The sequence below is a fragment of the Chionomys nivalis genome, chromosome 16 (assembly GCF_950005125.1).
Source record: "Chionomys nivalis chromosome 16, mChiNiv1.1, whole genome shotgun sequence".
Taxonomy (NCBI): domain Eukaryota; kingdom Metazoa; phylum Chordata; class Mammalia; order Rodentia; family Cricetidae; genus Chionomys; species Chionomys nivalis.
This window is the reverse complement of record NC_080101.1, coordinates 15,868,713-16,003,630: the sequence shown is the minus strand read 5'-3', so window position 1 is coordinate 16,003,630 and position 134,918 is coordinate 15,868,713. Positions and strand designations below refer to the sequence as shown.

The 134,918-nt window shown below is 48.0% G+C and overlaps 1 protein-coding gene across 9 annotated transcripts; it reads right to left on the bottom strand.

The window, feature by feature from the left end:
* Positions 1–26,140: 26,140 nt before the first annotated feature.
* Positions 26,141–134,600, bottom strand: Ptpn3 (protein tyrosine phosphatase non-receptor type 3). 9 transcript variants are annotated; one of them, XM_057790370.1, is made up of 26 exons: positions 134,183–134,597; positions 99,174–99,328; positions 94,123–94,230; positions 94,001–94,043; positions 91,496–91,574; positions 85,305–85,349; positions 81,560–81,612; positions 76,557–76,677; positions 75,398–75,485; positions 71,353–71,441; positions 67,364–67,427; positions 65,983–66,155; positions 61,931–62,065; positions 58,618–58,794; positions 52,147–52,333; positions 51,919–51,996; positions 50,259–50,315; positions 48,638–48,794; positions 46,977–47,137; positions 39,130–39,220; positions 38,798–38,859; positions 37,830–37,976; positions 31,187–31,315; positions 30,541–30,686; positions 29,824–29,959; positions 26,141–27,552 (listed from the first exon to the last, which is right to left on the bottom strand). In XM_057790370.1, exons 1-26 carry the CDS (start codon positions 134,214–134,216, stop codon positions 27,475–27,477), a joined length of 2,793 nt encoding a protein of 930 aa, XP_057646353.1. In that variant the 5' UTR covers positions 134,217–134,597; the 3' UTR covers positions 26,141–27,474. The 9 variants fall into 9 exon arrangements, with proteins under 9 accessions (XP_057646353.1, XP_057646359.1, XP_057646356.1 ...); XM_057790376.1 differs by lacking the exon at positions 134,183–134,597 and adding an exon at positions 134,011–134,121; XM_057790373.1 differs by lacking the exon at positions 134,183–134,597 and adding an exon at positions 133,679–133,981.
* Positions 134,601–134,918: the final 318 nt, after the last annotated feature.

Genomic DNA, 134,918 nt, shown 5'->3' with positions numbered 1-134,918 from the left:
TTAGCCTCCTGAGTGATGGTACTAGAGTGCACCACCACACCAAGCTTCAAATACAGTGGATTTCATCCATGTTCTGTGCTGGACTGGGTGTAGAAGAAGTTGCCTGCTTCTCTTCGTGGTCCTAAGGCCACATTGAAAGTCCAACTTGAACCAACTCAGGACAAGGGTGCTAATGTAGGGTGCCCTCCCTCTTTCTACCTCCATCGTGGTGATCTCTCTCCAGCCGCTGCCTGCCACCAGGGCAGGTAATGTAGTCTAGCCTTAAGAGTATGAGTGTGGTACCAGTCATCACGGATCCCAGTGGCTCAGTCTGAATTAGACAGGGAGTTAAGGCTCCTGGCTCACCTATTGTGGTCTAGGAAAGGAAGTGGTCATTCCAAGGGGCAGGTTCTTCATCTACAATGCTCTGCTCAGCCGTCAGTAGAACAAGGTGGGCATGGGGGAGGGCAGGAGCAGGGAGACTGGTCCCTCTTGCCCCTGCCCAAGTGTTTATCTGACTTGGTCTCTGGCATATATAAACCAGTCAAATATGGTTGCCAGGAGAAGTCAAATCCTGGAAAGATGAAATTGGGTGAAAGAGGCAAAGTCCTTGGTCTGAGAATGGCTGGTGCCGTCCTAGTCCGCAGACACGGCAGAGTCGACAGAGTCCTGCTTGCTCTCGGGACACCGGATGAGCTAATGGATGCGAAATGAAATGATAAGATCTTACCATCCTGTGACCACCGGACAGCCAGTGAGGGTGGAGCCAGGCTATGAACTAACATCTGTTCATCTGCAAGATCCTTGCCTCCCTCTTAAAGTCAGAAAGGAGGGCGGTGGCTGTCGAAGACAGGAAAGAGAGTGTTGAACTCTGGGATTGGATGACTCTTGACTGTCCTGCCTACAAACCAAGGCCACTCCAAGGAACTGCTCAGTGTTACTGTGGCATCTGGGTGACCTCTGACCATTTCATACCCCCTAGCTCCTGTAGGCTACGCTGTTGCCTATAAACAGAACCTGAATTTGGTGCTTAAGGCTTCTCTGAACACCCTTCGGCTTTTACACCCGCTGTCCTTCAGTTTTTGCCTTGAACTCTGGTGTCCTTGTTCTTTCAGGCCATCCATATGGTCAGCTGCAAAAAAAGACAAGCAGGCTTGGGTCTGCCAGCCAGGGAACTGTTCCTCTAGAAGATGAAACTCACGGAGCACAAGGAACAGGAGTCTTTTCCTCATTAAACTTAAGGGCCGAAATGATAACTTATTTAATGATAATTTATTTATAGACCTCTAAATGGCTTTCTAAATGGTGGCCAGAATGCACTTGAAAGTACGATTTAAAGAAATAAAACACCTAAGTACAGACAGGACATATGGCCATTAAATTTTAGGACTACTGATGCATTAAAGCCTTGGCTGTCTTTCACTTTGAGGCCAGTGGCTCTCCACCCCGCCTACATGTGGGAATCACTTGGTGCTCTAAGCGACGCTGAAGCCTGAATTCCATCTCCCAAGATTTTGACACAATTGCTTTCTAATCATGTGTTTTTTTTTTAAAGTGATTTTATGCACAACTAAGGTTGAGAGCCAAGCGGGAGATGTAGCTCAGTTAGTGGAGTACTTGTTTAGCATACACAAAGTCCTGGATTCAGTCCCCAGCACTGCAGGAACCTGAAGTGGTGGGGCACAGATCTTATAGCGCGGGGAAGAAGGGTGAAAGCAGGAAGATTAGGAGTTCAAGGCCGTCTCTGACTACGTGGTAAGTTTAAGTCCAGTCTGGGATACATGAGACTCTGCCTGAAAAAAATAATGTTAAAAAAGAATGAAAGGAATTCATCTCAGCCAGGCAGCAGGGGTGCACGCCTTTAATCTCAGCACTCAGGAAGCAGAGGCAGGCAGATTTCTGTTGAGTTTGAGGCCAGCCTGGTCTACAAGAGCTAGTTCCAGGACCATCAGGACTCAGAGGGAAAAGGAAGGAAGGGAGGGAAGGAGGGAGGGAGGAAGGGGGGGGAGAAAGGAAGAAGGAAAAAAGGAAAAAAAGAAGGAAGGAAAGAAAGAAATCTTTCTTCTTCAGCTTCGAGTAGTGGGGTTACAGACCTGCGCCACCATGCACAGCTCGGCAATTCAAATCTTAAATGTCCCTCAGAGAACTATATGTTAAAGGCTTCGTCCCCAGTCTGGTGTCCACAGGAAGCGGCAGAAACTTTAAGAAGGTGCCTTAGTAAGAGTAATTGGGAGCATAACCTTAAAGGGACATAGTGGGACTCTAGCCCCTTGAATCAGGAGGTGAACTGCTTTATTTGGTCGTATGTTCTGGCCGTAATGGGTGACCACAGGCCCAAAGTAACAAGACCAATTAGTCATGGTCTGAAACCCCCAAAACTGTGAGTCAAAACAGAGCTTCATCTAATCTATACGGGAAGTAGAAAAAGACAAGATCTCCTGAGTTCACTGGGAGCATGGGGATCATGGGAGAGGATAGAAGAGGAAAGGGGAAGAAGGGAAAGGAGTGAAGAAAACTATATAGCTCAATAAAAACAATCATAAAAAAGAGATTAAGAAAAAAGCATAAAATATATAAAACAAACAGAATTTTATAGTGAGATTATAAAAATTATTTTTGTAGACATTAATTATTATTGAGATGTATTTCTGTTATAATCTGAAAAGTATAACATATGAATTAAAAAAATAGAGCTTCTTAATGTCATCTCAGGTATCTGTTATATTAATGGAAAATTGACCAACACGGGTCCCGGAATCTGTCTACCCACGGCTTCCAAATTTACTATTTTAAAAAAAAATTAGAATTGTTTAAATTAGTACTTTGAGTTTCATACATGTTAGCAGTGTCCCTTGATCGTGTTCATTTCCAGTGTCCTCCTCCCCAGTCCCATTCCCTCGGATCTGCAACACCTCTCCTTCCCTGTCTCATATCTTCTCCCTTTCCTCAGTGATCCACGAAGTCCCATTGGTGCTACCTGTTGGAATGCCAACTGATCTTGGATTGATCTTGTGCAGGTCACCACAATGGCCATGTGTCCCTGGGTGCGATGGCCGCATCATTTCTAGAGCATTCCATAGCACTTCTCCTGATCCTTCTAGCCAATAAGAAGTTAGAGCTAATGGCCAAGCAGTATTTTAATGAATACAGTTTCTGTGTGATAATATTGGGTGTAAGCTAGCTGGGCGGCTGGGACAAACAAAGGGCCCCCCTCTCTCTACAACACTGGTTCTTACATTCATTTTTGACCCCCTCTTCCTCACTGTTCCCTGAGCCTTGTGGGCAGGGTTAACACAGACATCCACATCAGGGGTGAGTATTCAATGGTTGCTTATTCTCCACATTTTGACCAGTTGTGAGACTCTACATTAACTACTGACCATTTTGCTAACTGTGAAAACTCACTTCTGTCCATGGTCACCTAAATAACCTGGCACACAGCCCAGACTCTCCCTGCAACTCTAGCTTTAAGGGGGACACTTTTAGTGTATCTTCCGCACACACATGAGGCACGCTGAGACCAGGAAGGGCTCCTTTCTGGGAAGGCGGATCCAGGGGAGAGGGCAAAATGCTTAGTCCAAGGGTCACAGACAATGCCATCTTCATCCTTGGGAGACATGACGACACGCCAATAGGCCACACCCTCGGTTACTTGCTGAGGGATCCCCCAACTCTTCTGCATTTGCCCAGCCACTGTGTCTTCAAGTGACCATGGGCTATGGCAGGCACTCTCTTACCAGAATCTCCCTTTACAGTCATCTCAAAGCAAGAGAAGGGGAACCAGATCTCAAGCAGGAGCTCGGGCCTCTACCCCCACCTCCTCCTCAGTACCAACCTGGTCACCACTTGCCACCCACTTGTTTGCTGGTGACCCTGTGACTTGGCTAAGGACAATTACCACTACAGTCCCTCCAGCAGCTGCCAAGAACTTGTAGAGCAAGTTCTACAACAAGGTCTGGCCTTCAGCTCTGAGAATTCTCTACAGGCTGGGGACTGTGACTGCCTTGGGCTAGGGTGGGGCTCCTTTCAGGGCCTCCCCACGCGGACTTTCTTCCACAAGCCAGTGCAGCCTTGGCAGCCTCCCCAGCGGTCATCTGCAGATCTAAAGATTCCTGACCACACTCGTGTCTGCCACAATAACAAACTCTGTTCCTGACCCAGGCTGGATCCAGACCTGGGAAGAGAATGTCCACATTGTTTTACCATGAGATCAAGCTTAGCTTTCCCAGTGGTAGAGGGAAACCCTTAAATGCCTTTAATATTTCTGCCGGTCCTGGCAGGCAGGTTCTGCTCATTCTTCACCAGGCCACAGAAAACCATTGTTTCAGAGAACCCAAAAGCGCCCTCTAGTGTAGACAATATATTGGGCATCACTTGAACATCAAATTTTCAAAAGACCCAGGGAGAGAACTAGAGATTTGGATTAAGACTTAGGAATTACGGTCATCATAGCAGTGGTATTTAACAAACACATAAGTATGGACGTGGAATAATAACCACACTGCATTATAATATTCAAGTATGAAACATGATGATACTCAAGCCTTAATGGCATGAGAGAATGCCTGTAACACAACTGTGTTGATGAACTTGCATGCACACAGTAAAAACCTACATAAGGGTGTGCCTGAGGAAACAGTGAGAAAATATGGATAGTTTTAATTTTTAGTCTATATCTGAAAAGCCTATATGGAACACATAGATAAATATAGCTAGGGTACAGCTTTAAAATCAAGAGAACGTCAAAACCAAAGAATGGTGGCACTCACCTTTAATCCCAGCACTGGGGAGGCAGAGGCAGGTGAATCTCTGAGTTCAAGGTCAGTCTGGTCTACAGAGAGAGTTCCAGGACAACTAGGGCTACACAGAGAAACCCTGTCTCAGAAACAAACAAACAAACAGTCATATCACTCAGGGTCTCAATGGGAAATAGCAGCATCATCAAACCAGAAAGGCCTTCAGGTTTGTGACAAATGGGTGAATGAATAACAAGAGAGTGTGTAATGGAGACACCGGGATGATGTGACCTTAGCCACAGCAGCACCAGAACTACTGCCAATCGAAAACTGACGAGAAGAGGCTAGGAAAGCGTTAGCTGAACCTCGGAAGAGCAAGAACTGTATAAATCTAGTCATAGTGTGCTGTGTGATGCTTTACTCTTTTGTCTTTGGGCGGGGGGGGGCGCCACCCACCTCCTGAATAAATCACACACGGAGGTTTACTCTTAGTTATGAATGCCCTGCCTTAGCTTGGCTTGTTTCTTGCCAGCTTTCCTTAAGTAATTATTCCGACTACCTTTAGCCTCTGGTCTTTTATATTTCTCTACTTCTGTGTACCTTTCTCTACGTCTTGCTCCTTGGCTTGCTGTACTGGTAGCTGAAGTCCTCCTCTCTTTGCTGTCTCTTGCTCCTCGGCTCCTCCCAGAGTTCTCCTTCTATGTATTCTCTCTGCCCGACAGCCCCGCCTATCCTTGCTCCTGCCTCGCTATTGGCCCTTCAGCTCTTTATAAGGACCATCAGGTGTTTTAGACAGGCAAAGGATCACAGCTTCACAGAGTTAAACCAAGGCAGCATAAACAAAAGTCACACACCAGAAAATAGTGTTCCCCAACAATAGTGAATGACCATTAGTTGGGGAACGAGCCAGTCAGAGATGGTCTCACGGAGTCACGGGCCTCCCAACAGGCAGGGAGACTGTGACGCACTGCATACAGGTCTGCTCTGTGTGATCCAGAGCAGAGAGAGAATAAAAGGCAAACGAAGGGAGAGGGAGGCACACGGAGGATATCCAGAGTTGAGTGCGTGCGTGAGTGATACGTATGTAAATGTGCAGGTTCTCAGGGCAGTGTCCAAGCCTGAAAAAATCACAAAAGGAACTCAGGTGTCGTGTCTTGCTTTATTCCCTTGAGCAAGGTGTGTCACTAAACCTAGAACCAGACTGGCTGCTAGCAAGCCCCAGAGAGCTTCCTGTCTCTGTCTCCCTCGGCCCGTTGACACAGTGCTGAAGTTGCTGGCATTTCTGCCACTATGTCTGTTTTTATTAAATGTGGGTTCTGAGAATGTAAACTCAGGAGATAGTTGGTCATACAGTTGAGCCTCAACCCAAAACCTATCCCCCAGAGGCTTAAAAGATTTTTTTTTCAAGACAGGGTTTCACTTAGTACCTGAGGTTGGTCTTCAACTAGCAATCCTCCTGACTCAGCCTATCGGATGCTGGGATTTTAGACCCGAACCACCACACCTGGCTTTTCCTAAAACTTCTATGTGTTGGTTCCATAATGACCCAGAGCTCATCCTCCACCTTTGCCAGGATACTCCCCACTCACGGTGGTTTGAAGAGAATGCAAATACTGCCCTGTTGTGGGAGCTGCAGGCTGTGTTCCTGCCGCCCCAGCTCCTGGTCGCCTGGCTAGCTTATGCCCCGAAATAACAACACACAAACTGTATTCATATAAACACTGCTTGGCCCATTAGCTCTAGCCCTTACTGGCTAATTCTCATATCCCGATATACCCATCTCTAATAATCTGTGTAGCACCAGTCTTACCAGGAATGATTCAGCATGTCTGACCTGGCAGCTTGCTTCATCGCGTCTGGCTCTGAAAGGAGCTGCCCTGCATCTGAGCTCACTTCCTCTTCCTCCCAGCATTCTGTTCTGTTTACTCCACCCACCTATGTTCTAACCTATGAGGGCCAAGCAGTTTCTTTATTTTTTTAACCAATGACCTTCCTCCATCACTGTCCCCATATGTTCTCTGCTTCAAGCAATGTGTTTATTCTTCCTTCGGCCACTTTTGTTTGTCCACGTGCTCTCTTTCCCTCCAAACAAGGGTCTGACTTGTTCTGAGATGAACCATACACGGCTAAAACACATTTGACCCAAGCCGGACAACCAGGCTGGTCAGTGCCTTGAAGCACATCAGTGCTCTTCAACCCTGGCAGGAATGCAAAGAGGAAGGGGAAATATTGGCAGGCGTGCGTGTTTTCTCCTATGCACAGGCAGGGGGATGAAGGCGATAGAAGAGGAACCGAAAAGAGGAGAGAGAGGACTGAGGGCAGAATTCACACACCTGGTTGCCATTGCTGTGGAAGTCCCATGCCATCCCTGCCCATCCAGGGGACTGTCCTTCAATCCTTCCTGGAATCTGGGAGTCACGAAAGTCTCCTTGTCTAAAAAAGATTCTCAGTGGGTTTCCGAAACTGTCCAGTGAGAGAATCACCGGGACCACCGTGGGAATGGAGAGCACCTGGGGTTTGAATTTTGAATCATCCGGTTTCTAACGATGTAGCAATGTAGTTACCATGACCCGAGTCTCTCTATTTGTAACATGTGGATGGCAGTAACACCTCCTCTCTTCAGTCCGAGATTGAAAAGCTTGGCTCTATACCCCCTGACAAGCACAAAGCAGACATCACTTTGCAGTTGCTAAGTCTGCGGTTAACTCAGGTCTTCACAAAGGTCACAAAATGTCTTCCCATCCTGACCCTGCACTGACTTTTGGAGCCTCAGTGTGGGATTTTAAGCATTTCCCTGTTCAGCTTCCCTTTGGCCAGTTCCTGAGGAATTGTTTAGAAGGAATGTTGACATTTGTGAAAAGACAGATGCTCCCTGTCCCCAAGGATGCTTTGGACTTGTTCTATTTCCAGCCTTTCATTGACCAGGGCATTGGCGACAGTTGTCATCTAAAGAAGTCTTTCTCTCTGCTGTACGTAAGTTCTTGGGCTGTTTCCCAGAAGTGACTTTCCCGAATAATTGTCACAGAAAGCTACACACAGGCCATCTGTCTGCTGAACGGCCGCATACTGAGGTTAGTTCCCAAGTCCCAGCATTCTCCACGGTAATATGCAAAACCCCTTTAGCTTGGAATTGGAAGATCCTAGGTTCATGTTCCAGCTCTAGAAGTGTCTAGATTCCTTCTTGGGTTTTAGTGCATGTTTGCTGGAGGTATGGAAATAACAAGTGGAATGATTCATTGGCCCATAATTCAATCAACACGTATTTAATGAGCCTACTTCACGTTCCAGGCCCTGTAGCGGCTGGGTGGTGGAGTTCCGAGGCACACACCTGCTCCTGACCTTAAGCAGATCCTAATAAAAGGGATTAGTGACTTACCTATAATTTAATGTGTATAGTAGTTAGTATAATTAATAGTAGGTGATGCAACAAGCAGCCCCTCCCCCCGAGTCTCAAAGGCTTCTCACCCGCACACACACAAAAAGACTTATTTGTGTGTTTTTGTTCATGCCGAGTCCAGTGTAGATTAGGAAGCCTTTTTCCTTTTTCCAGCTACACCCTGTAGAATGAAAGCATCATTGTTCCAATAGGGGAGATGCTTTGGCTCTTAACTGGGTCCAGGAGTAACACACACCACTTTCAGTCCTGTTCCACTGACTAGAGATGACCACATAGCCAGTCTGAACTGACTTTGCCAGAGGCTGGGGAATGGAGGGAAGCTCACAGGCACTCAAGATCCTTGACTGTTTCTGCCCCTGCTGGAAAGCTGTAGCCTCAGTAAGCAAGGCCAGTATGTTCATTACTCTGGATGGAAGTAGCCGATTTGAGTGAAGATATAGAGCAAGAAATCATAGAGTTTTGTTTTTTTTTTTTTTTAAGGGTTTGGGGGTTGTCTTATAGAAGTTCTTTCTTTGGTGAGGGAGGCACAAGCTTGCCACTATATGTGTGTGGAGGTCAGGGGACACCCGATGGAGTCAGTTCTTTCCTCCGCCAAGTGGGACTTTGCCTGCTGAGCCACGTCAATAGCCTGTCTGGGGGTATCTTTGAAAATCAATTCCTAGAAACACAACTGAGCGTAGGGAAGTGAATGGAAAGGCAGAAGAGATTGTCTCTGGACTCTGAAGCACTCTGAGAAGAAAAGGAAGCAACTGGCTTTTCAGAGATATTCTTTATGGGGCTGAGGGACCCCTGAGCAGGAGACTTGCTTTATGCTAAGGAAAGAGGGAGGAAACATAGTAAATGCTTGCCTTGAAGTTTTTCCTTTAAACATGTATTTATGTTTTTGAAGATGTGTATTACCAGCCAGCATGGCTCTAAGTCTGAAGGTAAACATGGGAGTTTGTTAACTGAATAAAAAGACCAAGACCAGAGCTAGAGACACGGGTCAGAGGTTAAGAGCACTTAATGCTATTGCAGAGGACCCAAGTTCAGTTCCCAACTCACACAGCTCCCAACTGTCTGTATTTCCACTTCAAGGATCCGTTGTCTTTTCTGACCTCCTTGGGCTCCTGTACGCACCTGGTACACACACACACACACACACACACACACACAGAGAGAGAGAGAGAGAGAGAGAGAGAGAGGGCCATTCCAGATGCAAAGATGAGCAGTGTGTGTCTTTGCTTTATGGCTGGGGCTGGGGCTCAGTGGTAGAGTGTTTGCCTGTGTGTCTCAAGTTCCTGAGTTTGGTCCCCAGTACTAGGGAAGAAAGTGTTCCTTCTAGAGTTTTCATCCTTACTCTCAGTTTCCAGTTCTGCTCCCCCTTCCGCTTACCCCCAACACAGAAAGTTTTCCTTTTATTTCTCATAGGATTTGAGTTTTCTTCTTTCATTTCCGTCTAAGTTTCTTTTAGCATTCCTTACGGTACAGATTTGCCTGGAGGAAGTCATCTTTGGAAACGTAAGGAAAGTACTTTGTTTGGAACGGGGTCTTCCAAGTGCCCCAGGCTGGGCCCAGGTCCATGCTTCCCCCGCTTGAACATGTTTTCCACTGCGATGACCAGCATAGCTTTGCACGTCAATCTGCCATGACGACATAACGCCTCCAATCATAACGCCTCCGATCATAACTCCCCCGAGTGTTGTCCCTTCCAGGATTTGCTTGTCTTTCCCATCAAGCCCAACACTCATTCATGTGGAGCAATGGGCCGTGCGCAGATTCATCTTGCTTCATGTCTATCCAGCAATTTGAATTTAGAAGCTTTGGAAATTCTCTTCAATTTTTTTTTTCTATTTCGTCGTCTTTTTTTTTTTGGTTTTTCGAGACAGGGTTTCTCTGTCCTGGAACTAGCTCTGTAGACCAGGCTGGTCTCGAACTCACAGAGATCCGCCTGCCTCTGCCTCCCGAACTCCCGAGTGCTGGGATTAAAGGAGTGCTCCACCATCGCCCGGCTCCCGTCCTCTTTCTTTCCTGTATTTCTGGAGCTTCAGGGTCAGAATTATCAAGCCTATATGTTAATACATATATGTTGACATTATACATATATGTATAGCATATATTGATGCCATTTAACAGGCACCTGATTTCCTGGTGGTTATTTGTTTAGCTTTCCTCTCTACATTATATAATTATGATCTATCTTTAAGGCTATTTGCTTTTTCCTTTGTTACTTCCTTCGGACCCTGCTGTGGTCTGGATGAGGGTCCTCCAAAGTTTCTTGTACAGAAATTTCATCCCCATGTGAATTTGAAGTTGGTAGCATATCCCAACTATGCTGCTTAGAGCCGGGAACTTTGGAAAGTGATATTGGCCTAGGTCATTAGGGTGGCCCTCCCATGATTGACTTGTGGTGCTTTCATGAGAAGAGGGAAAGAAGGGATGGAGGGGAGGAGGAGCAAGAGAGGACTCAATATAAAATGGATGATGGGCCTCCATTTAGTACTGGGTATCAAGTACTTACCTCCATTTGGGATTTCGGTATCAAGCCAGGATTTTCCAAGGCATGCTAACATTGAACTCTACCCCCAGTCTTTAGATGCCAGTTCTTCACAAGTGGTTTTTCAGTGTTTTCGGCTACTAACACCGGAGCCAGAACTAGAGAACCATTGAGCGCGCTGTTCTCCCTCTCTCTTCCAATGCTCCGCTTTCTCACTTCCTGGCAAGGTCTGCTTTCATGACCTCTGTTTGTGCTGATACCACCCGGAAACTACTTTTTGATTTCGTCTCTCATGACTTCTTTTTTTGGGGGGTTTTCTGTATGAGCTCTTAGCAAGTCAATCCACTGTCTGCCATCTTGTAAGCCCGTATCCTATACACGGACTGGTCTGCGGGCCAGTCAGCTGTGGACGATAGCAGGAGGGGAAATGTTGTGAGGACCAGGCCCCATATATTTTAAAGGATGGTCTCAAAGTGAGTGAGGCCACTGAAATACTATGTGAAAGGAAAAAGAAAGAATCAGAATGCTATGTCAGGCCTCATGAGGAGTCAGGGCTCTGCCTCTCTGTTCTTAGTTAAGGAAAAATCCAGTTTGATTTGGAATGAAAACTTCACAGAGGCAGAGGTAGAATGGTATGTTCAAAATGAAGCTCTGTGGTAGTCCTGCCCAGTTCCGAGGGAACTTGAACTCCAGATACCTGAGGGTCATGGGGCAAAAGCAACAGAGGGACTCCGGACAGACTTCCGGAGAGAAAGGAGCCTGTCCTCAGCCAGGTGTCCCTGGACTAAACCTGTTGTTCCCTCCAATGCGGCGTGTAGTGCCCCCTAAAGCAGGTGCTCCAGATCGGGGGCCAGGGACTTAGTTACCTCAGCTTCTGTGCCCAGACACTAAGTGTCCCCATCACTTCTCCCTACGCACCCATTACGGCCACAGATCTTCCAGATCCTTCTGGCTGAGTGTTGTCCTAGGGCTGGATCTGCCCAAAAGGCACAAAACAGCCACAATACCCCCACAGTCCTGTGTTTACACTGCTTTAATGGTCTCACAAGAATCTTCTCAGCCGGGCGGTGGTGGCGCACGCCTTTAATCCCAGCACTCAGGAGGCAGAGGCAGGCGGATCTCTGTGAGTTCGAGACCAGCCTGGTCTACAGAGCTAGTTCCAGGACAGGCTCCAAAGCCACAGAGAAACCCTGTCTCGAAAAAAACAAAAAAAAAAAAACAAAAGAAAAGAAAAGAAAAAAAAATCTTCTCACCATATGAGACGGGCAGAGGCACTATTTGCTGCTTGTGACGCTGCCCAACACGGAAGCCACTGGTCTCATGTGGTTGTTTAAATTTAATATTATTTAAATTAAAAAAAATCTTCCTGCCAATCACGCTATTATATTTCAAGAGCTCAGTGAGCAGGCGCAGCCAGAAGCTACCACCTTAGAAAGCAAAGATATGAGATATGTCCATACATCATGATAAAGCTTTATTTAGTCACGAGAGCTATGGTAGTGCAGGGCATGATCACGTGTTCAACGAACATGAGAAGAATGACAGGCACATACATCTCCTTTAGGAGAAGAGGAGAGGGAAATTCTTAGAGTAAGAGGCTTTCATGGATAGGCCAACAAATTCCAGGAATTCCAAACACAGACCAGACCCGGGCACTTCCCCGAGCTGTCATTATGAGCCACCAACCTCTGACAGAAAGAAAGAGTTCTTATTTGTCACCTTCCAACTGACTGGAAAACCACATTAAAATGACTTACGAATTTCCGCCCTCAAGATAAAAGTAATAGAAATTGTTGAAAATAATGAAAGGTGAAAAGGAAAAGGTGTTCCTCAACATGGGAGCTTGTTCACAGGCTTTTTCCTTCCAAGCCTTCAATACAGTGTTTTTCTTTTTTTGAGACGTTGTGAAATTCACTTTTGAAAACTGATTTTCTAGGAAGCGACTATGGCCCGAAGCTTTCTGTTTTCTTTCCCTAGTCTTATCTGAAAACCCAAGGGTCCATTTCTCTCTACAAACTGTCAGGGCAGCCTTGAGCTCGGGGACACTTTCCTCACTCACGCGTGGAGAGTGTCTGAAGGTTGTGTTCTCCACACATTCCCGGGTAGACGCCTCACCTAACACCATCCCGGTGTTAGGAAATGGAGATGATTTGGTCAGGAGGGTGGTCCCGACATCAACAGGATTAGTTCTGAGGAGACTCGAATTCCTCCTTTCCACCAGGTAAAGACTGGGGAAAAATTAGGTTCGGGATGCATGATGTGAAATCCACAAAGAATCAATAGAAAGTTTAAAAAAAAAAAAAATCCACCGATGAACTGGGAAGACAAGGGCCATGAGAACTGAGTGGTCGCAACTGGAAATTTCCTGTTTGTGTAGGAAAAATCCAGCCACAGGCTCTGTGTTTGCCGGGGAAGATGGGAGTTGTCTAGGGGGAAAATGGAAGAACAAGAAAAACAAATCCAAGTATTTATCCCAGACTCTGTATAGATGGGGGTCTGAAGTCATACTTGCTGTGTGGCAGAGGAGTTCTCAGTGAACATTAATGAAAAACTCGATCAGAGCGGATAAAACTGAGAGGACCTGCGGGTCTGTGAAGTCACTAGACAAGGCTGCTTGTTAAAATTTGTTCCCAGGGGGAGATGGAAGCAACATCTACCCCATCTCCTCAGCTCCCAACAACAAATGGAGACCCGATTCTGCCAAAGTTCATTTTGGAGAACTAATGACTTTATTAGACTTCCTTTCATAGCATAGGTGAGGGGTCCTTACAGGGGGATGGGTGCTCCCCCAACAACAAGCCAAACCTGGAAAGCCTTTACCAAGCAGGGCCAAGGGCTTCCCCATAGTCACATAGATGTCCACCTCGGCCCCTTGCCTGTGCACTTGAGCCCCTCCCTGAGGCCATGTACAATAAAAGCAGAGTTGCACAGAAGAGGTTAAACATAGGGAGGGGCTCATTCCTCGGAGGAGGGCTCATGGCCCTCCCTACCCTTCAGTAAGGTGGTTGTAAGCAATCAACAAGCCCTTCTGGGAGGCTCCCTTAGCAGTTGAAATCCCCCGTCCCCCAAGATGGTGTTTGCTTGGCTCAGAGACAGTCACTCACAACAGGATACTTCCACTGTCAGGGTTGATAGGTGCTCACGGAAGTCTGACAAAAAGGACCTTCAAGATGACTTACGCAGTAAGGGTGTTTGCCGCTAAACCTGAGCTTGATCCCAGAACCCACATAGTGGAAGAAAATGACAAGTGAAAGTTGTCCTCTGACCTTCACAAGCTTAAGGCACACACTCTTCCTTCCCAAATAAATAAGTAAATGGAAGAAAACGGAAGGAAGGAAGGAAGGAAGGAAGGAAGGCTGCAAAGATGAGTGTGCACATTTACACAACTGTGTGAAGAAATAAGGCACACACAGTTGGCAGCTGCAGCAGTTAAGTTTTGACCTTGAGAACTAGAAACCAGCACCCTTGAAATCTTTGAAGAGATAAACGACCCCAAGCCTTAAGGCAAGAGCTGAACAATATGAAAACAGACAAACTTGGAAACATCTACACACACATACACAAAAAACCCCGTTCATGTAGAAATTCTAGGAAAGATATAAACAATTATCGAAATAAAAAGAGTCCAGACATCAGAAACGGGACAGAAGAACGAACCCGGACTTTTTCAAGTGGTTTCTGTTCATGACATTTGTTAGCCTTCTGCAAGCCAGGAGCTAAGCAAACTTTGCAAATCTACAAACACTAGATCTGCAACAGCGGCTCTTTGAAGTTCTGTATTCTTTTAAACTTGTATATTTATTTCCTTTTTTTTTTTTTTAAGACAGGGTTTCTTCCTGAGTAGCTCGGGTCAGCCTGGAAGGCACGGGCAGGGCATTTCTGAAGGACCTGAGGAGCAGCCATCTTCAGGACATGTCATGGTATAATAACAGTATAATAAGACTGCTAGCATTGTTATGTAGAAAGCATTTAACGTGGCTCAGCCCACAGGTGCCCTATGGCGGTATCACCATCCTCTCCACTTTGCCGATAAGGATACTGAGCTTACAGCCATCATTTCTCTAATGTCTGCAAGGCTGTCAGGCTGTCAGGGTTTAAATCAAGGCAGCTTTTCAGAACGATAATAAAGAGCCCATAGCTGCCCATTGTGACTTTCATGTCTGGCATTATGGACCACTGAGTATAGCCAGGGACTGATTCAAAACAGTCCCTCGCCTGTTCAGTCTCATGTGGCCTTCAGTTAATGACACCTACAGAAGCAAGCATCCCTAGCTGTAGCTGTAGATGTCCGCCTACACAGATGATATTTTCTCAACATGCTTACAAACTTCCTCTACCCTTTGTGCTGTTTGGGAGTTTCACTTATTACTCTTTTGGAGAAACTTTGACAGCTGCAGCTAACTCTCAAAGGATATTTATGATTATTAAGCAATAATTAGTCTAGAATAATAATGATAAAACCTGAAAAGGTTTCCTCCGGCCTGTTTGTGAGTACAGTGTGCTCTAGCCTGGGTCTGAGTCCTCACTGACTGGACTCTGTGGTCAGGTGAGTCCTTAGCACATTCAAGGTCCTGGATTCAAACTCTCAAAACAGAGATAAAAAATAAAAAATATTTTTAGATCTGGGCTATGAGCATCAGGTTGTTTCCAATCTGTTGGCAGCAGAGATGGAGACAGGCAGGTCATGAGATACCCGTCTTAGATTTCTATTGCTGAGAAGAGACACCATGACCATAGCTGTTCTTATGAGGAAAACGGCTTACAACTCAGAGGTTCGTCCATTGTCATGATGGCAGGGAGCATGGTGTGTGCAGGCAGACATGGTGCTGGAGAGGTAGCTGAGAATTCCACGTCTGGATGAGCAGGCAGCAGGAAGAGCCACTGGGCCAGGCTTAAGCTTCTGAAACTTCAAAGCCCCAGTGACACATTTCCTCCAACAAGGCCACATTCACTTCAACAAAGCCACGTCTCTTAAGAGTGCCATTCCCTACGGGCCTATGGCACCCGAGATTGTCCTTTGCCTCACATACACATGCATATCCCCCTGTATAAACACATACACACTCACAAACACCTGGCGGCTGTGTCAAAAGGCTGCCTCTCCCTCTAGAGTTAGGAGTACGCATAGATGTCTTCACTATTACATATTGCTGTAATCTACTGGGCCGTGTGCACACATGTACAAACCTAGACCCTGCCACTAGCTCCCTGCTCCTGGAAGTCTAGACTGTTATTCTGGAGTTTACATTGTCACCACTTTTCTTTCTACTTAAATATTCTTCCTATGTAATATTTTCAGGGTTTCCATAATCTTCTGCTACTTGACCACATCATGATTTATCAACCTACAACCTTATAAATAAATTTAAAAATCCTCAGTTAATTAATCAATCTCTTATATTGTTTTTCAGTGCTTTTGAAGCCTCTGCCTTGAGTAGCTACGTGCGCATCACTGTGCGAATTTGCTTTATTCCTGAGTCGTTTTTGCTTTGGTATTGAGAATAAGTCACCAGAAAACGTTCTTTCCTGCATTTTATTCTGGCTGTTAGAATCAGTGACTACAAGTTGGTCCAGGGAATGCAAAATATCTTAAAAGTGCTTAGTAATTACTCTTAATTTGCCCTCCTAAACTGGATAGTTGTACATTTCTGTAATTTCAGCACCAAGGAGGCAGAGGCAGAATTGCCTCAATTCTGAGGCCAGCTTGGATTGCATAGTGAGACTCTGTCTTGAAAACAAACAATTAAAAGAATACAATAGGGCTGGAGAGATGACTCAGAGGTTAAGAGCACTGACTGCCCTTCCAGAGGTCCTGAGTTCAATTCCCAGCAACCACATGGTGGCTCACAACCATCTGTAATGAGATCTGGTGCCCTCTTCTGGCCTGCAGGCATACATGGAGGCTAAACACTATCTACATAATAAATAAATAAATCTAAAAAAAAAAAAAAGAATAAAATACAACCAGGCACAGTAGTCACACCTTTAATCCCAGCACTCAGGAGGCAGAGGCAGCCTGGCCTACAAAGCAAGTTCCAGGACAGCCAAGGCTACACAGAGAAATCCTGTCTCGAAAAACCAAAAATAAATAAAGTAAAATAAAATAAAATACAGATTGCCCTCCCAGAAGGTTGTGCCAATTTATGTTCCAACTGCCCTGCCCTTTCGCTTCTTTCCCAATACTAAGTTTTATCAACAAAGGTGATTTGTTTGATTTTTAGAGGAAGTCTGTGTTAGCCAAGATTGTCTCAAACTCTAAGCTCAAGTGATCCTCCTGCCTCAGCTTCCCAAGCAGCCAGGACCACAGGCGTACACCCCCAAGCCTGGCTCTACCAAGCTCTGCTTCTGGCCAATACACATAATGCTTGTTTGTTCTGCAAGTCAACTCTAAAATAACAAACCTTCGAAACAAAATGCAAACCCTCAGGTAGGGCATGACCCAAATCCTAGCACTTGGGGGGGGATGAAGCAAAGGGATTATGAGGCTTGAGCTAACCTGGACCACGTTGAGGCTAGCCTGGGCTATGTAGAGAGACCCAGTCTCACCAGCAAAACAAAACAGAAACCAAATGCCTCTCACCACACAGTTTTGGTCTAATATTGCTGCTGTGCAGCTTTTTAAAATCCAAATATTTTCCATGAAATTGTCATTGACTGTGCTTCAAAAACGCGAGTTTCAGTTCTTGCCAAGTCTAAGTTAAAAAAAAAAAAAACTCATTATAATTTGTCATATTGGCTGCAAATATTTTTTCTCAGTCTCCTGACGACTTTCCCGTGTTTTTGTGGTGCTCTGAATGCTAATGAGGTCAGATCTACAAACCATATTCTTTCACTTATTGTGGCTCTTAAAAAACGTCTTCCAACGGGGACAGGAGCAGGAACGCGGACAACAAAGATCAGGGCACTGGAGACGGCACAGCGCTGGAGCCTGCACAGCACTGGAGCCGACCTCCGTTAGTAGAGTCGCTAGAGCTCAGTGTGCTAGAAAATCTTGGCTTCAATCGCTGATTCTGCCCAAACTAGACGTGGTGGAGCGAGCCAAGAGTGGAGGCAGCAGGGTCAGCAGGGTCAGAAGTTCAAGGTCATCCTCTGCTATGTAGGAACTGACAGGCGTCTGGTAGGCATTTATTCTCGTGTGTGTATGTGTGTGTGTGTGCGCGCACGCATGCGCACGCGCGACTGCACGTGTGTGAGAGACAGAGGTGGGGGAACAGATGATTCTCGTCCTGGGAGAGAGAGAGCTGGTGTAGATACCCAGAGATCTTCACGGAAGCCTTCCTAGAGGAGGAGGCATCTGAGCTGGACCTGGGCGGCCAGGCTGGCATGGGACATGTGAATGTGAGGAAAGAAGGCACAGCAGAGAGCACCCTGATGATATTCACAGCCACATTCTTTACAGGACAGGGACAAGGAGATACTGTGGGGTATCAGCCAGAATACGTATCCTTAAAAGTATTGGCAAATACATGTTTTCTCTACCTTGCAGAGAGAGCTGGGATAAAAGGGGCCATTTGAAGATTTGACCTTCAGTCTCCAAACTGAAGTGTTCATCTAATTCATAACCACATTTGCGATAGGAATGCAAATCAAGGGGGGACAGTGAATGAAGAAAATCTGTCCCTTCTGAACACTTGTCCTTGGGGTAATAGAATTTGCATTCAAATAGTACCGGCGAGGACCAGGGTAACTCTTGTAGCTGGAGGAGAGGCTTCTGGGCACTCTCCAGGGTCTTATGCAATGAAGACAGGATGCCAAGGTGTTGTAGCCCGTGCAGGGCTCACAGAGGAACAGAGCAAAATGTCAGGATCCTTAGAATTCAGTCCTTCTAGGAGAGTCCTCCCTCATTCTGAGCATCAGATTCTCTGTGTCCGTCTTCCAGCCATACTCTGTGGAGGTGGGTCTGGAATCCAGCAGTTACTGGATGTGTGTGGCCCCCGTGGAACCCACACACATGTGTATACACACAAACACATAAAGATAAGCAAGAACTGTCCTCGTGTCATAAGTCAAAGCCTATAATTGTTCTCTTCGGTCGGATCCTCAACCGTGGGATTCTTGATTATAGCTGTGCACTTTGGTGCCCTTGGCAACCACTGTGCTGCTCTCTGTCCCTGTTGATTTCATTTTTCTTAATATTTTTTAAATTAATTTTACACTTTAACGTTACAAAATTTTAGTTAAGTGTGTATGTCTGTTTGTATATATGCTGTGTGTGCATGTGTGCCCTCAGAGGCCAGAAGAGGGCATTAGATTCCCTAGAGATGATAGGTGGTGTGAACCACCTGTAACGGAGGTTGGAACCCAAACTTGGGTCTTCTGGAAGAACAGCAAATGCTCTTTTTTTTTTTTTTTTTTTTTTTTTTTTTGGGTTTTTTGAGACAGGGTTTCTCTGTGGTTTTGGAGCCTATCCTGGAACTAGCTCTTGCAGACCAGGCTGGTCTCGAACTCACAGAGATCCGCCTGCCTCTGCCTCCCCAGTGCTGGGATTAAAGGCGTGCGCCACCACAGCCCGGCACAGCAAATGCTCTTAACCACTGATATGTCTTCAGTCCTTGAATTTGTTTATTCTGGACAGCTTATATAAGTTGAACAATGTGGCTTTTTGTGACTGGCTTCTTTCACTTACTATTTTTTAAATAATTCATAATTTTGAGTTTTGTGTGCATGGTGTTCATGCATGTGTATCCATGGACGGAGGCTGGGAGGAGGATGTCAAGTGTTAGTCTCTGCCATAGTCCCTTGAGACAAGGTCTTTTACTGAACCTGGGGTTGGGCTGGCAGCCAGAAAGTCCAATAGTCCTTTTGTCTCCGTACCCACATAGAGCTGGGGTTATCACACCTAGCTTTTTACGTGGGTGCTGGGGACTAGAACTCAGGTCCACATGTTTGGGTAGCAAGCACTCTTAGGCACTAAGCCATCTTGCCAGCCCTTGATAACGTTTTTAAGGTCAGTCCATGAAACACGTGTCAGCATTCCAGTGCTCTTAACGAGTAGGCAATGACCCTCGGCTGAGAACCAATTAGAGGATGGGTAGGCTGTTTCCATGGGGAGGGGGGCTTTGCAAAGCAGCTTGCTATGAACATCTTTCTTTGTTCTTGATAGTGTGAAGAAAGTAGAGGGGAGAAGCTTTCTCCTAAATGAGAAAGGCTTAAAAGTACACACAGTTGGACAGGCAGGCACGCAGGCATGCATGTGCACACACACACACACACACACACATCCCTCTGGGAGGTCATACCTGAGGATGATGTGCTTGAGTAAGTTAGGAGGAACACAAGAGGTTGGTGTAGGAATGGTACATAGTAAGGAAGGGCCAGCTCCTAGGCCTCTGAGCTCCTACGCTTCTGGATAGGGTTGACCCAAGTCAAAAGCAGAATTCCTACAAGCTATTATAATTAACCACAACATAGACTGGGTGCAAGCAACAGGCTGTGGAAGACCTAGGGATTTAGTACTTACTTCAGAAAGGGTTTCTCTAGGTCTTCCTGTTCATGTGAAGGAGGGTTTTATGGTGGCTGTAAGTAGTGTGTTTTGTTCAGAAACCTGACTTCTGGCCTTGATCTCTATCAACTCCCCCTCATTTCCACACCTCCACAGCTTGCCAGACAGGCCTCTCTCTACAGTCTCAGTGAAATCTAAGGCCAGAGTTCCTTCCCAGAGGGCCAGGGTGCTAGGCCAGAATGATGTCATCCTGGGGACATAGCCCAGCAGCTGCCCTGCTCCAGACATTACCCTTCCACTAGGCTGGTCTCTTTTGTGCTTCCTCCTGACAATGCCACGTGTATTTTATCCCAAGTTTCCTCTCCTCTCCACCATTTTATCTGCTGTGCAATTCAGATGACAAAGAACAAGAAAATGAGTTAGCATGATTGACAAATAGAAGACTAGAGAGGGCATCTCCGCCCCCACGGAGGGAGGAAGTATGGGCACCTACACTGGACACCGAACATTATCAGAGAAAACTGTGAAATCGCATGTGCCAAGTCTGTTGGCCAACAGAGAACATCAGGACCCAGGCTGAGAACCCAACTGCCGCCTCCGGTGAGCCCTGCTCCCAAGCACCTGTGAAGCCTCTAAGAGCTCTGGGACTCAGAGGCGAAGTGAGGAGAAGAAAGTCAGAGAGAATCTGGGCCTCCAAAAAGAACTAGGATAAACAGGAGAAGCTAGCAGACTGACAAATTCCTTTATGAAGCTATCTCCCAGTGAGATGGTGTGATGGTTTTGACTGTAGACTATGCAGAATCACCCGGGGAGTCTCGGGGTGAGGAACTGTCTAGATTAGTTTGACCTGTGGGGGTACACACGAGGGATTTCCTTACCTGGGTTGAGAGGGTCCTATCCTGAATGAGAAGGCGTGAGTACTGAGGGCAGCATACATGCATTTATTGGTCTTCTTTCTTCCCCGATGGGAGACGAAACATCACCAGCGCCTGTTGCCCTGACTTCGCAGAAACAATGGGCTATATCCTGAAGTTGTGAACCAAAGAAACTTGGCCCCTTCTGTTGCCTTTGTCAGGCTATTTTCATCATAGCAACAGGGGAGCAACTAAGACAGACTGGCCCCGGAGATGGAACCTCTGGGAAGGAATGGGTCAGATGAGGTTCTCCCTGACATTTAAGGATGCGGTCTGCCACCAGGGAACAATCAGCCAGCCCATTCACGTTGGATCTCCTAACCTCCAGAAAGATAAGACATTGATGTCTATTGTTCAAGCCACCCAGCTTTGGTATTTTTGTCACAGCAGCCTGCTTAAGCCAAGACAACTATATATCCACTAAAGAGGCTACTTTAACTTTTACAGTATTTTATTTATTTTTGTGCACGTGTATCTAAGTGCAAGTGCCTACAGGAGGCCAGAGTGGTCAGAGCCACTGGATCTGGAGTTATAGAATGGAAGCCATCTGATTTGGGTGCCGGGGATAGAACTTGGGCCTGCTGCAGGAGCAGCATGTGTGAGAAGAGGCGGGGCATCAGAACCTCTGGAGATGAGTTAAAGGAGGTTGGGAGGCACCTGAAGTGGGAGCTGGGAACCAAACTGGGTCCTCTGGAAGGGCAGCTAGAGATTCTAACCACTGCGCCATTGCTCCACCCCTATGAGAGGGGCATTCTAATCACTAAGATTTGGTGACCAACACCATTTGAACGGATTGATATGTAAATAAAAATGGTACAAAAATCACCTAGAGTGAGTTTCATGTATAGCTAGCTGGCCAAGGCTCCCGAGAGGAGCTCCACACGGCCTTAACTTAGACTTAGGTCCAAAGGACAAGGCCTCTCTTCCCAGTGTCTAGTTCTTCTCTGTGGTACCCATATCCATCCAGCTACCATCCGGAAACAGTTGTTAGCTTCTCCCTCTGAGCACCTGCCGGTCATGGGGCAGACTGGCCATCACTCCTTCCTGAGAAACAGATTTAAGCCATGCCAGCTTACTTCCATCCCCTCTGCGACGATCTGTCTCTCTGGGGACCTTTGCTGCCACCTACAATGGCCTGTCTGTGCTTGTCTCTGGTTTGGAAGGCCTGGGTCAGCCAGGGTTTGGCTGTGGCCGGAAGTGACTCTTGTTAGTGTAGAGGATGGAAAGAGACCCTTGTTTCCAGGGGAGGCTCCCAACTGTGCCATCAGCGACAGGAAGGAGCGTGCTGCGCTCTAGAGCTGGCGGTTGGTAGTCTGCACTTGGAGCTGATTAATATCTTCAAACATTGAATAGTGCCAATTCTTTTGTCCTCCCAAATGCAGCTTTCAACAGTAACGGCCTTGAAGTGTGAAGACACCAGACAAGAGCAGCAAGGGTTTCCAGTCAAAATGTGGGAGCCTTGCAGCTCCAAGGCCAGATCTGGGGGCAGCCTGTCAACCTAAGTTTTTAGGAGGCCACCAGCTTCAAACTGAAGAGGCACAGCTAGAGGACCTGGGGTGACATCTAGACCAGATCTTTGGCTGTGAAAAATCTGAAAGCCTTGTCTTCCACAACCCTGAAAGCAGCTGGACGAACCTCCAAGTCTTCCCCCAAAGTGGGCAAGCTAGAAAATCTGGGCTGGAGCCATGGCCACCATTTGGGAGCCTCACGTGACGGTGGAAGGACAGGAGGGCAAGACTGGACTGTCAGGTGCTTTTCTAGGGACTGGTCACTGCCCGAGGGAGCTCTGCTCTTCCTGTGTGGTGATGGGACTGGCTGACAGTATGGGATGGTGACTGTATGCTGCCCGCTCACAATGGTTGCTTCCTGGGTTGATGTCATTGCTTTGTACAAATTGTGTGAGAACTATGTATGGCTGTCAAGTAATCAGGGAGTTAAACAAAACCAAACAAACAAATAAACAAAACCCCACACATATCGAAAGTAGATAGGTAAGCCTGAAAATCACTACTTCAGTAATTTTCTTTTAGTCATATGTCATGACGACATGTGGTTTGTGTTGTTCTCATGGGGAAAAGAGTGACCACATGGGGACAAAGGGTTCACTGTCCCTCAAATTCTTTCTCAGATAGACACATGAATTTTAGTTGGGCATACTGTTTTCTTTTTCTGGTTGACAGGGTCTCGCCCGTCTCAGGCTGGCCTGGGACTCATCATGCAGACCAGGTTGGTATTGGATTCCTGGAGATCTGCTTGCCTCTGCCTCCTGAGTACCGGGATTAAAGGTGTTTGTGATCAAGACCCTTAAAATATTTTTCTGACGTTTATTTACTTTGTACATGTGTGAGTGTGTGTGTGGGGGGGGTGGTCAGGAAAACATGCAGGGCTCTCTGCTTCCACTACACAGAATCTGGGGATGGAACTCAGGTCATCAGGTTCCACTGAAAGTGTGTTTACTCACTGGGCCATCTCACCAGGGTCTCATGTCATGTAGTACAAGGTGGTCTTGAACTTGATATGTAACAAAAGGATCTTGAACTCTTGGTCCTTCTGCTTCTATTTCCTGGATTGAACCCAGGGCTTTGTGCAAGCTACGCACTCACTCTATCAACTGAGCATACCCCTAGCCCCAGAGTATGGTTTCTTGGCATTAAAACTACCCCCTTGAAAGAGCTATGGCCCTGGGATTAAGGACATAGGTCTTGCTTTTCTCTTCCCCTTCCTGTTATGCTGTCTGGCACCTGAATGTGTCTGGACGTCAAGGTAGAAGCTGCATCCCGAGTACAGGAGAGCAGGTTGGGGGAACCTGGGACCCCGTTGATCACAGAACCACTCAGTAACCCTGCAGGAGGAAGGGTAGGGCTTCGTGCAAGCTTTTACAATAGCAGAACACCATTCTGGACTAAAATCGGTCACCCAACATGAATGTTAAGGCCAAATGCTGCCTAAGAAATCACAACCAAAGCGAGGGTGAGATGGATAGACAGCATTTGAGTTGACAGGAGCAGGGGCAGAAATCAGACATACCAATAAAACTGGGGACAGACAGTAACAGTGTTGCATAGTCTGAGTGCTTTTATATTGATCAAACTGTTTTTCAGTAGAGTCCCCGACAATAAGTCAGAATGAAAAACATTCCAAGTTTACAGAAAAACACATTGCTGATTGACTAAGATACTTTACAAAACACGGCTTAGCACAGTCCTTTGGTTGCTCCAGCGCTACGAGAGCTATCAAGACAGTGGCAGGGCTCGCGTCCGTCTCCGAGGTGTGCTTTCCCCAGGCTGAGGTCACCAGGGCTTTGCCATCTTTACTAGGTCTGGTCTAGGATGACAGGCAAGAACCAGGAGGGTGGCGAGCTTTATCATCACAACTCCACAATGACAAGGGCTGAGACAACCTCTTAGGGACAAGTCAAAAAAACAGGGTATGTTTCTCTAGGTCAGCTCTTTGGAATTGGTTAAGTTTAAACCGTTTCCCTGAAATCTAATTGTGAGCTCATCTCGTCCATCTGGTCATCAGTCCCTTTCAACAGAAGCAAACACACAAACACACAATTAACTGAGACTTGAGGGAGAAACATTTGTCAGTCCAGGTCTGGACTAGGTCCTGTCTCTTACAATCTCTCCTGCGGATACTGCCTCTTAGTTACCTTGGGAGGATGAAGAGGGTACTCACTGCCCCCCAAACAAAAAATTATAAGGTTGGGGATGGTTGGTGGGGGAGATCAACTAGGAACCCAGCTGCAAGAGAAGCTACACTAGTCTCAAAGCATATTTCGGTAACAATGACCATGGGAGGCAACTAAAAATACCGCTACAAGTTTGAGATCCAGCCGCCCTGTCTCCCTACCCCTAAACAAGCTTCTCTGAATTTTCCTCACCATGTATGGGCTCTAGAGAGCGATGCCAGCAGGGGACCCATCCGGATGAAGCCAGCACATTGGGGCGTCTGATATGATCTTCTGGAAGGTGCTAGAATATGGGCTATAAATATCGTCTCCATTCACATCCAGCCAAATCTCCCAGGCAAAATATTTAGCCTGATTCTGATGCAGTTCTCGGGATGAAACATGTTTTCTTAAGAGCAGCTGTGGAAGTGTAGGACGCAGGGGAACGGGAGCGCAGAGTTTTGGTTTGTAGCTGGTAATGCTGACCCCGTTTACTTGGGGGTTCTGCTCCTTGAGGTTATTATCTTCTCGTCTTGCCCTTCCCAGGATGTGAGGGACTTTGTTTCTGGAGCTGTCTGCTGTGTCTGAACTGCTGGCCCCACACAATGGCAGAGAGGCCAGCTGCAGCCTCCTCAAGCTTCCCGGATGGTTATGTAAGTGGAGCAGCAGCGTCTTCCTGACCACATTCAACAGCCTGTTTCTAGAAAATCATAGAACAATCTCCAAGGACATTGAGTCTTTGCAAGAGCTTTGCACACAGGGTGTTGATAAACATTTCAATCAGTGGTTTGCTGAGCAGCTTGACTCCCCTGCAATGCACCCAGCATTCTCTGCGCCTTCTCTTTTTGGTGCTTTGCTTAGGGTGTTCTCAGAATCTAAGCTGAAGAAAGGTATCATTCCTCTGTCTTCTGAACGTTTCCCCTCTGAAACACCATCCTATGAAAACTCAGTGGGTTCCATATTTCTGATGCATTTTGGGGTCAACCACAGAGAAGTCAACTTCCCTAAGTCTTCAGTAGCACTCGCTTAAATATTCCAGTGGCCGGAAATTAATTTCCATAGTATGATCTCATTCTGTCTTCAAGTTCCAAGTATTGGATCTCATTATCTTATGCAGAAGGAAATACAGACACAGCTCCCAGGTTCCTAGGCGGAGGGCTAACTTGGCACTGAGTGGAATAGAGACCCATCCCAGTTTCTCATTACACAGGGCACTGGGGATTGTACTCTCCCGCTCACACCACTGAGGAGTAAGATGTGCGTGGATAACAGACAGGCAGGAGGGAAGTAGATGGAGGCGCTGAACCTACAGCTAAAGAATGTTCAGAACATAAAGAACGTTCAGAAACCTGGGCTCCTCTGCACAAGTCCCTACCCACCTTGCTTTAATTGGCTCAGGGCCTGCTAAGTATCAATGTAGCTTCACCCACTTCCACGATAACACCCAAGTGTCCCTTTCCCGTAAGTGACACTAAGAAACCTGCTGACTTTCTTCTGAATACACAAAAACTGCTATTTAAAAATACCACCTTAAAGCATACATGTAATTTATTTTTCCTTAAATAATAATTCGCTACAATCCTGCCAAAAATTAAAAAAAAATTTTTTTTTAACCATGGTATTCACAGAAGCAGAATTCTTGAGGACAATCAACATCCCAGAGTACTTAGAATAAATTAACATCAAAATGTGTTTATATTCAGATAGTCTGATTCTCTCCTTTGAAATGAAATGGAGACCATTGTAACTAAGGATGAATGCACACATTTGTTCTGTACAGAGATTCATTCTTTACATAAACTCAACAGTAATTTGAATCAAGTCAGGAATCCTGAGAAAGGTCACCCATCACACACACACACACACACACACACACACACACACACACACACACACGCCACCCTCAAGAAGCAGTATTTCTTATGGTCACTTACTACAAGTTCTTTTCTCAGAAGGGTTCAAAATTCTGGATGCTATTTGGATATCTGGATGCTCCCGTCCCTCCCGTCCCCAGGAAAATCGTCTTGTTTCAAGTGTGAGAGCTTGAAGTAGCAGCAATCCATATAGAGATTCAGTAGTCGGCGGTTCCAGTCACGGCGTCTGAGTAACAGTAAGGGGTGAGCAGAGGCTCGCCTGCTTCTAAAGCTAAGACTCGGCATTAGGCAGAGGCTATTTCCCAGTCTCAGCTGGGAAGTCACCTGAACATACATTACAAAACCGGTTCAGGCACTGGGGGTGATCCTGAAGAAAGGAATTCGGGGGTAGGGGAATGGGGTGCTTTGGAACACGAGCTCAGAAGGGGTGGAGATGAGGCAGAGGGATGGAAGGCAGAATAGACCCTGCTCATCCTCCCGCCTGGAGTCCCTTGTGCCCTGCCTATGGTACATTCATCTGAGTTTTCCCTGGTGTCAGGGGTAATGGCCACCAATTGCCAAGGAAGTTCGGCCCTTGGAGTCAGTCCCACACAGATAAACACACAAAACATCTGAGCAACCACAAGTAGCCACATTGGTTTCTGGTGGGAGGAGAGTCAACAGTACTGATGGCATCCCCTCTCACTGCTTGAGGATGGCTGACGGGGAGCGGTGATGTTGGAGGGAGAAACACAGTTCCCAGTTGGAAATCCCCTGCGGCTTATCTCTCTGGGCCCAAAGATGTCACAGCGGCATGCATATCTGCATCAGCAGGTCCTATGTACAGGGTATCTTTTCCACAGAAATTTGAATTTAAAGTGCCTGGGTTCCAATAAGCTCATCCCTTCCCACAGTGACCAGCATCTCCGGGGGCCTCCAGGGGAATGGGCGTCCCCTTCTTCAGGAAGTTGCCCCAGGGATGGAGGAATGACCGCTTCACAGCTGTCTTAACTGGGATCCAGCCTCTGGACTAAGCCTTCTTCATACACTCGAAGAATCGCTTCACACACAAACTTGTATTGGCTCTGGAAGAGAAAAGAAAGCTGTCAAGTCCAGAGCCCCAAGAGTGCTGCCTCACCCCATGCTTGAGAGTGTCTCTGGGGTGTTTATTATGTTTTCTCCCTGTGTGCCAATGCTGGTCTTTGCTGGGAAAGAGGAACTTACATCTTAGCAGACTGGGTGTGGAGCTGCCCTCAGGAAGTACGGGAGTTAGGCACTGACCAGCATTCATCTTTCTCTGCCTGATGACTAAACACAGTTGCTATAGTGCCTGTTGTCATGGCTTCCTTAGCATGATAGACTGACCCTCAAATTACGAGCACAGATAAACCCTTCCTCTCAGGCTTGTTAGGCACTTGGCCACAGCCATGAGAAAAGTCACTAAGACAAAGACTGACGTGGAAGCCCTGGTGACAAGAAGGGTCTGTTTGGAGAAGTGTCTGAGAGGACCCCCCACTCCCGTCCTGGCCTGGAATACCTGGGCATGTGCAGAGGCCCGGGATGGAGGTGGGTGATGGAGAATACAGACACAGGTGGGCTGGCATTGGGGATGGGACAAGGAATCTCGATTTCATTTTTCTTAAGGGAGTTAGGGAAGAATTGATTTTAGAACTTCCTGTGGGTACCCAAACCCTCAGTTCTTCCAATCTTTTCTATAAAATGGGACAGTATTTGCTTATAGCCTATGAACACCCTCCACATACCATCCTGTATACTTTCAAAATCACCTTTCTAGCAGGACATGGTGGTACATCCATTGGGAGGCAGAGGCAGGTGGATCCCTGAGTTCTAGGCCAATGGTCTACATAGCAAGTCTAAAATAACCTCCATTGCAAATACCACCAAAACCCCAAAGCAAAACAAAAATTACCTCTTGTTATTCCTAATATCTAACACAGCATGAATAGTACACTGTGTTTTGTGGGGAAGAGAAAAGAGTCTTTATATGGTCATGCAGAAGTATTTCCCCCATCTTTTGATCTGTGGCCATGTGAATCCTTGGGTGTGGAGCCACATATGTAGAAGGCTGACAAGGTCTTGCTAAGTCGTCGGGTAAGCCTTAAGATTGTAATCCTCCTGCCTCAACCTCTAGACTAGCTGGGATGAGAATCTTGTACCACCAGGACTGGCTGAAGGTGTTCGGGGATTTCAAATCAGCATCTATTTAGTCCTCCCACTTTAAAACACGACAGATGATGACCTTAAGGAGATGATTGGTTTTCTTATTCTTAGTTATTCGCATGGCAGTGGGAGGAGCTTGCCTTCCAGGAGATCCCACACAGACTGGGAACAAGCATCCTTACCTACTACGTTATCTCTGTGCTGTAGTTCCCAGCAAACTAAGGACTCACAATCTATTAGGGAAATATTACAGCCTCTGTCCAGCAGCCTGTGATGGCTCTGAGGTGGTTAGAACACAGAGTTCCTGTTCTTGCTTTGCTAAACAAACCCTCTCACCCACCCCAAAGGTTTCATCAGGAGGCTGCTACCCTGTCTTTGACAACTCATTCTTAAATATTCTTCTAGAACATTCTGAGATACCCCTGAGGCTTTGCCCATCATGACTGAGATTACGAACTTAGCCAGTTCTACTCAACCCAAGCTTGGGTGGCTTCTGTTTAGACAACTCTAGTCTAGTGAATGAATGATCAAAGGCAGGACAGCTCCTATCTGCAGGACAAGGAAACTGAGGCCTACAGAGGGGTTCAGGGGTTACCAGAAGGTTGTCAGTGTGTAAGGAGGAGGACAGGTGGGGTATTTCCTCCTAGGGACACTTGTCATATTAAGTCAGCACCCAGGCACGACACAGGAAGAGACAGCCCATGGTGAGGGATCCCAGGTGACTTTGCTTTCTTCTGATGGTGATGATGGGATGCAAGCAGGGCCGTTCCTGGGCTTGAGTGACACCTAGAATACACCAGAGGTACACGGACTGCACGCAGACGGGCCCAGGCTTTGCGGTCACTGCACCTCCGACAAGCTGTGTGACTCTAGGCACTGACTCAGTTCCCTTGAGCTTCATTCTATCCCTGACGTCCCTGGCTATGGCTGCTCCTGTGTGAACTCAGAAAATGTGGATCTCTGCCTTCTGGTTGTTGTTATTGTTCAGACAAGGTCTCAGTATATAGTCCTGACTGGCCTGGATGTTTTATATAGCCCAAGCTGGCCTCAAACTCAGAAATCCACCTGCCTTTGTCTTCTGTGCTGGGAGTAGAAGCGTGCGTCACTATACCCAGCCAACCACAACCATTTGTGTTTTATTATGTCCTTTTCTTAATTACTGAGTTTCTACTTACTGATGTTTGCACCATCATGGCGCGCTGGTCTCTCATTTTCCGGACAATATCCAGCGGGTAAATAGGCAGGTTTCTCTCAATTAAGCACATGGCTGTTTCCATAGTGACCAGCACACCTGTTCGACCTATTCCAGCACTAGGGAGGAGAGAGAAACGGAGACTCAGGATCTGTCTAGGAATCATTTCTGCAAGGCTGAGCTGAACCCCTCATCAAGGCCGCCAACGTTCTAGGAATCATTTCTGCAAGGCTGAGTTGAACCCCTCATCAAGGCCGCCAACTTTGACCCAGGCGAGCCCTGATGTTGGTTTCAAGAATAGAAAGGACACATTCAGGTGTGATCTTAAGCTTGTCAAAAGAAAAAGCTCGTTCCCACAGGTCCTGAGGCTCAGATTTAATGAGAAACCCATCCATGGAACAGAAAGTCCACTCCTTCTCTGAGTTGTAAGTGCTGTCAAGCTCAGAAACTTCAGGACAAGGAGGTGTGGCAGGGTTTTCCTTTTCAGTGTCCAGCTGCACTTGTTTATGACTTATTTATATATGTCCAGCACATATTCATGGCTTCGCTACATTTCAAGTATTTAGAAACTGTTAGGAAATAAGCATAGTTTAACAGGAGCACATGACTTTGTGGGACAAGGGTGGGTTTCGTGTCTATTTCTCCTGGCCTTTCCCAAGGAGTAGAAACATTGAAAACAGAATGCAGTAAGGGTCAGTACCTGCAGTGAACGAGGGCAGGCTCCCCGCCTACTCTCAGGGACCTCACGTACTTCACAAACTCCAAGAAGTCTGAGGAGTCATCGGGCACGCCGTGATCAGGCCACGCAACATACTGGAGATGGGTCACTGTGTGTTCTTCTCCAGTCTGTGGAAGATGTGGCCTCGGTGAGTCATCAAAGCAGTGAGCCCTGCTGTGGACACCAGCCGGGGTGGCCTTATCCTCAGTGTCCTCTTGTCCTTCTGTGGCCAGCTCTGCTATGGTCTCAGTCAATTCCCACCAAGTTCCCACTCTCCCAGAACATCACTCTTGCCCCCAAGACATTGCTTTCTTGACCTCTTTGGACTCCAGTCATTTGGTACAATGTCTTCCAGACTCATCCCACATTGGCATTTGCCCAAAATGGCCTCCTTTTTTGAGGCTGAACACTACTACACAGCTAGGCCTATTTTGTTTACCCACACATCACTGAGGGACAGACCCCAGGGCCGCCTCTCCCTCTTGGTCCTTGTGAATGGCAGAGCTCCATACATGGGACACTAGCTCTCTGCCAACCAGGTGACATTGCAGCAGAGGCAAACAAGAAACTCTGCAGGGGCTCCTGACTGGGCCTGCCCCTCCACCATGTCCCTAAGGGCCACACTCACCTCAGTGTTTGTAACTAGCATTTCTCGGGACACATAAGCAATGGTACAGTCCTCTGCTTGACACTGGACATGAAAGATGCCGTGGTCCATGACGTCAGGGGGATCTGGCCAGTACTGGTGACACTTGGTCTATAAAAAACCAGAGACTAAGCTGGGCGATGGTGGCGCACGCCTTTAATCCCAGCACTTGGGAGGCAGAGGCAGGCGGATCTCTGTGAGTTCGAGACCAGCCTGGTCTACAGAGCTATTTCCAGGACAGGCTCCAAAGCCACAGAGAAACCCTGTCTCGAAAAACCAAAAAAAAAAAAAAAAAAAAAAAAAAAAAAAAACCAGAGACTACGAGTCAGGCTTTTCTGTGGCATAACCAGGGGCAGTTAACTGCATGGAAGCCAGTCATATCTGATCAAGAAGGAATGACAGGAGAGGAGAAACTCAGATGACACCACTTGTGCCCATGGCCTGTAGAAGGGAGTTAACTTATCGTCTAAGTTTTGTTCACTGGGAGAGCAATGGGGTCTGGGTTTATAGGGTGGGCCAGCCTATCAGAAGCCACCTTCTCCTCTGTGGTTTGTTCACTGGGAAAGCAATAGTGCCTGGGTTTGGGGGCTACCTACACTCTGCCCAGGCTGATCCAGGTTCCTTGGGCCTCTTTTACGCTCTCAGCAGCCTTGGCCACTTCAGCTCTCCTCATCTTCCACCTCCCTCACGGGAACCTTGGGACATCGCAGTTAAGAGCTCACTGGGCATCAGATAGGGCACTGCTGGAAGGACTTCCTCTCTACTTATTGGCCGTTTGACTTCCAACAGCCCTTGACCTGTCTATATCTCAGGTTTTCACACACTGACAGAGGCCGGAGAGGTTGCAGGGTGGAGCACTGGTGGGTAAGGTCAACGGGGGTCATCAATACTGCTGTTGTGGAAGCTACAGTAACTAAATGGGGTTGGCCAGCTTCCTCAAAAGTCCTCATTTAAAAAACTTCCAAGTAGAGTGAACGGGCCTCCTACAACCTCAGATGCTTTCATAGGAAATAGGGTTTGGGGTCTTGGAGGGTACAGACTTTGTACCTGTCCCTCTGAGGGTGGTGAATGGCTCAGCGGGTAAAAACACTTGCTGTGTAACCCTGATGATGAATGTTTATCGCCCAAATCCATGGCAGAAGGAGAGAGCAGACTCCCATAAATGCTTATTTCTACATGTGTGCTCTAAGCATGTTCAACACACACACACACACACACACACAATAAATCAAAGTTGTCAAATATTTTCTTAAAGGTGGGCTGAAGAGATGGGGCAGACAACTGACTGTTTCTGCAGAGAATCAGGGTTCAATACCCACCACCCACATGACAGCCCACAATCATGTGTGACTCCAGTCCCAGGGGATTTGATCCCTTCTTCCGGCCTCCATGGGCACCAGGCACACACTGGGACACAGACATACACACAGGCAAAACATTCATACACATAAAATAAAATTAAAACAAAAGTAAATAAAAAAAATTCCCAGTGGAGCCAAGACTTCCCATACAGCAAAGGAGGAATCTAGGGCACTGTGCGCTAAGAGACTAGCCATGGCCACAAAGCTGCTATGACATAGTCTAGCATTCATCCTGTGGTTTGTCACAGTGTCTGCCAATATGCCAGCTGTGGCTTTCTAACGTTACGACCTTCCCATGCTCTATTTCCCCTTCCAAACCCTGTAGCCTCTTCCAGAAGCCACTGTGGCTCCCATCTCTGGCTTCCACAGCAAGGGAAAGTCTAAGTTGTCCATAGTTACTCTGCCCAATATTGACTCATTTAACACCAATAATTATATATCATTATTATATATTTTTGTGTTGGTCCAGCTAGCTCAAGCCACCCTCTTGCTTCAGTCTCCTGAGAGCTTGCACTGTAGGCATGTGCCATCATGCAGAGCTTAAAGAGGAAAAAAAAAATCCCTCCTCAAATCTAGACTGGTGCCCACGTAAGTAAAAATGACATTCGTTTATAGCAGAAAGGTGGTATAAACCAACAGACACATGGAATTTGTCGGGAAACAGCTCTCCCAGCATCTTCTCAAATGTCACCGTGACTATCTGAAATTAGAGTATGCCATGGGGGCTGGAGGTAAAGGTTCATTGAAACAGTTTGGATGGAAATTTACCCCGATGGAGACACTCTCCGCCTCTCCAAGATTGAGTGCTTGCTGTCTGCAGGGCCAGAGGTAGAACTGCTGGACAAAGACTGTATGCCTATCTGTCCATCTGAACCTGTGTCTCTCTGTACAGAAGAAGAAAACTGCCCCTCGGCTCCCCAGGGTTCTGTTCTAGGTTAGCTGGGGGAAGATCTTCTCTGAAGCGAAATGTCCCTGTGCAAGGCAGAGTTACACAGACCCGTGCTCTCTGGTATCTTTATCCACAAGGAATCTGCAAGGAACTGGACTCATTGTAAGTCTTTCTGGATCTGGACACACTAGGGATGCAGTGGAAGAATCGGAAGTCCATGAAGGGCCTTGCTCTCTGTCCTGTTAATGTACCTTATAACCCAGTGTGCATCTCGTAAGTTTGTCTCATGACTGCTGGCAGAGGGGTACAGAAGCCCCACATCTTTGGAAAAGTATCTGTTAAGCCCCCAGGGGTGCCTTTATGCTTGTATTGGCCACAAGGAATGATGACTATGGATGGATTATCTAAGGCTCAGAGGATTTACCCCATGTCAGGCCACAAGAACTATGAGAACAGAGCCCGAATTTCACTCCAGGCTGTCATGATAAGAGGAAAGGAGGCCTGCCACCACAGAGAAGCGGGTCGTGGAAGGACAATAGCCACTGCAGCTGGTTGGTAGGCCATAGCTACTGGCAGATGTCGCCAGAAGGACTCGGAATACTGTCTCCACAAAACATTGTAAGTTTATGAGACTGCGCTCATCTTCTGCTCCCAGCCATCCATTAACTCCAAGAAGAGGATTTGGGAAGGAAAGGCAACACTGAAACGGCTTTGGAAAGGAAGTGCTCTCGGGGACCAGAGAAACATACTGAAGGCTGGGTTCATGGCAGAGGAAGAAAGTCTCAGGAAGATGGCCAGATGGGGTTTGTGGGAGAGCCGTGGGCCCAATTAAGAAGGCTGTATCATCAGCTCTTAATTTCTTGCTAACTTAGCTGGTCAACAAGCATCCCTGGAGGAGGGTTTGATGAATCAGAGATGCTACGGCATTATCCTCGGGGTGCTCTTCGATCCAGTCAAAGGAAAGCAGGTAGAAAGGACAGGCATGGGTGGGGGCAGGCCAGGTAGGAGCGACAGATGTCACGGTCAGAGTGGTCAGGGAGCTCAGGACTAAAAGTCCATAACAGATGAGGCAAGGACGGATCATTTAGGCTGGAGGAAAAGGAGGCGGATGGAAAGGGTCACCTGGGCACAACAGACTACTCAGCAGAGTTGCACAAAGGGCACAGGTTGATCTGGAGACAGGCAACATTTTGCTCTGTGCATCTAGGAGACGTGCATCTATAGGGGATGGGCAGGAAAATGGTGGCCCAGACCCTCTGTCAAAGCCCAGCTGAAGGCAAAGTGGATAAACCAGCCTATGAAGATTCTGGGCCAGTGAGCTGTTGCTTCTGCTGCAAGGGACATGGGATGGTCCTGAGATGAGGTAGGAGGGATCAAGAGGGACATAGTGGGAGTCATTTGGGTACCAATGGCACCAAACAATGATGAGTGGATGAAGTGAGGAGGTGGGGGAGCTGAGACCGGCTTCAGGTGGCTAGTGTTGGCGGCCTCTGGCTCAGACTGTAGGCTCAGGGGCAGGGGCTCTGTAAGTGTACACACGAGGGGCTGGTTGGTGGCTTTGGGCTCATCTTACATAATGGCACTAAGTAGATGTGTTCAACCAGAAAGTAAGAGGTTGGCCTGGCGGCTCACGAGCTGGAAGGCTTGTGAGACCACCTGAGAGCATCTGGATACTAACCAGACTCAGGACTCAGTCCAGGGGGAGGGGGCCACCTAACCTCTATGAACACATCATCAACACACACAGGGAACAGAGGGAGTGCCAAGAGGCAAGTCTGTGTCACCCCAAACCTCTTCTTGTCGGCCTCGTGACAGTCATGGTCTTTATCGCTACTCAGAGCAAATCCACTGCCTCTGGTCCAGTGAGACAATGGGACACCAGGACTTAACCTTCTAGAAATCCACTCTCAATACGCAGAGCCACTCAAGAGATAGGCATTGTCTTTTATGGTGATGTGGAAATTGGAACCTTTCAGTCCTATTCAAAGCCTTGCTTTAACTGACCAGTGAGACAGGAAAGAAGATTAGCCAGCCACACTATTCATGTGTAGATATAAAATACAGCTCCCACCCCCCAGGGAAAACACACGTCTGATGGAAGGCAAGGGAGATTGGTTCCCCCAAGCCTCCCACAGAGAACCTACCCAAAACCACTTCAGGAGACCTGAACAAGGAGAGACGTCAGTGATCCCTGCAATCTTTCTGAGCACAGGTGATGAGAGACACTGCAGGTGGCCCCCTGAACACGGAGATTGCGTGGACTCCATGCAGCACAGGAAGGGCATGGGACTCTAGGGCATGCCTGCACGGAAGGCATAGGGAGAACAAGCAGGATGCCCTGGAAAGTTCATCTTACAGCCAAAGAGGGGCAAAGCCGTTCGCCCGGAATGACTGAGCCAGGAGGAGTGGCAGTTGACTGGGCCTGGAGGACAAAGGGTGCAGGTCACCCAAGAATCTGTAACAGGAGAAGGAAGCAGGGGCTTTGGATTTGGAAAGAACAGGTCTCTAACTACTGATGAAGGGCAGAGTAAGTTGCCCAGGCCCGAGATGCTGAAGGGATGGGTGGGCCTCCTGGGACTCTCCAACACATGGAAGCAGGCTGGTGAGTGACACTAGGAAGAAGAGGGAGACAAGGAGACCTCAGGTGGCAGGAAAGGGCAGATGCGGCTTGGGGCTGGACGGGCAGGCTCTGGGAGAGCGGATGGATGAGGGTGAGATTTCTCGGGTCACAGAAAGGACCTTTTGTTCCTGACCTAGAACAAACAGATGGAGGGAGGGAGGGGCTGCCACCAGAGCTGATCATGGGTCACCTGCCATTCCTTCAGGGGCTCCCTGTTCTGAGGAGAAGGAGGACTGTCTAGCTGGAAGGGTGGGAGGGAGCTTTCAAACAGCAAGAAGCCTGACACCAGCAAGACCAAGACCGTGACGGTGTTGAGTCACTGGGCGGATTCAGGTGTCAGCTCGGAGGAATGACATCATGAACTCAAAGACCTCAGGGGACAGCGGAGTATCAGCTTTGCAAACGGCTCCATAGGAAACACAGAGTCTGGGCACCCAAAGTACCAAAGGCAGGCAGAGCATAGACTCTCTGCCATCAACAACAAACCAGAATCGGAGGCTGCCAGGTCTGGAGGCAGAGCCTTGTTTGTGGCAGTCACGTGACTCATTGTGCCACTAAGAAAGCCTCAACCCAGGTCTAGGATCACTTGAACATTCTGTCCCTCACATTTTTAGCCCTAACTCCACAATACATAATAGAAAAGGAGGTAAGTGTGGCTGGCCTCAGATACAGGGCTCGGGAAAGAACACTTGGACTTTAACATCAGTGGTTCTTTTGGTGTGTGTATGTGTGTGTGTGTGTGTTTTAATTTTTTATTTTTTTTTCTGAGCTATTTTTCTATAGCTTTGGAGCCTGTCCTGGGAATCACTTCGTAGACCAGACTAGTCTTGAACGCCCAGAGATCCACCTGCCTCTGCCTCCTGAGTGCTGGGATTAAATGAGTGCTCCACCTCCACCCGTTAATATCAGGGTTTTACATTTATTTTGTTTGTTCGTTTGAGACAGAGAAGTAAGGCAGCTGAAAGAGCTAAATCCAAACGACCATGACAGCGTCTGCTGGACACTGGAAACACACAGTCCGCTGAGCTCATTATAGAGACTGCCCAGCCTTCTCCAGTCCCCCAGGGTGATGGGCGCTATCACCGTCTCAGCCGCCAGTCGCCAGTCGAGGAACGCCAAGGTCAGAAAGGCTGGTAACTTCATCAGGAGGAACCGTTTTCAGCCCCGTCTGGCCTAGGGCTGGATAAAGTTGCCAAGAGTCGAAGGTGTGCATATCAGAGGGAAAGGACACATCGCCTTTGCAGACTACAATCTTACTGTGTGAGGTGAGATACCGATCCCACGTGGTGAGCAGAACCACAGGCAGCACAGGGGTGGGCAGGTGAGGTAAAGGGAGAAGTACTGCTGTTTAGCTTGTCTTTTTAAGAATTATTTTTAGATTTACTATCTTACATGTATGAGCGTTTGGCCTCGGTACATGTCTGTGTGCCATGTATGTGCTAGTGTTCATAAAGATCAATCAGAAGAGGAAATGAAGTTACAGATGGTTGTGAGCTGCCACATGAAGGCTGGGACCTGAACTCTGGTCCTCTGGAAGAACAGCCAGTGCTCTAAACCGCGGAGCCATCTCTTCAGCCCTTCTTGCTTGCTTTAATAGATCCACATAAGAAGTGGCAAAGAGGAGGCTGAGTTTCTCATCCCTGCAGGTGTCCACTTGGAGATGTACAAGTCACCAGCAGACCCTTTCCTGTCCTGAGATTCATGTTCTACAAAGCACCATCTCCACACACTGGAACTGGAAATCAAGTTACTTACCCGCCCTCGTTCTGTGAGCGTTGTCAGCATGACCACAAGAGACAATTTCTGATCCCAGACAACTTGCCAAAACTGGGCACAGGTGTGTGGCAGGGGGCCCTGAGTGGCGATGTACTTGTTTACAAGGTTAGCGGCGGGCATCTCCATCTATTGGGAGGAAGGCGAGGTGTTACAGACTGTCAGCGCACCCAAGGCGAGCACGAGTCTCCATTCTATACTTTTCTAACAGCTATCTGAATCATCCCTGACAAAGATCTTATCCACTCACAGCAAGAAAAAAAGAAACTGCGGCACAGAGCCATCTCCGGATTTGATAGTAATGTGAACGGAGCAGAGGAACTGCTGATTACACCAGTGTTCACGGGGGCGGGGGGGGGGGCAGTTCTGCAAGGTCATGGATTAGCCCGCGATGGCCCCAGGGACCAGTCCTACCATCTGGCGACCTGAAAGTGGTTTTCAATGTGGTCCACTACTGGAAAAATTTGCTGACTCTAACTATAAAGGGAGAAATCTATGTTTGGGTACGTTGCGCCATGATGAGTGTGTCACCCATGACGGGCAACCTCTTCCCTTTTTCCTCTTTTGCCCTATATCTATGGAGGACGACTTTTTCTTACTGGTAGGCAGGGGACACTGATAATATGAAGGCAAAACACAGAAAGTTACAGACATACCACCAGCAGAAAGAAACACAGAAATGGCAATGGCCCAGTCCATCAGCAGGTGGATGGTGGAATTAGAATGTGTTTGGATTCATCTCTCAAAGGTTCGTGGCTTTTCAAGCTATACGGTGAACCTGCTTTTGCTCCCCTGTAAAGTGAGACCACCCATTTTCTCATAAAGCCCCTGCACTAGAACGATGGAGAGAACAGGAGCGTGCTTTGTCATGGGCAAAGCCCCCCATGCTGTCCCCACTCTCATTACTAGGATCAATGTGTTCTTTTGCAGCCCCCAGATTCCCAGCTTACATTCACATAACTTGCGTTAATATAATCTTCGTTTCCCTGCAATAATACCCGGGTGGTGTCATCTGCCGGAGAGAAAAAAATTTGCCCATTATTCTGAGTGGTTATTTTTATCATCCCAAGTAAACAGGGGTTCACTTCCCAGCCCCACCTGCAGCTCCTGTCTCATTAGCATAAGGACTACTCCCCAGCTGTTCTGAGTCTGAGACGGCTGCAATAAAGACAGTGGTGTTTACAGACACACTGAAAACCCGTCCAGAATCCCAGACAATCTGTTTTCAAAGGGAGGCCTTATCTCATGGAGGGGGGAAGGAGGCGTCGGGCCGGATACTCACATGGCAACACGTCCTTGTATCGGTTCTTATCCAGATTCTGAGGCAGCTTTGCACACGTGACGGCTAAGCCTGGCTTCTTCCTGTAGAGTTGCTACCAGAAAAATACACGAATTAGAAAAACAGCACCAAGGCCCCCAAACCCCACTGCTATGAAGATCCGAAAGCATATCCTAATGACAGCTGTCTTCATTGCAGATCCCCCCCCCACTATTTATTAATTTTATTTTATTTGGTTTTCAAGACAGGATTACTCTGTGTATCCCTGGCTGTCCTGGAACTCACTCTGTAGACTAGGCTGGCCTTGAATTTCAGAGATCCGCCTGCCTCTGCCTCCCGAGTGTTGGGATGAAAGACGGGCACCACTACTGCCTGGTGAGACCTCCCAATCTTAACACTTCAAAATGATCCTATGTTATACAGCAAAAGGAAACCTCGGTAAGAAATCCTATCTTGGTAGGACAAGTCAGCTAAAGCCTTACATCTATCCAAACCCGAGAATGTGTAAAGAAAAGAAGGCAGCTAGGGGTTGAGTCACAGACAATGGATCCGGGTAAAACCTTATTTTTACAGCAAATTTTGGCAAGTGTGGGGGGATGGAGAGGAGGAATTCTGACTCACCTCAATTAGTCTAAAACTACATTTTCCTCCAGTTCAATGGCATGAAGCATACACTTTGCTGAAGAGCAAGACTAATTAATTATGTTGGGACTACATCCCCACAGCGGAACACGGATCCCGATATCGTAGCTTCATTTAAAGGGACAGTTCTCCACACATACAACTACTGCTAAAAATTAAAGCATCCCCCTCTCTGCCTCTGCCTGCTGAGGAGAGCAGCTCTGCTTTCCGTGCCCTGCACAGTGATGGTCTGTTTCAGTACAGGTCCCAGAAACCACAGAGCCAGGCCATCGTGGACCTGACTTCCGAAACCGCGAGCCCCAACAAATCCTTCCTCCCTTCCTACTGTTTGTCTTGGGCGTTTGACCCAGCAACAAAAAGCTAACATGATATTCCTCAGAAAAGATTTCAATATCAATTTTCTTTACCCCGTGTTTTACAAATCTCTAACAAGACAAGTCCTATGAGGCATAAACCTCTTTAATTCTGAGCAGCCAAATATTTCCCAAGCTAATTTATACTGAAAGATCTCAGGATCTCATAGCCTGCGAGCACTCTTGGAAACCCTGCCGCAACTTAAAAGCCTGTTTCATCCTCGTTATTACATGGTATCTCTTTTCCAATACTGTAAGATATTTTCTACTCCAATGATTTTTAATGGCTCAATAATCTAATTATTATAATTTATTTTATTTTTTAGTCTACTTTGTTGTTAGCCCAATCCAGAGTCTTTTTACTCTGATAAGTATCTGCGAACAGAATTACAGCTTCTGAGCATATTTGCAATGGCTCTGATACGTATTGCCCTGCAGGAATAGAGACTGGTCGGTTCACCGAGCTATAGCCAACATCCTCAATTAAGACGGCTTTGCATCTTGAAGGGGGAGGCTGAACACTCACCCTCAGCTGTATTTCTGGGCACTGTATTGTTTTGTAATCTGGTATCTGTTAGGCCTGTTTCTCTCATTAGACAAACTGCATAGAATTTACCAGAGGAGAGTTAACATGGAGATTCGGGATCATGACAACGGTACTGTATTTCTTTCTTTCTTTCTTCCTTTTGGTTTTTTGAGACAGGGTTTCTCTGTGGTTTTTGGAGCCTGTCCTGGAACTAGCTCTTGTAGACCAGGCTGGTCTCGAACTCACAGAGATCCGCCTGCCTCTGCCTCCCAAGTGCTGGGATTAAAGGCGTGCGCCACCACCGCCCGGCGGTACTGTATTTCTTATACATCTACGGGATGTTTTGAATTTGCCAGCTCTCCAAGAACCTGGGCATTCTCAGCATCCACCAATCTAAGGGAAGCTGCTGAACCGACTCCAAATACCCAGAGCTTTTACAGATGATGAGTCCACTCCAGAAATGAACTCGTGATTTACTGGAGGTTCTGGCCTGACTGAGGTGCTGTCAGGCAGAACAGCTCACAAGCCAGTCACGTCTATCTAAATGGCACTTTTCTTCTAACCAATTAGCTCTGTGGAGGTATTCAATTCAGTGAATATGAGCCAGCCTCTATAGGTAAGAAGATGGATATATTTTCAAATAACAGAAATGTAAATGCCATCAACTGTGCTCTAGCAACAAGCTCAAACCCAGCCTAAGGTGTTATTTATCAAATGATTTTACCTGTATCTCAGTAGTAATGACCTGTTGAGAGGATAATAAGATACAAAGTCACTTTTGTTAAATGACCTGAATGTAGCTGTGGTGGTCTGAATGAGAGCGCCCTCATCTGTTCATGTATTTGAACACGCACTTCAAGTTAGTGCAACAATCTGGGAGGGATAAGGAGGTGTGGCCTTCTTGGAGGAGGCGTGTCACTGGGGGTGGGCTTTGAGGTTTCAAAAGACATTCCCAGTGTCCCTCTGTCTTGAGGTTGTATCTCAAAATGTGAGCTCTCAGCTACTACTCCAGAGCCATGCCTGCCTGCATGAGGCATGTGACTCTGGTTGGCCAAGAATTCTCCATCTTCCTGCTCAGCCTCCTGATTACAGGTGTGTATCACCACATCGGACAGAAACAGAGTCTTTCCAGGGATCAGATCAAGTCTTGAAGGTACAATTGTCCTTGCTAATTGCAACATGTACTGATCTGAATCTCTGATGAAGCCTTGATGAGCTACCCTGACCCTTCCAGATATAAATTCTGAAATTATCATAGGAGTCAGTGAGTCACTTGTTTTGACCCTAATGGGTAATTCCAATTAAGAGACAGGGGTCAGACGGAGATGATTTTTTGTTTTGGTAAAGACGAATGATGTGAGGTAATGGGCAAAGTTAGATGGGGTAGGAAGGACCCTCAGTGGTCTCTTGTGAATACTGTTCCTTATCTGCCATCCATCCATCCATCCATCCATCCATCCATCCATCCATCCATCCATCCACCCACCCATTCATCCATCTTCCTCACCCATCCATTTATCACTTCATCTGTCAATCCATTAACCCACTTAACCATCCCCTGTCCGTTCATCCAGGGAAGAGGTTAATCCCTTGCAATGGTCATTTTCTATCAACTGAACTCCACAGGTCTCCAAGGCGAAAGTAGCTAAGAGTAGGCCAGAAAGAAGCAAGGTGGGAAAGAGTTGAGTCAGTCACACCCAGTAAGCATGAGCTACTGATGATTGGAGGCTTTTTTTTTAATTTTTTTTTTTTTTTTGAGACATGGGTTTCTCTGCATAGCCCTGGCTGTTCTGGAACTCTCTGTGTAGACCAGGCTGGCCTCAATTTGCCTGCCTCTTCCCCCTGAGTGCTGGGATTAAAGGCTTTGTCATCACCGCCCAGCTAGTGATTGAGCTTTTAAGTGTGTACTCAAGACAAGGTCTTGCTATGCCGTCTAGAGTGATCTCAAAACTCCTGGGATTCAGTGTTCCTTTCGCTTCAGGGTCCCCAGTAACTCAGACAATAGGTGTCTGATACCCACCCAGGTATACTTAGCTTTTAGATTTTTTTGTATTTAGACAAAACCTTTTGTCTTTTTTTAGTTATGTTCATGTGTGTCCATGTTATGCTTTGCACATATGTGTAAGTGCATGTGGAGGCTAGAAGAGGAAAAGTCAGATGTCTTGGATCGAGAGTTAGAGGAAATTATGAGCCACCCAACATGGACATTGGGAACTGCACTTGGGTCCTCTGGAAGAGCAGTGTCTGCTCTTAATGGCTGAGCTATCTCTCTAGCCCCAGATTTGCACTGTCAGTACGGATCTAATTCCAGGTCTACCCCTGACAAGGTGTGTGCGCGGGATGAGTTCCTGAACACCTCTGAACCGCCTTCTCTTCACTTCTAAAAGAGTAGTCTGGGGCTCAGTGGTAGAGTATATGCTTAGCGTGGCAGACGTCCTGGATTCAATCTTAAGCACCAAAAGAATACAAAGACTGATTCTAATAATTCCTGCCATATCTATTTCACAGGCGGAGTGAGGGCTGATGCAGTAGCAGGAGAGACGCACTCAGTAGATGGCAAAGTGCTTCAGAATTGCTAGTTATCATGGTTGTTCTGGTAAAACGGGAACCAAATAAATGCCTTCTGTTTACTGGAAGACACAGAAACGGATGAAGGAATTCTCTTAATGAAAAAAAAGGATGTTTATAGCAAGCTTTACAAGAGTGAGGGTGGGGAGGTCTGTCTGCAGACCACAAGCCTCACGCAGGAGCTTTGTGTCACGGAGGAGGCAGTATGACTGCCTGCTGGGAACCAAGATCTTTCTCATGCAGTTGTTCACAGAGCACAGCCGCCACCAGCTGAGCAGCCCACTTGTCAAGGTACTGGAGGATGGGAGAGGACTCAGACAGTCATGCCTCTGGAATTTACAGCCCAGGGCTCCAAGCTCAGTGCCAAGTGATGATACCTTACGCAGGCTGGGCATGCTCTTGAAGCCTTTCTTGGTTTATAAATAATAACAGCTATTAATTTTTATAGTGTTCTTATTACGGGCCAGATAAAGCATTAAATATTTATCTCGTCCACTCCTTACAATCAATTTAGGAGACACCCAATTTACACATGAGGAGACAAGGGCCATAGAGGTTAAGGGAAGAGGGTAAGGGGAAGAGTCAGAGTTTAAAGTCTGTCTGGCTCCATGTGGCTAGACAGCTTCCCAGATAGCGTTGACGTGTATGCCTCTAATAACAACTTCACAGGCCAAGGGCATCTCAGTTTCCTAAGCCCGTGTACATGGTGGTTAAAAGGATAAGCTCGAGGTATTGGTACCCTGCCTGGACTCCCGTCAGGCTCTTGGACTTCTACTATGAGCCCTTTAACTGAGATTCTCCTCCTCCTGGGCACTGGGGATGAAACTGCCCTAACAGGGGCGTCGTGAGAATTACAGAGTGATAGACAGAAATTACAGAGGGATATGTAGAAATACAGCGTGAGAATTACAGAAGCCGCTGCCCTGGACACAGCGAGGGCTCGCTAAGGTTGCCTTTCCTGGGAGTTTCCTGTGTGTCTGGCTTCCCTCGGCTCACTTTGCTTAGTGCTGGAAGACAACCTCCTACCCTGAGATGGCTGGGTCACATGATGTTCCCAGGCACCTAGGGCTCCTTAAGGGGCAGTGAGGGACACCCAGGGAGCTCTGGGATCCCAGCACTTCACTGCAGATTAGACCTGTCTTATCCAGTCAGTATCTTTGACTTCAATATGACATTATTTAAAGAGTTTATTAGAATATGAAATAAGTGCACCGGACTGAAGTGTAAACCGCAAATGTGCTTTAAAGAGACAGAGGGTTTCCCTATATAGCCCCTGGCTGTCCTGGAACTTGCTGTGCAGACCAGGCTAGCCTCAAACTCAGAGATTCACCTGCCTCTGCCTCCCAAGCGCTGGAAATAAGGCGTTCACCACCACTGCCCAGTTGTGCATGTTCTTAAGGCATCCTCTGGAGGGCAGGGAGAGCCAGTAGCAGGCAGCAGGCCTAATACCATTTCTGCCTTCTTCTCTGGGATTAATTGATGCTTCAACACTTCAAATGAGGACAGGAGAAGTGCTTGATGCAGAAATCTGGCAACCTGAGTTCAGTCTCCAAAACCCACATATAAGAATCAGGTGGCGGTGGTGAAGGCCTTTAATCCCAGCACTTAGGAGGCAGAGGCAGGAGGTTCTCTGAGTCTGAGGCCAGGCTAGTCTACAGAGCAAGTTACAAGACAGCCAGGGCTACAGAGAGAAATCCTGTCTCAAGAAACAAACCAAAAAAAAAAAAAAATAAATGCCTTCACAAGGCTGTCCTCTGGCCTCTCCATGCACACTGCAGTACACGCCCACCTCCAATCATGCGCTAATAATAAATTAGTGCCCCCGGCACACACTAACTCTCAGGCGACTCTGTTGAAACGCCCATGCCTGGCAGTTGTGGGCTAGGTCTCTGGCTCCCCACGTGATTTTCATATAAGTGGCTACAAGCTCACCCTTTAAGAAATACTTTAAAAGGTGGCTCTGTGGTGCAATGGATGGTGCATTGGACTTCTAGTGAGGAAAAAGAAAATACTTGTAGAAGCTGATGAAATCATTTCAAGGAGACCCTTATGGGGGCTTTCTATATGTAAAAAACACACCAAAGTTGAAGCAAGAGTCCAGAGAAGACTTTTAGTTAAGGAAAGAGCACGGCTTCAAGTTCCCAAGGAGAGCCCACAGTGCCTCCTTGTGGATATTCTGATCAACTGGAATTACCAGTCGCCAGGGAACATACACTCACAATTATAAAATCTTGAACGTTACTTGGTCTCATGATACAGCCCCCTAAATATACCAAAATTAAACAGCAAGCTCCCTGTGGCTAGGGGCCTTTTCTCCATCCCTCATCACGCCCCCAAAGTACCTCAGATTGGGGCTGAATCAACAAACAATCCACCCGCGCCCCTCCCAGCTCGGAGCCTGGATTTGAATCCTCAGTTCAGTTATTTCAGACTGCTCACGTCACAGTTTCTCATTCAGATACCACTGCCACAAGATGCAAGCTTTGACCGTCCTTGTCCAGAAACCAGTTCATTAAGAAACAGAGAAATCTCTGTTGTGGTGGTGGTGCGGGGAGCGTGGAAGGGGAGGAATGAGCCACTTCTGCTTTTCCTCCCATGGAGTGGTTCCTACTGCTGTTCAGCTCATACCGCTCTGGCTGGGTTTACATTCTGGGCCCTAGGCTACCATAAGGTGAGCCTTTTCCTTAAGGCTTTTTGCTCGGCATTCCTTCCCACTTGCCAGCTGTGCTATGCTCTCTTCCTGAGCCATTCCACAGTCAGATACATTTGACAAATTGCCCACCTTCCCTCATCTTTTTCCTTCCAGGGTTTTTCTAATAACTGGTGATCTATTCCTGAATTCCCTCAGAGCCTCTCATCTTATTTTGTGAGTCGAGACCACGTGTGGCATTGTTAACTGTGTTAACAGTGTTAACTAGGTTCTTTGGTATTCTTTCTTCTTCTTTCCCTACCCTAAACCCCTTTCTGAGCCAGGGTCTTACCACGTGGTCCAGGCTAGATTCGAACAATCCTCCTGCCTCAGCCTCCATGAGGCACCATGCATTTACCTGTTCACTGCATGAACAACTACCCTCTTCCGCCTCCACACAAGGCCGATTAACACGCTCTATTTTCATTTGACTAGTGGTGGATAAAACCGACTTGAAAGCAGCTTTGCTTTTGGGGGTTGTGTGAAAGGCCTCTGCGGGTGCTTCTGCAGACAGGGGCATTATCCTGTATACTGTAGATGCGTCCTTCCTGAGAAGACAGGGAGGACTTTACGTTTCTGTGGTCTGGTGGTCTTGGAAGGCCAGACACTGCCCTCACGGGGTGATACCAACTCTCTAAATTCCCATGTGTAGTTGGGGGTAGATTGCTGACATACCACCACCCTCTGTGTGGCACCATTTTCTGTCCTGGGAGTTTTGTGCTCTTGCTGGAAGCTCTGTAGGTTCAGAGTTTCTCTGTTTCTGACAGGCCAGCCCTGCCTATAGATCATTGCTAGAAGACAGTGGGAGAGCTGAACACCTGGGAGAGGTCTTGGACCTTCACCTGATGCTTCATCATTCTGAGACTGAGAGGGGGCCCTCATCAGTCCTGGGGGAGTAGAAGTCTTACTGTGGTCCTCACTGAGACTTTGTTGTCTGAGCCCTTTGAACCACAGTCCCTTGGCCAAGGAGAGAGGATCACGTTTTAGCTTTGCCGTTTGCTGCTCAATTGCAGCAGAGGCACATGGTGAGTGACAGTAACTGGGGGAGACTCAGGCCCCGGGATCCCCTTACCTCAAACTGGATCAGCACCGTACCACTTTCCAGACCTTTCTTCAGCAGTTCCATGGATCCCTCCAGACTGTCCCCGCCCTCGGGATACACAGGAAACATGGTTTCTGGGAAAAGCTGACTCAGCTCATCTTCGGATCTGATCTCGGCCAGTGAGCGCACAGCTGGAACCGACACAACAGACGGGACAATGGTCACTCTGCTTGCTGGCCCAGGACACCAGGGGTGGTGGCCCACTTGCCTCATTAAATAATCCTAGCAAGATGGCTGAGTGGGTAGAGGAACTTGTCAATAAGCCTGACAATCTGAGTTTGATTGCAAGGACCCAGATGGTGGAAGGAGAAAACTGACTGCTTGGTTGTTCTTTGGTCTCTAAGTACATGTATACACAGTATTCACACGCACATACATACAAAAATGATAGGATAAATGCAGTAGTAATATTAATATTAATAATAATAATGGCTGTACAGAAGTGTGGGGAGCCGAGGGAGCTTCGAGGGAGTTGATTAAGAGCAGACAAATTCCTGAATGAATATGGATTGTGGTCACAGGCACAGCCATGTCAAGAACCAATGCCTTGGACCCATGGGAAATTGGCCAAGTCTTTCTCAGGTCAGGCTCAGAACGGCATAGCCACCCCATAGTCCAAGTATGAGTGTTTATGAATGACTGGAAAGCGTGGACAAAATCCAGCAATTGCAGCTTCCTCCTCCCAGATGTTCACAGCCCGAGATGGCTGCCAGAAGACACCGCCTACAGAGTCTAGCTAACGCCTCCCCTGTGCTGTCCACAGTAAACACACTGAGGTTCTAGGTTGTGGAAGCGGTTGGTGCCATCTACCAGCGTGCACACAGCTTGCATGAGCCCAGTTGTCCTGTGTCTGTGTGTCCGTCTTTCCTTTATTCTCTCACGGTCCCTAGCTGGGGGTCTTTGGCTTAGTATAGTAAAACAGCAACAGTAAAATAACGATATTCAACAGGCCTTTCTTCACATCGCCACAGCACACTCCCATTTCCCCAGTGCTCCAAGCATGTCATTTAGTCCACACAAGAGTCCTGAGGAAGAGTCTAGGCTACCTCTGCTCCAGTAATATCTGAGGAATGGTAAGGAAGACTGGCTAACTTGGAGGTTCCTCAGTACAGGAGGCAGAGTCTGGTCCTTGCCTCCCTCCCTGTCAAAGACAAACACGCAAAAACAAGATAGGACCTAGTGAGTCACCTTCAGAGCCAGGCAAGTTAAAAAGGGTGGGCTGTGAGCCAGCTGGGTCTGGGCAGTTAGAATTACAGGGTTCTAGGCCTATGGAAAGTGGTACTGGGACTGCCTCTCTCCAGAGGCCCGGCCAGGAGCAGTCAGGGCCCCTGCAAACAGACCTTCATATTTTTCTGCTCATGGTGTTGACAAGCCAGATACCCTAGTTGTTAAAAAATTCATTTTCAAACGCTGACTCCTATTGTAGAAAACATAGCATGCAGCCCAGAATGGAGTGCCAGGCTTATAATCGGAACACCTAGGAAGCAGAATTGCTACAAATTGGCATTTAACCTGGGCTACAGTGTGGGAGCTGTCTCAGAGAATCAGAACACAAAGAAACTGGGCAGATAAGACTGCTCCTCCTGTATGGCTGTGTCCCTGTGGCTCCGTCCCCAGGGGCTGTGTGTTACCTTTCCTCCTGATCACCAGGGCCAGTTCTCTTGAGTGGGACTCCCGGCTTGCTTTGATGAACATCACCACCTGGTCATGAGTGTGCTCTGAGATGTCCCGGCCATTGATCAGCACGATCTGATCCCCTTCATTCAGCTTTGGCATGCAAGTGTCTGCCTGGTGGAGGGAAGTGAGCCTGTTACCATAGCGCTGGCCTCCAGGGGAAGCAGAAGGCGGCCTCTCCCTGATCCCAGACACCTGAGACTGCGATCAAGTTCACCTCCTCTCCCCTGGGTATCACTGTCTCCGTTTGTGTCGCTGCTGCTAGGTGGACATAGCAGCTGGCGGTGGGATTTTAAAGGGGCTCAGAATACAGGCTGTGGGACGCTTCACAACCGACAAGTCACGTTTCTTGAAGTGTTTCTCCACGGGAGCCCACCGTGCTGATTAAAATGACTCAACGATGCCTCTAACCTTCTGTTTATTGGACAGACTGTTGGAAAGTGCCTAGCCAGCTATGAATGAGCATTTGTCTGTCTTATAATGGAGAATCAGCCCTATAGCAGGGGCAGAAACCACTTTGCAGAAAGATGATGAACAGAACGGTATGGGAAAGCAAGCCTTACTCCCTAGGAACCACAAATGAAAAGTAACTGGTAAATAGCAAGTTAAAAAACAAGTAACCAAAACACCAAAAAACCGTGTGTGTGTGTGTGTGTGTGTGTGTGTGTATATGTGTGTTTGTGTCCGCATGTATGCAGACACGGACAATGGTATCTTCCTTGATTCTTTCCTACCCCATTACGAAGGCAGCGTCTCTCAGTCCTCTTGCAGTTTGTGCTCACCTAATCCTGCTGCCCGGCTTGCTCTGGGATCCCCCGTCTGGCTCCCACACAGTAGGATTACAGTAGCCATCATAGCTGCCCCCCGACTTTTACATGGGTACCGGGGATGTGAACCTGGTCCTCACGCTTGAGAGGCAAGAGCATCACCCACTGAACCAGCTTCCCAGGCCCCCTGCGGTAAGCTTTATGAGGACTGAAGAGTGACCCCTCTGTCCATGTGGTCCCCTCAGAGAAGGCACAGTGACTCGCTCATGACAGTGTTCTCACAGACACAAGCCATCACACGACAGCCAGGAAAGACAGCAGTCCACTCACCTACCTGCTACACCTTAAATATGTACACAGAAAGGGGCAAAGGATCTCTATTGGAGGCAAGCCAAAAGCAGCTCTCAAGTTTCCTTCCCGTGAGTGGCACTTCCCAAAGTTAAATGCATCAATCACCCAAGGCTCTTGTTACAGACAGATCCAGGGTAGGCAGGACTACAGGCCTGGGCCTGCACCTGTGCTCTGGCCAGAGGTTCTGCACCTAGAACAAGGACCCAGGTGACACGGTGCTGCAGTTTCAGCAACCATACTGCCCAGCACGGTTGTAGGTAACGTGAGTCCCACTCTTGGCCTCCATCTGTCTGTGTCTGTATTACCAACTACACGTTGCTACTGATCACGCCAAGCAAGGAGCTGATCACCTAACCATCCAACCAATCAAATAAAACCCAGGAATGGGACCCAGAAATAGAAACTTGTTTGGCTTAGGGGAAAGCAAACACAGGAAGTAGCATAGACTATGTCTACTTACAGGGGACTCTGGGTTGATCCTTGAGACCACAAGAGGCATCTTTTGATCCACTCCTCCCTGTAAATGTTTTAAAGCAAACAAAACCAGAAATAAAACAAAACGCTTGGAGTAGTTTTGCCAGCAAAGCTATGTAGAGACAGCAAAGGTAAGCCTGATAGTTGAGAAGGTTTGAGAGGAGGACCAATCACAGGGCTGGGGACCACTTGCAGAATTACAGAACACACTGCCAACCCCTCTTTATCCAGCAGGTTAGCTAGAACTCCACTCAGAAGCGTATCTTTACATCCCCATCACCTGAATGGAAGATGCACTTGGAGGACTCAACAACATTTCCTAAAAAAGGGGCTATGTTGACTTTTCCAAAAGAGGAGGCACAAGGCCTGGGGAAGGGCCATGTGCACTGTGAGTGCTCCCCCCACTGTGTGAGTGCTCCACCTGTGGGCACAGCCCTGGAGAGCGACTGGGCAGAATGGGGTGTGTATGATCCTCCAGAGGCTAGCAGCCAGCAAGGGCAGCGGGCCTCACTTCACTCTAGAATAGAGATGGGGGTGGGTGAGGGAGTGGGGGGGAGAGGAGGAGTGAGTGAGGCGGAAGTCAGGTGATGCTTCCTCAACAGCTACTTGAGCTGTGTGGGAAGGAGGACCCTGAGGCAGACATTAGCTCCAGCAATGAATCCCTGAAGCTGGAATCCAATGGGCGCAGCACCTGTTTCAATAATGCTCTGTACACAAACAGGGAGCTGGCCCAAGATAGCAGTTAGCAGACATTACCTAGAGGGACCCATTCGACAAGGAGGCCTGGGAACTTGAATCTCTGGCTTCCCTTTACAGCAGGGGTGTAGCGTTCTCTAAATAACTCCTCCAGGGTGGCTGGTGGGCAGAGTCTGATCAACCACCACACACTCTACTTTCTGAGCCTTAGTTTTGTTTGTAGGATCTGTTTAACAACTGTCGTATGCTTTATCTATTTCTCCATTTCTTTTGAGAGAAGGTCTCGTCTCGATAGCTCCGCTGGTCATGGACTTGATATGTAGTCCAGGCCGGCTTCAAACTCAGAATCTTCCTGTGTTAGCCTCTGACATGTTTGAGTTACGGGCATTAGTCCCCACATGGTCTGCTTCAACCACTCATTCTAAAAACTCAATAAGATGACAGAAATCTAGTATAATGTCGCAAATATCGGGACACTGCAAGCATTAAACGTAAGGTAACGTACAACCGTATAAAAGGCCAAATCTTAGCCCTGAGTAGTTTAGAATGAATGCATGCTCACGTGTGTCTGGGTATGCACGCACACACATGCATAGGGGTGAAGGCCAGAGGTCATCCTCGGGCTCTCGTTCCTCTAGAGCCATCTAACTTGTTCCTTGAGACGGGGTCTTTCACTTGCTCAGAACTTGGCTGTTTCTGCCTCCTCAGTATCGGGATCACAGGAGCGCACCCCCACATCCTTCTCTGTTAAATGGTTTCTGGGGACTGCAATCAGGTCCTCATGTTTGCAGCAAGAACCTTAGCGACTGAGCTACCTCTACAGCCTCAAGGGAGGCTTTGTTTTATTTTGTTAATGCGGTGTGGGTGTGCAGCAGATTTCTGACTGAAACTCAAAATCCACCCGAAGGCTGTTTCACTGCACATAACCTAAAGGCACACTCATAGCATACCTTGAGATTAAATCCAAATCTTCCCTCTTCATCTGGTGTGATGCGGATCAGGACTAGGTAGCCGTCACCTTCATCATTCTGGAAGACATGTGAGAGTCGTTTACATGCCCCCCTCTGCGGTGGTTTGTCACAAGATGTTTTCCCTTTGTCACAACCAATTTGCCTGCCCACCAGGGAGGGTCACCAAGCCACTCGGGCCAAGTGTGGCAGCACCTGGAACCCACTCACCTTGTCACAGTAGTACTGGCTGGCATCCTCAATGGAGCCCCCTTTGATCATCTTGTGATAGTCTTCTAAGAACTGCGGGTCAACTCCGTCTGGCGAACAGGAGCCTGGGGCATTTGAAGACGGAGACACCGAACTGGATGATTGCCGGGTCAGGCGGCTTTGTGTTGGCTTGTTTTCAGACAAACTCCTTCATTGTAGGGAAGAACATGTTTTAATAAATCGATTAATATTATCAGAGTAAATATCACTGGCTGGAGGGTGGGGAGTCTGGCATCTTGAGATTACCACGGGACCCTGGAACCTGAGTGTTTCCGCAAAAGTCCTCCTGGTACCCTTGCTCTCTTCTAGGCTAAACACAATCACCGGACTCCTCTCCCTGCTGCTTTGAAAACTGGTGGGGAGATGCACAGAACCACTCTAGCTACACACATTACTTTATAACATAGGAGGTGTTGCCTAGGCTGGTTTTGAACTTCTGACTCAACAGATTCTTCTGCTTAGGCTCCTAAGTAGCTGGGACTCCGGCTGTGGACCCACTAATTTGAACTTGTCAGGGAACAAAGCATCATTTAAAAAAACAATCTATAGGCAGGTGGCAAGGGAGGGTGACTACATACTGTGTAAGTTGTTGTAAGTAGCACAGCGGCCCGCAAAAGCCCCCAAGCGTGGCTTCTCTACCCATTCCTCACGTTCCTGCCTCTGCTTCCACCTCTCACTAAACCTCTGTTCCAGGTTCTTGCCTGTAGATTTTTCTTTAAATGGTGCTTCTGTTTTCCTAGCAAGTTAAACTTGGGGGTGGGCAGGGGCTGGTTTTCTTTTTTTATCAGTGCCGAGGACCCAGGGCCTCTCCTGCGGTAAGAAAGAACTGAGCTAAACCCCCAGCCTAAATTAGCCTATCTAAATATAAAATCTGCACCCTATTCACACACAATGATTCACAGTCTTAATTTATTTGAACAAAATATTCGGCGGCAGACCAATGTGGAAACAGAGGTGTGTCTGGCCTGGCATTTACTGGTTGCCATCTCCTCAGCCTGTGAAAAAAACTATGTTCAGTAAAATGGTACCAATGAATATCCTATTTACTTATACTTTTAAAATGTAGCTCATGAGTTTTGTTTCTCAGGGCTTCAAAGTTTTTCTCTCCTTATATAAAAACTCTGGTCGGACACAGTGAGTTCCAGGACAGCCAGGGCTATCCTGACTCAAAAACAAAACAAAACAAAACAAAAAAAACCCTTTTGATCTATCTAAAACAGGGAGCATGGAGCTACAGAGATAGCTCAGTAGATAAGAACACTTGCTGTTCTTACAGAGGACCTGGGTTTGTGGTTCACATTCATCTACGACTTCAGTTTCAGGGGATTCAGTGTTCTCTTCTGAATTCCATGAGCATCAGGCACACACATGGGACACATACATACATGAAGGCAAAACATGCATATGCATAATATAACAAGCCTATGAACATTTAGTGATGTTTTAAAATAGTAAATAGTAGTCTCTGCAACCACTGACATTATAAGACATCCCACACTCCAACCTATCTTCTAGGTAGGTTAGAGAGGCTGTTCTACCAACAGCAGTGGTTTAATAAACACGTGGCTAGTTTTTGGATGGATTAACTACACAGAGAAGGCTCATTCTGGCAGAGCACAATGACATTCTGCTTGTCTCTTCAGGGTGGATGGACAGAGACTTAAAATGGAACGATGAGAAGCAGGACAGGCAGATAATGGGATGCCAAGAGAGAAGATGTCAGAATAGCATGGCTTTCTCTCCAGTCTGGTCAGGGCTCCCTGTGGAGCTGAAGGGGATCCGAGCTGTAGGGAGGAGACATAGTCCCATGGAATGGAGGAGTTCATGGACGTTACTGAAAAAGGAGCTGGGAAAGGGGCAGGGTGAACAGGAGGTAGGCAACACCAAGAGACCTGTCCCCATCCTCCAGGAAACAATGGTCCTTCCCCAAGACACATGGGAGCTGGAACACCAACACAGAGATCAGGTTGGGAACTCCAGATACTCATGGGTGATCACCCAGAGACCTGGTCTGGCTCAGGGATAATGTTCATCACCACAACTTACCTACATATAATGAAACCCTGTCCTTGGCTCCCTGAAGAGACCCTTGGGTGGTAGCAGACCCTCTCCTACATCTGGTGCTGCACTGTCCCTGGTAAGGGGACTGAGTGTGCCCAGAGAGTAGAGGCAAGGAAGGAAAAGGGAGAAGGTGGCGAGAAGAACTAGACTGCTTAACTTAAGGAACTACAGGTTTCATCCATCTTCCTTCCTCCCTTCTTTCTTTTTCATTCTGGCTTTTCAAACCAGGGTTTCTCGAACTTACAGAGACCCACCTGTTTCTGCCTCCCAAGCACTGGAACTAAAGGTGTGTACTACCACTGTCCTGATAAGAACTGGTTTTTTTTTTCTTCCCTTTTTTCTGAGACAGAGTTACATGTGTAGCTTTGGAGCCTGTCCTAGACTCACTCTGTAGACCAGGCTAGCTCCGAACTCACAGAGATCCATCTGCCTCTGCCTCCCGAGTGCTGGGATTAAAGGTGTGCACCACCAGTGCCCAGTCAGAACTACTGTTCTTTAAGGCAGGACTGCCAGGAGAACTGGAAAGCAATGTGGTACATATTCTAGGAGCTGGAGGCAGGAGCCTGCATGCTAGGCCAGAATCAAAATGTTTATCACTGTGGTGGCTTGAAAGAAAATATCCCTCACAAAGGGAATGGCACCATTAGGAGGTGTGGCCTTGTTGGAATGGGTGTGGTCTTGTTGGAAGAACTATGTCACTGAGGAGGTTTACTTTGTGGTCTCATATATGCTCAAGCCATGCCCAGTGAGTCAGTTAATTTCCTGTTGCCTTTGGACCGAGTTGTAAGGACTCTCAGTTCCAGCACCATGTCTGTCTGCACACTGCCATGCTCTCTGCCATGATGACAATGGACTGAACCTCTGAACTGTAAGCAAGCCACCCCAACTAAATCGTTTCTTTGTAAGAGTTGCCATGGTCATGGTGCCTCTTCACAACAAAAGAAACCCCAAGAAGACAAGCACAGCTTGAGAAAAACACAAACATCCTTCAGTATGCCCTGAGGAGCAGCTCCAGGGCACCCTCTATCTGCAGATGCATAAGTCTCTTATACACAATGTTCTAATGTTTCCATTTTACCTATACACACCTCCCTGTGTTTTTAGATCGTCTCTAGGTTACTTACAATACCCAACTTGGGGTAAATGTTACACAAGCACTCGCCGTCCTGACAAGGAAAAAAATAAACTCTGTGCATGTTTGGCTCGGTGATCAGGACAGACCTTATGACACTGGACATGCAGCCAATTTAGTCTGTGGATGCAGGACACGTGAGCAGAGAGGGTCATTTGTCCCAACAACTTGAGTATCTAACAGTAAAAGAGACCATCACACTGCAGGGAACCCTGTCACGGGTAGGGTTCGCAGACCACAGGGGCTCAGAAGATGGGGCCGCACGATGGGGAAGGAGACTGCCATATGGTCCCGTCCAAATCATGCACATTTTAAAATGAATAGGAGGGTTAGCTTACGTCTTATGGGAAAGGGCGGGCCTTCAGGGAAGAAGCAAACAGCCAATAAGCTCCTAGGACAAGAAGTGAGACTCACTCTGGGCACCATATTGGTGACCCACCAAAACAACTATGACCAAGAATCACCGACAAAGTCTTTGGGATGCAAGCCAAGACCTTGTTTTCCCCAGTGCCAGCTCCAAGAGTTTGCTTTTCCTTAGCGCAACTCCTCCCTTGTGTCTGGGTGTGAGGAGAGGGGGGAATTTGGGGGCTTGTTTCTACCATGAAGAAAATCTGCTCCTCTGCCAGAATCCGAACGTCTCCTGGAAGCAAGGAGGAGCAGAGAACAGGGCCGGGAATAACAAAAGCGCACAGCCTGCCTGGGCACAAAGCGCACTGCCAAGGCTTCAAAACTATAATCATAAACTCTGCAGCGCTGCTATAAATATGGAACAAACCAGCAAGTGACTCATCTGCCAGGGGATGATGTTCCTTCCCTGTGCCGCTGGGGGCGGGGCGGGGCGGTGGTGCTGGCGATGGGGCTAAGCATGCTTCTCTCTCTTTCTCTTTCTTCTCTTTTTTGAGCACAGAACATTACACTTAATTCTGCTTCAAAAGAGGCCTCGCTGTCTGTAAGCTCCTGCCTCTGATTTCTTTGACGGAATGCTTCTTTGAGACTCAACACAAATCTGCTGCAGAAAACATGTCAAAGGCTTCTTAAACATTTTGTAAATACATTCTTAACAGCAGAGTTTCTTTTCAATTAAGTTCAGACCAGACTGCACCTCTTGCCTGGGGAATAAAGCCTCCCCCACCCCATGCTTGCCTGTGTGTTAAGGCTTCAGAAGCCCCAAGGAGAGAGTGGTCCTTGATGCCACTGAGGGGGTTGGGGTTCTGTTTTCCCAACCATCCATCCTACTTGAGAAGCCCAGCCACAAAGCAAACTCACTGCACTGTCAAAGTACCTTAGCCATACTGTCATCTCTTTCTCCTAACCCTGGGCTGCAGAAGAACAAGAGCCCTTAGAGGCCATCTTACGAGGAAGGCCTCTTGGAAACATTTCAGAGAATCAGCAGAAGTGTGAAGAACGGCTGGGGCAAGCAATCCCGGAAGTTCAACAGAGCTCAGAGAAGCAGGCTTCAAACTGGACTTGATTCTCCAGAGTTTATATGTAAGCAATCTGGTACGGGTGGTGGTTGGTAGACCGGACCACTGAAGACTAGATAAGCTGACATCCCCTATGGCTGTGTGGGCCATGCCTTTCCCAACCCTGACAGCTCTCCAAAACCACAGAGCACCACAGTGTGACAACGAAGGCAGATGACGTGGTACTGACCCAGCAGTCCCGGAGGCACCTGAAACTGAAGCCTTATTAAGTTCCATTTTGTGGTCCCTTCTCCACAACCAGCAAGTATGATGAAGAACTCGGGAGAAATGGAGTTCTTTAAGATGTCCACGAGTCACGGGACAAGAGACAACTGTCTCGTACCTGGTCCTGACTTCAGCCATCAGAGGCACAGGAACACAAGGGTTCTCAGAGGTCCCCCATGTACCCTACAGCTGTGCAGCTGGGTGAGGGGTGGCAAGTACTTCACTGGTAAGTGAGGTGTCCTCAACTTGACTTCTGGGGGTTGCTCTACTTCCAGTGAATGGCAGAGCCAACGACTGGCAAGCTGGGACAATAGGCATGGACAATAACTGCTGATGGAGGGGCCGTATGGAGGGGCCGTACACATGTGTCTGGACAATGCTGAAAACGCACGCGCATGTTCTAATTGCCGAACACACATCTTATTTTAGTTGGCGTAAATCTGAGCAGCTGCCTGTGGTGGGTGACTGCTATACTGGCCAGCAAAACTCTTAGATTCTCAACATGGCGAGTATATGTGGGTTTCCCTAAGCCCTTGGATGGGGTTCCCTATGCCTTCTCTCAGCCTTGTGTCAAAGCAACAGAGTCTGGAGGCTAAGGAGGACTCAGACTAGTTCTAACAGACACCTTCCTCACTCCTGTTTTGCATTTCCAGAACCGCTCATAGTCTGCAAAGCTACAGGTTTATGTAACGAAGCTCCCACCTGCCTTCTGCAGCTTACACGACAGTGCAGCCGACCGCAAACCGCAGTGACGACAGTGATCGCTTCAACAGAAGAACCCAGAGGTTCAGATCATGAGGAAATCACGACCAGGGGCGGTAAAAGCACAGATGGTCTGAAGACCATGTTGGCTGTGGGCAGTGACAGAGAAACAAGCCCTCCTCTCATCCCCTCACTCCTGCGCCCCAGCATGGAAGTGGGGAGATCTGCATTTCACCTGTGACTGCCTAAAGCTTCTCTTCCTAATCCTTCTCCAGTAGGGGAGACATTACATTTCTTAGTTTTGGCCATTATTTGGGGCTTAATGATTCGAATGCCCAATGGCTAAGACTGGCTTCTTAACACCTTATCCTTGTCTATCATAATTTAACTTAAAGATATCATTTATGGTCTGTGTTTTATCGGCTTTAGAATATGAGATAGCTTGTTCCAAATACCCAGATACGATAGAGTTGTATACTAAAGGTGAGGAATTCAGAGACTGTGCCAGACATCTGGGTGGGGGAGGGGAGCAAATGTGATTGGGTTTAACTGTTGAGCAGCTCTGAGTTCTCTGACAATCAAGGTAAACTAACTAAAAGACTCAAACCTGCCTTTCAGAACAGACATACTTTTTCCTGGCCTTGATCAATGAGGGAAAATAAGTCACTTTCGAAAGGGATGGTGGATGTAAAGTGGAGATGGTGTCACATGACCGTTCAGACAGGTGTTTGGATTTACGTTCCCGGCTGCACGCACCAGCGCCCGCCTCTTTTCAACAGGCACTCAGGCCTGCGCAAACTCCTCACCGGCCCAGAGCAGACCCGAAGACAGCAAATACATGTTCCTTACTCTCGGTGTGGGCTGTGGTTCTGGGATACTTCGGAATCACTGTCTTTGGGGGACAGGGATCCCTTGTAGGTATAGAACACATCTTCGGTTTCCGTGATGTAGGTCATCTCATTGGCGAGGTTGTCTGCGGAAGAATGGCGAGGCTTTCGGATTTCGTGCCGGAGCCGAGGACTTCGCCTGCAAAGGGGAGAAGCGCAGAGCCCAGTGCTGAGAGCGTTTCCCACACAGAGGCTTGACCCAAGGGCAGCTGTGTGACCCTGTGACCTGGTCTTTTGGTGGACGCCCTGGCGGGTGCTTAGAAAGCCAGACCCAGAGCTGGGTGTGGTGGTACACACCCAGAGCTCCAGCACTAGGGAGGATTGAGTGTTAAGGGGCAGTCAGGGGAATTAATGAGACCTTGTCTCAAAAATAACCAAAACAAATGTCAGAGCCAGTGAGGTCATTCTTACTCCAGCAGAATCCATCCAGGGCAACACAGGTCTCTGACACATTTGTGTAAGTGATATAGCCGTCTCAGTTTAGAAATAGGCAGAAATAAGCCTTCTGGTCAGTGAGTATTGATTAAGGATGAGCTACGAAGGCTCAAGCCATATTGAACCAATCCAACAATGCACACTGACAGGTTTGGGAGAAAGAAGGGCGGAGTCAGAAGACATGTAGCCCCACAGAGACAGACGCTGGGACTTTACCCAGTCAGCCACAGCCACGTGGTGATACACAGATTACTAGAAATGGGTTAAATTAAGATATAAGTGTTAGCCAATAAGAAGCTAGAGCTAATGGGCCAAGCAGTGTTTTAAATAGCATAGTTTCTGTGTGATTATTTCGGGTCTGAGCTTTTGGGCGGCCGGGAAACAAGCAACCTCTTACAACATGTTTGAATGAATTTCCCTTAAACCAAGATATAAAATTGACTTTAGAACTTGTGTGCATGAGTTGTGTATGTGTGTTTGTGTGTGCTCATACATGTGCATGTATAGGTCAGAGGTTGTTATCGAGTGACTTCTTCTGTCACTTTCTACCTTATTTTTTGAGGCAGGGTCTCTCATTGAACTTGGCACTCATCAGCCCAGCTAGACTGGCTGACTAGCCCCTGGGTTCCTCCCATCTCTGCCTCCCAAAGGTTACAAGCATCTATGTCTATGCCTTGCCTTTTGATGAGAGTGCTAACACCTGAACTCAGTTCTCCTGTTGGCACTTCACACAAGCCATCTCTACAGACCAGAGACACCTGGTTTTTCTTTAATGTTTTCTGTATTCAACGCCTGGAATGTGATGGCATCAGAACGCTACCCTGTTCTCCATTATCAGCCCTAGTCAGGTGACCTTTGATAAATCTCATCTCCTCTGGGTCTCAGCTGTACTCACTCCTGAGAGTGAGCCAGAAGAGACAGCGTTCATGGAACATTTGGAACTGCGCCTGGGGGTGCCGGGCCCCGTATCTCCTGTGCGTTTCCAGTTTCCCTTTGTCAGCTATTTCTCTCTGTGATTCTCAGAGACTTGCAATCCCCCTGCTCCTGCACAATCAATAACGTGTGCCCATTGTGGAAGCAAGATGGCTCTTGTGACTCCTGGGAGAAGGATCTTTAATTAGCAGTGAGAGATCCAACCTTGCTCTTCTCCTCGATCTCACCTGGGGCTCTCTCTGGCTCCTTGACAATTTCCTCATAGATTAAGCTGGTGCTTTACAGCACACATCATGATTGTCATCACCACTGCCCAGGACACATGGCTCCCTGTGGAGGGTCCTTTCCTGGCAGGCCTCATGTCCCTTCAGCGCATAGATCCCAGCTAGGAAACGTTCAGGTTCCACAAGTCTTGCAAGCCACACTGCTAATCCTATGGAGCCAGGGAATAATTATTCCTTGCTTCAACTCTCCTGTTGATGGTGCTTGGCCTTTTAGGAGACATTCTCAAAAGTGGCTGATATCTTTGTGGACCACTAAAATAACTAATAGAAGATTCCACATGACCCTTTTCTGAAATAACAAAACACTCACACATTATTCCATTTGTAGGAAACTTGGACCCCTGAGGGTTTCTTTTCTCTTTTCATCCTTTATCCTTTTAAGTTCTTTACCACGAACTTCTTAGAGCTTAAAGCATTTAAGATGCTACCACAGGCTATGATTGTAAGGTGGACATTACAGCAGGCCTCAAGTTACAAATGTTATTTTTATTTATTTTGCAGGGTTGCAAAATGAAACCAGAGCTTACACATGCTATGTAAGTATACTTCATCACTGAGCTATACCTTCAGGCCCCGCCCCAATTTATTATTATTTCTATTATTATTATTATTGATATTTATTACCGTTGTTCAAGGCAGGGTTTCTCCATGTAGCCCTGTTTGTCCTGGAACTCACTCTGTAGACCAGGCTGGCCTTGAAATCAGAGATCTGCCTGCCTCTGCCTCTGGAGTACTGGGATTAAAGGTGTGTGCCACCACCATCCAGCGATTTATGATTTTTTTACAGAAGCACTTCGGGAGTGTAGTTAGATAGGAGGGATAATATCTTATATTCTAGCACATCAGGGTGACTGTGGTGCTCAATAATCAATCGAGTATTTCAGAACAGCCAGCAGAAAGGATGTATGTATGTAAAATTGGGTCCATTTATTTATTTACTTATCTATCTATCTATCTATCTATCTATCTATCTATCTATCTATCTATCTATCTTCTGAGATCTATCTATCCATCCATCTATGTGAGATTGAGCTATCTATCTATCTATCATCTATCTATCTATCTATCTTCTGAGATCGATCTATCTATCTATCTATCTATCTATCTATCTATCTATCTATCTATCTATCTATCTTCTGAGATCTATCTATCTATTCGAGACTGGGTCCACTAGCCCAAGCTGGCCTTGAACTCTTGATCCTCTTGCCTCAGGCTCCTGAACGTTAAGCTTACAAGTATTTATTACCACGTCCAACTACTAGAAGGGATTTTAATAGATTTTTTAAAAATCTTTAAGAAACTTTTAAGTTAAAAAAAAACCTAAAAAAATGCTATTTGTCTGGTAGATATGACAGTAAAGTTGACTTGAATATTACACATGTATTGGAATATCACAATGATTCCCCGAAATAGGTATATTTATTATTATTATTGTAAGGCCACCTTAGCATTATTCAGTATGGAAAGGGTTAGTCTGCCTTGGCATCAGGAGACTGGCTCCTTCTGCAACATGGGAACGCACATGGGAAGTCTGACTGTAGGCGATCCCTGTTGAAGCCCTACATTGTATCTTTAAAGAGAGAGGGTATCTGCAACTGGCACACAGCATAAATGAGAACATACCAGTTGGGGGTGATGGGTGGGGACCGAGAAGGCAGGCTCTTGGTTTCTAGCCGTTCCACTGATAAAGACCTCCTCATGGTTGGGTTCCACACCATCCCTCCGATCACCTTTTTGCAGTATTGGTTATTTAGAGACCTGAAAAACCAGATGCAGTGTTACTTTGCACACTGACACGTCCAACAAGAAAGCAAGCGCAGCATCCATGAAATATAGTCTGCCAAGGCACATTCTCTGAAGGCACTGACTTAGCACCCAGTGACACCAGCTCCTGGTGACACCAGCGAGGTTACGAGGAGTGGAGGCAGTCGGTTTCAGAGTGCCCTTTTAAAAATTTTTAAAGGTTATTTTATGTGGGTGTACTTGTGGGTGTCAGCAAACAACTCGCAGGAGCGGTTTTCTCTTTCCACCATGTGGGTCTGGGGATCGAACTCAGGTTGTCAGGCAGTAGGTGCCTTTACCTATTGAACCATCCCGCTGGCCCCAGACTTTCAAAGACTTTCTTTCTTATTCTGGCTTTTCTTTAGGTTATATCTGGTCTTTTGGTGAAAACGCTCCTGCGTCTCCACTACTTTAAATAGCTAAGCTGCTTCTAGACTATAGCCAAAGCTACCAGGTTAGAAGGAGTGCCAGAATAGCACAGAGGAGCACAGACCAGCGCAGCTCCAATAACTTCAATGGATCTACCTCACCCGCCTCCCACTGGCGTGAACAAAAGCATCATCATCCCTCCAGATGCTCCCGGGCGCCCTGGCCGGCAGATGCAGGGACCATCAATCACTGGGAAATCTTTGTCAGAGAAGCCAAGAACGTCCTTAGAACAGTTTCAGGTCATATTCTTTGAATGTGTTATCTGAAGGATATTTTTGAATTTTATTTATAGTTAGAAAACTGAATTCCTGAGGAATAGAATGCCTTAGGAAATCGTTTGAAGTCTGGTTCTGGCATTTCCAATTTTACCCCATGCTCTAATGTCTTAAATATTCCATATATTTCCTTATGGCCTAAAACCAACTGACTGAAAAAAAGCAAAAGAACAAAGAAATACAGCAAATCCAGGTACCAGTTTATAATAATGAGTGCCACTGTCACGCTCATAGAAGCGCTAACTGCAGCATCAGTAGGAGACCTTTTCCCCTGAGGTCAGGTCTATCAGAAGTCATGTGACCACTGATTAAGGATGTAAGATTAAAATAAGGGAAAGAGGCAACGTGACTCCAGGGTTTAACGTGGCAGATCCCTGAAGCAGGTGTCACGAGTTATTAATAGAAACTTGAAACCGGTCCACGGTCTCTGGGAAATAACGATCAAACTCTCCTTTCACGGAACCTGTCGGAGGGTCCAACACACAGATGTACTCTAGAGCTAGGTGGGACCGTGGTTTCCTCGTCTGTGAAATGAAAGGAAGTGACAAGGGCTGGCTAGACGGTTCCGCGGGTCACAGTGCTTGCCACCAAGCCTGATGACTCAAATGCCACCCCTGAGACCCACAGGGTAGAAAAACTGGCTCCTAGAAGCTTTCCTTGGACCTCCACATGTGTACTTTGGCATGCATGTGTTTCCCCTGACTCCACCCCTACACATAAATAAGTAAATGTAAAAAAAAAAAAAATTAAGTCAAAATTAACAGTATACTGAAAGAAGGTACCAGTAAGAAACTGATGACTTGTACCCCAAACTGTTTTCCATGCTCCCAGTGACCCTCTGTAGAGGATTCAAACCAGCTGCAAGCAGCCAGTTGTCACAAAATCCCTGCCCATTGGGGCAGGACTAACGGAGCAGAAGAGTCAGTGGTAAACCCTTCCTGAATTCCTAACTCACAAATCTTGAGATAACAGACTATGGCTGCTGTCAGCACCAAAACATGGGTTTCCATGTCACAGAAGACGACCAGAACCCAGCACCCGTGCAGGCTGAAGAGGGAAAGAAGTCTGCAGATAATGAAACAGAGGCAGCAATCTAAAACTCAAGTGAGACATGGAGGATCTGAACTCACTCAGTATTGGAAAGTACCCTTCAGTCCCTCCTATGCCACCTCCAACTTGCCTGGAGAATCAGGGCTAGCCAATTTGGCTTTTGTTTGCTTGCTTGGTTTTTCAAGACGGGGTTTTTCTGTGTATCTCCGGCTGCCCTGTAACTCACTCTGTAGACCAAGCTGGCCTCAAACTCAGAGATCCACCTGCCTCTGCCTCCTGAGTGCTGGGATTAAAGGTGTGCGCCACTGTCGCCTGATGAGGTCTAGGCAACTCTTATTTGGAAGAAAACCGCTTCCTTGTAATGACCACATAGCAGTAATATTATAACATCTTGGTGGGAGTAACACAAGCAACACACCGACAACAAGGAGCCCCCACAAACTCCAAGTCATCTCATTGCAATTCTGCAACGGGACTGTAGTGAGATCGCTGCTTACACGGTCACTCTGCAGCAAGGAAGCTGTGCCAGGAGAGTTTAACCAGTGCACTTATGCCTTAGCCCAGTTATAGTTTGATGTTTAAGTGGTCGAAAAACCAGTTTTTTGTTTCTTCAGCCTGAACTTCTTGACTGTGCAAATCTGCCTGTCAATCTGACCTGCCGCAGCACCTGAGCTGATTCCACCACTCTGAGCACGCTCCCAGACTCTCACAGACACGGGGCCGCTAATCTGCTATCGCTGCTTCAGCTGCACAGCCTAGGTTGCTGAGGCTCGCGGTGAGGGATGCCAGGCCTGGAGTGTTCAGCTTTACTTCCGCCAGGGAAGTCCCCAGGATGGCATGACCCAGGGAGTGCCTAACAAAGAGGCACAGCCCCACCAGCTGCAGCTATCTGTGCTGTCAATGCTGGCGCGGGGAAACAGTAGCAGGTGAGCCCTTGTAGACGACAGGGCTATTGCTAGTGGCTGAGCTCACTGCACTTGGGTTGTTCTCTCATCCAATGCCTCTGGCTGCCTAGAGGACCACCATGCAGGAAGAGGATTCGGTTTCCATGGTTTCCATGTAGCATCCTGGGTATGAGGCAGCTCTATACGTACCTCAACAACATTATTCTTATGGTCTACTCACTAGCAGAATATTGAATGCATATAAATACTAAACAGAACTATAAGGACTAAACACTATAAAAATATGTTTGCTCTTGGTTCATAAGAAATAATACAACCCCTACCAGAGGCCATTTACCACTGGCTAAATCATTATGTTACCTAATATGTAATAGGAAAGCCGCTAGAACATTCTTCTCTAATTTCACATCAAATAATAGCTCATACTTGAGCCTTATTTAGAAAAAGTCACATTCACGACAATCAATCACAATTCTGAAGAACCAGTAAATGACTTAGAAATTCTAACAACTTGACAAACAATTTCTGTCACCTCCTATACAAAGCTGTCTTAGAATAAACAAAACAAACATAAGCCCTAGTCACTTTATGTAAAGACTCAATATATTATTTTGAAAATTATAATGTACATGACATATATATGTAAATTTACTTTACTGTTCTTATCATTAAATATTTTGAATATCATTCCTGTAGGTAGCATTTAACTCAGGTTCAGCGCAAGAATTAAATGTAATTAAGTATGTTCCTTTTATAAACACTAGGTAATTGTCAATGACAATTATTATTTTGTAGCTATTATTGGTAATATAGTCTGCAGTCACCACACTCTGGAAACCTCTCTTCATTTTTATGGGGTGCCTATGAACTAATGTTGTGTGGGAGGGGTTGGCTTAGAGGCCTCAGGCTGTGAAAAGCCCAATATGCTGGCACCAGGATGACACCCGGTGTCCTTTAATTGGGAAGGGGTGAGGGCAACTGCAATTCTAACTGTCTGAGAACTCAGACAACAGCAGGGTGGAGGGGGCAAAAACTAACGCCGGGAATAGGAGATGCACCCGAGCATAAAAAGGCACAGCTTCCCCTGGAGACGCTCAGCTGTCACTCAGGGATCTAAAGTCTGGGGTCCAGCCTCAGAGCTGCCTCTCTGCCCAAGGATGTCCGCGACCCAGGGACAAGCAGCACACATTAACATCTCGGGTTAGCATGGATGGTTCTCCTCAAATATACTCACTTTTTGGGGTTCCTGGAGCCTAGAGTCCAGTACTGGGACAGAACACTCTTTTCCTGAGGTAGTAACTTCTTTGCCTGAAAGAACGAATGGTGCTCCACGCAGGATTTCCACAAGTTTTTGCAAGATCGGTAATTTAGCATGTTGAAGGCCACGATATGTTCCCTGGATTCAGCCTGTGAGGAAGAGCAGCAGAGATTTCATTGTAAAGGTACAGGAGGATTAAAACGTGACAAGTTTGCAACTCGCATGGCTGAAGATGTGACAAAGGAAGGGAGCAGGCTTCAGACACGCCAGTGTCCCGTGAATATTTTGGAGCAGGATTGCCTCTACGGGTGTGATAATAAAAGTGACCCGAATCCATGCCTCCTCACCATGTGCGGTCCTTCACAGACACCCTTGTTTCAAACCTGCTTCTAGTTCAAGAGGAAGCTTACTTGGCACTACCATCTGATAAACTTGGGAACTCCACCCCGAGCATCTCTTTCCTGAAGAAATACTCTTCCACCAAGCAGGTAGGAGACATTAGAAGCCTGGGGATTCTCTATTCCAGTGCTCACAGATAAGTGATCCCATCCCTGGCTTTGCCTTCAGTCTACCTGCATTTGGGTTTCCCGATTCCACATGCATTTTGGTGCTTCACTGACCCTCCTTGCTCTAGGGGTGGGAGTCAGGCAACCGAGGTATTTGGTGCTCTGAGCTCCAGGGATCCCGTTGCTAAGGCCCCATTCACTGCGTGGGATCAGTCTAAGGGCATATCATCTCTGAAAGGTTGGGAAATGGACACAGTGACAGCCAGCGACAACTATGCAGCATAACAAGACAGGGCGTGGTGTGGAAAGGGCAGGCGCCTCAGTTCAAATTCCAGCTCCTTCACTCCGAGGCTGTGGGAGCTCTGGCTTTCTTACTGAGTGTACTTCTGCTGTGGCTAAGCAAACAGGGTTGTCTAGAATCCTGCCGACTCCTCTTGTGAGACCCAGGCACAACTACCATCCATGGAACATTTAAGAAAGGAATTGGCTGTGTGGATGCTTCTTGCTATGCGGCCCTGGGCTCTGCTAGGCGCTCAGGCTGGGCCCTTTTGTCTAATCCAAACGGCTCCCTGAGAAGTGGACACTACGTGAACATCTACAAGTAAGGTAATATGGGCTAGAGGCGGTGCCAGGGGAAGAGCCAGGATCTAGACCTAGAGTCTCTGACTCTAAAGCCAGTTCATTCTCCAACCAGAGGAGGACTGACTCACGGAGAGGACCACAGGGTCTGATGACCTATGGCCACAGCCTTTCCTTCCTAAGACACAGAAAGTCATCCCTGAGGGACTGGAGGAAGCCTTGACGAGGCAGCAAACACAGCAAGCACACAGCCAAGCGTGGGCAGAACTCACCTGTTTTTGCCGCTGGTGTATGAAGAACTTTTTTCTTTTGAAAGAAATTTTGAGTATGTTCACCCTGTAAAAGGCCAAGCAAAACAAAAGCACACATAACACAAAAAGTAAAACAAAATGCAAATCAAACAAAGACATCGGGGCTCAGCTGGGCTATAGCTGACCCCTCTTCTGCATGGGTCCTCTATTTCATGATCCGATGACCGCGGGCCGCTGGGAGTGTGCCTCGGCTGAACTCAAGGAGCAGACTGAGCTGGATCTCCATGGGGCCTCTGGATTGCGAGGCAGCTTTTAAATAACCAAGAGCGCGGGCCATGCGCACTCTTTGCTCTAAGTCTCTTTGTGGCACTGCAGCCCTGCAGGAGCTGGTGCCTACGTGGGGGCAGTGTGGAGCAGAGGGAGGACAGACCTGGGTTGTACCCCAGCTCTGTTACTTAACAGCCACGTGTGAAAGAATTTCGTCACCATGTGCATGATACAGAATGAAAGCTACCAAGCAGCAAGTATCTTCACATCGCAGGGCACCGCCACGGGCTTTATAAACACTGCCTTTATCGGGTCTTGTGACAGCCGCGGACAGTATTTATCCAGAAGAGGAAGCTGAGGTGCAGAGACGTCACTGCCTGGAGCCAGGCTCTGAGCTTGGGGATCAGACTCCACAGCCTATGATTTGGGACCCTAAGGTATCTTCTGAGTGGTAACCATAACAGCCTTTCTCACTGTGGTCCTATGATAATTTAAATTTAGACACAGTAATCATGCCATGTTCTTAGATGATTCTTAATATACCACAGGCTCTCAGTGTTGGTACTTTTCATTAAAACTGGTGAATGAGATCAGTGTGTGTGTTTATGTGGGTGTGTATGTGGAGGACAGAAGTCTACCTGGGGTGTTCTTCCTCAAGTACTGTCTACCTTATTCTTTGAGAGATGATCTCTCATTTGACCTGGAGCTCACCAACTACATAAGGCTAGGTTGGCTTACACGACCTCCGAGATTACCCTCTCTGACCCCTTAGTGTTGGAATTACAAATATGCACCAGCATGCTCAGTACATTAAAGAGATTAAATAGTACTCTTAAATAGATTGTATTCACTACAAGTCACAGTGTTTTGGGGAAGTGAGGAACTCTATTATTCTCTAGGATCATATTAAGACCTTGATAAGAACATTCTAGAACAGAGAACTTGAGTAAGTAAAGCGAGTTTATTCATGTGACATTTCCCCCAGTGGATCAGGAACACACACACAGCACACCTGCATTATATATTAAAAACGAACACCGGGTTTAAGTAACCTGCTGGCGGATAATCCTATTTGATAAGTGAATTTTCAGAGTGACTACAGGCTAATCATGTAAGGACCAGAAGGCTCTTAGATCCAGTTCTTCTGAGGCACCCATCATGGTTCACGTTATACCCTGAGGTGGGCAGGTCTCCTCCACATAGTTTGTGTTGAAGGGCACACACAGGAATTGCTATTTCACAGGGGTCTGGAGAACAAACTCATTCATTTTGGAGGAGTCCCTAGCCTTGTCTTGCTGGGCACTGACTGCTTGTGTGCCAATGGCTTCAGATGGGGGTTCCCTGCAAGGCCTCCTGGGTCAGAGTGTTCTGCTTCAACGCTTACAACTCCCTCACTGGCCGTTCTCCACTGGAACGAATCTGAAGAATGCAGATGTGATTTCCAGGCTGAAGGCCCTAGAGTGGGCTCCCTACTGCCCTCAGTCACAAGGAAAGATACAATGTACTGAGTGTCTGGATGGGCTAGATCCTGTGCCAGGTCCCAGGGACAGAAAGAACAAGACAGTGGGTACTGCAGTCTTAACATTTAATCTAGCAAAGGAGACAGGTGCCAAATGATGCACACAGCCATCTCCCTTTGATCGCTGCAGCATGAGAATGTAGTTCTCATTAGAACACCAAGGACTAAGTCTCCACTCCAGTGTCCTGTGAGGCTCTTGGTGTCCAGGTCACTCTCCAGCGGCTGGCTATGGCACACCATGCTCTAGCCTAATCCACCATCTACGTCACACTGGCCGCTCTGTTCTCCCTTGTTTCCAGTGACATGCTCACTCTGTACCTTCTTCCTAGAACGGATCGCTGCAGTCAAAGCCTACCCTCTTTGGAGTCACTCTTGGAGGCTCTGGGCTCTTCCATACTGTGAGCCGACTCTGTTCCCCTTGCTGCTTCTATTCATTATTTTGCCACAGGTTAACTGACTAAAACAGCACTGGCCTCAGAGACAGGCTTTGACAGGAGCCGGTTTGAAGTCGAAGAGTCACCAAGAATTTCCGAGAGAGCATCTGAAGGACGGGAGGGGTGCCAAGAGTCCCTGTCCGTCCTGACCCAAAGGCTTCTGTTTACAGGCTTGCTTTCGGAAGCTCTCCGCTTCCTTATGGGAGCCAAATCTACCTTTAAATGCGATGTCCAGACCCAGCGTAAGGAACTTTCGTAGATCCAGCCACAGATGAGGCGAGACTCAGGTAGCTTCTGGCCTGTGGCCCTGGGGGACTGGAGACACTTAAAGAGAGAGTCAGGACCCCGCTTCCTTTCCTGGTCCTTTGCTCTGAGAAGGCCAGAGAATTCAGCAGGCCACACCCCAGCTAGCCCAGCCTGTTGCCAGTGAGGGGCTCGAGAGATCTTATCACCTGTCACACTGACTCCACAGCAAAACCAAACAAGATGGTGACGTGGTTTTGTTGAAAATTAAGTGCATTTTAAAGAAATCATAAAACCAGTGTCTTTAAGTGTGTAGCCTGCACTTCCCCACAAACACAGCGTCTGGTGGTAGAATAAGACAGGTCTTGGGTGACAAACTGGACGGGAATTTCAACTGCCCCGCTATTAGCAGCGCGAGTCTGACGGTTCTTACAAACTTCCTCGTCCTTCCTACAGCGTTCTCTGCTAAGAAACCGGGACTAAGAATGGCTTACTCAATGTTTAAGTGGGATAAATAAAACACATAGTAACAAGACTTGGATACGGACAACATCCAATAATATGACAGCTGCGATCACAGTTAATACCCCTATAATTTTATTTATAGGTTCCCCACTGTCATAAATAATGCTGTGATGAACACCTTTGACTCTGTGAAGTTCTAGGCGGTCAAACCGAGGAACAGGTATGAACCTAAACGTATCTGGCAGGCCACAACTCTGCCACCAGAATCTCCTTTCCTCTGAGTTTCCGTGTGGCCACTTTACCGTGCACGCTATACTCTCCTATCTCCCACGGCCTGCCGCACCCACTCTCCTCCTCCCGCCCCACCCCTGCCCTACACAGGTTCGTGCTGTCGTTTATAAAAATGCATTATTTGGAAGGTATAATATTTCTCTGAAGAAGCTCCCTTGCCTGGTACAGTAAACTCAAACTCATCTTGAAAAGTCAATTCCTTTCTCCCCTTCTCCACCTCTGCGCTGATTTTCTATGGTTTCAATTGCTTGGAGTCCACCACAATTTGAAAGTGCTACTGCCTTGACTCTTTCAAGAGAGAGAGACCATACACACATAATTTTCATTTCAGTATACTGTGATAACTGCTTGATTTTATTATGCATTGTTTGAAATCTTTTAGTGGACTTAATTCATCGATTAAACTTTACCACAGCTGAGTAAGCAGAGGGGGAAAACCCCACATACATATAAGGCTTGTATTACCTGCAGGCTCATGACTGTCAGAATCTAGGTCTGATTCTACACACAAACTCCAAGACCTGCCTGTGCCATTTATCCACCAACTACCCCTACCACAGGACGACTGGCAGAGGGAAGTTAACGAAAACCAAAGTTTACTTTCCCAAGTGCCAAATCCGGATCAAGTTTGGTTTGATTTCAGTTTGAGTTCAGAGTTTACAACTTGGGTGGGGTGGGGTGGGGGAGCTAGACTTCTTCAGAGATCAAAAGTTTAAGATTAGATCCAGCATTGCTTTTACTCGGCATATTTTTAAAGCATGACTCAGACAATTCCAAGCGTTTGCACTCACCAAGGGTAGAAACTCGTACAAATGTATTTTCGGTACACTGCAATGCCCGCAGAAGCAATTCCGATCATTAGATCTAAATTGTGCAGATCCTGGGGTGGGGGGAGGGAAGGAAGAGTCCAGGTTCACAGTGTGTTACAGCCATGCTCATCCTCTGCTAACTTTAAAGCATCCACGCTTTTATAAATAGTAGCATGCATCCACTCAAGAGGGGGAAATGCCACTGAACACGGGAAAAAGCACACTTAGCAGTCACTCAAGAGCCAAGCACTTGGCGCCCAGTTCTTCTAAAGTGAACTCACACACATACATGCGTACACACGTGCGCGCGCACACACACACACACACGCACAGAGCATATCATGATACCTCGTTTAGGAAGTTACCAGGCAAGAATAAAAACACTCTTTAATTTTCAACCATCAGTCTTTGGGAGCCACATGAGACTCAAACAGGCTTCTTCTCCATACAATGCCATACAATTCTCAATTTCAATTACTGAAGAGGCTTTAGCCATTATTAAATAATAAAGAAAAATTACACCTGTGGACATGACTCTAAATCCAATTAAGAAAGAAATGTTGCTTATAACTCCAACGTAACCATGCTGGCTAAGGGCTTGTGTGTTTGGCACAGCCATATGTCATACAGAAGCAGAAGGAAAACACAGAGAATTAAAGCTGTTTTAAATCCACTTGAGTACGAACAAGTAACATTCAAAAGGACAAGGGTTCCTTCCTTGAGTCACACGTGTCTCTGATGCCAATCAGATGGCATAACGAGAAACACAGGGCGGAGCCAGTCACAAGTGAGTGTGAACCTTTGGCCTGCCACTGGTAGTCTATGTCGCTGGGGGCTCAGGAGAGCCTGCATTTTCCTTTTTGCACCTTAAAGTTTCTATCAGGCTGAGAGCAGAGAAAATAACCAAGGAACTGAGAACAGGGCTATGCATATGACGCTTTAGATGAGAACCGGCACACGGCAGGTGCAACTAGTCATTTTCTCGTGGGGTGAGGCCATCACTTATGAGCAACAAAGGAATAAAGGTGGGTAGAGAAACTGGACAAGGAAATGGTGCCGATACAGAGGAAGTCCTGAGTGCTCGCGCTATGCACCAGGCTAAAATCACACATGGAAGCAAAGCCAGAATGGCGTGAGGAAGAACAAGGCTCTGGCAAGTCTGACGCTCACTGATAGGCGAGGGTGGGGAAGGAGAAGACTAAATCTGGCAGTAGAAAGCCATCCATTCCTACTCTGCCATTTAAGGTTTTCCAAAACATTCTATCAATGAAAAAAAATACTTGCAAAAGGGCATACAACTTACCAGTTACATCTCAACGCTGTCACTGTATAAGAGCCAATATATTCCCCACCATTCATGAACCATGTTAGACCCTATCTAATGGAGAACTCTTGGGACAGAAGTGAAGCAAAGAAGTCAAGTGTTTCTGGAAGCTTCAAACACAATGCGTAGCTTTTTAAACAGGCAAAAGAAGCTTGGATCATTTACTCAACTTTCACAGGCTTTAGCTCTCTCACCTGTGAAGATGCTAACTAAGAACACCAATTAGCAAGGTTTCTGACAAAAAGCCACCCAAAGGGTTGCCTATGAAAACACCTGGAACAAAGGCTAGCCCACAGCTGGTCCTTAATTAATACTGTGTGCATGTGTACAGGGGCACATGTGTGTGCACATGCGTATTTGTGCGTATGGTGGCCAGGACAACCCTGAGTGTCATTCCTTAAGAGCTACAGACCTTGGTCTTGGAGACAGGCCTGGAGCTCACCAGGAAGGTAGCAGAGCCAGCCAAGGAGGCCCAGGGGTCCTCCTGTCTCCGCCTCCCCATCTCTGCCTCTCCAGTGCTGGGATGTAAGTACAGATCACCTAGCCTAGCTTTTCACTTGGGTTCTGAGCTCAGACTCAGTTCTTCGTGCCTTTGTAACAAGAACTTGATGGAGTGAGCAATCTCCCCAGCCCAATACCTGCTTCATGGTGGGTATGACGTGGGCCAATGGCAGGCAGAAATGTTAATGTGTCAGCATGATTAGCCAGTGTGGCGGTTTGAATCTGGAACTATTTAGACCAGGCTGACTTTGAACTGATAGAGATCCTCCTGCCTCTGTATCCCTCGTGCTGGGATTAAAGGAATCCCATGCCCGACCCAGATCTATATATTTAAGTGCCTGGTGCCCAGTTGATAGACCTGTTTCAGATGGATCAGGAGGCAGGGTCTTGTTGGAGGAGGCGTGTCACTGGAGGCAGGGTTTAATGTTTCAAAAGACCCGTGCCACTCCCAGACAGCGCTCACACCCTGCCTGCCTGCTACCATGCTCCCTACCGGACTCAAACCCTCTGGAACCCTCTGGAATCCATGAGCTCCAATAAATGCTTTCTTTCCTAGGTTGCCTTGGTCATGGTGTCCTCTTCAGAGCAACAGAAAAACTACTAAGACATCCAGTGCTGAGGCCATGTCCTGACCACAACAACAGTGCTGAGTGACATCTCTATAGCCAGAGACTCAGTCTCTCACTTCTAGAGCGGAAAAGTGGCAATCCCCAAGGTGATGTAATTATTGGAAGAAATCGTCTACCCACCCAGACACAGAAATGTGCTCAGTAGATGACATCTATGGTCGATTCTATTAAACTAATCCCCATGTAAAACATTTACCAATCTCGCCATCATGCCCCCATAATTTCTTCTAAAAAATTATTAAGTTGAATAGGGCTGGGGAGACGGGCTCAGTCAGCAAACTGCCCACTGTGCAGGCATGAGGACCCAAGCTCCAATCCCCAGCACCCGGGCATGGTTGTACATGACTATACTCCCACACTGGGAAGAGACAGGTATGGATCCCTGGAGCCCACAGAGCCACCAGTCAGTGAGTATCAGATTCAGTGATCGGCGCTGCTTCAAAAGATGAAGGTAGAGCATGATTAAGAAGACCCTGGACATCAACCTCCGGCCTCCACAGGCATGCCTGCACCTCGCATCTAGCTACACCTGCATACATACATACACATACGCACACACACAAGCATGCATACGCATACACTACATACATCATACACAGATGTACACACATTACTGTATTTAAGTAACCAGCTCTAATCTGAGTAACACTTAAGATGTAGCAGAAACTATAAAGTTCATTAAATTGCCACTTAAAATGGATTTATAAAATCACACAAACGTAGAAAGGGGGCCTTTTGTGGGGAAAGGGGGATGAAGGGGGAGGAGAGACAAGAAAGGGTGATGATGGGTTGAGTATGAGCAAAATACAATAATATGCAAGCAGGGCAACATCACTAACCCCCCCCTCCGTTTTGAGATGGGGGCCCAGGTTGGCCTCAATCTCACTACATAGCTGAGGATGACCTTGAACTTTGGATCCTCTTGTGTCTTCCTCCAGAGTGCTGGAATCACGGATGTATACCAGCACGCTCAGCTTATATGGCACTGGGAATCGAACCCAGGGCCTCATGAATGCCAGAGAAGCACTCTACCAACCAAGAGACAGCCTGAGCCCCTAAATTCATCGTTTTATATGCTTACTACAAAATTTAGAACACAGGAAAATGGGTTTTACCCATTTAGCCATAATATCGAATAGTCTTTGAAAGCTTCTAAGTCTCCTGTGCCTTCAAGTGTGAAAAAGCAATTGACTGAATGATCGAGAAGACTCGGATAAACCAATAAGTACTCAATAAGCTTTCCAAGTATCTCTCTCTCTCTCTTTAAATATTTTTTTTAGATTTGTGCTATTTATTATTTCCGTGTGCAAGAGCATCCTGCCTGCATGTATGCCTGGTTCCCAAGGAGGTTGTGAGCCTCCCTGTGGGTTCTGAGGATCAAATCCAGGTCCTCTGCAAGAACGAGAGCTTTTCACACAGGAGGGCTTTCCACACTAAGCCGACTCTCCAGCCTCCCACCAGCTTTTCAAAGGTCTTACTTGTTACAATGGGAGAGAAACAACTCCCGGCAAGGAAGTCCGTGAACTTGCAAAATTAGAAATAAACAATAGTTTCTGAGCTAAAGGATACATACTCTGCCTCCATGAAGCTCCACGCCGTAGAAGTCAAGGGTCCGAGCTATGTTGATGTAGCAAGATTCTGCTTCGGACTGCTTTAGTCCACTGCAAGAGAAAAGAGAAACTGCAAAACTCACTCAGTAGGTGGGAAACATTACCTTGAGTTTTTAAAAACTAAAAGTTTCTGGAAAATGCAACAGTCCCCCGTAATTGTTATTAAAGGTTACTAAATGCCTTGGGCTAGTACCCCAAAGCACTCTAACTTAATTCTACTGAAGCAGGTTTTTCTTCTTGTCCATGGACCCTGACCTCCTCTGGACCCCTCGGATTTTACCCAGAAACACGCCCCACTTAATGGGCTCTCAAAGAAGTCTTCAGACAGTGACAACTATCCATCGCCTTTCAAAATGCCTGCCTACATCGCGCCAAGTTGTCCAATTAATAGGTAATCTTTCATCTTTTTGCCTGTCTATTCTCTCAACAGTGGCCTCACGCTTCAAAGACCAGTGACCCTGTGCTATTTTTGGACGCTGACTTCTGTCCCAGGAGCAATTCCGGGAGAGAGGCCTGGCAGCGCCCTCTAAGAAGGTAGCTGGTAGCTTGCCCTTTGTTTTTATGGCCTTCCCAAGAAATGCGGTGTCTCTGGAGGGCTGGCCTGGGTCAGCGTGGTCCTCATTTAATGGGGACAGAGCAGCCGCCACAGGAGCTTTGAGTCACGTGGGGCGTGGGAAGAGGGGACTGGAAGTGGGAAGTATCAGAGTCAGGAAAAGCAGTCTGAATCCAGGACCACCCACCCTGTCAGCTCTCCAGTCTGTCCACTCAACGACACCTGAAGGAATGGCCTGTTTTCTTAAACGAGGTAAATGGCTAAAAGGTATGTGTGGTTCAATCAGCTTGTAGGCCAATCATTCAGACTGAAACCGGGCATTTCCTTAGGAATTAGCCAATACCCATGACCTCTTGAAGGAGGAATGTGCTGGCTATCACCCTCAATTCCTATTGCATTCTTATGCTTCACAAAACCTCAAGGGATGCTAAATATATATTTGCCACCATCCCAGTTTAAAGGCTGAAAGGAAGAAAGAAAGAAAACCACAGGAAGCCAAGGGGGCATCAAACACACAAAGTGATACATTATCTGTAAATACCCGGTCTGAGCTCCAGCATGCCCCTCACCTGTGCTGCTCATGGAGCGACTCCACCTTGCTTAAAAAGTCATCATTTTGATCTGGTATGAACTGGCTGTCGGCAAGATAGCCTGGATGGTGTATGGAAGGATTAAAGTCTCCAAAACGAGCTATTAAGATACAATGGGGAGGGGGGGAGTCATAATTAGTCTTGCCTCTTCCGTATGGTTGGCATCAACAAACATCGATAACATCGCTAGAAATACCTTCCACGGGAACAGTTCTGATAAACTCTGAGCCACGTGAGCCAGTGCCTCATTAGTTTCCAATTCCACACTTCTAATCTGAACCTCTGCTTAGGGCTAAATTCCGTGTAAGCGCAAGGGTGGCAGGTGAGGGGCGGAAACGTTCACAATAACGTGCTTAAAAAGATACCGCCGGGATGCTCTTACAGGGCACCCAATGAGAAAGCATTAATATATCTTCATTGGAGTTCGCATTAAAGAGAAAGAAACTGAGACCCAGGGAAATGAGACTCCGCCCTGATACTGACTATTTTCAGCAGAGTAAAGACCTAAGTAACATTGGCCTAGGTTGACACCCTATGTTCCCTGCCTGTCCATCCAGTGAGCTGCTGAGTCTTCTCTTGATGCCCGGAAAAGCCAACCAAGTGCTGCAACTGCTTTTCCCAAGCCCAAGGCAGAAACCGCTCCACATTTCCTGTTAGATTTTTTAGCTCACAGAGAGACTTCGGAATCATTTATTTGCTCATCTGTCCTGTTAACTGGTTGTCCCAACCCAACTTCCATGCGACAGGAATAAAATATAAGCTTCTTGCGTTAGCAAAGTCACTGACAAACATCTGGATCTCAGCATAAGACCAGCGAGCCTTCCCTGCGCAAAGCTCGGGGATAACCACTAGGGGGAAACGTTGGCAGCCACATCATATATATTTGCAAAAGCCTGGGAAGCTGGGTACGGGGGCTGCAAAGGAAGTCAATGACATCATCTCACTGGAGGTCTTGAGCAAATGTCCGCTACGCCCCCCAAAACATGGGTAATGTTTTATTCCTATTAAACAGATAAGAAGAAGAAAAGGCAGATCTACCTCCCTTGACTCCCACCACAGAGGCCTATCTGAATCCATGCCCAAACTTGAGATTATGCTTCAAATGATCGATCTGGCCCGACGAGCAAGTCCTCTACCTGCTATTCTTCCCACTCTAATTTGATCTCCGAGCCTCTTCTTGGGGCTCATTCCTCCGATACTTTTCTAGACTACTTCCCTTCCCCTCCGCAAGCAGTGTATCACTCACACTTGGTGCTTTTCCTCAGAGCCTGAATCCCCACCAGGATGCAGAGCCCTTAGGGAGAGAAGTGAGCTTCCTTCATCCCGAGGCTGGTCCAGAGCCTGCTCCTGGCAGAGACTCAGAAAACATGGAAAAACTACAGGCTTTTTAAACCTTTACTTGCGCCTCGCAAGCTCTTGACTAGCTAGCAGCCATCTTCAGCCACTGTGTGGAAAGTATTTTGTCTCTTGAATACTATACTTTCTAATCTAATAAGAAAATGTGTTTCAGTTAGCAGATCACAGACAGGACTTAAATAACAGACACTCATCTTCAAACAACCTGCAAAATGTATCAGACAAAATGTAGTTAGTATACCATCTGAGTTGCTAATTTTAAATCTAAGAATTAGTCCTATAAGAAATGTATACATAAGCCAGGTGGTGGTGGCGCTTGCCTTTAATCCCAGCATTCAGGAGGCAGAGGCAGAGGCAGACAGATCTCTGTGAATTTGAGGCCAGCCTGGTCTACAGAGGTAGTTCCAGGACAGCTAGGGCTATACAGTGAAACCCTGTCTTGAAAAACAAAATAAAAACAAAAACAGAAAGAAATGTATGCAGAGCATGCAAATACGTGTATATTTATATGTCATGGCTATAGGACTATAAAGAGGTTAAACTTCAAACTGTCTGACAACTCATGATTTGTTTAATATGACAGCAAAGCAGTGTTTTCTACCTTAGTCAGCTTATACCTTTTAGGCTCTAATAATTTTTTACAACATTATTTATTTAATGCAAAGTATCCTTTTGTTCTTGTTGTTGTTTTTTTTTAACACAGAGTTTCTCTGTGTAGCCCTGGCTGTCCTGGACCTCACTCTGCAGACCAGGCTGGTCTCGAACTAAGAAATTTGCCTGCCTCTGCCTAAGAGTAAAGGCCTGCGGCCACACTGCTGGGCCTCTAATGACTTTCTGTAGCCACCGTTCTATCTACCTCCCACAGTGGGAAGTCTGACGGCAGAAGCAGGCAACAGGATATCTTAAACATAGGTCTTTAATTTTTCTCTAATAATAGCTTATTGTCTATCATGGGTGACTTTTAAATTTAGTTTTTATTTTCCATGTTGTGTAGGGAGGTCAAACACCATCTTTCAGGAGTGAGTAAACTCCTTCCAGTGTGGGTTCCTGACTGAACTCAGGGCATCAAGCTTGGCCACAAGCACTGTTATACAAGGACTTATCTGGCCCACCCTACAGACAACACGGTTTTCTTCTGGACTGACAGGAAGAAACACCAAGAGTTAAAACTATACAAAGAATTTTTTCTACAGTGGTTAGTGATCTCCTCCCTACCACCTTCCAAAGTAGAACAGACATTTCTAGTCCTGTCCGACACCATGAGGCCCAGGAGGTCAGGTCACACAGATAAAAGCCAAGACCCAGGCAACACGGCTTCCATCCCCCTACCTATTCTCACTGACTCGGTCAGTGTTGGTTCAGCTATGAGAACTTTTGGCTATGGGCCACCTTGAACTGCATTCATTATTTAATCTGAAGCAGCCATATTGCCAAGTTCCAGCATCACCGTCATTCACAGGTAGGAAGCTGGAGGTTCAATGACAAATGGATAGGGTAGGGCTAAACTGAGCACAATTCTCTCGTTCTTCAAGTTCCTGTCCCTCAGCCCTGTTCCTCCAGCGGTGAACATCCACCTTGTCTTCAATGTGAGAAAGTCCCTGCCCCTGCCTCTGTCACTGGTCAGTCCAGAAGAAATGGGAGCCATGAATCTAGAGACTGATGAAAACACGCTGACTCTGGCTATGTGTTCAGAAAACACACTGTTCTCTGGGCATGACATGCCCGGCGCCATCTTAATCACAGCAGCCATGATTACTGTCCCGGAGCCTCACAAGACAGTCCTATTAACTCCTAGAAGGAGTGAGGATCGCTAGACTGTCACTTGAGATTCCGTCAGTCATTCTTTCCTGCCCACTACCAGCCACATGCCACCCTGCCCCAGCACTTCCTGGTCTCAGAGGGTGCTGAAGTACATAGGTGGATGCTAACTGAAGGGGTAGCTCTATTCATGCAGCTTTGGGGGAGGCCATCATCCATGTTGGGTGGAATTTGGTGAAGCAGCTCTTTTTAAAGTCAGCCACGCTCCTTTAAGTATAAACCCGGTGGTCAACTAAACTGGATTTGGAGGGAATAGTTTCTTTGGTCTGTGGTTGGTGCCCTACTGTTCGCTCATGGCTTCCCAGGAAGTCATACACTGGCCATTCCCCATGTGGGAGCCACAAGCTGGTCTGCCGCAGAGGTGACGCAGGAAGAGAGCAACTCTTTTGAGTTTCTCATCCTGAGAAGAGGAGGCAGGGGAGATGGGGCTGATGCTGGGTGCCCGCCTGGCTAGGAGGCTAGGTGTATGCTCAACATCGTGGGGTCAACCCCAGTAGCCTCATTCTCCCTCTCTGGTTCCATGCAGAAGGCAGGTAAGCTGCGGGTTCACCAGCAATGTTCTTCACCTCTCTGGTTGCTATCCTGGTTGCTAAGGGAGGACGTGCACCTGGGACCTCCTCAGCAGCCTTTTTCCTTTCTCTCCTTTTTGCCGTGATGTTTCTGAGGCCACAGAGAGATGGGTAATTTGGTCTGCATCTGCTCTGAGACCTGATCAGAATGACCTAAGGTGCTTTCTTAGCCACCTGCCATGTCGGCTGAGACCTCTGGAAAAGGCAGAGGGGACAGACACTCCAGTCTTTGGCTGCTACACAGATCAATACAAGTCACACGGTGCTCTATGCTGGCACCACACAGTGAACAAAAGGCAAAGTGGCATTTCACTTGTCATGGGATCTGACACCGAATTTGATTAACTTTTAATGACAGAATGAAGAGATTTCTTCGGTAGCTTAATCAGCCTTACAGGAAAACTTTATCTGGATTTTCTATCCACAGTGGTACCCGTAATTATGCGTGGCTTGTTCAATTGGAAATGCATGGAAATTGCAAAACCAAGATGGGATTTCAAAGATTTAATTAAAAAAAAGAAAGAAAAGAAAAAGAAAAAAAACCCTCACAAATAGCTCATTCATTTTTTATGCTGATTATATATTAAAATAATATTTAAGTGGGCTAAATAAAAAATTCAAATTATCTTCTTCATACATATTTTTTTAAGGCTAGCCTCAAGTCATCGAGGCTGGCCTGGAACTCACCATGGAGCCAAGGATGACTTTGAACTTGTGATCTTCCTGCTTCTGAATGGTCACAGACCAGTACATAACCTATTGGCTACACTGATGCTCTGAATATAAATTCATAAGATCTCAGCAGCACTTTAGATGGGCATCAGGCAAGCAGCAGGGGTGCCTTCCAGCAAATTCTGTAACCCAGCTGGGTCTCAGTTTCCATGTTCGGAGGGGGCAGGAGATATAAATATTGTTCCGCAGGGGTTTGTATGGAGAGCAGTTCCAAATACCTGGGCAGAGGCTCTGGAAAAAGCCGGGTGTAGCTGCCTGCCGTTTCATAGCTCCCTGGGGGAATACAGATGCCACACCGCTCCTCCCACACACACTACTGTTCATCCGATATCCCCAAGTAAGAGGAGAGTGTGGGCCAGGTTAAAAGCTTTACTCTCAGGACAGCACGAGGTGCTCCATCCCAGGACCCTGGGGGAAGAGACTACCTCAAAGAGAGCAGCCGGGGGCTTCCTCAATATGCTAGCTGGAACAAGATGGCCACCACCTAGTCAGTCTCCCTCAACTTACATTGTACGGCATAGGAGGCTAGAACCACGGCTGAGTTGAGAGGGCACGTCAACCTGTCGGGAGAGATGAGGATGAGGTGAGACAGAAAAACCATGGGCACGCATAAATCATGGACAGTCTGTGGCTTTCTTCCCTTAACTGTTAATGAGCAACGTGAATCTTAAAGGCAACTGCAATACGAACTGTTCTCAAATGACACAGGGAATATTTTAGAGAGTTTTTTGATTAAAAAAAAAAAAACCCACAACATTTTTGTTTTAAATTTGTTTAAATTTGTTTTGAAACATTTTGGTTTAAAATTATAACCATCACAAAGACCAGGAAGCTGACGGTCTGAGGTTGGGTGGCACGCTCATATTGCAAGAGGGAAAGGGAGAGAATGGAACCTGAGATGCGAACAGCCTTCCACGCTTTCTAATAGACCCGAGACTAGCTGGGTTCTGACTACCTCTTACAGGACTCTTGGATATGTCTGTCCTGGAATGGTGACACCTTTTAAAATGGAAAAAGCAAAGGGGGAAGAAAGGTATTCTATGTTTTAACAATTGCAATTACTTAATTCACTAACTCCTGACGATTCCTCAACCCACAGACCTTGCTGAAGTTTTCAGTACTCAACCATCTGCCCGTCTCTCTGTCTTCTGCCACCCACTAGGAATCCAGGCCTGGCCTAGATTTGTTCTTATTTCCAGTTAACCTCGCTGCTCCCCCTCCCCCAGATGCCTGTTCTCAGCGCCATCACCTGTCTTTGTTCTTTTTTTTTTTCCTCTCCATTCAAATCTGACTCTGTGGTCTGCTCAAGACCTCAGCCACCAGACCTGGAGCAAGGGCCCCTGCTGGGCGGAAGAATGGGCTGGGAAAAGCATCCTTACCAGCAACACTGGCAGACAATGAGATTTTAAAAGCATCTTCCAGCCCGGTGGCAAGCAGAGAGAACATGTAGTTTCCATGGCAGCCTATGAAGTTCGCACGTGTGAGTCATCACTTGCCAGTCTAATGGGGTGGCCCCCAGCAGTCCCCCTTTCTGTCCACTGTACTCCTGCAGGTTCTTGAGGTACATCCCCTATCTGAAGGCCCCTGATCCATGAGTAAAGCAATTCTGTGTGTTCCAGCGGAAACTCGTGTCTCTCTGGGTCTGTGGATGCCCCTAGGGCTGCTCATTATCTGTCCATTTGGAGTCACAGCATCTTCAGGACAGCGGGGAGACAGGTATGTGACGAGCACAAGCGGCCACTCTCCTACCAAGATGAGCTTCGCTTACTGTCTAGCTAGTATTTTTGCTAGAAGATGGATTTGGGGGACAGCCAAGAAACAAGCTATGGAGGCTGAGACTAAATGGAAAGAACCTATGGAGACTGAAGGGGAAAAAAAATTCTAGCTGGGTGGTGGTGGCGCACGCCTTTAATCCCAGCACTCGGGAGGCAGAGGCAGGCGATCTCTGTGAGTTCGAGGCCAGCCTGGTCTACAAGAGCTAGTTCCAGGGCAGGCTCCAAAGCCACAAAGCCACAGAGAAACCCTGTCTCGAAATACCAAAAATAAATAAATAAAATCCACAGAATAGTTGCTGTTCAAATACCTAGTCTAGAGCAATAACAACCTGTATTCTCCTCTCAGGGTTCCATCTACTCCTATGCAGTCTTCTTTCTCCGGGGCTCAGGCCTCTGTGTGCCAAATAAAGGGACTGCCCTGGATGACCCATCTCTGCAGAGAAGAGATGGTCCTACAGTACCGGTTACCAGTGACTAGTCAAACAAGTCAGAAAAGTTGATATCTCAAGGCAAATGCTAATGGGACCACAATATCCTTGGCCACAGATGTGCTAATACACACCTGGGATGAGCAGGTGGTGGGGCCACCTGGGGAGCTGACAAGGCACTACAGGGGCCTACTTCAGGGTGTTGATGCCTACTAACCCATCTGGATGCTCCAAGGAGCATCCTGTTTGGGGATGCAAAAAGGAGGACAATGTGGGCCCAGCGTTCTGAGTATAGGAAGGCTGAAGGGGAGGCCCTGGCCAGGTGGCCAGCACGGGCTGGAACCTGCCCCATAGAACAGGCACTAGGACGGTATTTATGGAAAAACAAGGTGTCTGAGCATAAGGGAGCCATGGAATGGGTTTCCATGCCTGCAGAGAACAGCCCAAGAGGGGGAGCCAGGCATGTTCTGAAGAATAATGAGGCTGACTCACAATGCAAAAGAGAAGTCCCCAGCCCTGGTGCACAGCTTGTGCTGGGGGGAGAAGGGATGCAATGGGGAAAAGATACAGAGAGTTCATGATGCTCCTGGGGGGTGGGCTGTGATCACTAAACAGTCAACAGTTCTGCTAGCCCCTCACGGAGGCTCCTGTCTCTGGCCTGCAGGACCGGAGCAGAGGGAGCACTGGTCTCTCTCAGCCTCTCTGTGTGCACACAAACACCATGCCTGACGTATCGGCTCTCTGCTTTAAGACCTTGCAGCTGCTCTCTTCTGTCTGGTGGACTGAGATACCCGCCTCCACTGGGTATGTTTTCCTCCAAATCCACCACATATGGCTTCCAGCTGGAATGGGGGATGGGAGGACCTTCTTGCTGTCCAGGGGAATCCAATTTTTATTTTCTCCACCAACCCTAAATTTGGCTTATCCCCAGCAACCCACAGTGAGTTTTCTAGGCCACAGTAGCAGCAGAGCTCCTGAAATCCTCGGTCAGCTGTGACCCCCACTACCCACACTGGTCTCACTGGCCTCATGGGCTCCTGTCTCATGTCACCCGGCACAACTGCCAGCCTCCTGGTGGTGCGGCAGGCCAGTGGCCTCTGATGACCCTAGGCAGTAGAACTAAAGTCCCAGGAAGAAGTGGGGGTGAGTAGAGTGGAAGTAGATGGGGCTCTTTTTCTGCTGTGGATATTTTTCATAAGGCAAGAAAATGCTAAGGCACCAGCAGGTGAGAGGGCTCAGCAGGCAAGGGCACTTGCTGCATATGCCTGGTGACCAAGTTCAATCCCCTGAGCCCGAGTAGAGGTGGAAAGAAAGAACCAACTCCACATGTGTAGGATGATGTAGATGTGAACACATAGGCATATGCACACGTACATTTATTCATTATGCATATATACACACAAAGACATATGCACACTCATATTCATTCATCATGCACATATGCACACACACATTCATTCATCAAACATAACATATGCACACACAGGCATATGCACACACACATTCACTCTATCTCTAACAATAATAAATAAACATATCTTTAAAAAGAAAGAAAGAACTAAGGATTTGGAAGACGGGGTTCTGTGGGCTTGGGGTTTTAATTGTGTTTCTAGCCACTTGCAGCTACCTTCCAAGTGAGACGGCCTGAATATACCCAGAGTCCTGACTCACAAGCAGATGCTCACATCTTGAACACAGTTCCTTCCAGAGAGAAGAGGAATCACCCACAAGTACCACGGGCTCAGCAGTGCCTGTAACTTGCACCTTTCTGCTACCTGAACTAAGGCCCATTTCACATCCAGGGTCTTTCCTTCCCCTTTAAAATCCCCAGGTCTCTACCAGAAAGACCCCTGGATCTTTTGTAATAAGAATAGTATGGAACAAAGTTTCTCAACTGCTAGCCTCTGTAAACCAAGGCAGAGTTGAAAATAGTCCAACATATGGGCTTTGTTTAAATTGAATTCTGCTGCCAGGAATGAGTGCTCATTAGATTAAAACCAGGAATCTGGCCAGTCTGACAGGAAAAGAAGAATACGAAATTCTCATTACCTTCCTTCGCAAACATCCATCTTCAGTTGTAAGAAATACAGATGCCTGGGAAACAATGGTGTTTGTTAGTGAGTGCTCAACGTGCAATAAGCAAACAGCAACAACAAAAACGCACCTTAAAAAATATACGTACGCAAATACCATTTTACCTGTTTAAAAACCTGCCTAGGTGCCCTGTGCTAGCGCGGGCTGAGGGGATGGATGGGGTAGGAGTCAAGGGTGCCCCACTTGCTGCATGAGCCTTCTTAACTAGGCATGGGGACCCCCAGCATTCTGTACAAGCTGCCCCCCACACTCACAGGTCGCTGCTCTAAACACCGAACGGGCATGTCTACCCCCTACCCCCTTCCCCCGCTCCTCTCTGTGAAACTAAGGAGGTGGCCCTGTGAAGATCACATCTTGATTGTGGTACAACATCCAGCAGAGCTTTTGCCTGTAGGCTAAGGAACTGTGGGTGCTGGAGCAAAAATATTGGTAGCCTTGTTGCCAGCACCCAAAAGTGGCAGAATCAGCTTTGAAAGCCCAGAGCTCTTCTGGGGGCAAACTGTTCCAGGCCCCTCAGCCCTGCAGGCTGCATCTTTGCCCTGAGACAAATGGGGGGAAGAAAGGAGGCCAACATCAACAGGCCTGGCAAGGCCAGGAAGCACCGTGGAGGTATTTATATTTAGGGACGCGGCATACATGTGACGCTTGGCTCCTCTCCCCTACTCTTTTTTAAAACCCAGATTCAAACGGGATTGACATTCCAGGGTCTAGCCAAAAGCGACAAAAGGAAAACCTCTTGAAAGCTAACACAGACAAGCGCAGAAGCGCGGGGGTGAGGGGCAGGAGAGAGATCAGGCTGGCAATTTAAACAAACCAGGCTCATATTCCTTGGGGTTGAGAAAGGTCAGGGAGCTGGCTCTTTTGAGACCTGGATGCTTCAGACAGTATTGCAACCTCCTATCTGCAGCCTGGGGCTGGTGCCTGGTGCTCTGTAGCTTTCTTCCTCATTTCTGCATCCCAGTCAATCTGTGAGGCTGTAACACCATCTCTGTTTAACTTCTTAAAACGCTATGATAAAGAACTTGCAATAAAAAAAAAAAAATCATACTACAAAATTAAGCAGACCTAAAGGCTATATATCTCAATGAACTCTCTACAGTACAAATTGCCAGTCTGGGGAAATGGATGTTAGAGAGGTTTTATGGATTAGCTTTGCTTGCTTTAACCTGGACATACATGCTCCGAGAACAATCTCTGTGTGCTACATATAAATCATTACCATGTCTTAATAGGATCTATTATCGACACTCTGTATTGTGTTGAACCTTGGGCATCGTTAGACGGTATTAGTCACATAGGCATAGGAATGGTTCACCTTTCTGTCAACTTGACTGCATTTAGAAATCACCATGGAAACACACCTCTGGGTGTATCTGACGGCGTTTCCAGAAGTTTTAACTGATGATGGAAGACCCGCCCTGAATTTGGTGACGAATAACTGGTGTATGACTCACGGACTGAGGTCCCAGACCGAATAAAAGAGGAAGTGAGCCAAACACTAGTATTCACCTGTACTTCCTGACTGTGGGCACCATGTGATGAGCTGCCTCCCACCCCCATCGCCATGCCTTCTACCGTGAGGACCTGGAGCCTCGAGAGCTGTAAGCCGAAACAAACCCTCTTCCCTGAAGTAGCTTCTCGTCGCTGTTTAAGGATTTGGTCACGGCAATAACGAAAGTAATAAAATACTCATGCTAATTCATGCCCACTCCGTCGTGGGATAATCTTTTCCACCTAGGAGAACATAGCCAGTTCTTTCTAGTTTGTTTTTATGTTTACCCAAGCTAACATTCAACCAGAATTAAGTGTTCTCTCCTTCTGGAAGGAAACAGGGAGAAAGAAGAGTGAGGCAGAGCTGTAGTTGATCCACTGATAAAACCTGGGCTTTCATTGATGGAAAGAACTGAGACCATGAACATTCACCAAATATCACCTGATCCTTGGCAAAGTTGAGTCAACCCCGCAGCATCATGTGGAGAGAAATGAGAATCCCAGAATGCACCCCAAACTTAGGAGGCTTTATCATTTCCCCCGAGGAGTGCAAACTGTAATTAGAGATTGCCAGTAAGCAGAATGCTGCTTAGAATGATCTAAATTTATCAGTAACAGCAGTTGTGGAGGCTCACGATAAACAGTCATGTAAGCCACGAGAATAAAGGAAAGCGATCAATGGGAGCGATTTGGCATGTCTGACTTTAGCAATGTATGACCCCCTTTAAGAGTGCACTCCATCCAGACGCTGTGAGGGCTGCCTGTCAAGATGACACAAACTACAATCATCCAGAAAGACAGTCTCAATGAAGTATGGTCTGCATCATCTCAGCCTGTAGGCATGTCTGTGGGGACTGCATTGATAAGCTAATCAGTATGGGAAGAGGCAGACCATTGTTGGCAGTACCATTCCCTAGGAAGGGGTTCCTGAACTGTGTAAGAGTGAAGACACTGAGCTGAATATCTGCAAATGAGCAAGCAAGTGTGCAAGTTCTTGACTGTGGATGTGATGTGGCTAGCTGTCTCATTTCCCCCTCCACTTTTGTGCAGTGATTGGCTTTAACCTGGAACAGTGAGTTCAAACAAACCACTTCCTCTCCTCTGTTGCTTTTGATTAGGGTGTTTTATCATATTCACAGACCTCAACTTCAGGAAAAGAAAAACAAAACAAAACAATGACTGTCCTAGATAAGAAACGAAACAACCAATGTCATCATCACTACATCCCTTCTTTAGTTTTCTCTCTCTCTCCCTCCCTCTCTCTCTCTCTCTCTTTCTTTCTTTTCCTTTTTTTCCCCCTGGTTTTTCAGCCCTGGCTATCCTCAAACTCACAGAGATCTGTTTGCCTCTGCCTCCCAAGTGCTGGAATTAAAGGCGTGTGCTCCCATGCCTGGCCCTTTCTTTGATTTTTGGGAGTCAAAAAGGAAACTCCTCTTTGGAGAGGCTATGAACCTAGAGCATATGAAGATTGTATGTGCCAGGAATAGAGGTGAAAGCCTTCATACAAATTAAAGAACAAAAATCAACTCCATGTGTGAATTAATGGAGGAATCTAAGCCCCATTCTAAGAAAAAGATGACCCAGTCCCAGCTGCTCACCGGTTAAAGGAACACTACACTGCCCTAGTTCTTGCTGAATGTGATAGCTGGTACCCACTGCTCAGGAGGAAGCGGCTATAGTGGCTGCATGCTATGCTCCTTAAGGTGGGAGCGGGAGCGGATGTAACATCAGAACCAGTGACTCTGATGAGTAACTGACCTGTAACTCAGGTAAAGACAAGAATTGGTCTATCTCCAGCTAAAATCTGCTCCCCATCATAGCCCTGTGTGTTCCCATCCCTACAGCTCCTCAGAAGATCTGAAGGTAGCCTCTCTCCTCCACAAGGCTTCTCTCTACCCTACATTCCCTAGATGTCCCCTGAGGGCAGGAAGACTCACTCAACAAGGTTTCAGCTTCTTTCCCATGGGGCATAGAAGCTGATGGCCATGAAGGGCATCGGACCATGAAATAAGGTTGATCCTGGAAGCATCTCCAGCAAGTCTTTCTACTCAGAGGACTGCAGACAGGGAGTCTCACACCTAGAGTTCCAGCACTCCAGGAAAGAGATACGGTGGATGGTGACAGTCACCATACATGAGCTGGAACTTTTTAGTTGAGCAAAATCAATCTGGTGAGCCATAAAGATCACTTAAAAAAACTAGCACAAGCCGGGCAGTGGTGGCGCATGCCTTTAATCCCAGCACTTAGGAGGCAGAGGCAGGCGGATCTCTGTGAGTTCGAGACCAGCCTGGTCTACAAGAGCAAGTTCCAGGACAGGCTCCAAAACCACAGAGAAACCCTGTCTCGAAAAACCAAAATAAATAAATAAATAAATAAATAAATAAATAAATAAATAAATAAATAAATAAATAAAAAACCTAGCACATGTACGTATATAATTCTTCAAGGTTTGTCTTTCTTTCTTTTTTTTTATTCGAGATAGTGTATTGATACGTTGCCTAGGCTGGTCTTAAACTCCTCTGTTCAAGGGATCCTTTTGCCTCTGTCTTCCCCAATTATAGATGCTGCCATTGTGTCTGGCTCTTTGTGGAATTCTAAAGCATTCCTCAAACAGAAGCTGCTATTCCAGATTGTTCTGAAGAAACCCTGGTAAGGTAGTTTAAAACACCATCCTGACAGATGATGCTACCAGTTTTATATCAGTCAGCTTACGACATGATGTGCTTGATTGAGACTCTCAGTACTGTCCCTAGTTCACCAGAGTAAAGAGTCATGTGGTGATGGTGGTGATGATGGTGGTGTTGGTGGTCGTGGCGGGGATGCTGGTGATGGTGGTGGAGGTAATGATGATGGTGGTGGTGGTGATGGTGCTGATGGCGGTGGTGTTGGTGGTTGTGGTGGTGCTGGTGGTGGTGGTGATGGTGCTGGTGGTACTGATGGTGGTAATGGTGATGATGGTTGTAGTGGTGATGGTTGTGGTTGTGGTGGTGGTGGTGCTGATGGTGTTGGTGGTAATGGTAAAGGTGGTGGTGGTAATGGTGCTGATATGGTGCTGGGGGTACTGATGGTGGTAATGGTGATGATGGTTGTAGTGGTGATGGTTGTGGTGGTGGTGGTGATGGTGACAGTGCTGCTGGTGGTGGTGATGGCGGTAATGGTGATGGTGATGGTGTTGGTGATGGTGGTGGTGGTGGTGGTACACCAAAATGATTCAAAGCAGCATGCACTTCACTGTGATTTCCCAAGGAGCCACCCAGGCCTCCCTTATCCAGGCTTCACATTTACCATAATAATAAACACAGTCCAGCCCCAGGGCCTGCCTCTGTGGAAGAAAGAAGCACATACACACGAAAGAAAAAGCACATACACACGAAAGAAAAACAGAGTAATAAACGAACAAGTGGCCTTTACACATATTAAAAGCTAAAATATGAATGCTGTGTGCCATTAAAAAGAAGAAAGGAAAACGAGAGAGCAGTTTATGACTAAGCTAATGGCATCTCTTTGGTGGGATTTTTCTACCATAAAATAGGATTCAATAATCCAGAACAGCTTCTTCTTCCCAGGGAGACAATTTCCCTCCTTAAGAACAACAAAGGGGCACATAACAAAGGGGCTCAGTGTGGTGTACAACAGGGGAAGTGGCTGGCACAGTCTTCCATCCTGAGGCAACTGTGACTTCCTTACTGCACCCTTCCCATGTCATTCTTCCTGCACACCCCAGTTTCTCCATCCTGCCCCGTCCCGTCCCATCCCTTCCCTTCCCTTCCCATCCATCCCATCTCATTCCAACCCTTCCCTTCCCTTCCCTTCCCTTCCCTTCCCTTCCCTTCCCTTCCCATCCATCCCATCTCATTCCAACCCTTCCCTTCCCTTCCCATCCATCCCATCTCATTCCAACCCTTCCCTTCCCATCCATCCCATCTCATTCCAACCCTTCCCTTCCCATCCTTCCTATCCCATCCCATCCATCCATCCATCCATCCATCCATCCATCCATCCATCCATCCATCCCATCCCATCCCACAGGCCTGTTTCCCCACCCAGAAAATCCACTTGCCAGGACCAACCAGGGCCAGCACAGCCTGCAAGCTGGCAGGGTAAACAGCTGCTATCACTGCCCACTCCCCCCTCCCATCTGCCTCCCAAACTTCCTAAACCTGCTGATTCACCCAGCAAACAAGATAGGTCCAGCCAGATCCCACTCCCCTTCCTCACCCCTGCAAAAGGGGATCTGATGGAAAGTTCTGGTTACAGCTAAGCCTTGTCATCCTCAAGGGACTTTATTCCAGCCCCTCAGATTCCACGTTACGTGCCCCATGGGTGACTGCTCTACTCTCGGCCTGCATGAAAAGAACTGGCTTAGCATCCTTAACACTCATAATGTTTACCAGATAGAGGAGGGGAGAGAGGGAGGGTCTCCACACACTGGAAATTACACCAGTTTGGGGCTGAGACACAGGCCACAAACTGAAAACAAACCTGCCAGTTAAACTTTCAACCTGGGCACCCCCAAGTTTTTCTTGGATCATGATAGTTGGGGAGGTCATAACCCAATCAAGTTATGATTTGGCTAGAAAACAAAGAGCACATTTTGGGGGGGCTCCCAATTTGTACAGACTAGACAGAGAACTTCAAGAGAAAAAGATCATTACCTGGTTTGCTCCTGCTGCAGTGTGTTGGGATCGGGTATAAAATATCTGACTCGAAAATGCAGGGTACAGGGGAAACCTCCTATAACATTTTTCAAAGACAAATTAGGTTTTCCCTTAAGAAGAAAAAAGTCAATGTACATAGCTGCTACTCCCCATAAAGGGACTACTTTTCACTCAACTCCATTTTCCACTATAAAAGCTCCGATTTCAAGTTCAGAGTATATAAGTTAACAGTTCATAAGGCCCATGTACACCAAAAGGACTTGTATAGCATCTGCCCCACTGTGGGATCACCTACTTCTGGTTGCTGCTTCTGGTTGCACATCTGCCTTAGGGCCCTGCTCAAACTATGAGACCCGTACTAAAAATGTTTTAAAGTCTTAAAACCAGCATCTATCCATAAAATTCACAAAGAACTGAAGCAGCCTGCATTTAGCTTGCGATTTATGCCTCTGCAACATTTCCAGGTAGCCTATAGAACTTCACCACCACCATGGCTACCTGCGGGCTGGTGGATCTATTTATCAGTCAGGAACGTAACTGCCTCTCCTGACTGGGCACCGGTGACAAGACCAGAACGCTCTGTAACACTGACTCAAGTTTTTTACTTGATTTTTTTTTTTAAACTAGAAAACACTGTCACAATTTCAAGGCAGATCACAACAGTCACTGTGACTCTGAGTGCTGTACCACTCAGATGTGACTTAGGCATCAACGCCAAGAGCCAGTTTGCCTGTGGGATAAAACTGGCCACGTGTCTGACTGAAGATCGCTGTTGCCAAGACATGGGGAGACCCGACCTTGTTGACTTCACCCTGCCTCTGGCACTTGGTAAATCTGCCCAGATCCTGTCTCCGGGCTCACATAGCACTTTCGTGATCTCTGAAACCCAAGTCCTTCTGTGATCTGCCCAGCTGGCTAATCCTTCTGCTCATCTCGTCTTCTGTCTTGGTTCATCCTGTCTCCACTCTGCCATCTCTTAGTTCCTTCCTTTGTCACCTCTGGGCTGGGGCTAGCAGAGTCTTTAATGGTGGATGGGTGGGTGCGCCTGTCTACACACCTACCAGTGGGTGGCGCTCGCTCTGAGGCAAAGTCATCGTCGTTAGTCCCCCATCCCGCGTTCACTGTCCAGTCTCCCCCTTCCTTCATTTGTTACTTTGGTGTTTCAGGTGTAGTCTCTGTCTTTCTAGGTTCTTCTGTGGACTCAGAGAACATGCACACATGCGTGTGCGTGCGTGTGTGTGCGTACGTGTATACACTCACAAGTGAATATGCACAGTACTATCACAGAACTTCTCTTTTCAACTTATACATGTGACCTTGAGAGCAGGGCTCAAATCTGGCTTGCACCGCATTTCCCAGGTTTAGCACAGTGCTTTGCCTTGGTCAGAGCACTTAGGGATGTGTTTGCTGCAAGAATGAGTCAGAGAGAATGACAGGCAACAGCTACCTAGGCCTCATGTGACTGGCCACCTCCTGTGAGTCAAGAATCCTGAAGGGGACAGAGTAGAATGAAGTCCGGAGAGGCAGCTAAGACACCTCACTGTGAGGTAGCGGGAGGAGTGCTCAGCCACAAAGGGTCAAAGAAATGAGAGTTAGCGCTTCCCTTCAGGTAACCGGCGACATCTGTGGAACTCTGGGGAGTGGCAGTAGACCCTGGGTCAAGAGGAAAAGCATTCTTTACAGAAGGAGGAGACTAAGGGGCAGTTCAGAGGAAGTCGTGTGGACTGGCCAAGTTAGTCTGGGACAACAGGTACCTATCAGGGCCAATGAGAGCCGCAAGGGCAGCTAGGCTGAGGAGAGGTGGCTGGAGGGTAGGCTGGGCATGACCGGAGTAGCTGTCTCACTCCGGGCTGAGAGCAACACAGGGGGCCACTCAGGACAGGTGAGCCAGCATCTGTGGGAAGTATGTTGGGAGCTGTTGGAAAGTATGAGGGTTCATGTCAGTTTCTCTTTGTGTGTGTGTGAATGCATGTGCATGTAGAAACCACAGGCTGACATCAGGATCTTCCTCCACTGCTCCCCAGCTAATTTTTTGAGACAGGGTCTCTTACTGAACCTGGAGCTCATCATTTGGCTAGGGGGTCTGGCCAGCCAAGTTCAGGAATCCCCCTGTCTCACTCATCCTCCCAGCACTGGGATCATGGGCACGCACCAAAGTGCCCAGCCTTTTACATTGGTGCTGGGGATCCGAGCTCAGGTGCCTAAGCTTATACAGCCAGCATGTTTACCAACTAAGACATCCCCTGGACCTTTTATGTCTATTTCTTATCCTGGGCTGAGAAGGCCCACCCTTCATCCACATTCTCCCTTATAAACAGAAGCAAAGGCTCCCTTGTTGTGAGCGGCCTACTCTCTCCTCACCCTTCTGCACAGCTGGGATCCTTAAGGCTGCTCTGAAGTGCAGCCTAAGGATCTCTCTCTGGCCCCACCCCTATAACTTAAGTCCCTGAAAAGATAGATGGCCACACCCCCAAGAACCAACACCAGTGAAGTCATACCCACCTTTCAGTTGCTTCCTGAGGGGTTTGCTTGCCTCGAGCCATCTCTGTGGAGTGAGAAAACACACATAAGCTGCGAGACCAGCCGAAGCAGGCAAGCAGCACTTCGTATGCGGGGGCACTCACGGGGGAGTCCACTGGGTCGTCGCCATGTTGCAAGCCAAAGTACTCCTTCTCCGTCACGCCAAGGTGGCCATAGGCCAAATCCAGAAGTGACTGGCCCAGATCTTGTTTCTAGATGAAAGCAAGTGGAGAAAGTATTAAGATGAACCAAGACCTGGAAGCAACAATGTTGTCGTTTTGTTTGTTTTTTACTGTAGAAAAAAAGGGAAACTAAACTCCTCAGAGTTTATGAATAGCTACTTCCCAAACTTAACAAAAGCATTAATAAATTTCAGGTTCACAAGGCTGCACAAGGGATATAAAGTAGGGTTAAGACAAACTATATAAATATGACTGAGACACTCTGAGTTTAAGAGATTGGGGAGAAAGGTAAGTCACTAGAGCGCTTGCCTTGCAAGAGTGAGGACCTAAACTCAACTCTCCACAATCCACGGTGGAAGACACAGCCTGGGAGCCTGCTGGCCAAGCAATCTAGCCAAGTAGGAAAGCTCCAGCTTCGGTGAGATCAGTGTCTCAAAAACCTAAGGCGGGGGCCAGAGTGGTTGAGTACTTCCTGCACTTGCAAAAGACGGAAATTTCGTTCCTAGCACACAAGCTGGGCAGCTCACAACACCTGTAAGATTCCAGCTACAAGGGGCCTAACGCTCTCTCCTGGACTCTGATTGCATGGGCACTATTAATGCAGACACATAAATAAGAATAAAATCTAGTGGGTGCACATTTTCAATCTGTGCACACAGGAGGAAGGGGCAGGCAGATCTCTGTGAATTTGAAGCCAGCCTTGTCTACATAGTGAGACCGTGTCTCAAATGAATATATATGTATAGAAAGAGAGAGAGAGAGACAGACAGACAGACACACAGACAGACAGAAAGACAAAATGTTTCAGAAAATAAAAAATAAGGCGGAGCGCAATGAAAGAAGTCACCCAATATTGGCCTCTGGGTGCACCTGTCAACCTGACTGACGTATCAAGCTCCAGGTCAATGAATGACTCTGAGAAATCACATTGAAGGCTGTCTTTTGGCCTACACACACACACATGCACACGCACACACACACACGCACACACACGACACTGTGAACTTAACTGAGCTTTCTAAGTTGCTTCCATCCCTTAGCTGAGGCTCTCCAGTGACTTCTAAGCTGGAAAACGCACGCGTTACACAGCAAACACGCCATGACCTGCCGCGGATTACCCACGGCAAACGCTAATCCCAGGTCAGCTCCTGTTGGCTGCTTGGGGCCCAGCTGCAGCTCCTTCCCCCGGAGGAACCCAGAGAGTGTGCAGCAAGGAAAACTCTCCACTAACAGCTAAAGATACTCGAATGCCATCCAAAATACCCTCGAAGTGACTTGGCACACATCCCCTTGTGGGATTATCTGCCCCGCTGCTTCTCGGGCATCGGAAGTGAGAAGCCGGTGGGGACATTCAGCCACACTTCACTCCGGAGTGGGACTCAGCGGCCTACTCCAGTGTTTATGGGGCAGCCTGATGTGGGCGCTGGGACAGAGCCACCGTAAGCAGCGCTCTCCTTCCTCGGCTGCAGAAGGGGTGACTAACACGGAGTGTCAACCGCTGTCAAGGGCTTGGACCAGTCAAGACACAGCAGGTAGAGTCCTTGGAGGATGTCATGAACAGTGGGATCCACCTGGAGACAGGGACAAGGAATCCCCCTGTGTCGGGATGACAGGGTGGAGTGTCACCCTTCCCATCTGTCTAGTGGGCCCACCCAGTTTGTAGTTGATGGCACACACAAAAGGTGGCTTTGGTTAGTGGGCGGTGGGGGTGGGGGGTGAGGGGGAGAGATGTACACAGCAGAGCACCATGGAGCATTTGGGAGACTTCAGACTCTATTTTAAGAGGTCACCCTCCCAGGAATGCTTTCAACCCAACCATTTAGCTCAGGACAATGCAAGTCAGAAATAGACAGGTAGAGAGAGGCTCTCCCTGTGAGCTTCTGAGAGCAGGGAATGTGTAGAAAGTGGGTCGCTGTGACCAGAGTGGGGAGAGTTAGGTAGCTCGGACATTCCTGTGGCAAGATCTTTGGGGTGACTTCATGGAATCCGGTCTGTTGTAGAGAGCATGAGCCTTGCCTATTTCCAGAATGCACCACCTTGTATCCTGAAGGCTCCAGAAGCTGCCACCATCTGTCACAAGAAAGTCTCTCCATGGGTAAAAACAAAAGCCCACCTGTTCCCCCAAGTTACCAATTCAGATACAGTGTGCGTGGGGTGTGTATATGTGTGTGGTGTGTGTGTGCTGTGTGTGTGTATGTGGTGTGTGTGCTATGTGTATGTGTGTGGTGTGTGTATGTGTGTTTGTGGTGTGTGTAGTATTTGTGTGTGTATGGTGTGTGTGCTGTATGTGTGTGTGTGGTGGGTGTAGTATTTGTGTGTGTGTTTTTATGCTGGGATAACTTCCATCACCCTCATCTCATTATTTTGGACAGGATTTCTTAGTGAATCTCAAGCCAGGCTGGCTGGTCAGGGAGCCCAAGGGGTGCTCTTAGTTCCACCTCCCACTTTGATTTATTATGTCATTAGCAACTGTAATTTATTGATACCACACTCACTTGGCTTCAACTCTGCAAAGTAGCCCTTAACATCTGCCTTGCCACTGAGATCCAGGCACTGGGAGGCGCCATGCCCATCATACCCATGCTAGGCACTGAGATCCAGGCACTGGGAGGCGTCATGAGATCCAGGCACTGAGAAGCGCCATGCCCATCAAACCCACATTAGTCACTGAGAACTGAGAGATGCCATGCCTAGTAATCCCACACTATCACCCAGTATCACCTGACCATCTGACTCGCATCGTGCAACGCCAAAGCCCTGTGTTCTCGCTGGATTGAGTCTCTCACCTCTGAACTGCAGAATCCAAACATTCAGGTATCAATTCTGCTCAATTTTCCTCCTTCCCCAAAGAATTAAAATAGAATCAAAGCCAGGTGTGGTGGCACACATCTTTAATCCGCACCTGAGAGGTAGAGGCAGGTAGATCTCGGTGCGTTTGAGCCCAGTCTGGTCTACACATCGACCAGACCTGCAGGGCATAGATACATAGTGAGACCATATTTCATTAAAAAAAGTAGGGGAAGTGAGGACAAACATACAGAGAGGACAAACCAGGGCAGCAAAGCACATCAGAGAGCCCTGCCATCAAGTCCCATTGGTCCCACCTCCCAGGTGCCTCCTTCCAGTCACGCCCACAAGACTGCTCTGTCCACCATCAGAACCTGTCTCAGGGACTGCGACTTCAGTCTCCCAATCATCTCCATCCCTGGCCGCTGAGGACCGAGTGACCCTTAAGTCAGGCCATGTCAGGTCTCTATCCAGAGCTCTCTACACTGCCCAGTGTAGAAGTCAGCGTGCCCAGCTTCCAGTTGGCCTCCCACCCCCAATCCTTCTTGATATCTCTGACCTCACTTTCCTCTGGCTCTCCTCCCGTGGGGCTCGTGCTGTTCCAGATGAGCCAGCCCTCCGCCATGAGGGTCCCAGGCTTGGCCGAAAGCACCTTTCCTCACTGAGCTATCTTGTCCTTCTCTTTCTAGACCTTTCTTGAGATGATAAATAACACATCCCATCCTCAGAAGAACCAAGCATAGCCGTAGAGACAGCCGAAGAACCGAGTGGGGCAGTGGGGAGGACGGCAGGGAAACAGATCTCCGCTAATCACCGCCACTGTTGGCTGGCGCTTGAGTGCTGTGGGCTGTTGAGGACTTCTCACGCCCACGGTGTGGAGAGCTGCCCTGGTTTGGAAGAACTGAAAACTGTCTTCTGCCTGCACCAAGAACACTAACAGTAGAAAGGAGAGAGAGAGAGAGAGAAAGAGAGAGAGAGAGAGAGAGAGAGAGAGAGAGAGAGAGGTCGGTCTTATGGCAGAAAATGAAGGGTGTTGGTGCAAGCCTTTGATCCTAGGCAGATGCAGACAGATCTCTGATTTCTAGGCCAGTCAGGCTTTGACAGTCAGTCCCTGTCAAAGGGAAAGAAGGAGGGGTAGTGGAGCAAGCAGTAGCAGCTACTGTAGGAGTCTGTTAGTTTTCATTATGGTTTAAGTGCTATGGGCTTTTCTGGTCAACCCCCCCACACTGTTTGTTTGTTTTAAGACATGGTGTCATGTAGCCCAGGCTGGCCTCAAACTTTTGCTCCTCCTAAATTCACTTCCCAAGTGCTGAATCATAGGAATTTACTACCATATCCAGCCCATTTCCTTTCCTTTCTCTGCATATTCTTTTCTCGAGAGAGACAGGGTTTCCCTGTGTAACAGTCCTAGCTGTCCTGGAACTAGCTCTTGTAGACCAGGCTGGCCTCGAACTCACAGGGATTCACCTGCCTCTGTCTCCCGAGTGCTGGGATTAAAGGTGTGCGCCACCACCGCCCGGCCTCTCTGCATATTCTTTAAAAGATGGGGTACAGGTGATTAGGGGCCGAATTTGATGCTGTGAGGCCTGAGAGACACTGAGAAGTCCTGGACATAGGTGGTGTGTGGAGCGTGGGCGTGCAGCCGGCTGAGGCAGCTGCTGCTCCTGCCTCTCACAGCTGCTTACGTGAAGACCTGAGATCAAGGGCTCTGAGCAGGAGCCAGGCCCTTGTGGAGTGCTGCCATCCATGAGGCTGAGCATGTCACAGGGCACAGCTGCATGCCCAGTCCTGGGCCAGGACACCCGCCCTGTCCTCAAGGGGCACACAGTTTAGTAGGAGACTTATAACCTAGTGATTCTTACTATTTTTAAAATTGCAGAGTCACGTGGGCTCGAGACAGAGTCACGTGGGCTCTATACAGAGTATGGTCATCCAAGGGCCAGTTCTGCTTCGGGGGAGGGAAGGGGTGGAGCCATCAGACAGGTCCCTCAGAAGAATGGAAAAGGTGAGACAGGGGCAAAGGTTGCAAGGCTATGCCCAGCCCAGGCTCACCATCTGAGATCCGAAAACTCAAGCCTTCATTTTTAAGTCAATCTCTTACAATTTTGTAAGCCAAGAACTTAAAACTATTTAAGAGAATTTCCTCAAACCCCCCTCCCCCCTCCAAAAAAAAGTGGAGCACTTACGTTAACTTTAAAGGTCTGTACCAAGCCATCTAAAAATCGTATACTACAGATGACCTCGGATCGAGTTTTCTCTTTGGGTAATTCGGAGGTTCGTATATTATTAATTCTTCCACCCAACGCACGTAACCGGGAGGTCATAACGACCGCTGAGTAACCTGTAATATAAGACGCCTGTCAGTGCTTTCAAAGGCAAAAGATCAAGTCCCACACAGTTCCTCACATGGGCCGGCTTAGGTGCATCAGCTGCAGAACCTGCAGGGAGGGAAAGAGGGTAACAAGCCATCTCTGCATTTCCCCTTTGACTGCTAAGCCAGAGGTTCTCAACCTGGGAGTCAAACGACCCCTTCACAGAGGTCACCTAAGACCATCAGAAGACACAGATATTTACGCTATGGATTTAAAACAGATGTGCGCTGCTGCGCTAGGCTTTCAATACAGATGCAAGGGAGTCCAGACCCTGGCCCTCACACTTGCATGGCAAATGTTTACCAGCCGAGCATTCTCCCCAGGCCCTTGAGATGCTTTTAAGAAGGAAACAACAGGCTGGACTTGGTGGCGCAAGCCGTTAATCCCACTACTCGGGAGGCAAAGGCAGGTGGATCTCTATGAGTTTGAAGCCAGCCTGATCCACAAAGTGAGTTCCAGGGCAACCAGAACTACTAGAACAGAGACTTTTTCTCAAAACAAACAAGAACCCCCTCCCCGCAAAAAAAAAAAAAACTAAAAGGAGGAAGTGGGGGGAGTATCACAGGGCAATTTAAAATCTGACCACTGTGTTTTGTAAGAGTAAGGAAACTGGTTCTAACAACAGCTCCATGATGGGATGGTAGGATAAAAAGGCTGACGAGATTTGAAACTGAGCACACGGCCACAGCAGCCCCGCGGGTGTGCTGAGTGTCTGGACCACGACGGAGAATACAGGAAGCACAATTCAGCATGGAAAGGAGAAGATGAGATTAACTGACTAAAAGTGGAAGAGCAAGAGCAGAAAGAAGCTTTAGAGCGCACGTGCCCCTCCCTGCTTCAGCCGGGCTTCCTGCTTTCGCCCTCACTCTGGGTGCTCCGAACAAGTCCCGCCCCTTCAGGGCCGCCAATCTCCCAGCCGGATACACAGGGTGTCCTAGACGCTCTCAAGCGTGCTCACTGACATGCTGCGCTTAGAACTCACGGTGTGTGTTTCTAGCTGCGCTTCCCACTACACACCAAGCTCCATGAGAGTAGGAATAAGGTCTGGTTTTGTTCTCTGTATCCGTGACACCCAGCTCTGACAGGCAATCCATTAAGTCCTTGAGTAAACCAATAAATGCCCAGAAGAATTAAACAGAAAGTGAAGTCATAAAAGCCTGGGGGTGGCACAAGCCGTTAATCCCACTACCAGAACCACTGGCTTAGCAGTCAAAGGGGACAGAGCAGCGCAGGCAGGACAGAAAGATGGTGAGAGTGTGGCTGGGGGGGAGATGTCCTTCAGTCCAGGGCTCCTCTCACTGCAAGCTGAGGAGATGGAGCAGGACTGGACCAAAACGCAGTGGTTCTGAGTGGGGTCTGAGTGTCTGTGTGAATCTTAGTCTTCCAAGTGATGCTCGAGTTAGCCATTAGCCATCCACAGTCTGTCTGCTCTTGGGGAACAAGGCTCAGACACCCAGAAAGACAGCACCAAATGCCAGGGCAGGGCCAGAGGTAAAGCCCCGGGCGGGCGGTGAGAAGACAGACAGATGTGTGTTACTCTGCAGAGAGAGACCAGAGGGGGGAGCAGACCAGAGACTGAAAACTAAGTCTCTGGGACAACAGGGATGGATACAGGAAGAGGACAGAAGCGGTGTGCTGGGTCGCTAAGATAAATTTAAGGAGTTCAAGGTAAAAGTTCTAGCTTTTAAAAGTAGCTAGCTAGGATAGGAAATCTCAAATATTAATGAAAAAATTCCTGGGACTGGCAGTGAGAGAAAACACACACACACACAACCACTGAAAATTCCACCCACCCACCACCTCCTCCATGCCCTTTTCAATAAAAATGTCACCAGAATCAGGGATGCATTTTCTGAGTAATACAAAAAGTTATCAAAAGACAACAAATGTGTCCCTGACTGCGTTATCCCACACGCAACGGAAAATGTCAACTCCGCTGCTTGCTTCTTGTTGAAGAATCTCGGGTGAATTGTGCTTTTTGGAAGCTACAATAGCATCATTATGAAGTGTAGTATTAACAGGCAGCGCCCCTCAGAGCTTCCTGAGGCAACTTCTGAAAATGAGGCTTTCATTGGTCCTGCCTCCCACGGGGACTCAGCACACGGGGCCTTTGGGAGTCCCTCAGAGGGCAGACTGGGAGCTGAGGTTGGCCTTAGATCATAGCCAGATCTACAGAGCAGATAGAGCAGACAGTCTCACACAGACCCTGGACATAAAACCAACAGGGACTCCAAGGAGGAACCCAGGAATGAAAACAACATGAACTGATGAGCCAACCCACGGGCAGAGTTCAGATGGCCATTCCCCTAGGCCAGCATGGGAATCCCAGCACTGGAAAGTGAACTTCCCAGCGTGGTCACAGAATAAACTCAGAGAGACTGTTCCCTTCTCCCTGACTGTCACACGAAGGCCTTGGAGCCTAAGAACGGCGTCATTTATGAGAACCGCAGAATGTTCTTCCCGTGATTGTCCCCGGAGCAAACCCTGATAAGAGCTTGCCCACCGCTAAACTACACATTATCAAGCCAGGAGGTGCTTCCAGATTGTCTTGAAATTGTATCTTAAACAGTCTGCTTGGACAATAGACGCTGAGTAATTGCCCTGTTTCCTGTACCGCAGCAATCGGGGAACTTGGGGTTTCTATGGCTTCCTTTATAAGCCTCTTAATTCTAAACAAAGCCAAAACCCAAACAGGAACACAGTGGCCTCGGTAACCACGGACCATCACAGCTGCAGGTGAGAGCACTGACGTCATGGGAGCCAAGCCCATCTGCACAAGATTCCAAATCAACGAGCTACAGCTTGGGAAGGGCTGGAACCCTCCGTGGGGTCTACTGTGATTCAGATCCTAATCAAAGTCGAGATTCGGAAAGCATTTATAGAAAAAGCATGCTCTCGTGATGCACACAGCTGGGGCTCGGTCAATCCTGCAAACTCAGAGATGGAACACTACAGAAGGTGCCTCACACACACCAGATATCCATTGTTTATTTGTGTTTATTTATTACCGTGGAGATGGGATCTCAGGCAGCCAAGGCTAGCCTCCAATTTACTACATAGCTGAGGTTGGGCATGCCCAAGTGCTAGGATTACAGGTCTGTGCCATCATGCCAGGATGCAAGGCTAAGTTTCAGATGTGAACAGGCACTGGACTATAGAGTCCAGATTTTGTAGGGCTATCTTGATGTCCACTGTCTTGCAGACAGAGAACGGTTTCCTTTCTCGAATGTTATTCCTTTTAAAGCAGTTCATTTTAGGGTGTTCAAAGCCAGTCACTGCTACAGACGTTAAATACCTCTGAGAGAAAAAAAAAAGGAATTTAGACCTTTAGCTGAAAAATGTGTTTCAAGGTCTAGGGATGTAGCTCAGTTGGTAGAGTGCCTGCCTCGCATCCATGGGGCCCTGGGTTCGACCCACAGTACTGCATAAACCAGGCAACACCCACAGGCAATCCGGCACCTCAGGTGGAGGTAGAAGCTTAAGGCCTGAGACTTTTGGAAAAACATAAACAAGTAAGCAAATATTGATTTAACAGAGACAGGGTCCTAGGAAGTTTAGGCTGGCCTAGAAGTTATGTGGTCAAGGATAGGCTTGAAAGTCTTGGTGCTCCTATGTCCACTTGCCAGATGCCAGGACTAGGCATGCCGCACCACACCCTGATCTTTTTAAAGAAAACAGTCTGGATTTACAAAGAACCGGGCGTGAGTTTTCTGTGTCAGAAAACCACGGGTGGGCCTTGCTCCGAGAACCAAGCCAGGCAAGCACATGCAGGCTGACCTTGGCAATACTACCATCTAGTGGCCACCAAGAGAAAGCACACGCCTCCAACCCCGTGACTTGGGAGCGAAGCAGGTGTCAGCTCTGATCCTGTTTTCCAGGCAGCTGGCTGCTCTCTCCTAATCCTTCTTCCCCACCGGGCTGAGAAACGCGTTCTTCCCTTCTCTTTCATTTTTTATTTTTTTTTCTAATTTTGAGAATCAACAGATGACCGATCCGCTGGAGAGGGAGCTGTCTAGCACAGAAAAGAACACAACGTACCATCAGCCACCTGAGGCAATGACTCACCAAATCACCAGCATTTCTTTCTCAATTATCAATATTTAATAGATGGGAGAGAGATGCCTTATTTGGCTGCTAAGAGAGTATCAGTATTGCCTTTTCTTTTTGCTGGGAACACACAGAAGTTGGGCTGCATTTTGTACTAATTTAGTCTTGAGGTGGGGTGGGGTATAGAGGGCGAGTCAACCCTGTCCTTAACAATCACATCACGCATGCTTTATGGTTCTTCCTGAAGAAAGCAAACCAGATGTCCCCAGGCCCTGTTTTGGGATCAGGCTAAGTAAGGTGTCCCTTAAATTCTAAAGGAAGTGGGCATGCCTTCCTACCAATAAAACTTTATAGCAGTGGAGAGGTGATTCTGGGGATGAGGCACTGGCCATCTAGTGTGAGGACTGGTGTTAGGGAGTTAGGATCCCCAGCGCCCAAACAACATGGCCACCTGTAACCTCCGTGCTCAGGAGGCGGAGGAAATGGGAGGTCCCTGGGCGGAGCAACTGGCTATCTGAACTAGCAGAATCCATGGGCTCCGAGTTGAGCAAGAGAGGTTATCAATACATAAACGGAGTTTGACTGTTGAAGACTTCTGCCACCAAGCTCTGGCCTCTGTGGGCACCTGTGCTCAAACGTATACAGGCACACATACATACACATAATTAAAAACATAAGAGACAAGCACATGTCATGATGTACCCCTCAATCCCAGCACTCCTGAAGCAGAGGCAGGTCTGAGATGCGCACAGTCTTGTGCACACGCACACACATACATAGACACAGTACCCAGGGCTTGCTCTCAAGCACAGGCTACGGGTCGGATTATCACTTTACTCCGAGACATTTCAGCACAGGTCTCCCAAGACCAAGGATATTTATCTCCTAACCACAGTGAAATGACTGCACCCAAGGAGACAAACGCCGAACAAGCGTTTATCTCACAGTTCATAGTAAAGTTTTACAAATTAGTCTGGGCCTGTCTTCCTTTCCTCCTGCCTCAAGATGCAATCTGAAACCATACCTTATTTATTGTGACAGAGCAAACCTCTAATAAACACCCCTGCCCCCCAGACAATGATACAGGCAACCCGGGAGCCACACACCGGAACACTGTCAACCACAATCTCCAGGATTTCTTCTGGTTTTGCTCATCTGTGCCTATAACCAGGGTCTTGGGGGCCAGAGTACTATGTCAGCTTCACTATGTCAGCTTCCGAGGCTACGTTAGTTATTTCCCAGAGCTACGTAAAAAGCAGCTATCCCATCACTCAGGGTGGGAGAGATGCTTCCTAGAGCATTGCTGATGCAGAGGCAGATTTCTCCAATCTGTATGTAAGGGCTGGGATGAGCACAAGTTCAAAAAGTGCTCTGACACCTGCTTTCCTGGCTTCTGCCCTCAAAGCAGCGGGTGTCGTCCTGACCCCAAATTCTTATCAATCTGGAACACCTGAGAATAAAGACAGGCACATGCGCACACAGGGCATCCCTTTCCCAAGCACATGCAAGAGACAGCTAAAAAAGGAGACAGAGAGAGAGAGAGAGAGAGAGAGAGAGAGAGAGAGAGAGAGAGAGAGAGAGAGAGATGCCTATATGGAGTGTGATTTATTAGGCTTGCCAAATGTTTTGAAGTTCAATTCAGCCCAAGTGAATTAAAAATCAGTGGTTTTCGTTCTCGCTTGTGAAATGCCCACATACGTAGGAAAACACATCCATCACCATGGCTTTGGCTGATCAATTTTAATTATGTGCTGGTAACCAAATTATGAAGCGGCACACGGAATCTGACCTTTTTTCTCACGGCTGTGATTTCTGTAAACCGATCAATACTATCCACTCTCATTTTTGCTTTTCTGGCTTTCTTAATTTCTTAAACGCAATGCAGAACAATACAAAGGTTAATACACTAATTTACTATTAACTTCAGTTTCCAATATACACAGTCAATATTGAACGCCTACTAAACCAGGGGTGGGGAGATGGCTCAGTGTGTAAATTGTTTAGGGTTTGAATAGGATTCCCAAGCACCTATTTATATGCTGGGCAGGCATTGATAACCCCAACATTCGGTAGGCAGAGATGGGAGACCACGAGAAGAAGCTGTCTTCCTCTGCCTCAAAGAATAAGGTGTGGAGAGTGATTCAGGAAGGCTCCCAGCATCAACTTTGGCCTTCCACAGGCAGGCACACAAACCCACACCACATGTAACACACACACACACACACACACACACACACACACACACGCCCATACTGTAGGACTCAGCCACGACAAGCTCCATAGAGGCCCAGAGTCTCAATAGTTTACCCTGAGGCAATACCTAGTTATGAGAAAGACCACAAACTGAGACTACCCAGGCACCACCCAGGAACAGACCCTCCAGAGGAAATTCCTAACGTTTCAACCGTGGTGGATAGGATCACCTGCCAGCACACACCCATCGCTTTTCACCAGGACACCCCTAGACAAATGTCAATCAGGAGTCCTAAACTTTAGAAATCCCTCACTCCACACCCTGCTAATGTAACTTTTCTGGGTTTTGCCTTTAAATAATGCCTTCTAAGGAGGGTGGGGTACCTCCTCTTGCCACAACTGCGCCAGTTGCTTTGAGGTCCCTGCCAACTTGTACTGTGCACACAATGAACCTTGCTTTTGCATTTCAGTGAGTCGGTCTCCCTGGTGGTCTTCTGGGGTCCCCACAGACTAGGCACGGCACACACCACATGTAATGTACACACATACCCATATCACATGTAACATATACATACCCACACCATACATAACACATACAACATGTAACACGTACCCACACCACATATAGCATGCACACACATGTAACACATACCCACTCCACATGCACGCACACACGTCACACGCACACACATAACACATGTAACACACACATCTAAGTTAGAAAAACAAGTTTCTTCGTTAAAAAGGCACTTTTTGCCATGCGTGGTGGAGCACATTTTTAGTCCCAGCACTCGGGAGGCAGAGGCAGGTGGATCTCTGTGAGTTCGAGGTCAGCCTGGTCTACAGAGTGAGTTCCAGGACAGCTAGGACTACACAGGGAAACCCTGTCTCAAAACAAACGAAAAAACAAAAACAAACACAAACAAGGCATTTTCACATTTATTGCTAAATTAATGTTAAAGTCGGTAAACAACTTCTCTTGTTTATATGCCAAAAAAAAAAAAAACTTTAAAATACTTTTAAAGCTTAAAGCCTGCTAACCAATGGTAATCATAATGATGTGAAACAAAATGAAAAAAAAATACCGGGTAGGCATTTGCAAAAGGACTTAATACTTTTCTTTTCTAGGAAGCCATCAACCCTGACTTCACAACTCTGTCCCTAGATCTTTAACTGGTTGGCGGGGGTGGGGTGGGTGGGGGGCTCCCAAAGAAGCCCCACCATCACCAAAGCTGTGAAGGGAAAATTTGTCCGATCAGTTCAATTCGAACCAAGGCCTGTAATTAGCACCCTTGTTCTCAGACGACTTCAAAATGCCAAATAGTTTTCTTATTCTAGAGCCCGGGGTTTATTTATAGGTTTTATTTATAGTATGGATAGCCTGGACATTGGGAGGTTAAGAAGTGGCTTCAGCACCTCTGAGTGCAGTATAAAAAGCAGGCTTCTGGAGTCCCAGGCGGTGTGAGGTTGCCTATAAACTTTATAGTATAAAGGGAAACAGGTTCCCAGCCCTGTAGGCCTCAGCAACCTTAACACAGATTTGCCTGGGGCAAGAGGAAACCAGCCTGGGAGCGTGGCCACTCTGTGTAGGAACAGGAAGCCCTTTTCAGGACAAAGGCAGCCAAAAGTCCCCAGGTCCCAGGCCTCCCTCAGGTGACTCTTCTCCTGGGCTGACAATACCTGTTGGAGAGACTGTTGAAAATGAGATTTTTTTGCCTCACAGGACCCACCTCTCCCCTCAGGATTGTTTCCTGGGAGACACGCGGTATGGACTGTGCTGGGTGGGCCTGGCCCACGCACTCACCCAACAGGCACCGGTGAACTTGCCCTGTTCTCTACCACCTCAGTGAATCCAGAAGCCACAAACCTGCCTGCTGAGACAAACAGGTCAAACACAAGGTCCAGAGATGGATGATTCTGACCAGGTCATGCTGTGGAAAGGAGACTTTTCTAGAACTTACTTAAATTTGGGCCAGGGTGTCTCCCAACAGCCTCCAAGTAATCCCCAAATTCCAGTCTTATGCTCGAGCATTTTTTGTCACCCCCCCTTTCCTACTCCCCCCACCCCAGGACCTGAAGATCTTGTTTTATAATTACTTTTGGCTTCCTTTGTTATTTTTTCAGCAAAGGAGTTCCGGATCATTTACTCACTCAGTATTCATTTACTCGGCCCCAGGCCAAGCCAGGAAGTGGCAAGGGAGTGGGGGGGGGGGGGGAGAGGCAGAGGTGCTGGGAGCCTAACTTCCATAGGTTAAGAAGCCTAGGGGATGGCTACAGAGCTGGGGACCTTCTGGGCTGATGGGAACAGCTCACCACAGTTTCCAGGCCCCGGGAAAGACTCCCCAGCCGCAGGACCACACCGAAAGGTCAGGAGGGGAAGTTCAGGGAGGTTTTAGGAGCTCTGAGGCCTCTCTTGCCTGAGGGATAACTGAGATCTTAGTGAAAGTTCAAGGAAGATTAGGCCAGGTTCTTTCAGAGGCTTTTACACAAAAGAGGAATCTGGATCTGGTGAGAGGTTTAGCACCAGGCAGTGGGAAAGTGGGAACTACAGCTTAGCCGCGTCCTAGTGAGGAGCAGCCTCGTAATTGCTTACAGTTCTCTAAGATTCACTTTCCTCATCTAGAAAAAGGCGGATTTCCCTCCCTCCCCGGACTGTTTTGAGTCTTTCAGAGAATACGTTTGCAAATTAGCCACTTTCTTTTGCTGCTGTCGTTTTTTATCTTGTTTTTGGAGATGGGGTTTCTCTTGGTAACAGCTTAGAATGTTCTGGAACTCTCTTTGTAGACCAGACTGGCCTTGAACTCATGGAGGTCTGCCTGCCTTTGCCTTCTGAGTGCAGAATAAAGGAGTGCACCACCACCGCCTGGCTTGACTGATTCTTTTTAACTCAATGGTTAAATAGGTGAAATACATAGGTTTCAGGGCCTGGGAGAAGGTGGGGTCTAAGCTGGCCACCTTCTGTGTGGACTCCCAGAGCTCCTGTGGCAAAATGTGAGGCAGAGACAGGAGAATTCCCAGAGACTCACAGGCCAGTTAACCTAGACTATGGCACACAAAAGTGAAATACAGAAGAAAGACCCTGATCTCAATCGTGGGAGAAAGCAAGTACCAACAGCCATGTTTACCCTCTGATGTCTACAAACAGGCTATGGCCCTCGTACACACAGGCCCCCTCAAACACACAGTACACTTACAGGAACAATAAATGAAAGACAAGGGCACAGATTTCTGCTCAACAGAAGAAAAAGCTTAAGGAAAAAGGCTGCATAATATACATAGTTACCAAAATCATTTGATAACCCAGAAATTCAACTTTTGGTAAAAGGAAGTGTCAAAAATATGCTTAAACAATTATGTATGTATAAGTATAATCATATTAGTATAACTTATAGAAAAAGAAATCCACTTGTACATAATTGAGTACTAGATGAATGTAAACTCACACACACAACCGAAAGCAGTCTTCACACACGCAAAAAAAGGCTGCATAAACAAGGGAGATACAGAGCTACTCACTGGAAGGGTGGGGGAACTCTGAAGAACCTAGTGGAATGTGGGCGGTTCTTAGTTGACCAACACCCATCACTAGAGGTAACTAGTGGAGGAACTCGATGACACCCATGTTGAGAAGGATATTAGAGAGCATGATAAATGGGGACCAAAATCCTATCACGACTTCTGTTTTGAAAGTACCCAGGGTATATTTCTATTTATGGAGGCCATTCCCAACTTCTCAAACTATCTCCTGACATAGATTTCCATGGAAATCATTCTAAATGGATGTCCCATTCTTGGAAGTTTTAAACGGTCCATCAGATCATGACCTGGGGGGCAGAGCAGTATGAAGGCACAGCAAGGCGTTATGTAAGGCAAAGAAATGTGCTCAGTTCTTAGCACTTTCTCCCCAAAATTAAGTGACCATCCTCTTTTTATCTTGTCTGTGGATAGTTCCACCAAGCTCAGAACAGACTGGAAAAAACAGGATGGAATAAATTTACTCTACAGGAACATGAATCAAGTTGCATAAACTTTACAAAAATACTGTGTTAATATTTGCCCTCAGTCGTGGCCACACCCACTTGGGTGTCAGCCTCTGATATTTCTGTCTTGGGCTCCAGCCCCCGCCCCTTTACAGCCAAAAAGCAGCAGAAGCCTCCACTAAAGAAAACAGCTAAAGTCACTTGGAAAGGTTTGAGATGTGCTAATCACGGTGAGTCCCAGCCAAGAGGCTGGAATCTCACAGTGTACTGTCCTGCCAGCCTCTACCACTGCCAACAAGCCTGAAGCCAGGGACAGCCTGGCCAGGAAAGAAAACAATCCTCACGACCGTCGTGCCGAGCCTTCTCCAAGCTTTTATCTCAAGGCCAACAACACAGAAAAAACACTCCCAGCCTTACCCTTGCTCCCAAGCCCACTTTCCGGAGTACTTCCATTTTGATTATTCAGCTGAGGAGGCTTTTCTTCAGTTACCTTTTCTCTCATGGGTTTCCTAGGCAGGAGCCCTGAGAGGCTCATTCCAGCCCTAAAGCCCTCTGCCTGGAAGGCCTCAATCCCACAGGCCATCTCGGCCTGGACCTGGACGAGGTAGGCACTGTAACCATGCCAGCTGCCAGTGCCTCTAGAAACAGAGATAAAGATGTACTTTCGTAGCTGGGCGGTGGTGGCGCACGCCTTTAATCCCAGCACTCGGGAGGCAGAGGCAGGCGGATCTCTGTGAGTTCGAGACCAGCCTGGTCTACAAGAGCTAGTTCCAGAACAGGCTCCAAAACCACAGAGAAACCCTGTCTGAAAAACCAAAAAAAAAAGATGTACTTTCGTGGTGCCTATTCAGCTTCCTGGGGTTTTGTCTCTTGATAAAACAAGAGCATAAGACTAATAAAACTCTTTTTTTTAAGACTTAAAATGGCCAGGCGGTGGTGGCACGCACCTTTAATCTCAGCACTGGGGAGGCAGAGGCAGGTTGATCTCTGTGAGTTCAAGGCCAGCCTGGTCTAAAGAGCAAGTTTCAGGATGGGGTGAGGGGGGAAACACACGACTTAAAACAGAGTTAGCACGTAAAATTCTGGTATTTGGGACTAAGTTGAAAGAAATTTATATGAACATTCAAACACCATGTTCTAGAAACTAAATGTGCAAAAAATTGCAGAAATGTATAACTGTCCCTAGTACTAATAAAAGCAGATGTTTAAAGTCTTAAGAAAAAATGTATGTGTGTGTGTGTGTGTGTGTATTACTGGCATTGCTGCATTTATTTGAACTGAGCCCCAACATGTGTTGAAGGCCAGGAGTGCTTGGTGACTTGAGTAAAGCCCATTTTAGGGGGAGTATCTCCGAACGCCTAGGCTCTGCCACTGGCAGACAGACTAACAGACTCTGGACAAACTGACTTCCTAGGTCTCAGCTTTTAACATTTCCTGGGAGCAGCGGGTTTCAAACCCAGGGCAGCAGAGGGCCTGTTCTCCCACTCCCATAGTCAAAGTCCCTCTCACCTCGTTCCTATGCCCCTGGGCTCTGACATGGCGGCTTTGGTCGGCTCTGCTCCATTAGACAGGTCAGTAGCTTAGACTCAGAGAAGCATGCCCAGTCAACTCCAGCAGTAATGTCGGTTCTACATTACACACTTGGCAGCTCGGAGTCTCCTGACCCGTGACACTGGGCGGGAGGTGAATTACAGGTGATTCACTCCAGGTAAAGCAGGGCCCCACACTTCATCATGCTGTCTCTGTAATTTACTGGCTACAGGGCCATTCTTATCCCGGTGAGATAATCTCCATGAGCACTCCCCCGGGCTGACAAGTAGGCGAATTTCCTCATATGAAGGAAATGGTCCAGAAAAGCTGCCTTTCTCCCCAATTAATTCTGCAACATTAGAAACTCGGGGAATGATATGGCTGTGTATTCCCCGTGTTCCTCTGCTGTAAGGTGACACAATGCTTTGAACAGGTGCCCCAGGAAACGTAAAGAAACAACATCCAAAGGAGGACAGTCCCTTTTCTGTGAAGGTCACGGCCATTTCAGCCCCTCTCCAAATTGAGAAACATATGATGTCCTCGGTTTGGTAAAAGGTGTGTGTCGGAAAGCCTTGTGTGCCAATCAAGGCCAGCAGAACAGAAGCCATTCCAGGGTTAATTATTAGCTCCCCAAGAGCAAGAGGGAGCCCGCGAATGCCTGAGGCCAGACCCTGGATTTGACCTTGGGCCCCTCCTAGTCTACACTCTCAGGGAGGTCTTCACGGTAGCCAGGACTCTGTAAACTAGAACTCAGCCAGACCCTAGCCCTTTACACTTGCCAGTACATCTAATGATTCCAAACGGAGGATCTAATAAAGACAGTCATTGGAGACTGTTAGGTAGGGGACACCCTGGTGCGGCAGGGACACAGGATATAACCCAGCCTCAGAATCTAAACCACGAGTGGGGAGGTGCTCAAGCCCAGCAAAATCTTCCTGGGTGAGCCCAAGCAAGGTGGTTCTGGGCGTCGGGTGATAGTTGACCCTGGAGGAGAAGAGAATGCACAGGTGACATCCAAAGACCCACTCTGGGGAGCATACCTAAAGAAGCAAAGCAACAAGCCAACCTGCAGGGTGACTTTGTTTGAACTGTGTACATCTGTTTCAGGACATCATAACATCTGCGCTCTACATCATGCCCGTTCCGCATCATCATGGAGCTCCTGTCTTCCGGTTTTACAGTATTCCAAGTGGGTGTGCATGCCTGCAACTGGACATTCAATCGACTCTTCATCAGTAGAGCTCAGGTCTCAAAAGGACACACAGAAATGCAGAGAAGGAAGGAGCAGGAGACCAGGACAGGCACTAACTTCCTGGCTGCAGGGCCCAGAAGAGGTGTATTTTCTGGTAAAACCTCGAAAGCTGTGTGGGCGTGAGCTTCCAGGAAAAGGCTAGACCAATGCTCAAGCAAAAACCCAGCAAGACCAATGAACAGGCTATGGAGGACAAATTGGAGGGTGGGAGGATCACCTAAGCTGTTTTCTGACTTTTTCTTACCAGACAGAGCAATCTTTACACTGAACTAGATGGGCCCAGGGAGCCATCCTGAATGTCTCTCATGGTCAGTGAGACGCAAGGGAAATCCAGACCAGAGACAGGAGCTGGGTTCAGCCCCTGAAGTGAGGGAGCCTTTGTGTCTCTGAGGTACTCTCATGTCACAGCACACCCCAGGGCTCCTGACAGAACCAAGGTCTCCCCGGACACATCGACCTTATTTCTCAACTGTGCTCCTAAAACTATGTAGGATATCTAAAATTGGCTATTTTACCTCTTTTAAGTACAATTTTATATTCATACGCAATATTGTGCAATCATCACTGCTATCTATTTCTAGAAAATTCCATCATTCCAAACAGAAACTCTGTACCTGTTAAGCAATAGGCCTCTACCCAACTCCAAGCAAGCTCTCTCCCTTCTGCCTCTGAGGAGCTACCTATTTTTGATCTTTCATATAAGTGTGTCCTAGTTCGCTTCCTATTGTGATAAAAACCATGGACAAAGTCAACCTGGGGAGGAAAGCATTCATTAGGCCATGGGTTACAGGCACAAGGCAGGATCTGAAGCAGAGACCGTGGAGGAATGCCCTAATTCCTGCCTTGTTCTTCAAGTCTTGTTCAGTCCACTTTTACACACCCCAGAACACCTGCTTGGGGGTGCTATCTCCCCAAAGTGGGCTGGATCCTTTTTCATCACGGAGCAGGTAAGAAAATGCCCCACTGACTGGCTTCCAGGCCAATCTGATGGAGGCATTTTCTTAATTCAGGAGCCTCTTCCATTTGATTTTAGCTTCTGTCAAGTTGACAAAAAAATTAATGAGGACGAAGCAGAATGACGAAGCATCTCCTCTGGAGTCTGCCTTGCCATTCCTCGGCATATCCTCAATGTTAATGTGTCACAACCCTTTTCCTTCTCATTACCACTTAACATTCGGTACCTTTTCCCACAGGCATTCATTCATCCAAGCTGTGTCCACCTTCCTCCAGTTGTGCCTAAAGATGCAACCAACTTCAGTGTGCAAGAATCCATTTGGAACTGGGCATGGTGGTGCACACCTTTAATCCCGGCACTAGGTATGCAGAGGCAGGTGGATCTCTGAATTCAAGGGCAGCCTGGTCTACAGCATGAGTTCCAGGACAGCCGGGGCTACACAAAGAAATCCTGTCTCAGAACAGCAACAACAAATGTGTTTGTCTGGCTGCTTGTTCAACGCCTAAGGACAGACTGCCAGGTCATGTGGGAGTTCCATATCTACCTTTTTCAAGATGTGCTGGCTAGTTTTATGTCAACTTGACACAAGTTAGAGTCATCAGAAAGGAGGGAACCTCAATTAAGAAAATGCCTTCGTAAGATCAGACTGTAGGCAAACCTGTAGGGCATTTTCTTAATCAGTGATTGACAGGGGAGGGAGGAGGGCCCAGCCCATTGTGGATGGATACCATCCCTGGGCTGGTGGTCCTGGGTTCTATAATAAAGCAGGCTGAGCAAGGCATGATGAGCAAGTCAGTGAGCAGCACCCCTTGGTGGCCTCTGCACCAGCTCCTGCCTCCTGCTAACAGCTGGGTGTCTCCTCTCCCCTTTCTTCTACTTATGCCCATTCTCCTAGGTCTACAGAAACATCTCGACAGTGCGTGTGCCCTTTCATGCATGCTTACTGGCCATCCACCTTTAAGAGAAATGTCCTTTCAAGTCCTCCACCCTTTACTGCGATGAACTTGTCAAGATTAGAGCTGGTAAATTTTAGGACACTTTTTAAGGATTTATTCTTATTCAACACAGTGTGTGTGAGTTTGTGCTTATGATCGTAGTGTCCGCAGAAACCAAAGAGGGTCTGGCAGGCCCTGGACCTGGAGTCTCGGCTGTTAGGAGCTGCTTGTAACGTGGGCACTGTGAGCAGAACTCGGCTCCTCTGGGAGAGCAGCACTGACCGCTGAGCCAGCTCTTCAGCCCCTAATTTTAGGTATAATTTCCTAATGTTAAACTTTTATGGGTTTATGATTCTAAAGCGCTTTCTCCTGTCCTATAGACTACCATCACTTATGTGATGCCCCAAAACTTTAGCTTTGATGGATCTCAATGTATTACTTTATCCTTTGTGGTTTGGGCTTCTGGTACCATATGCCAAGAGGCCACGGCTACATCCAAAGCAATAAAAAGTGATATCTACGGCTTTCTCTAAGAGGTTTTGGGGGCTTTAGGTTTTATACTTAGATGATCAAACATATTTTGAGTTAATTTTTTTAGATACGGTATGAAGCAGAGCTAACACATGAAGTCGGATCTGGGTTTGTAAAAGATGAGCCCCATGGCTCAGGCAACCAGCCCAGCCCCCAGCCTCCAATCAATAGTGCACTCTGGGTAAAGCACCATGAGTAGGAAAACCATCCCAGAGCTTGTAAACCCCTTCCAGAACCTGATGTCCTTGACTGCCACCCACAGCAGTCAGAGGGCTGCCTGCTTCCCCACAAGGAAGTTAAATCTGATCAACTAAACAGATTAAAGACTAAATATGTACAAACAACCCACGGTGTTTACATACACCCACTGGCTATCCTAAAACGACACAATATCAAATAAACACCCCTAAGTAATGACAGGATGGAGGGTCCCAGCCTTGGGAAGCTCAGCACATCTCTACCAGCTTCCTGTCTTGGTCCTCAACACAGGGTGAGGAACTCAACTCGGGCCCTTCCCACTTGGATTCCCAGGGCCTTATCCAAGAGCAAACAGTCTGGGCCCAGGTGTTCACCCACATAGATATGCGAGAAAGATGCATGCCATTGTTCTCAAGGGGTGGGAACCTGCTTCAAAGGATTGGGGGTGGGCACCCCGGCTTCCAGATCTCCCTTAGCGATCCAAGGGCCTTGCATTATCTGGCTGTGGCCACTTCCGTTCACCTGATACACATGCTCACTCTGCCTAGACACAGCTTCCCTGACTGTGTCCAGCTTGCACCAAGCTTATTCCACCTCAGGGGTTCATGCTCGCGGTTCCCTCTCCTTGTGAGGTCCTTCAGATTTTCACCTGTCTCCCTCCCCTCGTGTGTCTGCTCAAATTCATCTCATCAATAGCCTTCCATATCATTCCTTATGTCCAGAGCCCAACTTTATTTTTCTCCTTAGCACATAAGTGGACGAAAGAGGATGAAAGAGAGGGCGGCATCCTCAAGTCTATATGTAGGTTCCACTACATGGTTCCCTATGAGTGGATGTGACCACACAGGCTGTCTGGGACCCCTGACTTGTGACAAGGACAGGGAGGGCAGAACACGACACGTAATCCAACACTCCTACATCCGTCAGTCAAGCTCAAGATGTTGGTGGCAACTGGCTTAGCCACAGGAGATGGAATCTCTACCCGTAATAGATGTTTGCAAGACGCACGTGTGAATGAGTAAGCGGCCACCTCACCCACACAGGGCTTGTGCCCACACTGTGAGCAGGACTGTCAGCCTGAACATACTCCAATGAAGCCAGAAGGAGGTTACAGAAAATGCTTCCTGAGAACCTACTGCCTGCCGGGAAGCATTCAGAGGTGGGAAAGGTTGTGGCTGCAATATTCTTCCTCACGGCCACCTCTACTACACTGAAAATTAAAAATGAAAAGGTTAACTGACAATTTGCCAGCTTCGGGGACCACTTAAGTGTGGTCCCAAACTTAAATAGCTACAAGGGAGCCATGATAATTTCACAGTATGAATCAGGCGCCGGGCGGTGGCGGCATGCCTTTAATGCCAGCACTTGGGAGGCAGAGGCAGGCGGATCTCTGTGAATTCGAGACCAGCCTGGTCTACAAGAGCTAGTTCCAGGACAGGCTCCAAAGCTACAGAGAAACCCTGTGTCGAAAAACTAAAAAAACAAAACGATATGAATCAGGCGTAATGGTATTGGTGGTGGCAGCTAGGGTGCACACCTGTAATCCCAGTACTCAGGAGCTAGAGAGCCACAAGGATCAGGGGTTCAAGGTCACCTTTGAATACACAGTGAATCTGGGGTTATCCTAGGCTGTCCCTGTCTCAAAATAACACACCAAAACAGAAAAAGAAATTTTATAATACAAAAAACAATGAAAGTATTAGGTTTTAAAAAGCCACATCTATGGTGTGATTTTCTATAAGGAACTACGAAGAATTTTAAAGATTTTTAAAGAAATGCTGTCACATGAGGCTTTATGGATGACCAGGGATTAAGTAATCCTCCCTCCCTGGCCTGCCACCTCCCACCTTCCTTCCACCTTGCAACTTGGCCTGACTAGCTCCCTCTTCCAGGGATGGCTCTGGCCCTAGGTTCTGCCCCACAGTATTTCAGGACCTGAAGTGAGCCGGATTCCAGACCCCTGCAGCTGCTCTCTACAGAGCTGGTTCATCGGAAGTCAGACCCCCTCCTGCATCCGGGCCCTATGCCTATAGCAAAGGTGGGAACCTAGCCGAGAGTGCTTGGCCCTCATTCTCTGGGTGGTCCAGGCCTGGCTCCTTGGAGGCCTCTAGTATATTCTATCCCTGCTGTTTCTCTGGAGGGCCTGCTGACTTCACATCCCAGTGTCTCCCTGGCTCAGTTCTGGGTTCTCAGGTAGCCTGCTGATCTCAGCACAGTAGACAGGTCCTTCCCACCTGAGCTCCGCTGGTGCCCTGCCCTGCAATGCCTCGGGCAAGAATGAGGCCCTCCTCTGCCTAGATTGTAGGGCGGGGCAGGTGCTTAGGGAAGTGAGGACTGGGCTATCTCAGGCCCTGCTAATCAAGGGCAGGTGTGGCGAGCACGGTGCTGAGGAGGGAGGAGTGGTGAATGCTGACAGAGAGGGGACAGTGCCACTGGCTCCTGGGCTGTCCTCCGGAGATGCCCACAGCTCCGTGGGACAGAAAGCAGCACCTTCTAAGGGAAATTGAACTGTGAGACGACCCTGAGGAACGCACGTCAACCAACAACATCAAGCCACCCCACGCGACCTCCAAAGCTCTCTCCTGACCTGATGCGTCAAAACTTACAGTTGCCCTGCAATGAACCCGCCATACCCCAGACCCAGGTCCGCCTGTCCAGCTAAGGAGCTGAGTGTAAGGCTGATGTTCAGTCCCTAGGGATGAATATGGCTTTCTATAGTCTCAGTTATTTAGAATTAATGAGCCCTGAAAACAGAAAATGGAAAGTTCATAAGGGTTGGCTTGGTGGGTTTGTTGTTGTCATAGGAACCCAGCACCCCAGGGCTGCTACCACGTTATACACTAAAAGCTCTCAGTTCTTAGCCTTTATACAACTCTTCAGTATTTTTTTTTAAGACAGGGTCTCACTTAGCCCAGGCCGGCCTCACACTGGCTATGTAGTTGATGGTGACCTAGAACTTCTGATCTTCTTGCCTCCACCTCCTGAGTAATGTGCCACCATCCTTGCTTTATTTATGCTGGATTCTTGGTGATGGAATCCAGGGCTTTGGGCACGCTAGCTCACTTGACCAACTGAACAACCCACTCCCCAACCCTTACATAATTTTTTAAAATATTTATTTATTTATTATGTATACAATATTCTGTCTGTGTGTATGCCTGAAGGCCAGAAGAGGGCACCGGACCTCATTACAGATGGTTGTGAGCCACCATGTGGTTGCTGGGAATTGAACTCAGGACCCCTGGAAGAGCAGGCAATGCTCCCAACCTCTGAGCCATCTCTCCAGCCCCCCCCTTACATAATTTTTATTTTATTTATTGTGAGACAGAGTCTCACTACGTAGCCCAGGCTGGCCTTAAATTCATAGATATTCACCTGCCTCTGCCTCCCAAGTCCCAGGATTAAAGGGAATGTGTCACCACAACCAGCTGAATGCCTTTCTAATGCAGTGTGCACTGTAGTTTTCTAATTTAATTCTAGTTACTGTGCTTAATTTATAGGTTAGTAACCTAGGTATGAACAGCCGGGAAAATCCATGCTATACTAGGACTTAGTACTATGCGCTCTCCAGGCCTCACTCCTATAAAGCAAGTTCTAAACTACCAGGTGTGGTCTCTAAGCAACAGTTCAGAACCAGAAGGCGCCTGTTAGAGATGAAGACGTCTGAGTGCCACTCCAGGCCTGGCAAATCCACGCATGTTGTATTCTCACTGGAGCCAGAGAGGCTCTGCTATGAACTCGATGCCAGCTCCCTAAGATCTTCAGTTCCCTCCTCTCTGTGGCCAGCTGCCATCTTTAGTAGCTGTCACCATCCATGCAAGGAGCTAAGGCTAGCCTCCACAGCTCAAGCAGGAGCTAAGGCTAGCCTCCACAGCTCAAGCAGGAGCTAAGGCTAGCCTCCACAGCTCAAGCAGCGAGCACAAACGGTAGCCTTCGCCACCCCGAAGGCTGCTAGCTCACACCAGAGACAAGCATCCCACAAGTAGAAAGTGACAACCAGCAACGTCAGTGTAACCACTGCGCCATCAGGGATCGTCATGTGACCTCATGAAGTAGGCGTGTCCCTGTCATTCCTCAAGTGGAGAACAGTAAACAGCTACTCGGGGCTCAGCTGGGGTCACAGGGTATGGGTAGGGTCTGCCAGTCCAGGACAATGGACGCTCACACAGCACTGAACATCGCACCTGAGCACAGCCTACTCTGCGGAGTGACAGCTTGGCACCGAGAGAAGACATGTGCACGTCAGTGGGGACAATCACCTGGTGGGGACTTAGAAGAGGAGAGGGTTGTTCGGCAAGCAAACCCTTCAAGGCAAAACCTTTTAAGTGTTGGGAGCAGTGAGACCCCAGATCCTGAATTTCTTGTAAACAACTTGTTTTCCCCTGATCTGAGTGCCTACAGCTGCTCTGAGCACGAGACCTTCAGGCGTTCCTGATGACAGGAGAGTGGTTTCTTTTTTTTTTTTTCTATTTTCTTTTTTTTTATTAATTAATTTATTTAATTATTAAAGATTTCTGCCTATTCCCCGCCACCACCTCCCATTCCCTCCCCCTCCCCCAATCAAGTCTTCCTTCCTCCTCAGCCCAAAGAGCAAGCAGGTTTCTCTGCCCTGTGGGAGGTCCAAGGACCACCCACCTCCATCCAGGTCTATTAAGGTGAGCATCCAAACTACCTGGGCTCCCACAAAGCCATTACGTGCAATAGGATCAAGAACCCATTGCCATTGTTCTTCAGTTCTCAGTAGTCCTCATTGTCCATTATGTTCAGCGAGACCGGTTTTGTCCCATGCTTTTTCAGTCCCCGGCCAGCTGGCCTTGGTGAGTTCCCGATAGAACATCCCCATTGCCTCAGTGTGTGGGTGCACCCCTCGCAGTCCTGAGTTCCTTGCTCGTGCTCAAGGAGAGTGGTTTCTTGTGGGTTTGGCTAAGGTGTGGCTATCTCTATATAAGCTGCCCCTGGACACAATAAAGGGGCCATTCTTGGGGCATTCTGTGAGTCATTTGTGTGTTTCAATCTCCAGCCCCTTGCCCGCAGTTCACAAACTGTATGGCGGTGCATAGAGCGCTGACAGGCACCATGCGCTGCATTCAAGGACAGGGGTCAGGGGGTCAGGAGGTTTGGGAAGCCCCTCTCTCCGCTATCCATCTCATTTCCTCACCCAACTCCAAGGTCCCTACCTGAAATTTAACTGCCCCCCCCCAAGACCCAAATGCTGTCTGACAGAGTCCCATCCAGCTCAAACTTCTACAACCCTCAGCCTTCCAGAATCCCCACTCCAGAAAATGCCAGAATATCTGGCTCCCTGTCGCTGGCATCTCAATTAGACAGGTCTAAAGGGTCCCTCAAAAGATCCAGTGTCAGGCCTCTTTCTCTTTGATGATTGACAGCATCTTCCCTAGGACTGCACCCCTGCCAATCAGTCTTCCACCCAGAATTTTGTTCCTATATTCATTCACCCCTCCCTAGGAGGCCCTGGGCACTCCTGTCCTCCCATCAGTAGGCTTAGAAGCCCATCTCCCTGACATGCTGGGTTCTGGGGCATAGCCGATTAAGAGGGTACTTCTGTCCAGGAACCCCATAGAGGAGTCCCCTTTCAAAGAGGCTCAACCCACAGACCTTCCACGCCCGAGGTCAATGGCTAAGAAAATAATGTCTTTGAGAATTTCTTTTAATATCACCCATGGCAAAGAATCTGCCTTCCTGATTACAGCCACTTATGATCAACTTTCTTTAAGGTGGGAAGGTTAAACTTCCAGCACAGAACTTCAGGATCCTTGCAGGGGCTGGGGAGATGCTCGGAGGTTAAAGCATTTGTCCTGCGAGAATGAGAACAGGAGTTTGGGTCCCTAAAGCCATATAAAGAGCTCACAGGCATAGCGGCCACTTTGCAACCCCAGCACTCAGGAAGCAGAGACAGGGATCCTCAGCACCAGCTGCCTCCATTGCTGTGCTACACCACCACCACCAAGGCCACTTACAAAAGAAAGCATTGAATTTGGTTCATAGTTTTAGAGGGCCAAAGCCCATGGCGTGGACAAAGTAACAGCTGAACGTTCACACTTTGATCCAGTCACAGGTAGAGAGAGTAGAGAGGGCACTGGAAATCATTGGAGCCTTTTGGAACCTCAAAACCTGCCCTAATGACACACTTCTTCAACAAGGCTCCATCTGTTCATCCTTCCCAAACAACCTCACCAAGTGGGGACCAAGCATTTAAATATGTGAGCCTGTGGGGGCCATTCTCATTCAAACCACCACAGCAGACTAGCCCTAAGTGGTATCCTCAGGGCTCAATCCGACCCTATCTGGATTCATAAAGTTGTCAGTGACTAAGGAAGACACATCAACTTCAGGCCTCCACAATCATGCTTATGCATGCACATATAAACACACACACAAAACCCTACACAAACATACATGCACACCCACACACAAACTCTTACAAACTAACAGCCTGAAAATAGGACTCCTTATAAAACAGGTGCCTTCTGGGGTCCACCTGTGCCACTGTTGGTGGGTGTGTAGGCCGCACCTCAGCATCTTCTGGGAACTTCAGGAAACAAAGAATGTAACTCAGTTAGGACCGAGGGAATGGGCATCCCCATTAAAACATGGAAGCCGGGGAACCCTGGCTTGGAGTCACGGTTTGAGGTGCTGGGGAAGATGACAGAAGGCAAGAAGAGATGTCACCAGCTCATACAGTCTGAAGAGAACGGGATTGACCTGTATGCTTTTTTGGGGGGATACTTTCTGGGGGACAACAGTAAGGAAGGGTCTGAGGGTGCATTGGGGGGCTTTTGGCAAAGAAACAAAGGGAAGGTGTTGGGGGAAACTTGGTTTGAGAAAGGGGTAGAGGGTGGGGTGGAGGACGATGGGACAGGCAAGATTTGTCTAGGGCAGGCGACTTTAACGTTCTCAAGACACTGGAAGGCTGGGGTTTTGGAGACAAACTCTCACTATGTAGCCCTTCCTGACCTGGAACTCACTATATAAACCAGGCTGGCTTTGAACTAGCATTGATCCACCTGCCTCTGTCTCTGGTATGCTGGGATTAAGAGTGTGTGCTACCACACCTGGCAACAGGACATTTTTGAGGAAAGAAGGCAATGACATTGGACATGCTGAAGGTTTAGGGACACACATGGGGAGATGCTTGGCAGTGACACAAACAAGACCAGAAGTGTCCAGTTTGACCAAGTCAACGGCTCACATCTGAGAGCACCGAAGGATGAGGTAGCTAACACAGGAAGGCCCCCAGGACAAGGAAAAGCCCGCAACAGTGGGAGAGCCAAGCAGTCTGGGGGTAGAGGAGAACAGCATTGCAGAGGCCCTACCATAGAGAGTGTCTCCCACATGGCTGCCCATAGACGAAAAGGGCTCACATAGGAGAAGCTGGCTCTGGTTTTCACAAGAGTACATAGCCATCACAGCAACGGCAACATCGGTTAAATGAACAAGTGTGTCTGCTATATAAACGCCTAAATAGTCACCTGAGACGGCAAGGTAACCAGAATGGTGTTGCCTGCACTCCCATGCTTCCAGAAATACTGACAACATACAAAAGGCAGAAGCGACCCAGTTGTCCATCAACGGATACACAATAAACAAAACTGACGACAAAACAACATTCGGTATTGTAAAGGAGATCCCAACGTACATTACATGGATGAAGCCTGATTTCACTTTGTTTTTCAGACTTCGCTCTACGGCCGTAGTTGGCCCGAAACAGGCTCTGTAGACCAGGCTGGCTTCAAACTCACAGAGCTCTGACTCTGCCTCCCGAGTCACCATGCTAAGTGCTGCAGCACAGAACAGTTGAATCTGTACACAGAAACTGGAGTGGCAGTCATGGGAGCTGCAGGGAGAGGCACACTTACGGAAACTTGTCACTTAAAGGCTGTCATTCCCGGGGGATGTGGGGTTCTGTGGATGGCAGTGACCACTGTACAATAGTGCAAATGCATTTAGCCATGTAATGCTCCAACCCTGGATGCTAAATGTTGGGAGCAGTGAACCCCCAGATCCTGAATTTCTTGTAAACAACTTGTTTTCCCCTGATCTGCGTGCCTACAGCTGCTCTGAGCACGAGACCCTCAGGAGTTCCTGATGGCAGGAGAGTGGTTTCTGGATTGGCTGGGGAGTGGCTACATAAGCTGCCCCTGGCCACAATAAAGGGGGCATTCTTGGGGCATTTCTGCTTCAAGGATGACCTGTGTCTCTGTGTGTTTCAATCTCCAGCCCCTTGCCCTGTTCATGAACTACATGGCAGCGCATAGAGCGCAGACAAGCATCGGGTGCTGAAACTTAAAAATGGACAAATGGAAAATTCTAACCTCTACAATTTTTCGCCACCATTTTTTTTAAAGGAGGCCTTTACCTCAGGGACAAACAAACAAAAAATCTGGACTGGAAGTGAATGGTAAGTCTGTCCTGAGAGGTGAGAACCACGCTTTCCCGGTTTCTGCTGACTGTCCCTCCAAGACGCTAGGAGGTAAAGAGAGAAGTTGGGCAGAGACCTGGCAGGAGGGGCCTTTTCTCCTTCAGGTAGTGATAGGTTAAAAAAAAAAAACGCCGAAGTCCACAGTAGACATTCATTTTTCTCTGATTGGAGGACAGAAGGCAAGGAGCGTGGAGCCAAAGATGAAGGCGAGTGGGGAAGGCAAGAATCCTCCTTCACATGCCTCCAGCATGACGGGGGGGGGGGGGGGGGGCAAGAGGCAGAGGTGGCGGGGCGATCTGGAGAAGCGAGGGAGTCTTAGGGAGAATGCAAAGATCAAAGGTGGGGTGAGCAAAGAAGGAGCACATGGGAGAGTCAGCTGGCTGCAAGGTCTGAGCTATCTTCTTCAACCACTGCCTGCCCTAGCTCAGCTCCTCGAACCAGTGGCTTCCATAAAACCAGCAGCAAAGACACTCCTGCCCACCACGGATCTGAGTCAGGCCAACAGAGCTTAGAGAATGTGGCCCAGCAACCCGAGTCTCACCAAGTCCTCCAGGGGATTCCGATGTTCTGAATTTGAGGAACACAGCCACAGACTATAGAGAGTCCATGGAAAGTTTATATAGCCTTTAAAAATATACGTGAAAATGGAAAAGAAAAATTCCCACTAGTCCAGTAGCTCCTATATAAAAGAACAAGAAATATCTAACTGCTCCAAAAGCAACAGCAAACTTATTTGCGTAGTAAGAGAAATGCCAAAGGTTATTAAATAATAAAAATATACAGCCTGATACGCTCCATTGGAGCTGACCTAAAAAATGCACCCCAGACCTGAGATGTGGGTCCCAGCCATGCTAAGGGCCTGAATGCCCTTGAGAAAGCCAGATCCCATTAGGACCTCCGTCTCCATGAGAAGGAAGCAAGATAAGGCTGCCTTAGGGTCCCCTGAAGTTTTCACACTGACATTTGGTCCTGTAAAATGAGACGCAAAGCTGAATGTGTTTGCCTCTCTGAGCTTGGGAAAAGGACTATATATATATATGAAGTTTTGTTTTGGTTAACGTTGCTGTAGTCCCAAGGCGTTGAACCCTGGGTTTTGTGCATGCCCGGCAATCATTCTGCCACTGAGTCATAGGCCCAGCCCTCTTTCAGTACCTACTCATTTTGAGATCAAATCATGCTTCCCTAGATGATGTTCCTGAAGCCTACCTGGCCAGCTCTCTGGAAAATTGCTGTGTAAATGCACATTTCCATCGCACAAGACTTCAGAACCCAGCTCTGGTTAGTGTTTTCTTAGGGGCTGAATAAAGGGCCTGACTGCACGGACGTCAGAGCCTGCCCCTGCCTGTGCACATTTGACACTGGGAATCAGGGCTTCCTCATAAATGACCCTGGGTTAACAGTCACTAGGATCTGTACACACTGGGCCTTGAAAAACCCAGTCACTGTGACTAGATCCCCAGTGCCACTTGCTTGCCTGCCTCTGCCAGTGGATCTGATCACAGAACTGAAGCTGGCGGGCCTGTAAACTGTGCGTGCTTGGGTAAGAAACCCTCATCTAGGGAGACTGTGGCCTCCTGCTCTGCCCTGCTTACACATCTGGCCTTTGAATTCCATTGGAATTTGCTGGGGTGGGGGGGGGAGTGCAGCAGACCAGGCACACTTCTCCTTGAGGCCTTATATCATCAACCTGCCCTGCCCCTCCATCCAACCTGAGTTTGCAGTGAGGTTCCAGGCAAAAAAGAGCAAGAAAATGAGGGCTGTAAAGAGGCCCTAAGAGGAACAGCTTGGAGGGTGACCAGAGGTGTGGGACCAAAGCAGGGAACACGTAGAGTCCCTAGGCAACACCAAGCACATCAGCGGGTTTTGTCGTCATCCAGACGGAGGATTTCTAGTGCCAGGACGTGCGCTAGGCTAGTCTGATCTCAACCTCAAAGTCACGACTGATTAAACTGAATGAACACGTATACCCTTAACACACCTACAGTCCCAGCCGAGGCTGGCCAATCAGGTGAGGTTATTAACAACATGCTCTTTCATTCTCAGAATGTTCTTATTTGGGTGATATGCCTGAGCCCCAAATCCAGAGAAGTCAAAGGTGCAGTTGGAAGATGCTATTTTTGAGGTAGGGGAACCTCAAGAGTGAGTCTCCTTCCTCATCAAGGATGCCACTGGCCCCTCCAGTATACCTGCCTACCCATTATTGAGGCTGCTTGTGCCAACAGTAGGTTCACTATCCCACCCTTCTGGGGTGTATAGATATGATAAAAATAGCGGTATTGAAACCTATTTATAGCAAGATTACAACAAACGGCACCAACATCAAGGGCTGGGGATGCAGAATGCCGGGAGCCTTGCTTCGCTTTCCACCACTGCGAAACTCCCCTCTGAACTCATCAAGTGTTTACCGAGAACCCTGGCCTGTCCACACACAGCGCCTGACATTGGGGCAATAGTGAGTTGAAAGTGAAAGGCCCAAGTTGAAGGACCTGTGGCAAAATGCCACCTGTGCACAGCAAAAATGCCAAGGTCACAGGCAAGCTAGCTCTAACAGACATGCTAACCGGAGAGTACCACACTGAGCAGACCATAGAGGATTTGTCTGCTCCACAAAGGACCTTAGTGAGGCAAGTGACAGAAAATAAGGTGCCCCCAAACCGGTATGGTATTTCTCTGTGAAACAGGTAGACCAGGCTGGCCTAGAACTCACAGAGATCAGTCTGCCTCTGGCTCCTGAGTGCTGGGATTAAAGGCGCGTGTTTACAGATTAGGCAGCGGTGCCGTGAGTATTAATTTTGTGAGTCCAAAAGCTGTACTGGTGGAGGAGAGGAATGGAGATGGGGCTCCCTGGGTCGAATACTTGTCCAGCAAGCATGAAGCTCTGGGTTCGAACAATACAAAAGCTGGACGCGCTGGCTCACACCTGAAATCCTCAACCGCATAGAAAGTTTAAGGTTAGCTGGGCAGTGGTGGCGCAGGCCTTTAATCTCACATTCAGGAGGCAGAGGCAGACGGATCTCTCTGCGAGTTCAAGGCCAACCTGGTCTAAAAGAGCGAGAAGTTCCAGAACAGTTGGGGTCACAGAGAAACCCTGTCTCAAAAACGAACAAACAAGCAAGCAAGGACTGAAGTTGGCTGGGCCTCCATTAAGACCCCATCTCAGAATCAAAAAGAGAAAATTCGTTCAACAAAATATCCTTTTTCTCATATATCAATCTTTCTCTACACACATGCAAGCATGAACAGGAGTGTACACACACATCTGAAACTTTGAAAGTGGAAGACGGACTTCGTGTAGGGCGGAGAAGGTACCAGCAGACTGGAGGAGGTAAAGGGAGGGCTACGAACAAAACGCAAGTGTAAGGAAAGGGTTATACACCTGTGAGTTCCGCACTCCAACTACAAGGAAAAATAAAATGTGTACTGTGGTTATGTCGAAGAATGTGACTGCTTTTGGAAAATAAATCTATTAGGGGGGGAGGGCCTATCAGAGTGGCCCTCAAATGGTTTGCACACAGAAGGATATGATAAATGGCATAAAGGGGTAATGGGGGCTGGGAGATTGGGGCGAGAGGACGCGGGAGTTCTGAGTGGTTCTCTTGTAACTTTAAGTCTGATTAGGTCAGAATAAAGTTAAAAGCAAAGCTCAGAGAAAGGAGGGAGGGAGGAATGCAGGAAGAAGGGGGGAGGAGGGGAGGGAAGGATTTGAGATCTAGCCTGACTTGGCAGCAGGTCTCCCAGCCCACATGGAGACACAGGTACTAAAGGCAAACCACACTAAACAACCGCAAAATTGCCAAGTGTGAAAAGGGCTGTCAAGGCAAGGCTGTGGTAGACTGAACATTCCAAGCTGAGGCCCAGGGCTGAGCTGAGCTGGGTGGAAGGAAGCCATTCACCAGCCCTGTCAGCCCCAGGCTGCAGGACCAGGGCACAGAGCGGCATGCTCAGGGCCCGAGTAGGTGCTCTAGAACCGAGACTGGCTCTGTCCTTACTCTAGGAGCACTGGGGCCCTGTGGCTACAGGGAACAGACCGGATTGGTGGTGGGATGCACGGAGGCCGCTGTGGTGTGGTGACAGCTGCTTCTCGAAGAAGCACCATCTGCGTGTTTCTCCTGCGCCTAGACGCTGCAATGCTCTACAACCACACGCACTCATGTGCCAGCCAGACACAGGAAGGGGATGCAGTGGGTGAGAGGTCAAGCCAAGTGCCCAGAGTGGGCAGGGGACGGCTGCCAGCGAACCTCTCTGGTCTGGCCCTCAAAGCTGACTCATCTAAGAGAGGCCGGTAGAGAGGCCCAGGGCTCCACCCCACGCCCACACCTATCTCGGCTCATAAACACAGCACCCAGCCAGCAAAGCCCTCCAGGACCTGAATCTTGTCTTCCTTCAGTCTTGAGGAAGGGAACGGGTGGCCTTGACTTGGGAGTGGGCCTCCACAGGGCAGCAACTTAGCAGTGACTCCAAGATTCCCATACTGAAGGGAAGGGACTTTCACTGTCCCAGACTTTAGGGGCTCATTAGCTCATTTTTTGTTTTATTTCATATGCATTGGTGTTTTGCCTGCATGTATACTGTGTGAGGGTGTCAGGGCCCCTGGAACTGGAGTTACTGGCAGTTGTGAGCTGCCATGTGGGTGCCAGAAATTAAACCCAGGTCCTCTGGAAGAGCAGTCAGTGCTCTTAACTGCTGAGCCCTCTCTCCAGCCCCTCATTAGCTCGTTTAAGAAAGCCTGTAAACAGAGGAATAAATCCTGAGATGACTTTCGCTTAACAGGTGTGTAATCAGTCTAGGGGACAGATGCGGGTTCAAGTCCCCACCATGTTACTGTGGGGCCTTTTGGGAAGTCACTGCCATCTCTGAGCCTTGCTCAAAGCATCTGTGAAATGGGAGTTACTGGGTCTCAGAGTGGCAGGGAGGCATCCCGGGCTTCAGTAGCAGAGACGCAGCACTGAAGACGCATTACTGTGGCCACTCGTTAAAGCTTGTGTATACTGACAGCTTATCAGGGGCTTGCAGTTTCCAGAACGACCCCAATTCCAGAGCTTCTGTCCTAATGGTCCACATACACCATCCCAGTGCCTCAAAAATTCCACTCTCTCAGTATCCAAACACCCCCCGGGTCTCCTCTTACAGAGTGCCTGCTCCGACATTCTTTTTCACAGGATAGAGCCCCGTCTTTGGTTCAGAAGATGTTGTCAGCAGAGCCCCGCTGACCCCAGTGTTAGGGAGAACAACCCATGGCCTTCAGGACTCCCTGTGACCTGTGATTTGGTAGCTGCCCAGCAGGCACAGATGGCGACGCCACTGGGAGTATCACCCACTGAGGGACACATGGAGGGCAGACGGACTTTGCCCTCACCTGCCTTCCGCGCGGCCTTCCTGGGAAGGCCGCATGGTTAGCTAGTGGCTGTGAGGCCTCAGCACTCAAACAGCTCCTGGTGTCCAGTAAGAGCCATATTAATTTGTAATGAGAGACACCCAGAGGCATCTCTAGTACAAGGGGCTCCAATGCAGAGGGAAGAAGGAAAAACCAGCACTTAGCCTCACACATGGCGAAGTCTGCCTTCTTACTCAGCAACTAGGGAGCATCCCAATTACTCTGACCGCCAACTACCTTGGAGGCGTAATGCAAGCGTTAAGACGTACCCGTCCGGTGTATTTCCTGGCAACCATGCATGGCGCTTAATAATGACCTTCAACTTAACAAGGATCTCGAATCACACAGGGGGCAAGGCTGACTGCCAGACATCTTCTAGATCGTTTTAATTAACGCGGGAAGGACCACTCGCAACGTGGCTGGCACCGGTCCATGACCCAGGGCCCCAGACAACATAAAAAGGAGAAAGCATCAGGGGTCGCCCATCTCTCTGCTTTCTGGCTGTGGACCAGATAACTGAAGCTCTTGCAGCCACCACTTTTCCTGCCATAATGAACCACACTTTCTCGGTGAGCTGCTTCGGTCAGCTACTTGGTGACAGCAATGAGAAAACAAACACGGAATGGATGCATGGCTGCCACCCCTCGTGTGGGTTGTGTCTACCTTGATCCTCTTTTAAAGCAGTTATGAGATCGGTGGGTAGACGGAGACACACAAGGGCATGTGCACAAGGTCTTCGCAAGCCCACCGCGTACTTTCACAACCCAACTCGGCTTCCACTCTGCAGCATTAGGGCCTGACACACAGTATAGACTTCACCAACAAATAAATAAGTAAATAAATAAAATCTGCCTTTGCTGTTGGATCTGCACTTGGAATAGCCAGATAACTTGGAGGTAGAGGTGGCTTCAACTGCTGGCACTAGCAGAAACTCTAATTCAATGTCCCCAGGCCCAGACAAGAGCAATATGAATAGGATCCAGTCCTTTCTCATCTGTAGCGTGGGGTAAAAGTAACACAGCATCGGCCCCCAACATCCGCCAGCCCAGCCAGCCAAGCTAGGGTATGCAGAATCCCATCAGCATTCCAACCTTGCCAGAGCCTGAGGAGAGAAAAAGGGCTGCCTTTGCTTTCCAGGAACTGACCAACTGGTGCAGGAAGGTAAGCCCTGCTATTATGGTCAAGAGAGGGGACCACAAATCAGCGGTCTCTTTCCAACATGCCAGTCCCTCGGAACTGGAAGGAAAGAGGGTGTTCCATGTCTTCTGGTCACTCCAGCAGGTTGTACCTATTCTAGAAACCAGTGTCCCTTGCGTTCACGAACCTGTATGCAGCTCGGAAGGCTTTTGGTCTTACTCAGTCTTTGCCAGCTCACGTGTGTGTGTGTGTGTGTGTGTGTGTGTGTGTGTGTGTGTGTGTGTTGGGGACAGGGAGTGGGGAACAACATTATAATTAAACTTCCAGGTCACAGTCAACAAAAACTGAGAGCAATTACCATTCCAGGACTGAGACTATACAAACTTAGACGTCAAATTCTCCTGGGAATAAGATTTGCCTATGATATGATTTGTAAGCAAATCAAAAGCTATCATGAGTTTGCTATGAGATAAGGTAAAAGAAGGGCTTCAAGCTGGGGTCTTGGATTTGGCTCTTTGGTAAACCCAGAACCCAGGGACACACTCAGATCTGGCCTGAGCTGCAGGGAAGTGCAACCTGAATTCCAGGTTGGGGGTCTCTTGGCTTATTCGCTGGGCTTCCCTACCCACAGCCCTGCAGCTGCCAAACAGAAACATTTGTTCAAAGGCTCGCCTGGGCGCTTCCCAATGCCCTCAGTAATCTGACCTCCAGTACGCCATTCGTGTCTAATTTGCATACACTAGTCTCTGGAGAAGACAAATCACCAGAGACTACCCAGATCGATATAGAGTATTAGGCATGTTTTATTTTATTCTAAGTCTCGACAGATTGGTATTCCATTAACTGTATGTGAGGATTTATGGGTCTGCCCATATACTAGAATATTTAACTAAAATGGCCTACTCCCTGTCAGATAATAGCTTATCATTGTTAATTTTCAACTAGTCAATTTCAGGAAGGCTTCCGGTTTCCAATATAGTCGAGATCTTGGTTTAGTCATCAGGGAAAGACATCTATGTGAGGTTTTTCTACACCATACATGGCAGTCTTTCCAGAAGAAAAAAGTCCTGCTTCTAGAACCAGAAGTCTTGGGTTCTTCCACCCCAGTCACCCTTGGGACAGCGACAGCGAGGGAGCCCGCTGAGAGCCTCAATTTCCTCCTCTATAAAATGGAAGTGACACCACCCTCCGAAGGTGAACTGTAAAACCGAAATGAGATGATCTACATACACTATACGACTTTACATACGAGGTCACTAACTGCAATGATTCCATATTATCATTAAAAGCCCCAGATGAAGGGGCTGGAGAGATGGCTCAGTGGTTAAGAGCATTGCCTGCTCTTCCAAAGGTCCTGAGTTCAATTCCCAGCAACCACATGGTGGCTCACAACCATCTATAATGGGGTCTGGTGCCTTCTTCTGGCCTGCAGGCATACACATAGACAGAATATTGTATCCATAATAAATAAATATTAAAAAAAATATTTAAAAAAAGCCCCAGATGAAATTCTCAGATAACCGAGGTAGACAGAAAGCAGAAGTTATCACAACTGATTCTACTAAAAAGCAGGTCACTTCAACCCAGACAATATATGGAGGCATTCCTACTTGTCACAGGGAGGGAGCTGCTGCCGGAACCTACAGAGCAAAGACCAAGAAGGTTGCTCTGTGCCCTAAAATGCACAAGGGGCACCTCCCACAAAGAAGGCGCAAACCCAACGTGAGAAGCCGACAGACCCTGATCAAGTACTTAAAGGTTAGGCCTGGGAGCTTTGCAGCACAGGCGTCTTCCCAGTCAGGCTTTCCAAGTCATCAGCTTCCCATTTGTAAGACGGATCATCTTGCAAAAATAGTTCTTTCTGTAAGTGAGGCCCCGAGTGTCAACTTCTGGAGCTTCTGAACTCCAGACTGGCTTTAAACAGGAGGCTCTCTGCACTGTTGAGTCGCTTTTCCAAAGCCTCAGCAGACATTCTCCGGGGCACAAACACAGGCTCCGAAAATGCTTGCCTAATTCTAATTTCCTGACGAAATGGGAGCCACGAGGGTCTCTAACTGAATTAAAATCACATCACGCCAACTGTTCGCTTGCTTTGTGCCGGGCACGGAGCCAAACACCTCCACATCATTTATCCTACTTAATCCATCACCAACCAGGCGAGGTGGGCATTATTACTGCCTGCATGCAAGGGAGGAAATGGAAGATCAGGGAGGTTAACCGACTCGTCCAAGGTCACTAGCTGGCCAAGCCCAGCTTATACCCAGGTCTCTCGTTTCCCAACCACGAGCTCCCTGCACCTTTAGAGAACACCCAGGTGTCAAGTTGTCTTAACTTCCCATTAATTTTTTAAAGGCAACCGTCAAGTTCGTAATAAGTTTGGGTGGCTGCAACCAGGGGCGAAGGTTTCCGGGAAGCGTTCTCCCTCCGCACAACGCAGCAATGTCACCGCAAGTTAACAGAGAAGCCATCCGGTCGCTCGCAGAACGGGGCGGATTGGTTTGACTCTGGAGTTCGTGCCAGGCCCAGGAAATGCCGTCTTTGCAATCGGGAGGCGAATTTGCCATCCCCCCCCGTGGGGGAGGGGGCGAGCCTCGGGGGCCGCGGAAGACTGAATCCCCACGGAGGTGCGCCCCCTCGGCTGGGCTGAGGATACCGCGGCGCGGGCCCCAGGACTCAGCCAGACTGGAGCGCACGCCCACGCTCGCGCCGCCAAGTCCAGAACGCCCAACCCTGCGCCGCCCCCGCCCGCGCCCCGCCCCAGCCCCGCCAGGTGATCTCGGCCTGCGCCCCCCCCGGATGCCCGACGTGGCGCGGGGACCCGGGGCTGCCAGCCCTCCCGCTAGTCCTCCCGCGTGTCCGCCGCGCCCCGGGCCGGGTGGGGGTGGGGTAGCGCCCTGGGTGTCCCCGATCGCCGCAGCCCGCGCCCCGGTCCGCCCAGCGGAGATCCCAGCCGCCCATACCTGCAGCATCCGGGGGCGCGGGGCGCCCAGGTAGGTCGCGCGGGCTGGCGGGCGGCACGGAAGCTCGCTCGCGCCGCGACCTGGCCGCCGTCTGAGCATGCCCAGTGCAGCCCGCGGGCGGCTCCCGCCGGCCCGGCTGTGGCCGCGACGGGCCCGCGCGCGGGGCGGGGGGACCCGGGACAGGGGCGGGCCCGGGACAGACTTGGGGGACGCTGCCACGCGCCTCCGCGGGCCACCTGCCGAACTCCCGCAGACCTTCGAGACCCCGGTTCACGTACGCCGCCATTCATACCTTAAGCATTTATTGAACACCTACTGTGTGCCTGGCTTTCCGGGATGGCATGCCTCGAAATGGCAAAGACTTGGCGGAAAAGACAGAGCTTGCACAGGGTTCCGTGGCTGAGTCGGGGTCGCGCTGACTGCAGCGCGGCGCTCCTTTGCTGGTCCTAGGACGCCAAGCGGGTTAGCCCGTCCCAGAGCCTGCGGGGCCCCTAGCTGGCGGGCGTTCCTGCCGGCCTCTTCCGCCTCCTCCCACACCTGCCTACCTGCGCTCGGCGTGCACCTTCCTCTCCATCACACCCTCTGAACTTGACTCGCCTCGGGACATTTGTACTGTCTTTCCCTCGGGGTAGGACGCCTTTTTCCCCCTAACTTGGCTGGTGCCCGGCGCCCTCTCACCGTACAGGTACCTTTCGTAGGAGAGGCCTTTCTGGCTACCTTTTAAAACTCTCCGCGTCCGTTAACGCCTTCCAAGCATGTACCATTTATCCACTCAATGGCTACTTACGTTCTTCACACTTAATCTATAAACAAAAATTCTGTCACTTGCTGGGAGTTTGGTAGGGAGTCTCTCGCAGAAAACAGGCCCGCAAACAACGCAGTGTGTGAGGTGATAAATTCTTAAGAACAGAGAAAAGGAGCCGGGCGAGAAGGCTAGGGGGTGGCCCGGTGAGAGCTGGTGGAACAGCCGGATCAGGTGACAGATACCATTCAGTCACGCAGCTAAACGAGGAAGCTTTCCTAGGACGGAAAAGCCAGCGCCAAAACAAAACGCAAGTTTTGTGCCTATGACTCGGGAAAGAGGGCAGAGGGGCAAATGGGGCAGATAGAGTCGCTTACTGGCTGTCTCTCTTGATGCCCCTTAAGGAGTGCCTCCCTTCAATGTCAGTTCGGTGGCTCCGCCTCTCAAGAGACCTAGCCTCCAATAACTCTTGGCACGCACTAAAAACGTTATGTTGAATGAAGAGGTTAACGAAAGGATGGAGCGATGGTTCGGGCTCTATAGTCGGACCTGGTGCCAGATGCCCCGAGACTTTTTTCACCATGCCACCATGGAGCCCTCGTTCGTGCCTGGTTTCCCAGCTTAAATCCGGATCTCGGTCCCAAGGTAGTGCACCGCGGCGGGCGCCGCCAGAGCGCTGAGTCCGGGGAATTCCGACAGAGCCGGGAGTCCCGGGGGCTGCACTACCCTGGCCCCGCCTAGGATCGCACACAAAACCTGGAGCCACGGCGCCGGGGCAGCACTGGTCGGACCGGCAGGGAGAGCACTGGGCATGCTCGGGGACTGGGGAGCCCAGCGTCCGGAAGGAAAAGCCCCCTAAGGGGTTGATGAGGCTGTCCACTGAGTCCCACCTGGCTAACCCAAACTCAACCTTCTGCCTGGAGGCTGGGCGTGCTGGGTAACCCCTCCCACCCCCCCAAGCCTGGTGGGAAGTCCTGGAATTCAGAGTCAGCTGACAGCACACTCTGTCCTCTACCAGCTGCTGTGTGATCTGCTACCAGAGCCTTGCGCTCTCTGTGCCCTAAATAATACAAATGCCTACGCTTGCATCCGGGGGCTGGTGAGGATTGAGAAAAAAAAAAAAAAGAACGTGAATTTATTCAGTCCACTTTAAATATATTTTCCCCTTGCTGAGGCTTGAATGCGGAGCTTTGCACACAAGTAAACACGAATCTCTACCACTGAAGTAAAAGCCCTGCCCCCCAAGATTCGTTTATCTGAATTATCTGTCCCCCTGCTCATCATT

What these genes read in the sequence shown, in the direction of transcription:
- Ptpn3 (XM_057790370.1), bottom strand. Translation starts at nt 134,216, where the DNA reads ATGGTGAAAAAAGTCTCGGGGCATCTGGCACCAG. An exon ending in TCGCTCCATGAGCAGCACAG is followed by an intron (nt 75,486 to 76,556) that starts GTGAGGGGCATG and finishes TTTCTCTTGCAG; the next exon opens with TGGACTAAAGCAGTCCGAAG. An exon ending in CCACCCATCACCCCCAACTG is followed by an intron (nt 58,795 to 61,930) that starts GTATGTTCTCAT and finishes TCCCCTTTGCAG; the next exon opens with GCGAAGTCCTCGGCTCCGGC.